The 144179-nt window shown below is 37.9% G+C and overlaps 2 protein-coding genes across 3 annotated transcripts; both read right to left on the bottom strand.

Moving 5' to 3' along the window:
* Window positions 1-56472: 56472 nt before the first annotated feature.
* LOC306862948 (procollagen-lysine,2-oxoglutarate 5-dioxygenase 2-like) lies at window positions 56473-103116 on the bottom strand. Of its 2 annotated transcripts, XM_079406058.1 has the most exons (20): window positions 102718-103116; window positions 85055-85146; window positions 84778-84914; window positions 82757-82920; window positions 80118-80230; window positions 79640-79703; window positions 79172-79269; window positions 75181-75282; window positions 72227-72352; window positions 72010-72131; window positions 68909-69013; window positions 67607-67732; window positions 67238-67379; window positions 65609-65671; window positions 64359-64472; window positions 64034-64099; window positions 61309-61413; window positions 60680-60826; window positions 59243-59368; window positions 56473-59152 (listed from the first exon to the last, which is right to left on the bottom strand). In XM_079406058.1, exons 1-20 carry the CDS (start codon window positions 102812-102814, stop codon window positions 58997-58999), a joined length of 2265 nt encoding a protein of 754 aa, XP_079262184.1. In that variant the 5' UTR covers window positions 102815-103116; the 3' UTR covers window positions 56473-58996. The 2 variants fall into 2 exon arrangements, with proteins under 2 accessions (XP_079262184.1, XP_079262185.1); XM_079406059.1 differs by lacking the exon at window positions 65609-65671 and having other exon boundaries at window positions 102718-103101.
* A 20399-nt stretch (window positions 103117-123515) lies between these two features.
* On the bottom strand, window positions 123516-140728 carry LOC306863136 (phospholipid scramblase 1-like). Its single transcript, XM_079406338.1, has 7 exons — window positions 140653-140728; window positions 136281-136370; window positions 133828-133870; window positions 133506-133726; window positions 133170-133331; window positions 123910-124068; window positions 123516-123828 (listed from the first exon to the last, which is right to left on the bottom strand). The coding sequence occupies exons 2-7, from the start codon at window positions 136356-136358 to the stop codon at window positions 123799-123801; spliced, it is 693 nt and encodes a 230-aa protein (XP_079262464.1). The 5' UTR covers window positions 136359-136370; window positions 140653-140728; the 3' UTR covers window positions 123516-123798.
* Window positions 140729-144179: the final 3451 nt, after the last annotated feature.

Below are 144179 nucleotides of genomic sequence, written 5' to 3'. Positions count from 1 at the left end.
TCGCCCCCACTTTTTTTAGAAATGGGCCGTATAAATGACAATTTGCACATATTAGACACAATCTGAAAATTTACAGGACCTAATTCGCTTAAGATACATTCTAGTGTGTTCACTTCTCAAGCAGATCGGTGAACCCACAGGAATCCTGGCACTAGTTTCATCAACCTTATTTCTATTAACAACTACATCATATCTTCCGTAAAAAATTTTAAAACGTTAACCCATTTTGAAATATCTGTGTCTATAATGACATTGTTTACACCTTTCAAATCATCCCCCATCATCTTATTTAACCCTTGCCAAGCACTCTTTGCATCGTGATTTGCTAACTGATCCTCTACCTTACTTTTAAAATAATTTTTTTTCTTTTTGTATCATAGCTCTTAATTCCTATATTTTCATCTTAAATCCATCAAAGTCATTTTCACGAAAGGCTGTATTTTTCTCATTAAGGTATTTCTTCAGATCTTTAGTAAACCATGGCTTGTTATTTGAAAAGATTTTAACCACTTTAGTATCAATTACAGTTTTTTCACCAAATTGAATATGAGAAGTAATACAGTCTGATAATTCATGAATAAACCAATAGAGAAAAAGAATGTCATCACAGTGCAATGCATTCTGGGAATTTAGGACATGGGAGATGCAGTACAGTGGGAAAAAAAATATATACATATATATATTTGATCCATTTTGTACGTTTACCCACTGACAAAGAAACGATCAGTCATAATTTTAATGGTGGGTTTATTTGAACAGTGAGGGACAGAATGACAACAACAAAAAAGACACACACACAAAAAAATGAATCCAGAAAAACACATTTCAAAAAAGTTGATTAATTTGCATTTTAATGAGTGAAATAAGTATTTGATCCCCTATCAATCAGCAAGATTTCTGGCTCCAGGTGTCTTTTATAAGCAGTTGAGATTAGGAGCACTCTCTTAAAGGGGGTGCTCCTAATCTCAGTTTATTACCTGTATAAAATACACCTGTCCACAGAAGCAATCAGTCAAACAAAGTCCAAACTCTCCACCATGGCCAATACCAAAGAGCTGTCCAATGATGTCAGGGACAAGATTGCAGACCTACACAAGGCTGGAATGGGCTACAAGATCATGAAGCTTGGTGAGAAGGTGACAACAGTTGTTGCAATTATTTGCAAATTGAAGAAAGACAAAATAACTGTCAATCTCCCTCAGTCTGGGGCTCCATGCAAGATCTCACCTCGTGGAGTTTCAATGATCATGAGAACGGTGAGGAATCAGCCCAGAACTACACGGGATGATCTTGTCAATGATCTCAAGGCAGCTGGGACCATAGTCACCAAGAAAACAATTCGTACCACACCACGCTGTGAAGGACTGAAAACCTGCAGCGACCGCAAGGTCCCCCTGCTCAAGAAAGCACATGTACAGCCCGTCTGAAGTTTGCCAGTGAACATCTGAATGATTCAGAGGAGTACTGGGTGAAAGTGTTGTGGTCAGATATGACCAAAATCGAGCTCTTTGGCATCAAATCAACTTGCCGTGTTTGGAGGAGGAATGCTGCCTTTGACCTCAAGAACACCATCCCCACGTCAAACATGGAGGTGGAAACATTATGTTTTGAGGGTGTTTTTCTGCTAAGGGGACAGGACAACTGCACCTCATCAAAGGGACGATGGACGGGGCCATGTACCGTCAGGGCCTGGGCATTGAAAATGGGTAAAAAAAGCCAAAAGAGCATGGTTACTATAGGAACAATGGTAACCACAAATGAACCATGGATTTGCAGCGTCTCAGACGCACAACTGAGCGATTTTTATTTATTTAATTAAAGTTAAAGTGATTTATATATTAGTCAGTTTTCTTCTAAGCTTATGTAAGCTGTTTTCCAAAAATTATTAATATGAAATGGCCAGCTTTTTTTCTGCAGTGATTTGTGTTCCTTTACATACGATGCGTTCTAAATGGGATTTTTATTGCCCTCCGAAGGGCAGTTTCGGAGTAAAAACGATAATGGTCGCCATATTGAAGGGTTGTTCCAAACTGAAGTGCTCAAAGCTATCCACTTCAAAGGGCCCTTTGGAATGAAGGATTTCGAAGGGTACAACTGATGGACACTTCGGGCTCCCATGATTCTTTTGTGCTGATTCTTTCCATGATGACTGCGCCTCCATGTGGGCACGGGATGATGACGGCAGAAGGGCACTTCAAGAAACAGTTGTTTGGTCCCCTACACCCTTCAAAGCTCTCCCTCTGGAGGGTAACACCTTTGAAGGGATTAGGGCATGGGGATGAGCCCTTCAGAATGGAACGCAGGGACTGTGTGCTGCGCGTGTCCTAAAACAGACAGATCTTTGAGAACTGTCTCAGCAAGTAGCTAAATGGTGAAAGAAGTTTTATTTTTGGATAAACTTCAAGGCTCAAAAAGTTCATTGTACCATACTATGCTCTACAAAAGCCAGAAATCAAAATCCTGATAATAACATCAAATACTTGTTCAATCATAAAAGGACCATTATTGGAATCAGAATTTTGAACAAATCGGTTGCCTGATTCATTCAAATGACTCACTCACAAGCAGTCACTTGATGCCACCTATAGGCAAAATAATGTAACCCACAGAGAGAGTTGAAGAAATGTCAGCTCAATTATACTGCGGAAATGTTTCCGTATGAAAAGTTGAAAAAGTATATTTGAAAGCAAATATAAGAAAGTTAAATTTACATTCTAACATAGTCTATAGACAGACATATAGCTACCATTACTCTTCATAAACTGAATGATTAGAACCAAACAATCACTAATCCACTTTCATTTTGCATAAGCCTAGTTTCTGACGGCTGCCAGTCGTTTCAAAGGTCTTGTAAGATTTTATGATTAACATTTGTTCTGGATTCAGCCGATGTGCACTGATCATATGAATGCTGGTACTGAAATCCATACATCCCTGCGTGGAAGAGAGATATATGCCCTTCCTGGCTGTATTCAGCAATTCAAGGTCAGAACACAGGCAGTGAGTCTGAACGGTTCATTTAGAGATGGGAATTGAATTGTGGAAGCGTAGCTGCTGGCAGCATGCAGGAGTTTGAGGACAACTAAGGGTCGTCTGCACAGCAAGTGAAAACACATTGTCCCACCAAGACCTTATGGGATGCTGGAAAGCCACGTTTCTCATTTCTGATTATAAGAGATGCTTTGAATGTAGGGCTGCCAATCAATGCCTATTAAGCAAATTAATCACAAATAGAAACACTTAAGCATAACATGTTTTCCTTTGAAATGGCAAACTGTTTGGTAACTCCAATTTCAAATGAATTTCAGTGTGATATAGTATACACAGGTCAGCCAATTAGCCTAGTGACCTTGTGAAATCCATTTAGCGCTTGACAAACAAGCGCGTGGGTATATATGTGTACTTGGCTGTAAGAACCATAGACACCATTCTTCCATCTGAAATAAACAATGCTGTTCATCTTCAGACAGAGAAATACTGGTCGACAGCTCTCTCGGACTGTGACAGTGGTGCAGGAAGCATGTACATTATTGAACACTTTCCAATTAGAATTCTCAAAGCACTTCTTAAAGGTCTTAGCAGCATGCATAAACTGAACAATTGCTCCATTCGGGGAAAATAAATGACTTGCGTGAAATTTTGTAGTGTGTTAGCAGAAATGGCGTGATTAGAGATCTCGGAAAAATATTTAGGAAGCTCGCTAAATATACCGCCCCTGAGACACTTCTCATGGCCTAGCTAACCAAGTGTGAAATAGCTTTGGCTAAGTAAGGAGAGGGAACCATTAATATTGATAAAAACGAGTGAGGTGCTCTCAAGGTGGAATGGAAGTTCTAACTAAAGAAAATGATTAATGTCACCTTCAGTAGAGGTTAGAGAAATACATGTATTAAGGTTTTGTAAAGTTACAGTTAGATGAAATGGCACAAAGACTGAACAAATAAAAAAAAAATATATATATTTTGGTATGTGTGTTTTGGTGATTTTCAGTTAATGTGAAAAGTTTTTTTTCTTTTTTCTTTAATAAAGAAATTACCAAATTTATTCAGCAAGGATTTATTGATCAAAAGTGACAGTAAAGACATTTACAATGGTACAAAATATGTATATTTCAAATAATTGCTGTTCATTTGAATTTTCATTCATCAAACAACCCTGAAAAAAATCACTATCATAATAAAAAAAATAAAAAATTAAGCAGCACAATTTTTTTTTTTTTTTTTTAGATGGATAATAATAAGAAATGTTTATTCAGCATCAAATTAGCATTTCAGAATGATCATGTGACAATGAATGAGTAATGATGCTGAAAATTCAGCTTTGCATCACAGGAATGAATTACATTTTAAAATATATAAAAAAAGAAAACAGCTATTTGTAATTGTTTTAATATTTCACAATAATATTACTGATTTTATCAAATTAATTCTGCCTTGGTCTCAAATTTTGAATGGTTGTGTATAAAGTTGCATGAGGTCAGAACATGGATTCACATGAAGAAGACATAAAGGTATTTGTGTACCCTCAAAGAGACCTGCATGAAACCAGCTTTGATCCAATCTTCAACCTGTTTGAGAGAAGGAACCTTGTATTTTGATTGTGAGAAGTTCCACAGGGCATTGGTGAAACATGCTGTGACAGTCAAACAAACTACAGCCTTCTGAATGTGACATGTCGGCAGCCATGAGGAGGCTACATCTGTTCTTCAGCCTAGGGTTAAAAGCTCAAATAAACACAAAGCCCTGTGTGGTCTGAAGAAAATATGGCCGCGCAAGCCAGAGCTCTTGGCATTTGTCATGACTGCAACGGCAAACACATTTTTATTAATATTAGGAATCATTATTATTATTATTATTATTATTAGTAGTAGTATTAGTATCAATCATTTCCAGCATTTTATACATATATTATATAGCTGTGATCAGCTGTGTTCTACTTGCAGACTCTTTGTTGTGCACAGCATGTTGTATACAGCCAATTCAAGGTTGTTGAGTATAGTCTTTTTGTAGCATAAGCAGTAAAAACATGTTCATGCAGTGCAAGCGAAGCAGCCTTACTGTTTCTAGCATGTCCTTCCTTCTGTCAAGGCTGACACACATTAATGAGGCACAGAACACATACAGACTTCATCATTATTAGCTTCAGGAAGAAGAGGAGGAGGGGTTTCACACTTCCTCCATTTTTTTTTTCTCTCTCTCTCTCTCAATTATGGGATATATTTGAGAGATTACATCTGTCACTTATTTGGGTGCTAATTGGACAAATAAACATGTTTCACATACAATATATCTGCATCGTCCTAATCAGGCCTCTAGTGAATACCTAGCGCATGCTCTCTGCAATGCGTTATGGGAGGAAAGAGACTGTCTTCTGCTTCGTGTCAGTGTTTCATTTGTTTACTGTACTATAATATGTGTGCAGTGCTGTGTAGGAGGATAGTGAATGTTTGCACATCTTTTCACACTCTTACATTGTCCTGTACCAACGCTAGTCAACTGGTCAAGGCTGCAGAGAGTCACTGGACAATAAACCCAGAACAGAGACCCTGATGCAAATACTTTCATCCTTGTCTCGTATATGATTTTTGCTGGCACATGTGGCAACAATTTCTTACTTTAAAGGAATTGCTGGGGGCAGACTGGGGCCTCTTGTGATTTTAGGGGGCACAATTTTAAAATTCATCTTATTATTATTCATCTGTATTATTCATTCAGTCATTTTTCATCATGTCATGTATCACTGCAATCTCTAGAAGTAATCTATAACAATTTCAACTAAAATTAATGTTTCATTTTATTTGACAAATAATTATTGTAGTATCAGGGGCATCATGCACTTATTATTTCTGAGGGGGCACGAGTGAGGGGGGTGGGGGGAGGCTCTCATTCTTGTCATGTGACACACAGCAGCCACAATACCACTGTATAACTGATACAAGCTTATGTCCCTACTGAAAAAAAATAAAATAATAATAAAACCATCACAGAAAATCGTAATGGTTTCTACTACAAATACCATTACAAACCATCAACTTTTAACCATGAAAATGGTTTTCTGTAGTGCGTTTTGGTACATATTCCATTAGGATTTATTGGTTTTAACAAGCCACCAACAAAAGGCAACCAACTGAGAGACCAATAGGGTCCATTACAGTTTCCAGTAAAATCAATACAGGTCCCATTATAACCATTACTAATTTTGTAATGGTGTCTATTGTGTTTTAGTTTTTAGTTTTTTTTAATGAACCTTTTTAAAGGCTCCATATTGTCAAAACTGAAATTTCCTGGCTTTTTTCATGATAACAGAGGTCTAGGGGCTATATAACTACCATATAAGTTTCAAAACGGTCAATCCTACTAAAGTGCACACAGCCTGCATAAAGTAGCTGTGTTTTTTCACAAGTCCATGTGACTGCCGTAAAAATGTGAGGTCCGATCTACTCAGTCACCATCCCGAGCACCGCCCACCCTCCTTTTGCCAAACCCCCAGACAGCATTGCGTCCATGCCATTGCTGAGAAACAACAACACGGAAACATGTCGAAAAGGTTGACTTTAACAAACGAAACCAGTTCGGCCGATCTATAACATTACACACTCACCCAAAGGATGGAAGATCTGACAGGATTGTTACTATGAGGTGGTGTATCACCGTATTTCACCCAAAATTGCTTACTGTAATATGATTCCAAATTTATGAATCAACCCCATATTTAAATAGATAATTAGATAAGGAGGATATACAGTAGGAGATACATTTCACACTTGTTTCACATCAGGCCATCCTGTCTTCAGTTCTCTGACATGTAAGACCGCAGCAATGAGCAACAGCCAATAATATTGCGAGAATAAAGAGAAAAAGACGAGGAGTGAGACAGAGGGAAACAAGAGCCAAAAAAAAAGTCCATCAACCTGCTGACCACTTCTTGCCAACCACCGTCTCCTCAATATTTATTTTTGTTTTCCAAATGTAGAAGTGTCCACATTTTTATTTACCTTTTTAAAAAAGGTAGTCATAAATATATTGTAAATGTACTCTTTGTATTCATGTTGGTTTCATATGGTTTTGAAAAAAGTTACATTTTCAAGAAAACTTTAAGTTTGGTGTAACCATTAAATACATTAAATACACATTGAGTGCAACTGAGTGTATACTCATCTTAATAATTTTGAATCAATAAAAATATGAAAAAAATACACATGCATGCTTGGGGTTGCATATGTAAGATTTTTAAATGCTTTTGAAAGAAGCTCAATAACGTTCAACAAAATACATTAGAACAGTAATATTGTGCGTGTATATACTGTACTATATTTCAAAATATTACATTACAACCATTTTCTGTTTTTCTGCATATTGTTTACACCATATTACTTTGATTTGGCAGAGTTTTTTTTTTTTTTTTTTTAAAACATAATAATGAGCAGTGAAGCAGTATTTTTTTTTGTTGTTGTTTCTAAGGAATACTAATAAAAGATTACCCCTGACTACTTAATATCGTTTTCATTGGCAGTATTTCAATTGTAGAATTTTTCTTTGGAAACATTTGGGCTCATGAATCATGCAAGAAGCCTATGTACTGAGGTACATTTTTATTTTTGTTCATTTTATTTTGCCAAAAAACCAAAAAAAACAAAAAATGTGCACAAGGCAACATGCCTCATTTTTTAACTGTAGGCTTAAGATTTATAATTATCTTCTCTCCCCTCTCTTATTTTTCCACACTAATCTGACTCCCAGTGCTCCCCGCCCTTATCCTATTTTTTAAGCAGCCGCCCCATTGATTAATGTTTTGCCAAACCCCCAAAAAGGTTAACAGTTATTACTAATCAGGCAGACCCCTGGTAAACAGCAATATCACAGCCATGGCCTGGAGGAAGCACTGAACTGAGATTAATGCAGAAAAAAGAAAGCGAAGAGGAGAAAAAAAAATACGAAAAAAGCAATGATGGAGCTCATCTGTTGCTGTAAAGGGAACAAGACACAATAAATGTTTTTTTTTTTTTTTTCCCATTTGCTTGGATTTTATTTGTTTGCTTCTGGCTGTAATAAGGACACTTTCAGGTGCATGAAAAGCAAGCTTAATTGACAGGCTGTGGTGAGCTTTGAAACAATTGCTTCTGACATGTTTGAAGATTTATTGTGTACACTCTTTCATTTCTCATACCGATAGCGTACAATATAGATAGACAGGTATCACTGCATAACATAACAATCTGCAAGAGTAACACCAACTTTGCTTATAGACTGCATTAATATTTATGGTGAATGAATTTCTATGGCATTGGACATTTTCATAAATTGACCTGTATCTGCCAACCGCGAAGTACAAACTTAACAAATATGTATACCTTATACACCTTTATGTTGTAAATGCAATACCCAAACTTCAAAAAAACGTGTGACTTATGGACCACAGGACATTCTGAGGATATACTCCAAATTACATTAAATTGTGCCTATAGGGGGAGCTACAACTTTGATGCTTAATGATCAATCATGTAACAAATGGCTATGCGTTGTTTTTGGAGCAAATACTAAAGTATTATTCAGATATAACTCATATAATCAAACAGACATGTCTGCTAGCAGCCAATTAAAATTAAGAAGCATGTAATGTCAAATTTGAATGACTAGCCATTATGAAATTTGGCCGATACATAGAACTTTAATTTTTGGCAGCAGCTATTTGCACTGTATAAATAGCGATAGAGACTATTTATACTTAGCGATAGATATTATTTACACTAAGTGCAAGGCGGGCTATTTGCATTTAGTGTAAATGGATACTCTGTTTCTTCTTTTTCATCCTAGAATGTTTGTCTGATTTGCACATGCACAATTTGTTATACACCATCTATAGACAAAAGGTCTGTGATTTGTGTTAGTGTGTTTTATCCTTGCAAAGATACAGGCCAATATATTTGTGGATGTGGAAGATAATGACTAAATGTACATCTATATATTGTAAATTTAATGTCCAAACTTCACAAAACTTGGAAAACGTTTAATTTTACATTATTATGTAAGTCATTAAAGTGTACTTTCTTTATATAAACTTAACCATTGTGTGTCAATAAAAAAATTAAAATAAAAAAAAAAGTTACACAAACCGTAGGTCCATAGTGGACAAAATGTCCATGTCAAAAAGCTGTCATAAAAATTTGAAGCTTGGGAGCACAGAGTTAAGTTTGGTCTCATTTTAAAGACCCATGGCAGATTATTGCTGAAGTAAAAAGAAAAAAAAGTTAAAAAAATAAAACAAAAAAAAAAAAAGTTATAGAAGTTTAAATTTATGAAAATTATTTATGAACAATATTTTATAGAAATATATATATTTTTTTATAAAACATGAACTCTAAACCTGCTAGAAAATCAAAGCTATAATCTAAACAAGTTGTGTTCCAAATTTGAGGCTGATATCTCAAAAAATGAGATTTCAGTAAGAATTTGTTTGGGTGCAGTACCAACTTTTCCCCATTAGATGCCAGCAAAACTCCGCTGGTGCACACAGTAGTTGGATTTGTGATTAGCAGTCGAGTTTTTCTCTCTCAAGTATTACAAGCACACAAACAATTTTTTTTTTTTTTTTTTTTTTTTTATGACACATACAAACCACACTCTGACATCTATACCAACACACCCACACAATTATAGCTGCATTATTTATCCAAGTGGCTCTATAATATGCAGAAGCATAAAACAAGAATAAAGTGAGTATTTGCTTCATAGGCCAAACCTGAAAAAATATAAAAAATGAAATAAAATAAAAATGGCACCACCTGGTAAACAAATAGTAAGAAAAAAAAAAATGCACTTATTTTTTCACAAGGGAAGCCTTGTTGTCAGCATAAGTTCATATCTGAATGCTGATCCCTGATTTCCACTTACGAGCTTAACCAGCTCGTAATCTAGTTTTGCTAGTGACCTGCACCAAGCCAATATAAACCAGTCTAAACCAGAATGGAAAATCATGCTGGTTTAAGCTTATTTTTAGCTGTCACTCAGTACCTCTGAATCTTTTTCTTCCAGACAGAAGAGAAAAACTTGGCCTTGGCCCTGTTGGATCCAATTCAGCTGTTGATTTCAATCGCAAGCGTATCTTCATAATTTAAGATCCTGCAAGGCTAACAGATCCACGGACATGAGTCACAGTATAGTCTCTTTCAACTAGATATATTGATTTATTTTAAGCACCTCAACTAGTGTCTTGGCTTCAACAAATACCCAACTGGCATTTTCTGAGAGAGCACTCATGAAAAATGTACTTGCTCAGCAGCTTGTTCAGAAATGTCACACATAGCCTACTGTTACCCTAGCTTTCTGAGCCAGGGAGTACTGACATATGGATCTTGCAATAATTTATAAGGAATGGAATGGTTATCATCAACAATGTGTGATCACATTCAAGCATTATTGATTTTACTCTGATTTATCAAAAACAATCCATTAAAAATGTCAATGCTAACCCTAAATCTGTCATCAGAAACTGTTGACTGTAAGGTTCATTAAATCATCTCTTTGCCATTTTCTGTCTGTCATGCTACTATTAGGGTTTTCCTTAAACCTACATTTGTTTCTTAGTAATTGTTATAGATTGCTACCTTCTTGCTATTTCTGCATGGTAGATTGAATGATGGTAATCTCCATGGCTACTCTGCAAGATGTTATAAAGATGATCTTTTGAAATTGTTCCATGGTTCCCCAACTAGCAGGTCATCATTTACCACATGGGTAATCAAAGACCCTATCGGAATCAGGCCTGATAACCAAACCGTGTCCTTACACCGCAATCAGAGGCTCAGATAAACACTTATGTGCAACATGACAAACTTACTGTGAGGCATTTTCATAATCACCCACTGCAGAGTACACACAAGAAGCAATCAGTCAGGCCATGCACCTGACACAGCATGGAGCTCTCAACTGCTGCGCCCGCTTCAGCCTTCTGAGGAGAACCAGATGGACTGTACTCCCGTTGCACTGCAGAAAACAGATTTAACCAACCTCTGAGATGGTCTCTCCTGCTTTATTACAAGGATATTTAGGGATTTTTATTAGGTTTTCATTTGATTTTACTCCAAGCATGCCTCGTTGCAAAAAAATAAATTAGATAAAAAAATTGGCAGTGTGGTTTAAGACATCATTGATAAAATGATGTTAACAAAAAAAAAACAGTTAACAAAAAAATGTATGTATAAAATCTTCATTACAGTATTGTGTTGTTAGCTTAGTAACATGCTGTGTAGAGTGTTTTAAATCACTCACTCACGAGATTTCATTTTAGTTCATTTTAGGATGCGGTCTTAGAAGGTAGCTGCCTGTGTAGGCAGAAAAGCAGTTAACTAGATTTGGAACAGAGTTCTTGTTCTTGTAGCTTAATTCAATATAATGCTAGCAATAACATAGTTATTAATTTGATTCCTATAAAAAAAAAATCATAAATAAAAATAAAAATATGATGCTATGCTATACTGCTGCTTCAAATAAATGCATCTGGCAAATACATATTTGTGGGATGTGAAGAAGGATGAAGAAGTGGATTATCACATGATGGACAGTCAAAAATCGATTCAAAAATCAAATAGTAAGAGTGTCATAAATAAATCACCAAGACTTTGAAAGCATCAATTCAGAGAAATGTCTGTTTAAAGTAATCTGACAGATTCTCTGAAAGAACCAAGATCTGATTGCAGGAATGCTACTATGAGAGCACCGTGTTTTTTCAGTGTGCAGTTGAATTAGCCTTTAATAAATCTGCAGTCATTTCTCTGTGCCTGGAGCTGTTCTGTTGATGAGGCTCAAGCAGGGACACGGTTGGCAGGTACAGCAACCATTCTGAAGAGACAGATGAAATTGTTTTTCCAACCCACAATTATGAGACCCCTGCTGTGCTCCGACCCTTCAAGACTGATTCAGAGACATCAACTTCCTGCTCAGACTGAAACATTTGAACAGAGTTTATAGGAACTGGATACTACATTTTTTTTCTTAATAAGGCCCCAACAATGTACATAGTATTTGTTGTTTAACTTACAAAACACTGAGATATCTTACAAGATATTTTTATCAAAGTATTATTAATAGTACATAGTATTAATTTTAATTTACCATTGATCTTTTTCTTTCTTTTTTTTTTTAAATCTCGACATCAGTTAACATAGGAAATATATACAAACTTGCTGTGTATGTGCGTGTATGTGAACTTTCAAATTATTATTTTTTAAATTTAGTTTGCTTACTAAATGCCAACTTCAAAAGACCTTAATGTTTATTGTGATGTATTTTTATGAATAATAAAAAAAGTAAAATTGCACAATAATGTCTGCAATAAATAAAGCTAGTCAGTAAGACGACTGCACAACATAAAAGCTAAATAATATTGAAAATGTACATTACAAAATGCTATATTAAAGAAAGAAATGTTGTATTTTACAATGTGATGATTTTATATGAATTTGTATGAAAACGTACAATATCTATAAAATAAAATTAAATAAATAAAAAGCATGAAGGTCTATACTTAACTATTGGTGGGGTGCAAACTGATAGCATGAAAATATACAAATGAGATACTACTGAGATGCTCATTCAACCAATGGCTTAATTATAAGCGATAGATGCTATTTACACTAAGTGTATATAGCAATTAGATTCCATTTACATTAAGCACAAATAGCATATTTTCTTAGTGATAGATGCTATTTACACTAAGTGCAAATGGTAATGGATTCTATTTACACTGTGAAAATAGGCCTAGCAGTATTTTTTAATGATATGCTATTTACTAAGTGCTATTTGTACTAGGCAATTATCTGCACCTCGGTATTGTAGTACATTATAGAACAGTACACAATAATAACATATTGAGTGTAAATTCTAATTTTAATCCAAATTATTAAATGGATATGCCACCTTATTGGAACAATAAAGCCCTCCCTACACATACCCTAACCCTACCGATACTTTATTTTCAGCTTTTTGATCTTCTTAATTTTTATGGAAAATAAATGCCTTTCTGATGCGATATGAGATTTGAAAAGAGAGGGAAAAAAGTTTGGCAAAAGGCGTTCTTGAACTCAGGACGATCACGTCAGAAAGCACACACCTCACCATCTACGCCACTGAAACTGATGTTTAACCTGCATCTTTTTTTCAGTGTTGACTATCCCAATCAGATCTTGGTGGGAGGAGTTAGTGTACATAGCGTCTGCCAACAAGGCAGCCTATTAGCACTTAGTGTAAATAGACACTCAGTAATTATAATTGTCCCTGCTTAATAAACTGAGATAAGATAAAGTTTGGTTACCAGTTGTATGACTTAGACAGCAACAAATCAGTAGCTTGCATGAACAAAATTCGGTAACGCTTTACAATAAGGTGTCATTTGTTAACATTAGTTAAACTAACATGAACAAAAACAGAACATTGAATTTATTGCACTATTTATTAATCTGTATGTTAGTTAATGAAAATACAGTTGTTCATTGTTTATTCATGTTAGTTCACAGTGCATTAACTTATGTTAACAAACACAACTTATGATTTCCATAATGCATTAGTAAATGCTGAAATTAACATTAAGATTAATAAATGCTGTATATTGTTCATTCGTAGTTCATGTTTACGAATGTTGTTAACTAATGTTAACTAATAAACCTAATTGTAAAGTGTTACTCGAAATTCTACAGTAGGTTTGTAAGTAAGAATGTGAGGGTATTAAAATATGATTCAAGTCAAATATTACTTAAAACCCCTGCTTTCTTGCATTGAGCTTCAAACAGAGCAGAACTATTTTTCTCCATAGAGTTTGTTTATCTCTGAGCTCTACTGATCAAATCTGATAAAAACAAACTGATGGAATGATTAGTTAGCCAGTATTTTTCCTTTGATATTTCAAACAACCATCCAGCCCCTCTCATTTCTCTACGATGAATGACAACATTAAAGAGAAACCGACAGAGTTAGTTATCAAGCACCTACCTTGAAGGGAGACATCTGTTGAGTTTATTTAGTAGGCATAAAATATGAGCAAAGCCCTGTGTGTCACATACTCTGAGAGAGATCAAGGTTTGAGCTCAGCTGCTCGGTGCAGGAGCTTAGGAACTCAAATCTGTTTTATTGTTGCAATGCCTCAAAAGACGACCGATGTCAATGGTGGGATAAATTTAAACAAGAGCTAGAATAGTTCAGCCTTTACGTTGACTTGCATTATCATAATTGCGAGAAAACTTTCATTCTATTGCAAGTTTACATTCTCACACTCAGAAATTGTTAATTGTTTCTATGGCATTGTTCATAATGCCAAAATGGATCCATATGTGGAGAAAAAAAATAGGATAGATAGCACCTCTCCACTATATCTGCACACTCTCCACACTCCCTCCTTGTCCGGTCTACTGTTCACATCCCTGTACTGTCCCCAGACTCTATGTGGACGACTTACCAGTGTGTACTTACCTCTAGATCTCCTGTCGATTCTCCAACGATTCTCCAGGGTAGTACTCCTTTGTTCCTGGTCTCCGATCTCCTACGAACCTGCAAAGAAACCACTCATCAGCATACAGCTAAGAACCATTGAACTGATCAGAGTGTTTGATACTCACCTGCCATTGTTCATCATGATCTGTGGTTACACTTTATTTCGATAGTTAATAGAGTGTCTAAAGTGCACTATAAGTAACTTTGTAATTACATGTCAACTACATGTTAACTAATTCTCATTAATTTGCAACTTCATGTCTACTAACTCTCAGAGTAGACTGTTACGGTAGGTTTAGGGTTAGTAGAATAAGTTGACACATACTTGCAAAGTTTCTGATAGTCAGTATGTTGTATGTTGTATGTTGTGGACCCATCAAAATAAAGTGTTAGAAGATATTAAACAGACAGTCTACTAATACTCTAATGACTGATAGTTGACATGTAGTTGCAAAGTTAGTTACTGTTAGTAGAATGTGTAAAGTGGACTATCGAAATAAGTGCTTCCACAAGCCTGTCGATAAACCTGCCTGTGTTTCACTTACCTGTTTGTCTCTGGCTCAATCTGAGATGAATGGATGGATGGATGGATGGATGGATGGATGGATGGATGGATGGATGGATGGATGGATGGATGGATGGATGGATGGATAGATAGATAGATAGATAGATAGATGTTACTGATGCAAAATTGGTTATTGTGTACTATATTGTATCACTAGCTTAGCAATATGCTAACATCAAACTTTACTGGAATCAACTGTAAGCATCTTATACACAACAGGCAATGAGTGCTATTTGTGTGATACACATGCACATCTCATTTATGAGGTTTCACAATGTTTAAATTTCTGTCTTGTATCCACCCATATATGCAGCTGACAGTGAGGCAGCTCACTGTTTTTTGGAACAAAGCTAATGTTCCCCCTAATGTCATTTCTTTATAAACCCCTCATGCCATATCTTTATCTTTGGGTTGTTTGTTACATTTTAGTGGTCTGGCACCAGAGTGTAGATAAACGTCGTAAACAGATCTTTACGAATGAATAAATTCACCTCCAAAGGCATTGTGCCACCGGCAGACGTTAATAAACTGATTCATGGTGTAATGCACTCTCTCGGGTGCGACCGTATCCCTTTTATGCTGGCTGTTTATGTGCACTGTTATTTCATAGAGTCAGCTGAAAACGGCTATCCACAGGCAGATGATAAATTATGTTTTTCACATTCTAATTTATAGAGGTGGGCTTGTGTTTCTTAAGCAATTTTTATTTTTTAATTTCCAGTAGCGCAGAAGGTTAGTAAAGAAAGGCCCGAGAAGACTGAGAAGCCTTCACAGGTGTCATTCCTGTTAGTGCCGTGAGGAAGATTTGCATTCCTGATCCTGAGGAGAGTTTTGCCACAGCAAAGAAAAAGTTACAGAAACTGCAAGAGTTTAAGGGAAAATAATGTCGCCTTTACCACCGTCAAGAATGTATTCCATCATAGTGAAGGCTGGTAATGATAAATTATTGCCTTCTAGCTTCAGGCTTTGTCTGTGTGTGTGTGTGTGTCTGTGTGTGTGTGTGTGTGTTTGTGTTTAGGGGTGTAATTGATATAGTGTTTTGAAAATGCTGAGTAAAATTAAAGATAGCAGACTTTATAAAATATGTATTAAATTATGTTGTTGCTTTTCTATGATGAATACAAAAAGCCCAACACAAATTGGCTCTAAAATGTCCTTAAAAAAACTTTTGGACCACTGCAGAAAATAAGCTCTGTGACCAAGTTTCTGATACTTACACATTCATATAGATAATCTTCAGAAATGAACACAAGAAGTAAATTCTTGTCGCAAGGTGGTATTAGTGATGTGTTTTATGATGTAGATCAAAACGTGAGAATAATCTTGAGCCTGTGTTGATCATAAAAATAATTTCAGGCATTTAATCAAGCACCCATTCAAAAAAAAAAAAAAAAAAACATTAATATCAGGACAATGGAGCTGTGAGTCCAAAAGTGTGACCTTATTTCCATGTTTTAAGAGTCATTCGTGCAGAACTCCATGAAACAGAAATACATACCACACACAAATATTAGGTAAATTAGTTCTATTGTAATTAGGTTTAAGATTTTTTATAGTTACAGTATTGCTGATATAAAGACATATTTATAATAAACTTTGTTAACTTAATTTGTTGTTCTATTACATGTGGGACCACATGTTTCCAGGTTCCTCTTCAGGAACTCGAGCTGCGTCCGAAAACGCTAGGGGAATGCCAAGTCCAAAGGATGGGCGAGACGTCACGGGCGAGGTGACGTAATGACCAGCTGGTATAAAAGCATGTGCAGGGAAACCAACATGCCTCTGAGTCTTATTTAGTGTTGTCTGTCCTTTGTTCTACGTCCATCATGTCAAAAAGCCAGGCTAAACACATCAAGGGCGAGAGCAAATCACAATACAAGCTGTGTGTTCCTCCCTGCAAACGCTACACGTCTGCAGGTGATATACACAGCTTGTGTGTGGTTTGTTTGGGAGCGAAGCACGCAGAGTCTGCTCTCGAGGGAGCTGGATCTGATGGAGGGATTGGAGATGAGCGAGTCTCTATATCCATCCTCACCCATCAGATCCGCTGACCGCTTCCAGAGATCGGAAGCCCGCCATGCGGATACTTCCCCTCGGGCAGCGGGCTCAGCACATAGTAAAACTATCTAGCAAGTTTTAGCTAGTTATATAACTTAAAGTGTGGCCTCTAAGCAAGATCCACTTCAGTTGGCATATAAGAGTAATAGAGGCACAGACTACGCTGTACTGACTCTTCTTAATACAGTTACTAAACATCTTACAAATACTAAAGGATATGCCAGGATTCTATTCGTAGATTTTAGTTCAGCTTTTAATTCAATGAAGACGCATATTTTTTTAAAAAGGTTAGTGGATCTTAATATTAATCAAGGCCTCGTCCTTTGGATTATACATTTTCTTTCTTGTCGTCCACAAAGATTCTGTGTTAGAGGGGTGATGTCTGATGTGCTCACTGAGCAATGGTTGCCCACAAGGTTGTATTTTCTCCCCTGTGCTGTTTTCTATTTTTACTAATGAATTTACAATTAATGAGGAACATTTCTGACTATTTAAATATGCTGATTACATGGCCCTGGTTGGCCTGTTGGACAAAACAAACAATAGATATGATCTGGCCTACCTGACCCACATTAAGGCTCTTGAAACTTGGTGTTGCTCTAGCCAATTAGAAATTAATGTTGCCAAGACTTAAGAATTAATTATGTGTACAAAATGAGATGTGATATGTGAGCCGATTTCACTTGAGAGTCAACAACATTTTAAGTATCTTGGATCAATTTTGGACTCTCAGTTGAGTTTTGCTGATAATTCAGAGTACATTTTTAAAAGATGCTCTCAGGGACTTTTTCTTCTCAGACTGCTTAGTGGTCTTGGTGTTAGTAAGCACATCTTGGAACTTGTGTAAAAATCCATTGTTGAAAGTGTTTTAACCTTTCATCTTTCGGTCTGGTACGAGCATCTAAATTGCAGACTCAAGAACAAACTTTCAAGAATTGTATCCTCGGCAAATAAAATAATTGGCAGGCCTCAGAATCTATTAACACAACTTTATGTAGAAAGGACAAAGAAGGCGAGAGCTATTCTTGCAGATGGCTCTCATCCTCTTTTCAGCCAGTTTGAGCTCTTGAAGTCAGTTACAGAGTTCCTCTAGCAAATACAAATGTGTTTAAGAGGTCCTTCATCCCCAATGCATCTAGAATCATTAATTCAGCAACTTTTTAATTAAGCAGTGTGTAAGGCTTGAACTGCATATTTTCTTTTGTTATGTGTGTAACATGACTAGTTATTGTGATTTTTTTTTTTTTTTCTCTTACTATGTATGTTGTTATTAATCTTGTTGTGTTGGTGAGCCAAATACAATTTTCCACTTAGGTGGACAATAAAGTTATACTATGCTATACAGTGTTGGGAAGGCTACTTTAGAAATGTAATAGGTTACAGATTAGAAGTTACCCTACTTAAAATTTAATAAGTTGTGTAACTTTTCAATTACTATATTAAAGTAAAGTAACTGATTACATTTGGTTACTTTTTGATTACTTTTCTAAATTTGTAATGTTTTCAACTGTTAATCATTTACAAACATGTAAACCAGACAGGGTAAACCTTACAGTAGTACTCAACACTGATCACAGTCACACTTTCGAAATTCTTCATCACTTGAATTAAGATTATATTTCAATTTTAAAGTAGACATTGGATGCAAAATTCACTTTTACATGGTGTTTGCATATAAATGTATTTTAGCAGTGTGTGGACACAACCAGCCTACAATGATAAAAAATCAATTCACTCCTTTGTTTTAATCCCCCAAAATCCTAAACAGTCTCAATTATCAAGCAGTTTTGATTTTCTGAGTAGTATGATGTCATTGCTCAGACCCCACCCTCAACCGCTGAAGTACTGTCCAATATTAGCATATTTTCGCCCTCAGCCAGTTGGATGAAGTCCATAACTTTCTCCACGTTCCAGCATCTGTAGCGACAATGTCTTGTAAGCAATGCAGGTGTTTTGTGATGTAGAAGAACATAATCTTAATTTTCTCCCGATATCAGTGCCACTGAGGACACTGTGCATTAGTTTTGTTTTTAATGGTAATGCGCCACCGAATACACCTAAATTTATTTATATCTGCCCAAATAATTTTACTCCAAACTGTTCTCTGAACGAGGGACAATTCAAGGCAGGTTTTGTTAAAAAGTTCAAACTCAAGGATAGATCGGTACCCATTGTACGTGATCCATCTGCACCTCCAGAAGAAGTAAAGGTCATTGCACACTGAGTCTGAAATTTTTGTATGCGTTTTTTTGTATTCGTAATCCTAAAAAAAATTTCACGCGCAGAAACCTTGCACACTGAGTCAGATGCAAATTTATTCATCCGTTGTGAAACTACTCTACTAAATGAAGTCTGATGATGATTTTGTTGTCTTCTCGCTTCTTAAAAAGAGAAAAAGAAAGGAAATATTGGGTCCATCCAATCCTAAAATATAGAGAGGACGGAGAGTTCCCCCTCCTTATTAAGGAGCAGCGGGATTATCACAGGCAATTCAAAGTTTACTTCAGGATGTCAGTGGCTCAGTTTGATGCTTTGCTAGCGATACTAGAGCCGCATATTAAAAAGAAGACCACCAATTTCTGTGAACTCAGTGTGCAAGGATCTATATACAGTGCTTTGTGCTGCGAGATGAAGTGGATGAATTTGGCATCCCATTCTGGATTTTGGCATTTGCTTGCGGTGGCTCGGAACTGTCAAAACACCTCTCAAAATGCTTGCTATGGATGCGAGAATACTGAATAAATCAAACACGATCCAAATTTTTTTTTATGACGGATGAAAATTTTGGAGGCAGTGTGTTATCGTGATTGACATAACGTGAGGCCGTATTTATTTTTCAATGTGCAAACATTTCGGTCGAAAATTTCGGACTCAGTGTGTAAAGACCTTAAGTCTGACACTTTATATTTTTTATGATTATTTGCAAATCGCCTTTTCTCTTCCATGGAAGAAAGGGTCGGATGAGCAGAGCTCATTAGCATTTAAAGGGACATGCCCCAAAATGAGTCGCTGTGAACAAAGTAAAAACTGAGTGGTTTTACACGACCACTGAGGAATTTTAACCAAAGTATGTTGCAAACCATTCATTAAGACCCTAAAGAATCACACCAACTTGTGGAACATCAATGTCCCCTTTGTAGCACAGCCAACGCAAAAATCAGACTGAATTTGAGATCATTCTTAGGTTAAATACATATTTAAAATCATAACAATAAATTTTATTAGATATGATATTGTTTTTTGAATCAAATCTTTGCATAGCTATGACAGGAAACACTGGAGTCTGACAATGCCTTGGAAAAAAACAGGTACCGAAGTTACAGAAACCCATATAGGAAATAAAAGAGTTATCGAATAAGTATGTTCAAAACTCCTGAAACATTGGTGTTTCACATTTTAGAGCAGTCACTGCAATTTATGAAATAAATCAATTAAATCTATATTTGGGAGTGTGTGTGAAAAAATAAAATAAATCAGATGTAATCCCCTTTGTAATCCTTAACATTTTAATAAGTAACTGTAATTTAATTACAATTTTTTTTTTCTCAGTAACTGTAACTGATTGCTTTCGGGGGTGAAGCTTACCAATATCGGGTTCTTCCCTTCAGCCTAGCATTCTCACCCTGCACTTTTACAAAGTGTGTGGATGCCGCATTTGCTCCGTTGCGGCTACAAGGCATCCGCATACTCAATTACATCAACGATTGGTTGATTCTTGCTCAGTCAGAGCAAATGGCAGCTCAACATCGAGATGTCATTCTTGCTCACATGAAAGTGTTTGGGTTAAGACTGAACACCAAGAAGAGTGTGTTTTCTCCATTACAGAGAACCACTTATTTTGGTGTAGTGTGGGATTCGACCACAATGCAGGCACGTTTGTCGCCTGCTTGGATCGAGTCGATCCTCACGGCAGTCAGGGGAGTGAAAGAAGGCCAGTCACTCAAGCAGTTTCAGAGACTGCTGGGTCTGATGGCATCTGCGTCCAACGTGATACCTATTGGTCTGCTGTACATGAGACCCCTACAGTGGTGGCTCAAGACCAAGGGGTTCTCCCCGAGGGGAAACCCGCTTCGCGTGATCAAGGTCACGTGGCGGTGCCTATGTGCCTTAGACGTGGAGATAACCTTGGTTCTTGTTGGGAGCTCCGTGTCGCTGCATAATGTTAGCGACAGACGCATCCCTCAACGGTTGGGGTACGATCATGAGTGGCCACCCTGCCCGCGGTCTGTGGAGTGGTCGCCATCTCACGTGGCACATCAATTGGCTTGAGATGCTGGCTGTGTTTCAGGCTCTGAAACACTTTCTCCCAGACCTAAGAGATCACCATGTGTTGGTGTGTCTCTTACATCAACCACCAAGGTAGGGCTGTAGTACTCGAGTCCGCTCTTGGACTCGAGTCTGGACTCGAGACATTTTTCTATTCGTCTCGGACTCGTTGGTGTTTGCACTCGGACTTGTCTCGGACTTGGTTATTGGACTCGCCAAATGTTCTCGTTGGTCTCGACCGAGTCCAGCCTACTGCTTTTTTTCTCCTTCAAAACAAAACCACATTCGCATGTCGTGCCTAAAAACGCGTGGAAAAAGCTAGGCGCGTGGCTTTCTCCTTCTTTCCAAAGCACTTTGTAGCTGCGCTCTATGCTTGCGCTCCTGTGGCGTCTGCCGTTGCTAAGCAACCATGACCTGTGCTCTCCATGAAGACGCGGCGGTTTCAGCAAAGGATAAATGGATTTCCAGCACTAAAAATCCCTTGCAGTAGCTCTGCAACTAAATTTATTTAAAAAATGGCTATCCTTGTACAGCTATGATCAGCTGTCTCTCCATGTTGGCTTAGCTTTCAATTTTGTTACGGGAAAGGATGAAGCTGATTGGCTGGTTCTTGTCACATGACCCACGGTGCACTTGCTGGTTCTGAAAAGTTTAGATGTTTCTAATTAAATTTTCTGTTAGATTGTGTTTTATTAACATCTACACCTACCCCAGCCCTAAACTTACTCTTTACAATAATGAAATAATAATTATTGTTGTACAGTGTGACAAAAATTACGCTGTATTTATGTGCGCATGCCCAGTAGCGCCAAACGTTGTTGGCCCTAATATGCACAGTTAATTATTCATTTATTTATCACAAGTAATCATCATTGCAAAAAAAAAAAAAAAAGTCCACTGTTATCACACATCGCAGAATTTCCTCATTTCGTGCAGGACTATTATTACAAAGGCAAAATCAATGCAAATCAGTGGATATGTCTATGTTATACACAATTATTATTATAAAGCAGTATAATATATATATAATATTGTATAACAATACTGTTACACTATAATAAAAAGACTGAAAATGTGAAGTTGCACTTCAGCTTGTGTGAAATTGCTATACAGCAAAAAATCCAGAGTGAAATTAACTCTCCTGGGAGTACATGTGAGACCACACTCAAGAGTGTGAAGTAAGAGTGTTAAATTAACACTGAAGTAAAGTTAAAGTTAATGAGGTAATTAAGAGATTCATTGAGTGGTGATTGACCATTATTGAAGACACCTGATGTTAACGAGCAGAATCACCAAAGACGAAAATCACAATTTCTGTGTCACTATTATAGTGGTCAGCGTTTACTTTAGTTGGGCTCTTGACCCTTACATTTTTGAAGTTAGGTTTTGTTTGGCTTCCATGACTGAGTTACAACAGAGAGACAAACAAAAAGAAAAAAGGGGTCATGTGATGTTGGTAATGTTTTTACATAACGATCATTTGATCTATATCGCCAAACTCATTTAGAACCTAAAACAGTCAGATTTACCTTGTTGATTAAAAAACCCTGTTATTCTACAGTATTCAATAATTAAAAGGGTTCCTTGAAAGTTGTTCTGGTAATTAAAAGAAAAAAAAATCTTATTTTAGACACACACAGATATCAAGAATCAGTGTATGAATCTCAACAACTGTGACATACAGCATAAACAGATCAGCTCTAAACATTAGAAAACAAGCTACTAAAAGTCACATAAAAAATAATAATAATAGTAAAAATAAAGGAAATTACTAAGAAAATTCAGCTAATAATTTATTCACACCGCAATGCATCATGGGAGCCATGGATGAAATCGATTGGTGGCACCCAGAATGCACTGCAACATGCTTTTTTGATTGTCACCGTTGTTGAGATTCACAGGTTGATTCTTGATGTTTGTGTGTCTAAATAATACACTCTTTTCGAAGAGATTCAAACAAACGATTTTAAGAAATTCCTCGGCTTGTATTGAAAATGCTGGTAATCCTATGCTAATGAATCACAAGACTGCTATAATCAACAATGATCTAAATCAGAGATTTGGCTCTAAAGGAGTTCAGGGATTTAGGAAAAACAATACACACACGTTTATGTGTGTGTGTGTGTATGTATATATATATATATACACACACAGTAATTTCACTCTTGATTTTTTTGCTGTGTACCTAAAGTAAATAAAATGTAAATAAATAAAAATTATTTGATCTTACATCTCCAAACTTGGTCCTAGAGGGCCGGTGTCCTGCAGAGTTTAGCCCCAACCCTAATTAAACACACTTAAACCAGCTAATCAAGCTCTTACTAGACACACTAGAAACTTCCAGATAGGTGTGTTAAGCCAGTTGGAGCTAAAGTCTGCAGGGCATTGGCCCTCCAGGATCTAGTTTGAAGAACCCTGTCCTACAGAGTTGTTACTTTGCACATGCTTTTTGATCATTACAATAAGATTAATAAGATATTTTTCTTAGAATAGAAGATATGCTGTCTCTCGCATCACATACATTATCAATAATTGAGTATGTGGTCTTGAAGAGGATCCTTTTTTTATCTCATTTGGACTCGGTCTTGACTTGGACTCGAAATTTTTCGACTTGGACTTGACTTGGACTTGAGCCTCTTTGGACTCGGTCTTGACTCGGTCTCGACTAGTCCTGGTCTTGGACTCGACAAAGCTGGACTTGACTCCAGCTCTACACCTACACCTATCTATACAGGCTGGCGCACCAGATCCTTGTGTGGTCCCAGAACAAACTCCTCTCGCTGAGACCAGTGTACATCCCTGGCAGTGGGGATTTCTTTAAGACTGCAAGGGAAGCTCGGCTTCCCCTATAATGTCAAAAAATTTATGGTCAAATATGTACTATTGTGTTAACATTTTATTGATTAAAAATGCGTTAGAACACGTTCATCTCGAAGACGAGTTCGTTCAGAATCAGCTACATATAGCAGGTGACTCGATTTCCTTCTCATATATTCCCGTAGCGTCACAGTGTATGTGCCTGTTGAAGCCTACCGTCCATTGACTTCTATGGGGCTGCTTTGAACAGTTTTTTTCAGTGCTTCGAAACTAGACGGTCATTGGAGAAATGCTGCGATTATGCGGGGCTGGACTCCGGGCTTCTGCGTGATGATTGGAGGGTCTGTCGAAAGACTGCATCTCCTTTTGATTGACAGCGATTGTGTCCTATAAGTGAATGTGAATGTGAAGTGACATTCAGCCAAGTATGGTGACCCATACTCAGAATTCGTGCTCTGCATTTAACCCATCCAACGTGCACACACACAGCAGTGAACACACACACACCGTGAACACACACCCGGAGCAGTGGGCAGCCATTTATGCTGTGGCGCCCGGGGAGCAGTTGGGGGTTCGGTGCCTTGCTCAAGGGCACCTAAGTCGTGGTATTGAGGGTGGAGAGAGCGCTGGACATTCACTCCCCCCACCTACAATTCCTGCCGGCCGGAGACTCGAACCCGCGACCTTTGGATTACAAGTCCAATTCTCAAACCATTAGGCCACGACTTCCCCCTCGCAAGAAGTCGCTGATGCTGAAGCTATTCGAGCTCAGTCTCATAACGGATTGACAAACTGCTGCAACCTATTTCTTGGTATTTGCTTGGCGAAATTGCTGGCCAATTTTCATCATAACAGGAGAAAGCTGTGTGGTTACTTGGTGTTCCTTAACCCACCGGTGCGGGCTGTCTCGTTTGTCTTTATGAAGCGAAACAAACTAAAAATACTCCACGAGTTTTGATCGTATAGATGAGAGCAAGGTATCATTTGAAACTGCTAAGGGTCTACTTTTATTTGTGTATAGTCAATAACAAAAAAACAATGTGCTTTTAAATAAATAGAGAAAATAAACAGGGTGCATTCTCTGTGGGCTCTGTCTCAGTCAACTCTTCACAGACACGTAAATAAAACAGCATGAATACAAAAACAAATATTCTATGTTAAAGTACTCCGTATGAAACCAATGCGATATCCAGTTTTCCCATCTCAACTCATTATATCTAATGCTGTCAGCGGAAACAAACAAGTTCATCCCAGATACTTTCTGTTTCTGGAAGAAGATCTGCTGAGAGAAATAACCCAGAATTTCTAAATGTGTTGTTGTTTTTTCCCCTTCAGAGCGCATAAACAATATACACTATGAAAATGCCAGGTGCAAAAGCTTGGAGACAGCATATATAGAAATTAAAACTTTTATTTAGCACACAAGTGATGATAAAGACATGTATCATGTTACAAACGATGCCGTTCTTCTGAACTTTCTATTCATCAAAAAAATAAAACATTTCTAATTAGCTCTTTTCAACATAATAAATGTTTTTTTTTTTAGCAGTAAACCACAATATTAGAATGATTTCTGAAGGATCATGTGACTGGAGTAATGATGCTAAAAAGACAGCTTTGAAAGACAGCTTTGATTGTTCCTAATAAAATGTTTAACTGCACTCACAAGTGAATCTCAAGTTATTTTGTGTGATAGCTAAATATATACTTAATAAACAAAAAAAAAATATATATATTATTTTGTCCTCATATTATTTCTTGTAACTCTTCCTCTCAGTCACATACCTGACTAAATGGCTCATTATGAAGCTCATTATGCAGGTCTTTGTCTTCTCAGGTGTGAATGTGAAGGTTGACGCCTTCTCGCATAGACCCTTTTTACTCAAAAAATCAATATATTGTTTTTTGTGAGCAAATAAACACATTATTTTGAAGCAAAAATTCTAGGCTACAAGATCCAGTTCTCAGAAGTCTTGTGAACAAATGTTCTGTATGTTTTTTTTTTTATGGCCTTATTTCAGTGACTTCAAAATGTTAGTTTTTCACTAACCACGCAAAAACAAAATCAAGTACATAAGTGCTGCTAACATATTGTTGTAGCCCTGTTTTTGCTGTTTACAGTGTTATTAGAATTTAGCCATTTATATATTAATAAGCAACTGAAAAAAGCACAAATGTCAGGGCATGTCGAAACTTCTCCAGACCCCCAAAACACCCTCAGACCCCAGAGGGTTAAAGACATGGAGTTGGACAGTGCAATGCCTCAGCTTTACAAACTGTTCTCATTAGTGGCAACAATTGGAGCTACATCTGCAGGTGTAGAAAGGAGCTTCTCCTGTTTAAAGCGGCTCAAGTCCTACACCCATAACACAATGGGCCAAGGCCGTTTAAGCAGCCTAGCTCTGCTGGCCATTGAGAGGACACTGGTCAAGTCACTGGAAAAGACGCCTAGTTGGTACGACAGGGTCACAGAGCATTTTCTTGAAAATAATTTATGTATAAATAAATGGACAATTTTTATGATGTAGGCCAAAAATGAGCTTCCCCTCTTTGAAAGACCAGCAGCCGCCACTGATCCCTGGGCATCTCAATGTGGGAGCAGACATCCTGTCGAGGCAGGGGCCGAGGCCCGAGGAATGGATGCTTCACACCGAGGTATTATTCCTTCACACATTCTTTTTTGTAAGATGTACACTCCCATACCCTTCAACTTCTTTGCCTGCCTCAGTAATGTTTCCGATTCACAAAACGAACAACTATTGCAGGCTTTGCTCCACCATTCCTTCGTGGAAGGGTATGACAGGCCACAACATTATCGATCTGAATTGTCATATTCTGGCTTTCAAAGAACTTGATTACTTGCTTTTCCAGCATTTGTAGTTCCTCTGGTAGGGCGACTTCACCGTCTCTGTCTCTAGCCACTGTACTGGCATTCGTCCGGTGTTTTGTTTCCAGTCCGCTTATAATTAAATTCTCCATTCTTGTATATTGCTCCAGCTCGTCAATCCTTCTCTCCAGTCCTTCAATTTTCTTGTCCTTCTCTTTCACAAGGTTCTTCAGTTGTTTAACTTCATCCATCAGATCAAGTAGCATAGTTTGTTGTTTAGCAACTTTGCTCAACTTGTCCGACATGAAGTTTAGGGAAGAAAGCAGATTTACATTATCTCATGTCTGCTGAAAACTGCATTAGGCTATGTAGCCTACATTGTGACAACTCGAATAACGGCATTCAAATCTGAGAAATTTGAAAAAGTAGTAGTTTGCATTCCAGAAAATTAATGTCTGTCGTTTAACTTAACGGTTGGCAAATATTGCTGAATTGTCTCGTCATGTTTAGCATGTTTTGCATCTTACCTCAGCTCGCATTCAAGTCACGTGCAGCTCAGCGTCTGTGAACGGTAAATTCCGCCTTCTACACTTTGATTGGTTATTTCAAACATTTTGACATTGACGAGCGCTTTTGAGCCGGAGCACGCAATATTAATTAGAATTTTTGAATGAAGTGGGTCGCGAGGCCCTTGCCATTCGTCTGGGCCAATGGAAGGATATACGTAGCCTACTACAATCCATTTTATATATATATATTACGCAAAGGGCCGACCCGGCCCATATTTTACAGCGGCCCACCGGGGAAAACTCCCGGTGCTCCAGATGGCCAGTCCACCACTGGGTGGAGGTCTGGACAACAGCTTGGTTACCTCCAACATTTGCCTCCATCTAAATCAAACGTGTTGCTTCTGCAGCTCTATGCTCCTTCCACAGACCACAGCGAGGTAAAAGGGTAACGCAAACCCACTAAGAAAACTCTTAGCTTTCTGATGGCCTCTAATAAAATCAATAATAACTAATGACTGCATGGATTCACAAGTAAGTGCATTTTCCTCAAACAAAGCGGCATGTTATGCAACATTTATGAACACGACCACTTTAACATCCACTTGTGAAATACAAGGTCATTGTCAAAAATGCTGCGCTTTATCATCTGGTATATGTTAACTTTAAGCTGACCTTGATTTTACCATGCATAAAGTGATATATATATATATATATATATATATATATATATATATATATATATATATATATATATATACACACACACACACACACATACACAGGAGAAGCGATTTCTTCAGTTTATCTCCTGTTTGGTATGTGCAGGTTTATGAGCACAGCTTGAACAGGCATTTCTTTCTCTTTCTCCATTTGTCTCTCTCTGTCACACCTACACACAAATGACGGCGGAAAAATTCTATCTACTTTCCGCCAGCTAACCTGTTGCCCTTTGTTTTGCACTTCTGAAGGGCAAAAATAATGATTTCTGATTTGGTATGCATTTTCCCCTCTCTCCCATGCGCAGTCTCTGCTCATGGAGAGAGACAAGAGGATTTCAGGCTTATTAGATGTCTTCGCTGTGCTCTGCCAGTACTGTAGATTTTATGAAAAGAACCGAGAGAAGGTGAAATAGATGGGACACTGGAAAAACAAGCTGATACGTTCAAACAAACACCATGGTAATAAATATCTAGTGAATAATTACATCTGCACTGCTAGAGTGCTTCTCCTTTGTTGTGTACAAATAATAGGGTTTTCAGGAAACAATCACTATCAAAATCCGTTTGTCGTGAAGTTTGTATGCTTTCCTTGACTGCATGGAAAATACGCCATTATATGAGACATTTGATATTTATGACCATGCATTTAGTTGGCCAAAAATTTGTATTGGTGTTATTCCTAATATAGACCTTCAAGAAAATTTACAAGGATTTTTTTAGAAATTAATCAAAAGTATCCACACATGGTCTTGAGTTGGTTACTATATATATATATATATATATATATATATATATATATATATATATATATATATATATATATATATATATATAATTATAATTTACTAGGGGTGTAACGATACACGTATTCGTATTGAAAAATCATCATGATTACAAATGCTTTTTACAACAGTTCAATAAGCAAGAAGTTTGCAGCATATTGCCTGTTTCTGCTCAATTTCGCCACCAACAAAAATAAATCCAAACACAGCCACAGCACTGTTTTGCGTCTCTGAGCAACAGGACAGCGTTTCGTCCTGATTGAATCAACCTTTAAACGATTCTGTTCAATCGCAATGACTCACTTATTAACAGTGACTTGCTGCCACCTGCTGGCAGTTTTAAGTTCACATTTAAATTATTCATTTTTTATAATTAATTTCAAACATCATTGTCCACGTTTTATCAAAACATTATTTATGCTTTTGTAACTGCAGGTTAAAGCATTACATGTCCCTCTGAGCTGCATGAAACAATGTGTGAAAGCATCTAAATGCCATTCAGATGCAACTTCTGTTTCCTCCACATTGCAAAGATGGATTTTGTCAAAACCGACTTAATTTGCATGGTAACAGGCCAAATGTCTTATTGACTGATTCAATTTAAAAATTGACTCAAAAGGTGATACACACTTTCAGAAAAAATGACTTTATAAAGGTAAAAAATGCCCATAAAAGTTAAAATAAATTTATATCACTTTAAATGTATTGGAAAAGTTTAATCTGCTACATGACAATAGGCTACATCAGCTGGAATACTTCAAACCAGAGCTATTTTTGTTTTATAGACTGATAAGTAGACACCCTAGAAGATGGGTCCAGTATAGCTCCATAATTGTTCAAAGTAAAAAAAATTGTTTTACTAAATAAAATTTATCTGGCATGTATATATTTTTGCTGTATCGAAAACATACCGAACCATCACACCACTGTATCATATCGAACTGAACCATGAATTGTGTGAACCGTTACACCCCTAATATATATATATTTATTATAATTATTTTTTTTTAAATTTCATATCGAAGGCCTCATCTCAATCTGTGCTTTTGTTTTCCTGTCTCTGGATAGTAGTTTCCATTCTGATAACAAACTAATTTGTGTTACAGCTCATCTTACCAAATTGAAGATCTCAATTATGGACATATGAACAAAATCCCACAGTGGCAATCTGTTACTGTTCAGCCTGAACAAGTTTATCACTGCTATTTGTGTACTTGATGGCAATGAAAATCTGGAATATTGAACTGCCTTGTCTTGTCATCTTCATGACTTTTGTGTTTGTGCATTTGTGCTTTTTTTTCTGTGCAGAGATTAATTGTCCCTGTGTCGCTGGCTGACAATATTGTTTATGACAGGGAAGGCCAGAAAAGTGGGATGTGAGTATTTCAGGTACACATTCTCTCATACTATATACCTTTCTCTTCCCTTCTTCCACTTGGCCTTTTTTCTCTCTTTTAATTGCAGGTCCTTCTTCAAATGACAGCAAAGGCTCTTGAGATTATTGAGACAATGATCAGCCGCAACATTGAAACCACTGAAAAACACTGATTATATTGTTACAATGGCACCTGTCAAGGGTTTGATAGCCTATATTAGGCAGCAAGTGAACAGTCAGTTATTGAATTTGTGTTGGAAGCAAGAAAAATGGGCAAGCGATAAGATCTGAGTGACTTTGACTAGAGCCAAATAGTGATGGCTGGACAACTAGGTCAGAGCATCTCAAAAACTCCAAGTCTTGTTGGGTGTTCCTGGTATTCAGTGGTTGGTACCTAAAGTATCAAAAGTGGTTCAAGGAAGGCTAGTCCATTTGGTGCAATAACACTGATGCAATTTGAACTATAGTACATCTGTGCATCGCAGTCTGCTGTGCATATAATACAAACTGTACCTATATCATTGGCCTACAGAACACGAGTAACAAGTGACCAAACAACACTGTAAAAAGTGCAGATCTTTTTCCCCCAATAAGACATTGAATTTATTTAGAGTCAAAACTTAATTTAAAGAGATTGAGCATACAAAAATTAAATTGTCATTTTTTTACTCATCCTAACATATATGCATTTTTTCTTCTGTTGAACCAGACTGTAAAAAAGATGGACAACACATTTCTTCCCACTGTAGAAAAATGAAGACAAAATCCAAACGTGTCGTCTTACACACTGATGACAACATTTGGAGCCAGAGACTTCACAGTAGTAAGTGTGGAGTTGTGGGCTGTGTCCAAAAGCTGAAAAATGCTGCCTTCGGAGGATGCATTTCAAGTGAGGAAGGCATTAAGGCAAATCCGAATCCAATGTTAGCTTCACCTCCTGTCAACTGAGATGCCTTCATCGTATCGATTTTTGAAGGATGCATAGATGTATCCTTTGCTGCCTTTGATATCCCACAGTCCTGTGCGTTCCATTCTGTGACAGCTGAGGCAAAAAATAACCATGGCATCTGAAAGTTGCGGTTGCGGTGTAAATGCATATTTTTTAATTTTTCCACTTTTTCCACATTTGATGTGATTTCTAGTGATTAAAATAGTCTACTATTATACTTATTACAGTTAAAGCTCACTCTATTTTGTTGTAGATAATTAAACATTACACTGCCTTAGAAGCGTGTCAGAAATCAGTTTCATGAGCTCTCCTTGTGCAAATGCTGCCTGCAAAGTCATTGCCTGATAGACAGTGAGGCAACAAGTCAGCAACAAAATATTCTGAGGAATGTCGGTAGCCAAAATATTTTGGTGACCATTGACTATTATTGTATGAAAAAAATCTTTCCAAATAATGTTTGTACCATAATTAAAAACTGTCATAGTAAATGACAGAATTTCAATCAACAAATGAGCACAGTCTTCTGTTTTTGCCAGTGTGGGAGCTAAGTATTACGATTTGAATCGTTTGGATCGGTTTTGACCTCAAGGGTAGTGGGATACTACAGAAAATAACTGGATGAAGTGGGTTACAGATCATCGAGCCTGTATTGTTTTTGCCACTGATAAAAACACTTTCTATTCTAAAGATATTTTCTACAAAGTATAACTGCATATATATATATATATATATATATATATATATACACACACACTCACCTAAAGGATTATTAGGAACACCATACTAATACTGTGTTTGACCCCCTTTCGCCTTCAGAACTGCCTTAATTCTACGTGGCATTGATTCAACAAGGTGCTGAAAGCATTCTTTAGAAATGTTGGCCCATATTGATAGGATAGCATCTTGCAGTTGATGGAGATTTGTGGGATGCACATCCAGGGCACGAAGCTCCCGTTCCACCACATCCCAAAGATGCTCTATTGGGTTGAGATCTGGTGACTGTGGGGGCCATTTTAGTACAGTGAACTCATTGTCATGTTCAAGAAACCAATTTGAAATGATTCGAGCTTTGTGACATGGTGCATTATCCTGCTGGAAGTAGCCATCAGAGGATGGGTACATGGTGGTCATAAAGGGATGGACATGGTCAGAAACAATGCTCAGGTAGGCCGTGGCATTTAAACGATGCCCAATTGGCACTAAGGGGCCTAAAGTGTGCCAAGAAAACATCCCCCACACCATTAAACCACCACCACCAGCCTGCACAGTGGTAACAAGGCATGATGGATCCATGTTCTCATTCTGTTTACGCCAAATTCTGACTCTACCATCTGAATGTCTCAACAGAAATCGAGACTCATCAGACCAGGCAACATTTTTCCAGTCTTCAACCGTCCAATTTTGGTGAGCTCGTGCAAATTGTAGCCTCTTTTTCCTATTTGTAGTGGAGATGAGTGGTACCCGGTGGGGTCTTCTGCTGTTGTAGCCCATCCGCCTCAAGGTTGTGCGTGTTGTGGCTTCACAAATGCTTTGCTGCATACCTCGGTTGTAACGAGTGGTTATTTCAGTCAAAGTTGCTCTTCTATCAGCTTGAATCAGTCGGCCCATTCTCCTCTGACCTCTAGCATCAACAAGGCATTTTCTCCCACAGGACTGCCGCATACTGGATGTTTTTCCCTTTTCACACCATTCTTTGTAAACCCTAGAAATGGTTGTGCGTGAAAATCCCAGTAACTGAGCAGATTGTGAAATACTCAGACCGGCCCGTCTGGCACCAACAACCATGCCACGCTCAAAATTGCTTAAATCACCTTTCTTTCCCATTCTGGCATTCAGTTTGGAGTTCAGGAGATTGTCTTGACCAGGACCACACCCCTAAATGCATTGAAGCAACTGCCATGTGATTGGTTGATTAGATAATTGCATTAATGAGAAATTGAACAGGTGTTCCTAATAATCCTTTAGGTGAGTGTATATATATACTATATGCTTTTTTGGATACCATGATTTGGCATCATAAGGTCTGGCTCATATGATGTTGTGGCAGTGTCAAAACTCTGAACTTTTACAGTTATAGTTAATTGTACTGACATTTTATTCGTTTTTGTAATTTTAAATATTTTATACAACACCCCAGACATACCTACATATTTATAGAATGGTGCATCAAACAAAATGTTAATAAATTTATAAAAAAAAAAAATGCAAACAATAAATCAGAAGCCGCCCCCCACGTTTTCAAGTCCATTAATTGCACACAAGCCACCCAATAATCAGAATAAGCTTTGTGCTTTTTTTATTATAACACAAAGTCTCATCCTTCTGTAAATTTTAAGATACAGATACAAGCAATAAATGTGTTCTGCACTCTTTTAATTGTAGTGAGGTAACTATTCGTCTCAGTTCAAGCAACATGTGAATCAATGATATTTTCCTCTTTAATATTTGCAGCACGAAATATAAAAAATTAATTCAAACGAATGTCTCATGAAATCGATCAATTGGAGTTTCAAAAACGTCTATAAGGTACGTTTTATTGTTTTTCGTGTTAAGAAAGACAAGTTGGATGCACACAGTCACACAGTCACACGTTTTGTGAACATTTCAGACTTTCTTTTTTTTTTCAGGTTCCAGGACTTGTTTCTTGTGACTTGTTCTAATCTCAAATGCATGCTACCTTTTTCATTTTCTTTCACAGTGGTCGCTGTTTACTGTGTGCAATTCCCTCTTTCATGCTACCTTGCATCCTAGCAACCTTGTAAAATCACCCTTCCTTGACACTATCTGCAGTGCTTTTCGCGTGAAGGTCAAAGCGGTGCATGACTTCGCTGTTGATAGGTGTGTTGAAACCCTGACTCGACACATGAAAGGTTCCAGGATAATGCACTATATTACTTGGCGAAATTCTTCTTATTTTTGTTGTTACCATACTAATATTGACAGCTGGTGTCTTTAACATATTCCAGTTGTTGTAAATTTCTAAAACAAATAAGCCATTTGGGGTTGTGCTACAGTGATTTTACCAGGGTTAAGGGAGTTTCTGCTTAACACACATTCCTTGACAATGGTAACATTTCTCAAAGCATGGTCTTGCTTATTGCTTTAATTTATTATATGAGAGTATATCTTCCTACTCATAGAGCAGTCGTCTGTTCTGTGGGCAGGTTTGTGGACGCTCTGGAAAGTGACACAGATGTCAGGGTCCTTAGAGAGGTTATTATGGTGAAATCCCATAGCTGTCACATTTATCTGACACAAAAAACGGGACCAGAGGCAGTGCTGTCTCTCTGGGATGTAATGTGAAGAGATTAGCGAGTTCTCCGATGATTTCCTGATCATCTTCTACATTTTCGGCTGTCTGGCCAGACACCTCAGGCCCTGGACACCTTACCTCCACAGAGTTAACCTTGAAAGAATCCTTGACGTTCCATTAGACCAGGACGAGCCTCGTGGCAGAACTCATCCATGGTCATCAATCTTGTGTTCCTGGTCAGGATATTTTTCACACACAAGGATAAACATATCCCATTAATCGAATGCGCTAACTTGTGATTTTTTGCAATTTGACAATGTTAAAGTTAGTTTGTTTCATTTTGCATGTTGACAGGGATTGCTCTTCTGCCTTTTTCTCTCAGTTCAATTCTTCCAATAGTGTATTAGATTTAGTTTTTAGAGTAGGTTTTAATGAGCTTGCAGAGATGAATATTCAAACATCAGAGACTACACTTTTTGTGACCAGTTGTAAAGTGGTTCTATTATCACCTTTTATGAAGTCTTGATTTGGTTTTTGGGGTGTACTAGAATAGGCTATCATGCTGGCCCTTACCATATGTGAATATTAACATCGGTGTCAATTTTGCCATACAAATTCAAACTTGATTCATACCCTGAGAATGTTTACAAACAAGACGATCATGCGGAACTTTTGTAAGCACAGATTTTACAGGACATTTCTGAGTTGTATGATTTTTGGTAATTTTGTCATTTTCTTTGTAATTCTCCGTAATTTTTCATACAATGCTATACACTATTTAAAAGTAATTGCAGGTACTGTATATGAGAAGTTCAATGAGAATATGTTTTCAATGTAGCATTATATATTTAGAACTGTATTACATAAACTACAGTAACACTGTTATTCAGGTGCTGTAGAAGCTTTTCTGCGCAGCTGGCATTGTACGCTCTTAGGTTCTGGAAGTTGTGCTCTGTAAAATGTGTAGCATACCGATAAACATTGGGGTTATAATGTTCAGAAATATATATATAAAAAAAAAAATGCATGTCCACCTTGGGAAGGCCAAAAAAGAGCTTTTGGAACCGGAGTAGAAGAAAAAAAAAACTGTTTCTTCACCATAGAGACAACATAAGCTCAACCAGGCCTCATCCCCCGTTTTTGGACGGGAATTTTTTAAATGATTGACATTGTGACTTCACAATATCCAGAAAAAAATAGGACCCCTTTAAATGGTTAGTTAACCTCATGTTATTTCAAACATGTATGAAATACATAAAATAAGAGTTTTGAAATTAGAACTGTCTCAATTTGGTCAGAATCAGCATTCTTCAAATTATCTTCCTTTGTGTTCTGCAGAAGAAGTCATACAGGTTTGGCACAGCATGAGGGTGAGTGGGAAGAATTCAGATACATTTTTAAAGTAATCTCAGTGGTAATAATTGTCCCAATTTACCCCTAAATGATGATAGAATTTGCATTTGTGGGTGATCTATCACTTTAAAACTTAATCTTTATATAAATTTATTCAGTTCAGTTGAGTCACACTTTCTGAAGATGATTCTGTTATCCATCCATTTCCATGCTGCTCAGCTTGACCTTTTCCCCATTGAACACAAAAAGACACTGGTTTGTATGATATACTGTAAAGAGATATCAGCCTAGTGCATGGTTTCTCAACTCTGGCCCTCAAGGTCCATTTTCCAAGAGGGTTATACCTAATCAAACACATATGAACAAGCTAATCAAGGCCTCCGGGATTATTAGAAAGTCACAGATAGGACAGTCTGCAGGACAGGGTTTTTTGAGGGACGTGTGTGTCAATGTCTATGATGCATTTTTGTTCACCATAAAATGATTTGTTTTGCATTTGTTTCTTTTTCTCTGTTGATGTATTGTCTGCCAGAGGAAACAATTGAGCAAGTACTCAAAATTAATGAAAGTCATCAAGAAAACTAGCTTTAAGATCTAAAATTTATTGCAAAGCGATCATTAATGAGCTCATGTTCTTGTGCCAAATGTCTTCCTCGTTCAGGCTAATAAAAGAATTAGAACAGATGATCTCTTAAAAAAATAATAATTATTATTTTATATATATATATATATATATATATATATATATATATATATATATATATATATATATATATATATATATATATATATATATATATTTTTTTTTTTTTTTTTTTTTTTTTTTCACAGCTGCAGTGTATTAACAAGAGAGTTATTTATTTTTCTTTCAAGAATGTGTGAGTGGTGGTTGTCAGGGCATTGTTAGATGGTTACTACTCGTGGTTATGGCATGAGCCCATATTGTTTGTTCACACTTGTAACCCCAAGTATGAGTCATGGTAATTGTTAAGGTTGCCTTGGCAAACATGACTAATAATGTTGATGTGAAGTAGGGGACAAGTTTGCAAAGTTTTGATTCAAAGCTCTTTGCTTCCTCCTTGTGGTGTAACGTGGTGAAAAAAAGTACATTGTTCATAACAGAAATACTTCACCAATGTTTGACATTTTAAGCCATAGTTTGTTTATTTTATATTATTTTGTTTTATAACACGAGTATGATTTTAAATTAATGTGATACATGGTCCCATGGTATTATGATGTACTGGTCCTGTTTCTGTCACTTATCCTCAAGGGGGCAGAATGTGGTTGGGCATGTGGAGTGTGTGTGTGTGTGTGTTTGTGTGTGTGTGTATATGTGTCTAGTTGTTTGTGTTTTACCCTGTATATACAGTGACACCTTGTGGAAGCCTGCTTAGATCTGAGGGATTAAGGCAGGGTGGTTCAGAGTTTTATTGCAGCCTATCCAAATGTATTTGTGCATTGCCCAATGTGGACAACTTCTCCACAGCTTTTAACCATGCTGATTTGTTGGTCAGGCGGGTCTGCTGGTTTTAGAGGAGGTTTGTGTGCATGTCAGCTGGTCAGGCTGGGAGGCCAGCTTAAACCAGCTAAAAACCACCATCATTTTCTTTTTCCTTCTATCTTTTTTTTTTTTTTTTTTTGGTTCAGTTGGATTTAAACAATTATTTATGCTTTGGGCTTTTGCTGTACTTTTCTCTCAAGGACACTGGTAGAACTTTTGCAGATAGGATGCATTTAGTTTGGTATTCATTGTAAATGGCTATATTACTTGCTTGAAAGTTTTCATTAGGCTGTGAAATGAACAGTTGAGATTTCCATCATAAAATATATTTTTATATATTTTTTTCCCTTAATACAGTAGACGATTTCACATGTCTCAGTCATCCCTCGTCCTGGCAACGTTTTTGTGCTTGAATGTCCAGTCAAGACAATGCACAGACTTTCACAAGCCTTGACCAGGGTTTCCTAATGTGTATCTCCATATCACAAACTCCAGAACACAAATCTAACTGTTGAGAATTACAGTGATGTGCAGAACATTGTTGAAACTCTAAAATACCTTAGTGTAAGATAATTTAAGACAGGGGTACTCTTTTTAGGGTTAAATTTAACATCCTACTGCAAGCCATGCGGTAGCTTGAACAAACTCAAATCAGTTGTTGTAACCATCAGTTGGTTGATAAGGTTGATCTCCCACCATATATCCGGTCTTACATTCTTTTAACTTTTTTGACAGATCTTCCATTAAACAGAATAGGTGACAATATTCAACCTTGCTGAACCCCTTTTGGTCATATGGAACAGTACAGGTATGTATAATATAGGGAGCTAAAAAGTCAAAATTCAACTAAAGATGTCACAAGAGGTAAAGAAGAACATCAAGCATAACATCTAAACAGCCACATAATATCAGACAAGTTATTATAACCTAAAGTTCTGCTATGTGTGTTAAATTACTTTTGCACATGTTAACAGTGCCTGGAGATATTGTTAGAGGGAGCTAACAAGATCTTTTAATTACATGCTAATACAAGGATAGAAAATGGGAAGAAACTTGATATTGTACTATTAAAATTATTTTGTTGCTAATACATAATGGCCAAAGCTCCTATTGCACCAAGACTTCTCAACGAATGTGCTCAAAATGTTCAGCAATGTCAAAAAAATGTTACACTCGGCTTGAGATTGGAGCTATGATGTAAGCTCATTCATTCTAATGGGTTTTGCAGCCGTTCCTTTTTTACATTAACAGAATCCGTTCCACTTGGTCAGCACTGTCGTGTGAAACTGAACACCAGTCATGAAGTACATTACTCACATAATCTCTCGGCTTTCATTCAGCCTTTCAGAATAGCCCACAGTTCACTGTTTTCAAAGCAGACACACTGGACTCCCACAGGCTGGCAGTGGGTGGATTCAGGCCTGCTGGCTGACTAGAGGGGTAATATGTTGTCTCTTTCTCACACCCAGGTCTATATCATGAATGTAGACCTACCCAGTAGTGTTGGTTTGGATAGAGAAAAATGTGTGTCAACTCTACTTGCTCGTTCACAGTTTACCCTGAGAAAACCAAAGCTCTTTTTACAGTTGTAATAAGCAATGCCTTCTTACTTTTCACCATCCAATGTGGTTTTGCAATATGCAGTTCAGATGCATGAAAAGATTCAGCAAAGAAAATGGAAACTTCTGCAAACCAGCTCCTAAACAAGGGTTCATAATCATTAGTGGTGTTAAGGCAAACATCGTTATTACTATTGATTTGCATTAAACTTTGACTGCACAATTTATGCTGTGGACATGGATGATGCATGCAATTTTGTGGATTATTGAGGAGAGTTGTTATATTAATTGTTTAAGAATTGGATAAATGGATAAGAAAATGAATAAATCCAACTGATAGAGCAGCTATATTAGACCAGAACATTATATACTTTGCATTGACATGGGGCAGTAAGCAATTGCCTAGCAATGCATTCGCAGTCCCTTATCAACCACCCATAACTCCTTAAAGCAATGACCTAGAAACCAGACTGAACACCTTTGCAAATGCTGGGAAGCTTATTTCCTCATTATGGTTAAAATTGTCTCAGTTATTCAAGATTCAAGATTCAAGAGTTTTATTTGTCACATACACAATTATACAGAGTATAACCAGCAGTGAAATGTTATGCCAAAATAAACCTTGTATCTTAATTCAGCTCTATGACTGTGTTCTTCTCCTACTGATATTAGCTTATTTATAAAGCTAAATTTAATTGTGCCCTATAACTTTATCAATGGGAATTATATGAAATTAATATTCTCAAATAATTCTATTCATCTGAATTTTTGATGAGGTATATGGAATTATATTCATATCATGACATTTCATATATTGGAAATTAATGTTTAAGTTAGACTGATTTAATCATCTCCAGATCCTTGGCTGGTTCATCCTTTCATGCATTTTGTGGCTTTTCTGCTCAGTTACCTTATAACAGAGAACATTTTTGGCCTGATCTGTTCAAGACCTCTTTGGCTAATTAACAACACTGGTATAAATTGAAAATATGTGCTTCTTCAACATCAACCTGTACCTCTACTGAATGCTACCTGTCAGCCGTTTGGAAGGTATGCTTCATTACCCTGCAGTAATGACACTCATTTCTCATAAAACGTCCAGCAATTTCCAGGAACCTACCATCCAACTCGATATGGTAAATATGGAAAGAAATGCTTTTAAGTAATAATTTCAGAGAACAGCTTGATCCATTAAACATCACTTAGAGTAGAAGAAATCAGAGAGCTGCCAAGAATTTGCACCGGAAGAGTCAGAGTCCGCTGCTTACATGTTCACTATGAAAAACAGTCCACCATCAGAAGCAGCCATTAGTCCCAATAGCACAGTGTTTGGCAGGAGCAATAGACCTGGGAAATGAATAAATGAAGGAGAGCGAGCTGTTTAAAAACACTGGGTAAGAAACAGCAAATTTGTGGTTAAGAATATCTCTGTGAAGTTTGAAGTTATTGGTTTTTTTATTGGTTTTCAGGGAAAAGGAGGATTTAAGAAGCAACTTCCGAAAGAGATGGTGCTTCAGAACAGTCAAACGGATTCAGCTGCTTTGTCTCCATTCTCTTTGTCTTTTCTGAAGTGGCAACCTATTATTGTTTAGTCCGACTGCTTTTCTCCAGCTCATTTTCCTCCCCAAGTGGCTGCTTTACTGGAAGACCTTGCCGGTTGCCATTAGCTATTGTGCTCTTCAAAATCCAAAAAAGAGCAGAGGACCAGCCCAGTGCATCTGTTCTTACTGTAATGATGGGGCTAAAATAAGATGCTTCCAACTAGACTGACAGAGAGTTGGAGGGGACAAAGAGTAGAAATACAGGATGGCATGGCTATTGTGGTAAAAGCCTTTGTTGTTAAATCGGGCATAACGCAATATGGTTCACGCCATGCATTCATCATCAAGACTGTACATTTATACAAAGAGAGAGAGAACAGAAAGGGAAAGGCACAGAGTCCAAAAGTAAATTAGACTTGCCACAAGACAGAACCTCAGTCTTCTATCCAGGATCCACAGTTGCAATGGTTTCTGGAGGCACGCAAGCAAGTCTTGAAAGAAACAAGGGGGGGGGGGTTATTTCAAGACTTGCTTGCATGTCTCCAGAAACCGTTGGGGGGTGCTGGTTGTAGTGTTATCTAAAAGCAGTATATTTGAATGTTTAGTGAGGATCTTTGGAGATTCTGGCATCAAAGTCACTGGGAGCAGCTTAGCCAGATTTGATCTTTGAGGCCACGGAGTTGAGATTAACTACTCAGTTTACAAAGCTAGAAAAGGAAGAGTGATGGGTTCATGTAGACTGCCCCAAATACTCTTCTTTCCTAATCTCTGCTTCCGCATGCATCTGAAAACTTGAAGAAGTGCTAAAAGTAAATTAAATAAGCACTGGGCCAAAAGCATGCAATTACCATATACAACCAGAGATGCACAGCATTTGCAGAACTGGGCTAAGTCTGGAGTATTGGCGCATTGGTTGGCTCTAATTGAATGGGTTATTCTCTGTCATGGTTAGTCAGCTTTGATTTAAACCACAGCAGCAAAAAAAAAAAACTCAGTCTGCCTGTGTGGGATATTTTCGCTCTCTCTACCATAGTGAGACAATTAGTCTTCATTTCTAATCATGGAGACCCATGATTAGCATCCCAAATGCAGGGTTGACTCAATGTTAGGTTTGTACAAAATCTGATATGCCTGGAGGTTGTAAAGTAATTGCACTTCCATGAGGTTTTCTTGGCTAGATCTAACCATTTCATGATATACTCTCAATTGAGTCCGTATGTTGCTTTTTAATTACTGATGCTGAATGTTTGATTATTCCAACAATTATTCCAACAGTTCCTTAACTTTCTGTTTGAAGTATTTTCTATTTCGTCTTGCCAGAGAATTCAACAGCCATTTCATTTGCTAAATTTGGAGGCAGCTGATTAATGTAAGACATTTATCTTAAGACAAGCAAACATTATAAGACTGAAGCTTGTCGCCCATTCATGTTTTTAGTCTGCAACAAAAAGCCCCGGGTTGTACCCAACTCTCAGCATGTGCCCATTCCAGACGGTCTTCTAGTCTAGTATTAGCACTTGTGAGACATGCTGTGACTAGTCACAGATGCTACTACAGATTTCAGACTGTTCTGAATTTGGCCGACTAGTCAGGCGTGAGCACTGTCCCAAACGCCAAGGACCAGCAATGAGCAACAACCAGTGAAACTGCAAGACAAATGTGAGAGGAAGGTGAAGCAGGAGCTGGAGCCAAAAAAATACCTCATCATACATATCTTTTTATTCTCTTCAAATAAGTGCAAACACAATATGTTTATTTGTGTGAGAACAAATTTCAGAATAATATCTTAACTTGAGGACAGTGGTCACAAAAAAGGTCCTTTTCACATGGAGTATGTTTATTTTCACCAGCACAGTGGAATGTTAGCACCACTAGCATGGAGTTCATCCAGTGTCTTGGGTATCTGCCACAAATTCAGCTAGAGAATGACTGCAGCCACCAACTCATTCAAGACTTATTCAGTACTTTATTACAGCACCTATATGTGTAAAGTTCAACGTAAGTTCAAACAAGATGAAGTATAACATAACATAGCCTATTCAAATACTAAATACCTGGTGAGGTTTATATTTGTATGAGTTTTATTTTAATAAACAATACAACACATCATCATTAACTCTGACAGCAATTCAATGACATCAAGACTATTAAGTTGCTAAAGTTGCTGCTAGCTGTACTTTCCCAACTATAAGGCAGTTACATTGTTAAATTGAAAGTATTCTAAATTTCATATTTCAAGTTGTTGTCGTTGAGCATTCCTTTATGCCTTTATACACTGCTTTCAGAAAGTTAACTGCAATGACTGTGAAAATTCAGGGCCTGTTCATTGTTCACAACCCTTATCCTGGAGGTACACCAATTATACATATGTTGGACACCTTCCTTATCTAAATGCAACCAATTTTAAGTCTTGGAATATCTACTAACAAGCTAGAGAATTTAAGAACGTATTTTGATCAGGAAGAGTTTGAATATTTGTACTGTTGGTGTGCCTCCAGGAAAATGGTTGGGAATCAGTGCTGTACCTGATGCCCCTAATTCATAATTAGTTGTGTGAAGTGCACATGAACACAACACTAAACAAGAAACTGTCTTTAAATGCACACGGTACAATGTCTTTTAGTTTTATATGGTGTGCCTTGGCTTTATACCACAAAAGAGGGTCAGTTTATGCAAGGTTTGGGAATTTGGTATTTTGGGAAGATAAAGGTACAATAACTGTAATTGTATGGGATGTATAGTTTGTAAGTATGTGTGCCGTATGTTTGATGTGTATGTGTGTAAATTACTCATTTTGGACGTCTCGAAAGAGACCGCTCCTGGGTGGGCAGCAATAATCAGTAATAAACACTGAGCAGACAGCCGTGACGCAAGCCATATCAACACAAACACAAGATGACAGCACTGAAAACAAACAGGGATGCGCCCCATACATGCAGATTTTTCCCACTGTTATACACAATCTATAACGATTTATCAGAGACAGGTGAACAGATTTACTGCCTTTGATTACATCCTTCAGACTCACGTCTTGACATACCTCAAAGAACCTTCGTACACCTGTTTGAACACAGCTGCCTTGATTAAAAATTCTGTATTGCTTTTCGTAAAGGTTTTCCCACAGCCTGTTTGTTGAATTACAGAAGACTAGAATTCTGTCTGGTCATTTGCAGTTGCTTGCACACATGTGGTCCGTTTGATAGACAAAGGCCAAATAGGCCAGAAGGGAGCGCCGAAGTTCACTTTGTGGAGTTACGGCCCTATTGACTCAGACCATCAGATTTGATGGAGGAGTGTTTCGGTTCGCTGCTCAAGCTTCAAAAACACATTAAATCCACCCAGAAGTCTTCCTCTTCCTCATCGTCTGGCAATGCAGAAAGAGAAACACTATTGTGAAAAAACAGACTTCATTGGATCCATTCATCCAGTAAAACCACATGAAGGATGTGTCTATGTCAGAACAGACTGTTTGACACACAAACTTGACTGATTTTCTATGTACTCAGTGTCTGGCCGTGGTTGGCGCAGCATGCTGACAGATTGGACCTGTAGGCATCGTACTTTTATGATTGCACACACAAATACGCATGCGATCTCTTCCAATTTCCAGAAACACCTCAGTGTCAACATCATAAACCCTTAGCTCTCAAACAGGAACTCTTGCCAACGACCCTTTTACCCTCAACTAGACTCATAAATCCACACGAGAGAGAGGGTAGGTATTAAAAAAAACAACTAAAAACTAAGACAGCCTTGGAGACATGAAACTTGCTCATGAAACTGTTTGTGGGTAAAGATCTCCTTTTGTGTCTTTCCATAAGTTGAATGATAAATGTCTGGGAGTGTTCTAGTTTTTAGATTGTTTTTCCAGAGTGTTGCTGTGTAATTTGTCTAAATGGGCTTTGCCCTGCATTTAAAAAACTCCGGTAGAGGATCTCATGGCTGGAAAGTAAATAAGCTGATACACTCACAAGCATACAATCAACCCTAATTACTATTTAGGAGAAAGGATACACCACTCACCTGAAAAAGTAGTAATGGCTCTGGGCGTTAGCGCCAAATGACTGGTCTTAACTATGAGGGCAGTAGGCATTTTTAACACATATTGTGCACACTGTGGTGTCTGTGTTTAGCTCTACGGCCCATAAGAGGTCTGAAATTGACCTACAGGGCCCCAGTGGCAGCTGCCCACATTCACTGCCCACTAAATAAAAGAATGAGCGGACTTTTATGAGGTGTTGGCTGTGTTGCCCAGAGGCTGAATGTCCTTTAAACCATCTGGAAGTCAGTGTGATGTCACACCCTGGTTCTCAAGAGAAATATGATAATGCCACACAAGCAAAATAGCACAACAAAAGGGGACACAAACATTTTTTTTCGTCCACAAGCATTTTTTTTTCCAAAGGAGCATACAAGACACAATACAGAAGACATTCAAAAAGATCATTAACTTTAGATATGCAGGTTGTCCACATAGACAAAAAAAGTTTAGCTTAATTACTTTGAGCAAATACAGAATCTCAAGTCAAATATTTAGTAGAGATGTCATGAGGACGACAACACATTTATGTTAAGACTGTGCGGTTCGCAAAATGCCTATAGCTGTGAAATTAGTTATGTTTAGAAAATGAGCAGCGTACCTACATGGTTTTTTTTAGCACTGTAGGGTGTCTGAGTTGTCATAGATACTATCTACAATTTCAATTTTGACAAAATTGGAGATTACATTGCATGTATCCTTATGGATAAGGCATATGATATTCTGTGATACGCTTTGTGACTGTCAACATTTTTAGCCAAATTTGTCACTAGAAGAACTTGTAGGCAAATATAATAAAATGTAATAAAAATGGAGCTAGTATTTGATATTTCTGCATGTTTTGGGAGTGCGTATATATATATATATATATATATATAGGAGGCCTCTCACATTGAAGTTACAAATGACCATGGCCACTGTTACTCTACATTAAAAATAAAGTGGATAAGGTTATGTTTTTATTAGGATGCTGTTTTTGTAGTCTGCTGTCCATGTAGGCAATAGACAGTGAGTCAGTTGTCTAGAATTTTAAGAGGCAACCCCAGTATTCAAGCTTATGGTAATCTCATGATTTTCTTTGAGCCCAGATATTTTAATTAGGGCCATATCAAGTTGAGAATAATAGCAGAAGCAAACTGCTTTTTAATTTTTTTTATTATTATTATTAACTGGTAAGTTTTAATTGTGAATGTTGACAATGCAATTAGTTTGTACACATGTGTACTGTTGTGAAGTGACATTCAGCCAAGTATGGTGACCCATACTCGGAATTCGTTCTCTGCATTTAACCCATCCAACGTGCACACACACAGCAGTGAACACACACACAGTAGTGAACACACACACACCGTGAACACACACCCGGAGCAGTGGGCAGCGATTTTATGCTGCAGCGCCCGGGGAGCAGTTGGGGGTTCGGTGCCTTGCTCAAGGGCACCTCAGTCGTGGTATTGAGGGTGGAGAGAGCGCTGGACATTCACTCCCCCCACCTACAATCCCTGCCGGCCCGAGACTCGAACCCGCAACCTTTGGATTACGAGTCCGACTCTCTAACCATTAGGCCACAACTTCCCCCTACTGTTGAAGAATAGTGGCAACACTTGCCAGCTAATGCTACTCATTATACAGTGACCCAACTAATTTTCCCATCCAGCTCTGAGGTAGCATGAGAAAGCTAAAATACTTATATAAAGCCTCAATTATTCACCTAAAATGCTATTTTTCCTAAAATTACTGTTTTATTTCAAATAAAATCACTTGAGCACACATCACATGGTAACTACTACTTGCAAACTCATAAGACTTAAGACCGCATAAAAGCAATTGCTCACCATGGCAAGAGAGTCTGTTTTTGTCTTGAAGCTTACCTTATATAAAATACTTATTGAACAACCAAAAGCACCATCCATACCACATTCACAACTGCACACACACAATCACGTCTACAGGCACATTAACACTTACTGTTTTTTTAAAAGGACAGCACCTACTCGAGATGACTTTCTGTTACTCATCATTTTCTCCATTAGTACTTTTCCATGAGTCAAAATAAGTACCGACTCACTGATTCATCTTTTCCCTCTGAGCTTTCCGTGCTGGTCCAGCTGTGGTGAAACGTCTGTCTCACTGAAGATACACCGAAGGCCTTCCAATCACACTTACCATCCCAAATTACATTACAAGAGGAGTTGAGTGAATTCAGGTCTCATTTAGATGGTGAGCTGTTTTTCAAACGTCTGAAATGTCTACATTGCTCCTCTCACATGCCTGATGTCATGTCTGAGTTTCAGACCTCTGATCATTCTCTCCAAACCAGGAAGATCTGAATATTCTCATCCACTTCATGGTCACATAATTCATTTAATTTCTGAATACAGAACTTGAAAAATAAGGTTTTATTTTGTTTCTATGTTTGATATAGTTTTTAAGGACAACTCTGGACAAGACCAGTCAGTTTAGACCAGTACAAATTCCCATGGTGGATCAGCCTGGTGTGGAGATGGCAAAGCATATGCGCGTGTGTGTGTGTGTGTGTGTGTGTGCGTATAGAATAGAATAGGAACAAGAATAGGAAGACCAGAACACAGTAGACCAGTATCCAAAACACGCTAGCCTTTTTCAGTAGAGAATAAAGAGTAATTTGCTTTTCCCTCTAGTAGTATTAATAGCTGTGCCTTCATCTGCAGAATATTTTCAATAACTAAACTCCAGCCTGTAAGCAAACGCTGTTTGGTTAGTCTGCTGTGCTGGATGTTTGGCACTGGTTTGTGGGCACCAGCCTTCATTCTGTAAACTGCTAAATAAAAGACTCCACTCTGATGCCGCAGAAAACAGGGTGGTTCCACCCTGTGATAACTCTAAAGACCCAGATTTACCTCTGCTCCACCCCATAATAAATGTGTGAGAGTGTAATTAGATAAATGGAAAGGGTATTTGTGTTGTGGATGTGTGGCCAAGCTCCTTATGTGGTTAGGCCTGCGCAGTGTACCTGTCAGTAGCCACTGCAGTTAGAGGGACACGTCAATTGACTGACACATTCAGCAACGACTCTCTGGTATTTGCTTCACCAAACCATGATTTCCTGGTTTTGACCTTAAATGGACACCATGAGTGCAAAATGTTAATAGCTGTTTTAGGAATTAACCCATTTTATCCCATGTAAAAAAGTTTTCATTTTTACATAGTGCACTTCCTGCAAATATGGAAAAAATAAAGGGTCTCAATTAAATATGTGCAGTTTCACATGATTAGTGCAAATTGTCACATGACCAGAGCAGTTTATTTCCTGTTTGCACCTTGAGATGATGATGACTGCATCAAAGCTCCAAAGCAAAAGGCTAGTAAAGTATGTCAACATAAAGACATGACAAAGATTTTTGGTACACATGATCTTTAGGGTGTCTAGTATTAATGTATGCATTTGCATATATTTAGTTTTGTTGAGTGTGGTCATAGAATGAGTAAACGTGCTGACGGTCACAATAGTGGGATAACGGTGAACTTAGGCATACAATATAAATCCAATTGCAGTTGCTAGTGAAAATGACAATAAAATGTTGCAATAACAAAATATTGCACTAAATTAAAAATTCAAATGTTACAAAAAATGTACAATAATGATGTAATACTCGTAGCATTAATATAAAACAAATAGATTTTACAAAAATATTTGAAATGCAGTGATGGTTGAATTTTTTAGTTTTTTATCTCAGTGTTCCTATCAATGTTGCACAAGTTTTTTTTTTTTTTATGCATAATAGTAACCCTAGAATATGATCAAACAGTTTAAAATAGCTGTGCTAACATATATAACAATCTTTATGACTGCAGAAATATGTTATTTCAGTACACACATTAACCCACCGGTCACAATTGTGACTGAACATAAAACAAATTTTTTCACACACTTTTAAAAAAAAAATTCAAAAAATAATTATTGATTATTTCAAAGGGTTACTTATGACACATCATTTGGATATATCAGCTGCTGATGAGTTCGCAAATGTTCTCTATAGGTGAAAGATCTGGACTTCAGCATTCCTAGTGCCTTCCAAAACATGCAAGCTGCCCATACCGTATGCACTTAGGCATCCCCCATACCATCAGAGATGCTGGCTTTTGAACTGATGACACACTGGAAGGTCTCCCTCCTCTCACGGCGTCCGTGATTTCCAACAAGAATCTCAAATGTGGACTCGTCTGATCATAGAACACTTTTCCACTTTGAAATAGTCAATTTTAAATGAGCCTTGGCCCACAGGACATGACTGTGTTTCTGGACCATGTTCACATATGGCTTCCTTTTTGCATGATAGAGATTTAGTTGGCATCTGCAGATGGCACAGCGGATTGTGTTTACTAACATTGGTTTCTGTAAGTATTCCTGGGCCCATTTAGTAATGTCAATGACAGAATCATGCCGATGAGTGATGCAGTGTCGTCTGAGGGCCCGAAGGCCACTGGCATCCAACAAAGGTCTTCGGCCTTGTCCCTTATGCACAGAGATTTCTACAGTTTCTCTGAATCTTTTGATGATGTTATGCACTGTAGATGATGAGATTTGCAAAGCCTTTGCAATTTGACGTCGAGGAACATTGTTTTTAAAGTATTACCAGAGGCAGACAAAGTACACAACTCCATTACTTGAGTGAAAGTTATACAGAGTTATACAAAGTTATACAGATACTGCTGGTCAAATATTACTCCATTACAAGTAAAAGTTGTAAAGACAGATTTTTACTTAAGTAAAAGTACAGAAGTACTTGCTTTTAACAGTACTTAATTACCAAAAGTAAATGTCCTTTTTTTATGTCAATGCACTGTTTTATTATTGTTGTACGTAATACTTGCAATACCTCTGAAGCAACTTACAATACATTACACCTACCAAATACACTGACTAGCTTGTAGTATCTTTGGAGTAAAGAGCTTTTAGAAAGTCACATTTTAGAGAACCCCCCCCCCCCCCCCCCCCCCTCCCAAAAAAAAAAAAAAAACACTGATCTTTCAAAGATGCTACATAGTAATGACTTTCTACATCGAGGACATTAATAGAAATGGAGTGAAAATACAATATTTGACTTTCAAATGCAGTGAAGTTAAAGTCATAAGTTAATAATACTCACGTAAATTATAGATACTCAAAAAGTGTACTTAAGTACAATCCTCAAGTAAATGTACTTAGTTACTGTCCGCCTCTATTCCACAATCTTTTTATGCACTCTTTCACAGATCGGAGAGCATCTGCCCATCTTTACTTAGAGACTCTGCCTCTCTAAGACATCCATTTTATAGGTAGACCTGATATCAGTTAACTTAATTAGTTGCTAGATGTTCTCCCAGATGAATCTTTTCATAATTTATTGCTTTTTCAGCCCCTAGTTGCCCCCTTTCCAACTTTTTTGAGACCTGTAGCAGGCATCAAATTTGAAATGAGCTCTATTAGTGTATAAAAGTGTAAAATGTCTGTTTAAACATTTGTTATGTTCTCTATGTTCTATTGTGAATAATATATTGGCTCATATGATTTGAAAGTCTTTTAATTTTCATTTTATTCAAATAATAATAATAAAAAAAAAAAAAACATCCCAACATTTCCGGAATTCGGGTTGTAGTTGTGTTACATAAGTTACACGTGTATTGTCAATATTGTTTTTAATGTACACTTTATATTACGTCCCAAGTCACAAAGGTATTTATTTATAGTAATTTTAATAACATTTTTTAATTAGCCAATCCTCATACTAATTCTTTCAAATGGTTTGGGTATGCAGAGCATTAATAGCTTATATGGACTAAACACCCCTGGTTAGACCCACTCTTAGAATGTACAGTGTCAAAAAATAATAAATCTAGCCAAGTGGCCTGATCTGACTCCATACTTCCTGTCCACTTTCACCTTTCATACTGATCGTTTTGACTACAGCTTTCCCTCTCAGCTCTGTTTGATAAGTTATCCTCAGCAAACCTGTAAGTTTATTAGCCTTGCAAGTTTCCTGTGCCGCTGCCCTGCATCAATGTCATCATTCAGAGCCGTGTGCAGGGGGGAGAGCGGCCACAAAGGGATCTTTCTGTACCCTGCTGCTGCGCTCGTGTCTTTGACCTACATGCCTCCCTCTTTCGCTGCATTTCTCAGCAGCTTCTCAAACCCGCAGACCCAGACGGAAACATTGAACAAGTCAGGGAGTTCTTCCCAACTTCCCAACAAACCCCAACCAGGAGACGAAAGATGAAGGAAAGGAAAAATATCTCACACTTCAGCATTAGAGGGCATATCCGCCACCTTCCTTTGCTATGGCAACTTTCAAACTTTATGTAGTTTGTGTGGTCTACACTGAAGGTGTGTTCACATTGACAGTGATTCGCAGTTACAAAGAGTCCCAAAATCATTTATTTTCATTGACAGTTGGAGCGGATCTGAAATAGAAGTGTGAGATAGAAGCATGACTTTTATTTGTTGATTATAAAGAGTGTTTATTCGCTTTGCTCACTTGTACTGTTACAACTTTTTTTTTTTTTTTTAACAACTGTTTATTAAGTTTTATTTTGTGGAACAGTAGTACAAAACAAAAAGCAGCTGTACAAATTTAGAACCCACCCCAGCCCATCCCACCCCTTGGTAGACTCAATAAATAAATAAATAAATAAAATAAATAATAATAATAATAAAAAACACATTAATTAATATTAATAGATAAACAAATATTATATTCATATAAAAACTTTTCATTGGAGTCAAGTAAACCCTATGCAGCAATTTCCAATTAATTATTTGGTGATTAGGGTTTTTAGAAGACAATTTAAACATACCCCATACCTGATCGGAAAAAATAAAACATGCAGATCCTCATTAAGATCCTTAGCCCAAACAGTAATAGATAAAGGTTTGTATGAATGCTCAAGAAGAAAGAGATAGATGACTGAAGCAGAGGAGGGAGATTCCTCAGAAGGAAGGATTAGTTTGTGCAAAGGGTGAACAGGCAGTTGAGAGTTCCATAGCACCCCATACGCCTGTAGGGCCGATCTAATGCGCAAATACATAAAGAAGGAAATGCCTGGCAGATTATATTGAGTTTTACGATCATCATAGATATCTCCCAGGGTGTTTACTTTATTATGAGTCCATTGCGGACAATGAAATGGAGTACTGCCTGACAAAAGGTTATTATTGTGGAAAATAGGCGAATGCCTATGCCATTTTGTAGCTAGTTGTGAACATCTTTCAGCATCCCTCCATGTGGAGAGGAGTTGGGTTACAATGGGACCAAACAGAGATGTACACTGCCCAAGCGAAAGGATCAAACCAAACTGCTAAAGGCGGAGGGAAAAGGCTTGAGCATACAGTCTAAAATTAGGGAAAGAAAGACCTCCATGTAATCTACATCGTTGTAAGGTAGTCAGTTTAATACGAGGACGTTTTCCATCCCATATATACCGTGAAACACATGCATCTAGTTTATTCCAGTAGCCAACCGGTGGAGCGAGAGGAATCATGGAAGAAAATAAATTGATAAGTAGGAGAAAATGTATTTTAATCACCGATATACGGGCCTGAAAAGAAGTAGGAAGACGAGACCAATTTTCCAAATCTGACGATACTTTGGCTAGAATACCATTATAGTTTTTTGAGATGATTTCCTGCAGGGAAGGAAAAACATCTATCCCCAAGTACTTAAAGTTTTGAACCAATGGAATAGATATAGAAAGGGACATGGAATCAATTTTAGAATTGAGGGGAAGTAAACATTTAAGTAAACACCGGCTGATGGAAGGAGGTTTTCACTCAAAATCTCACGATATTGGCCCCATTCATTCTTTACTTTACACGGATCAGTGGTCCTGCACAAAACAGCCCCAAAGCATGATGTTTCCACCCCCATGCTTCACAGTAGGTATGGTGTTCTTTGGATGCAACTCCGCATTCTTTCTCCTCCAAACATTACGAGTTGAGTTTTTACCAAAAAGTTCTATTTTGGTTTCATCTGACCATTTGACATTCTCCCAATCCTCTTCTGGATCATCCAAATGCTCTCTAGCAAACTTCAGACTGGCCCGGACATGTACTGGCTTAAGCAGTGGGACACGTCTGGCACTGCAGGATTTGAGTCCCTGGCGGCGTAGTGTGTTACTGATGGTAGCCTTTGTTACTTTAGTCCCAGCTCTCTGTAGGTCATTCACTAGGTCCCCCCGTGTGGTTCTGGGATTTTTGCTCACTGTTCTTGTGATCATTTTGACCCCACGGGGTGAGATCTTGCGTGGAGCCCCAGATCGAGGGAGATTATCAGTGGTCTTGTATGTCTTCCATTTTCTAATAATTGCTCCCACAGTTGATTTCTTCACACCAAGCTGCTTGTCTATTGCAGATTCAGTCTTCCCAGCCTGGTGCAGGTCTACAATTTTGTTTCTGGTGTCCTTCGAAAGCTCTTTGGTCTTGGCCATAGTGGAGTTTGGATTGTGACTGTTTGAGGTTGTGGATAGGTGTCTTTTATACTGATAACGAGTTCAAACAGGAGCCATTAATACAGGTAACGAGTGGAGGACAGAGGAGCCTCTTAAAAGAACTTGTTACAGGTCTGTGAGAGCCAGAAATCTAGCTTGTTTGTAGGTGACCAAATACTTATTTGGAATTTACCAATTAATTCATTAAAAATCCTACAATGTGATTTCCTGGATTCTTTCCCCCCATTCTGTCTCTCATAGTTAAAGTGTATCCATGATGAAAATTACAGGCCTCTCTCATATTTTTAAGTGGGAGAACTTGCACAATTGGTGGCTGACTAAATACTTTTTTGCCCAACTGTAAGGATTCCAAGGATAGGGCAAATAACAGAGGAGACAGCGGGCAACCCTGACGAGTACCTCGATGTAGAAAAGAATGGGTTAGAGCGAACAGCACCTGTGAGAACAGTGGCTGCTGGATTGGCATACAGAACTTTTATCATATTTATGAAACTCAATCCTAGACCCAGATGCTTTAGAACCGCCCATAGTTCCCTTCTAGCTGGTCGAAAGCTTTCATCGCATCTAGAGATAATACTGCGCAAGGGGAGGACAAGCTATTCTTTAAATTAATAATATGATATAACCTGCAAAAGTTATCCGAAGCTGAGTGAGATTTAATTAATTCTGTTTGGTCATGATGAACTAACTTATTCATAAATTTCTCTAGACGACGAGATAGTGCTTTTGCATATAATTTAACATCAGTCCCTATCAAAGAAAGTGGCCGGTAACTAGAACAGGAAGTCGGATCTTTATCTTTTTTTAACAAGAGAGAAGCAACAACTATATTAATAGATGGGTGAAATGAGCCTTGAGTAACTGAAAAATGTATCATATCTATCTCTGTCAGTTTAAATCTAGATTAAAGAACCGTCTCTTTAACCTGGCTTACACATAATACACTATCGAATTTCTACAATTCAAATCTGTTAAAGGATTGTTAGGCTGCATTAATTAGGTCAACCGGGAACACTTCCCAAAACACCTGATGTACTTGTTACATTGTTAGAAGAATGGCATCTACGCTAATATTAGTCTGTTTCTTTCTTATTCCAAGGTCACCGTAGCCACCCAGATCCAGACTGTATCCAGATCAGATGGTGGATCAGCACCTAGAGATGACCTCTATAGCCAGGACACGTAGATGAGCCCCAGAGTCTGATCCCCAGTGAAGGCCCTGTCTCCAAGACGGCCATCGGAACAAGACCACAGGAAGCAGATGAGTGCTTTACACAATCTGATTCTGCTTTAGCCTAGATTTAAACTGCTGATTTTGTCTGGCCAAAGGAGAATGACACTATTTCGACAAAATATTTCCCCGTCTAAATACTGTAAAGCCGATGTGAAGCTTCTTTGATACAATTTGCATTGTTAAAAGTGCTATACAAATAATATTGAATTGACTTGACTTGACTTGACTAACATGAGGGGGCCTAAATCCGACCAAAAAGTAGTATACAATTTGATTGGAATGCCATTTATGCCTGGGGATTTCCCCTTGTTCATACATCGAATTGCTGACTCCAGCTCCTGAAGAGTGATCGGTTCAGCCTGGTATTCCAAATCTGAATCTGACAGCCTAGGCAAAGCAAGGTTGGACAGAAAAGCTGCTTTAGAGGCAGGGTCACCATCAGCAGAAGTAGTATAGAGGTTAGAGTAAACAGAGTGAAAGGCGATATTAATGTCTTTTGGTTCTGTCATAATGAGCCCAGATTGGGATTTCACCGCTGAAATATTAGCAAACTTTTCATTGTTGCGTAATCTTAGGGCTAAAAGGTGGCTTGGTCTACTCTCTTGAAAATAATAATTCTGGCTGGATCTTTGGATCGGGAATTATGCGCTGGATCTCAGTAATGAGTTGAGTTCGGACCTAATTGCCATGATTTTACTGAGTGTATTGTCTGAGAAACAACGCTGATTATCTCTAGTCAGTTTCTGGAGCTGTGATTCCAGTTCAACTATCTGTTTGTGTCGGTTTTTCTGAAGGAAAGAGGCATATGAAATTGAGTTATTCCTTATAAATCCTTTAACTGCATTCCATAGTGTTCGAGGATCATCTACTGAACCTTGGTTAATTTCAATAAACTCTGAATTGACTGCAAACATTTTCATCCTGTAACAATTTAGAGTTAAATTGCAATCTAGTGGCACGAGATGGCCGAGGGATCAAGATAATCTGCACAAATTTCCATCATGATCCGACAAAGATAAGGAACAGATATCGGCATCACGAACAGCTGAAGATAAAGAAGTAGAAATTAAAATATAGTCAATTCGCGAATAGAATTTATGAGTAGCATGAAGTCTGGCGGCCCGCAGAATGAGCTCCCTGTCCGTGTACTGCAGCAGTTTAAAATGAAAACCCATGGTTTAGCACAATCTCTTTGCCCTCCAGAGATGGGAGCCACGTCGGTAGCGATCTTTTCAAAAATCCCATAGGGTAGTCCTTTTCGGAACCTCCAGGCAGTCCGACCAGATGCCTATTGTGATCCTGTAAGTCCACAACCTGTTGCTCGAGCGCGGCAACGTGTCTATCGTGATCTGCGTCGACTTTCTTTTGTTCTCTCATCTCCCCTGTAAGAAGATCCAGTTTAGAGCATAGCGACTGAACAACTGACATGTGAGAAGCGAACTCAACTGGGTTCTTAAGCCCGGTTCTTAAACACACCAAGCCGACGGTCGGCCGTCGGGCAGTTTTTGTTCGTCGGCCGACGAAGTCTTCTCAGTGTGTTCTGCGGCGTTGGCTGAAGTTGGTCCGCGTCGGCTTGTTTTCTGCCGATTCGACATGTTGAATCGGTGTCGGGGCTCGTCGGTCAGTCGGGCCATCTGATCATTCTGATTGGCTGTTCAGCTGGCAAACCAGTCCACGAGAAAAAAAAACCCCGGAAGTGACGAAGTAAGTAAACGACGAAGTCATGAGGGAATATACCGAACGCTCATTATTTGTTTGCATTTCTCATTCCGATCCGTGAATATTTAAAAAAGATATGGCTGTCTGGAACAAGGAAAGTGAAGATGAATTGATCAGCATGATCCAGGAAAGGCCAGCTTTGTATGACATTAAGGAAAAATAAAAAAAATATTTTTTTAGCATATTGTAAGCTGCATTGTTAATATGTTATGCACAGTTGTAATTTACATTAGAGTTCTTTCAGAATTCTATGTAGACTTTAAAGTATCTATTTATTTTCTTAAATTTTGAAAATCTTGGATTTTTTACTGATTTTAGTATCTAAACATATTTTTTTTATCATATTGTAAGCTGTATTGTAAATATGGCATGCACATTGGAAAATAAAACACTTTTGACTTTGGGTAAAAGGTACTTGCATTCACAATTCTTTATGTAAAAAAGGATCACAAAACACAATTATGTAAAAATCTAACCTTTATTTAGCAATGTCACACCATCTTCATAAAACAGAAACCAAGGTTTTTATCAAACAAACGGAAACAAACAAGTTTGTCACATGCTTATATTTTGCCCCACTGAAAGGGCATTGCACCAATGTCTGAATTAAAATACTAGCACAGTTTATCCCTGAGCTGTTTGGCGTGTGTTGTTCTGTTGGTTTAACCTGTTAAACTGAACAGGAAAAAGCAGAGCGAATTTTTTTAAATCAGAGGTTTCACCTAACTAGCGTCGGCTTGGTGTGTCAGGGCAACTTTGGACCCAGACGCTGCCGAAGTCGGCAGATGTCGGCCGACCCCTTAGTCTGCTTTCGTCGCCACTAGTTCGTCGGCGTTGGCTTGGTGTGTACCGGGCTTTAGAATGTCCTCAAAGTGTGTAACAGTGTTCGCCATCTTGTACATCATATCGCTTGAGTTCGGTGACTTGGATTTCTTCTTAATCGGAGAAGCCGACGGAGACAACTCTTGCTGTTTACGACTGCATGCCATCAGATAAAGCACCACCAATTAATTAAACTTAAATCAAAACGAAAAAAATCATCAAAAAGAGGCCAAACGTACGGAGCTCTACTCAAGTGCAACTAGGTTCATGAGCACGTCACGTGACTCCTCTGTTACAACTTATTTTTAAAGTTTAAACTCATCTCTGATTCCAGTCAAAATGATTAAGCTGCATAAGAGGAACTACAGTATCAACTCCCCTGTACATTCCTTTAATTGTAAAATTCCAACATCTCATCAATCTCACTTAAAGAAGGGTTCAAATATGTGTCACTGACCATGAATCATAGATTGTGTAAATCTGCAATCTGCTTCTTGTATACATGTTCTCTCTGTCAACACTTTAAGTTCTAAACTGTGCTGATTGATTCTAAGGAGACTTGCATGGTTTGAAAGAACAAGTGTCATGTTAGCGTTCACACATGTACTATATTACATTCGTATGACAATCGGAATGTGAATGTTTCAAGGCATGTCATATTTGCTTAAGTGTAAAAAGGAAATGTTTAGATTTTTCTAAAGCTGCACTGTATTTTTACGTTTAGCAGTTAACTTATTGGACTTGTCCCAATCTTGATCTGGCTTGATCATATATTTTTGTTTTATTAAAAAAAAAAACATTTGTTGTTAACTGAATAGAGACAGCTATTTCTCTTTAAAAACAGTTTTTTTTTATTATTTCAACAATTTAAAAATAAGTTAAGAGACTGACCTGGCTGAAACATTTGTAAGGAACAAGAGAATGTAAAACATTTGACATCTCTGAAACATTTTCAGTTCAGAAAATAAGGCATTGTTACCTTGTATTTTACAGTAAAAACATTGTCCACAAAAAAAAAAAAAAAAAAAATCAACTAGCATTAATTTTAAATCCTGCTGTTTCTTGATGTGCAAACATACAAAATTATACTTACTTTGTTGACAGCATATTCATAGTTTCATATCATGTAACCCTAGTAATTATTTCAAGTCTTTTAAAAACATGGTCAGCTGCAACATGGAGGAGCCACTGAAGTCATGTGTTATATCATTGACACTAACAGCTCTCCAATTGGAACACATCTAGATATTTTACAGTACTTTGAGCTCATCTTCCTTTTAATCAACTTCCTTTTGTGTTTATGATCTTAGAGCATATGAGTGCACATTGGGTTGGGGGTTTGTCAGTTAGAGAATCCCAACAGAAACTAATTGATACTGAACATATAGTGTAGCTAAATGTTGATGATGCAATTGAGTTTTGACATTTAATGTGCTGTTGAGGAAGAATAGCCCAAATTTGGCCAGAAAACTATACTTTATAGGATTTATAAGGGTAAGAGGCTTGCACAATGTTTGCATCATTCTCTGTGGTAACACAAGAATGATTTAAATGCAACAATAGCGTGCAATTACAGAAATAATGTGTATCCTTTGCTCTTAATTTTGTTGCAATGGCACTAAAATATTTCTGTATTTGTTGGAATGTCAAAATATAAGAAAAATGTGGCGTCCATTTTATTCCAATGAGAATCACTAAAATGCACATCATATCAAAATTACAATTTCCAAACTAGTAAACAGGATTTTTTTTTTCTAGCAGGACTTGAAAGCAGCTATCATGAATGAGTGCTAATGCTAAACACCCTGAACCATAGTTGTTTAAATGAAGAGTTACTGACCTCACCTGCTTTGTTTTTTGCCCAAATAGAAAAATTATGGTCAAATCTCTCATATAATTTTGAGTCATGAAACAAGGTTTATATGTATGAAATTCTGTCTGCGTGTGTGTGTTTTGTGTGAATGCATCCATAGACTTTACTAAACTTCTGTTGAACAGCATTTTCTCTCGACAGTAGTAAATGTTTCAAAAAACAGCAAATAGAAACAGACACACAACACACAATCCAAGAATAAATCAGTAAAAACAGACAAACAGCTGACACTACACAAACATATCAAGGCTAGTAAATTCCTAGTGAAGAACTACTAGAACTATATGTGAGTCTAAGGATCTATGAAGGACACTGCTATGTAGCGTGTACCGTTGGTGGTAGGTAGTCCTTCATGAAGGTGGGTGAGTCTCCCTGGATGCATGAAGCTCCATCCTTTTCTAGGAGACTCTATGGAACAGTTATATCTGTGAAATCGACAACCACCACCCTGAAATAGAAGAAAATGAGTCATAAGTTGTGATTCTACAATGTATTTAAAACCTATTTTGGGAAACGTAAGGCCAGTGTATCAACTTGCCTGGAAATCTAAGCCCTTGTTGTTGAGAGCAATATTGATGGTGAATGTTGAGGAATCGTGATGTGGTCTTAGATAGGCTTGCCTGTTTGGAGTGTACTTCACCACAAAGTTCATAATCGCATAACCCTGCAAGAAAAACAGATGGGAGACACAATCAAAACCCAACTCTCAAAAGTATCTGACAGATTTGCTTACAGTTTTTTTTCATTTAAACTTTTTCTTCTGTGGAACAAGCAGTTGGTGAAGGATCTTTGAGTAGTTATTTTCCAAACAGTGACAGATTATAGATAAATGTTTTGTTCCTCACATAAAATTATTGTGTGGCTTTGGAAGACTTGATATGGCAAAGTATGGACAATATGGAGTATATGGTCCTTTTAACAGACTGCTTCACTTTGGACTGTTGTTGTATGGAAGAGAGCTTAGCGAACGTTCTTCTTAAATTTTGCTTCTGATTTCTACTGAAAACAACAGTTTATGGATTTGGATAGGGTGAGTGAATAATGCTGTATATTCAATTTTGGGGTCTACTGTCCCTTTAATGGATGACCCACAAAGAACTCAGACTCATGGTGCCAACCAAAGTTCACATTCCATGAGTCAAATCAACCAGAGAACTAACAGCGCTTATCCAGTTAACAGTGGACAGAGCCCTCCTAAAAGAACAGCGCAAGAGAGAAAGTCGAAAATTACAGAGAAAAAGATGACTTGACTCATTCCATGAGTCACGTCAACCAAAAACTAAACAAAGCTCACCTAGCAAGCTGTGTTTTGGTTGGCTGCAGCAATAAGCCTTCAGAAATCATGCAGATGTGTAACGTACTAAAACAAATAAATAAAATGTGGCTGACAAAATACAAAATTTGTTTAAATTGGGCAAATTATTAAAAAAAAATTGCTCTACTTAGCAGCTCAGTGATTCAGTGATTGCATTGGGGTGTGAAGCTATGAGTCAAATCAACCTGACTTAATGTATGAACTTCAAGAAGCCAATCAAGACCATGTCTGGGACATATTTCACCCCACAAAGTGAAAAAAAAGTAAAAATAAAAAAAGTAACCTTACATTTACCATGATTCATGATAGTGGATAATGATTCTGTGATTCTCAAACTGGGTTAATAATGAAAACACTGAAATGCAAATCTGCTATTATTAAATAATAAAATAAATTTACCCACACTCAAAGGATTCAACGGCTTCTTTTGATCTTAATGATTATAATGACCCTAAATCTTAAATTATTCTAAATTGGAGGTGAAATATAACCATGTTCTTTACAGGCTTCCTGGGTTTCATCCTAGAAAGCATTTAAGGATGAAATGTTTCACAAAAAAGTGAGGTCGAGGTAGAAGAGAGAAATTCATCAACACATGCTCAAACATTCTGATATAACAGCTCATTATGACTCTGTCCAGAAGCATACAGACTGGCTCACCTTGGTGTAATAGCCAGAGAAGACCTTGAGAGTGACAGGGGAGATGAATTCTCTGATAAAGTGCAGCCATTGCATATCAAAATCGATCTGTTTCATATGAATGTCATCTGTCGGGACACTCTCATAGCCTCCAGAGATACGCTTGTCCTGCAAAGAGAAAACACAATGACTAGGCAATCAGTCACTGATAAAAGCCTTAAATGTTATCAGCAATTGTGCAACTGTGTAAAATCTACTAAAAGCTAATTTCCACTGGATGAAAAAATACAATATTATATGTAATTGACTAAATATTTACACATTTTTGTCCATTGAGAATAAAAACCAGTTACACTTTAAAGTGTCCTTTCTACAGTGTATTTATACATTTAAATACTGAGTAATATTAATTAACTATATGTACTTACTATGGTTATGTTTAGGATTAGGGTTTGGCTTAGGTAATTATGCATAATTAATTGTTATTATAAAGTAATTACATGTAACGTGTAACAAGGACACCTTAAAATAAAGTGTTAACTAAAAATCTGTTTCTGTTTGTATTTACAAATTTTTAAAGTCTTTTTCATTCATGGCCAATCCCAGTACACAGTGTGCAGACTGTTTTAAGGCCGGCGGGTTTATCTGACCTTGTGTCTTCCACCAGACCATGAACCATGATTTTCCATCTCATTCACCAGCTCATCACAGGCTTTCTCCGAGAGCACAGGGAACCAAAAAACATCTGGACATGGCTGCAGAAACATAAACAGATGCTTAGTATCATCAGGTTAACTTTCATCCTTAATGCAGCACGAGTTTGGCTATTCCACCATAACATACAGTGGGGAAAAAAAAATATTTGATCCCCTGCTGATTTTGTACGTTTGCCCACTGACAAAGAAATGATCAGTCTATAATTTTAATGGTAGGTTTATTTGAACAGTGAGAGACAGAATAACAACATAAAATTCCAGAAAAAACGCATTTCAAAAAAAGTTATAAATTGATTTATATTTTAATGCGTGAAATAAGTGACTTAAATGTTTCACAAAACATGACTTAGTACTTTGTGACAAAACCCTTGTCGGCAATCACAGCGGTCAGAGGTTTCTTGTAACTGACCACCAGGTTTGCACACATCTCAGGAGGGATTTTGTCCCACTCCTCTTTGCAGATCCTCTCCAAGTCATTAAGGTTTTGAGGCTGACGTTTGGCAACTCGAACCTTTAGCTCCTTCCACAGATTTCCTATGGGATTAAGGTCTGGAGACTGGCTAGGCCACTTCAGGACCTTAATGTGCTTCTTCTTGAGCCACTCCTTTGTCATGCTGGAATACCATCCACGACACATTTTCAATGCCCTGGTCCTGATGGTACATGGCCCCGTCCCTCGTCCCTTTGATGCGGTGCAGTTGTCCTGTCCCCTTAGCACAAAAACACCCCTAGAAGCATAATGTTTCCACCTCCATGTTTGATGGTGGGGATGGTGTTCTTGGGGTCATAGGCAGCATTCCTCCTCCTCCAAACACGGCGAGTTTATGCCAAAGAGCTCAATTTTGGTCACATCTGACCACAACACTTTCACCCAGTTCTCCTCTGAATCATTCAGATGTTCACTGGCAAACTTCAGACGGGCCTGTACATGTGCTTTCTTGAGCAGGGGAACCTTGCAGGTGCTACAAGATTGCAGTCCTTCACCGTGTAGTGAGTTACCAATTGTTTTCTTCACGAGGTGAGATCTTGCATGGAGCCCCAGACCGAGGGATATTGACAGTTATTTTGTGTTTCTTCCATTTGCGAATAATCACACCAGCTGTTGTCACCTTCTCACCAAGCTGATTGGCGATGGTCTTGTAGCCCATTCTAGCCTTATGTAGGTCTACAATCTTGTCCCTGACATCCTTGGACAGCTCTTTGGTCTGGGCCATGGTGGAGAGTTTGGAATCTGATTGACTGATTGCTTCTGTGGACAGGTGTCTTTTATACAGGTAACAAGCTGAGATTATGAGCACACCCTTTGAGAGAGTGCTCCTAATCTCAGTTTGTTACCTGTTTAAAAGACACCTGGGAGCCAGAAATCCTGCTGACTGATAGGGGATCAAATACTTATTTCACTCATTAAAATGCAAATCGTTGCATAAAATTATATATCTATAAAATTATAGACTGATCATTTATTTGTCAGTGGCCAAATGTACAAAATCAGCAGGGGATCAAATATATATATATATATATATATATATATATATATATATATATATATAATATTTTCACTCTAAATAATCTTAACTCATACAAACATTGATGAGAGTGCCATGCAAAGAACAAATGCTTTTCTTTTCAAAGGTTACATCATAGAAAACTGTACTTTCAATTACTTATATATGTATATATATATATGTGTGTGTGTGTGTGTGTGTGTGTGTCTGACAATCATAACATAAGTAATTTCCATATAGAAGTCTAAAAGTCATAGTAGCAAAAACAGCCAATGTAAGGATTAGAAAGAAGATGAAGAATTCTTCAAACTGCAATTTAATCTTAGTTACAGTTCTTTTGGTGCAGGTAACTTTATTTAAATTATAAGTGGATCTCCAACCCTGCTCCTGAAGAGCTACTGTCCTGGGCTGCATTTCCTAAAAGCATCATAAGCCTAAGTACATCTTAGACCCACTGGCACCAATCAAGCTACGATCAGTTTAGGCTTATGATTCTTTTGAAAATGCAGTCCTGGTTGATTGGAGGACCTGTGGATTTACAGCCTCAGAAGAGGCAAACTAGACCAAGAGAATGGGATCTTAAACCCTGCTCCTGGAGAGCTACCACCCTGGTTTATTGGAGGATCAGTGGATTTACAATCTCGAAAGAGGCCAACTAGACCAAGAGAATGGGATCTTCAAATCTGCTCCTGGAGAGCTACCGTCCTGTAGACTTCAGTTCCAGCCCTGCTCCAAAAACCAGACTGTAATTATCAAGTAATCCTGAACATTTTGATTAGCTGGTTCAGCTGCGTTTGATTGGGTAGGAGCTTAAATCTGCAGGATGTAGCTCTCCAGGAGCAGGGTCGAAGACCCCTGCTTTATGGTATCATGGAAGGGAACTGTATCCATGGTACATACAGTAACCACACTGGTGACTCAAGGATCAGCGCTTTGCCTCCTCTTTTTCTTAATATACCCAACATTGTCTGGACCCATCATACCCTCCTACCCGCATCCACTTTTGCAAATCCATCCTTGTCCCACAAGTCTGGTAAGTAAGTGAGTGAACCTTTCTGGAATATAAACTTTTACTAAACCTCCATGGTGGAATGATCATTCCTACACTATCTGAACGACATCTGCTAAATGAATGTAAGTAAATGTTTGTTCACCTGCTCCAAGATGTTTTCAGTGAAAATTCGGGTGTAGTTGGGATGGATGTATTTCTCTCTCCAGTCCTGTGAAAAAGAAAGAGGATTAGTACTTTGGCCTAATGACTGACCTGCATTGCAAACAGTGATTAGCTCCCAGCAGGCAGACTTAAACCTAGATCGAGGTCAACACAGATGTACTGTATGTTTACCCTGTCAGCACTCCACATCATTATTGATGACAAATGTTGCACTTAATGAACCCTTGTGGATCCTGTTGTTTATATATTGTACTAGACACTTTGTACACATTAAACATTTGATCACAAATCATCTAGTCACTCACCAGTGGGTTTTCAAATATTTGCCAAAGGTCATTGTTATAATGAGATGTGTTATAGTTGGCAGTCGAAATAAGCCTTCCAAACTCATGACGATTTGTAACGTACATGAAAACTCCCTGTGGCGGACAAAGAAAAGGTAGTTACTGTAAATACTACAAATGATGTATTTAATGCAAAAATCGAATGATAACAACAATGTAAAATGAGCAATAAACAAAACACATCATGCGAATAATTTAAAGTCAATGATGAAAACAAATCACAAATTATCAGCATAATCTGTGATAATGTGTAATCAATAACAATCGAGGACAGATGTTGGGGAGGGCTGTGAGAGGGAATGGAACAGGAACATAGGGAAGTGCTGGGAACATTGCAACTTCAGGAATCAACATTCCTGTTTGCAACACTAGAAGCAGGGACAACATAAGTGTGAGAAGATCCAGACTTTCTCTCAGTCTAGGCCTTACCAAAACATGTCTTGAACCAATCTCAAGCATATTAGTCTAATTGTTCATTCTAATGCAAACGTACACATGTAAATACCTAGACTGAGATAAGTCAATGTAATTAGGGTAAGTTTCTTGTTACTGGTACTAATGTGCTTGGAAGGGGGTTGCTCTTGGATATCGATGTTACTGCAAGGAAAACTATAATGAAGGAAATCTATTAGACCCTTCATTGGCCTTTCCACCACTGTGTAGAATTTCATGGTCCAGTGTATATATAATATCTGGTGCTTTGTCCAGGTTAACCCCATCAGAAAAAGCAGATGTAGCTTATCAAACTCAATAGCATCACTTTTCCAAAGGGTTCAGCTTGTTAGGAGAACACATCTGTCAGTGCAAGATGTATTCAAAAATGGCCACAGTTTTAAAAGAAAAAAATGTCTGAATGCCTACGTTTTTGGAATAGAAAAACCATGAAACAACCGCATTGAGCATGAAATGGGGATTCATGGTTTTTTCCACATGCATAGTAATTCATCTCAAAATTGTTTCACCCAGTCCTCTGGGACTATATGTTCCGTGATCTGACAACAATCCTTGTGATTTTAAGATTACACACATGAACCCAAAGCAAGCAAATATTAAATGTTAGTATACATTTTCCTTCAAAATCTGCATTAATGACTATATTTAATTTAGTTTGGTTGGAATATCACTTTCTAACCATTTGGAAAAGCGATGCCTTGCTTTAAAACATTTAAATATGAAATAATGCATGATATAATAATCAAAATAAGAGGAACCTGTGGGGGTCTGAGCATATGGAATGATTCCGGAGAAGGAGATTCTCTCTCTCTCTGTACTGTCTAAAATGAAGGAAAAGCACCATGTAAATTATATAGTGAGACATAAACAGATTAAGATACAGAGAGAGAGATTAAGAAATTATAATATTAGGGAAGATACGGATACAGCACATGTAAAATATTAAACTCCAGCAGAACAGTAGAGATGCCTGCGCACTCTTGTGTTGAGGTTTTTTAGTTGATTTTCTGCTCAGAAAATGGCTATGCGCTGCCTTTAGGTGTCCTAAGCAGTTAGCTGTAGACAGTTAGAAAAACATCATAGTTAGTTATTAGTGATAATTAGTTTTTTTAAGGAGCAAAAAGCACACAGCCAAACATTCCCATTGGTTCAAAGTCACAGTATGAATGTGAAAAATGGAGAGAAGGAAAGGATGATGGGCAAAGAACACATTGAATGCATCACAGAGGCTGCCAAAAACGGACAGACACGCCATGCCTTCACGATAGCGCACTGATATACTTAGAATACTTGCCAGTTACATCTTGGTCACAGAGGTGCAGCAGATGTTTCAAAGCATTAAGACATCAGGCTAAATTGACATATGAAAACTAATACAGAACAATTGCTGTTTTTGGAGGTGAATTGCTTTATGATCTACTGAATCTGTATGAATCTGTATTATGGAAGCTCGTTTCTGCCACTGAGTAAAATCTTTTGAAATAGTAATTGCTACTTTTTTTTAATTGTGACTAATTGCGATCTTATAATAATTTTTTTCTCACAATTCTCGCATTCAGTCTTTTTGCCCCTCAGAATTGGAATTGCAATTGCAAATATTTATTTCTCAATTCTGAATGTCAGAATTGCAAGAAAAAAGACAGAACTTTGAGATATAAAGTTGCAACTGTGAGAGAAAAGTCAGAATTGCGAGTTTATATCTTAAAATTCTGAATTTAATTCTCGCAATTGTGAGTTTTTATCTTGCACTTCTGATTTTATCATTTACAATTGCAAATTTTTATATCTCACAATTCTGAGAAAAAAAAGTCAGAGTTGCAAGTTTACATCATGAAAAATCAGAATTGTGAGATAAAAAGTTGCAATTAATATTGTTTTTATTTTTCATATTATTAATTTATTTTTTTCATTTTTTATACAGTGGCGGAAAGGGGCTTCCATATCTACGCCTACATTCCTCCCTTTTTCCAATTTCAGCTCGATCAACAGAATCCATGACATTTTGTGACTATTTTATGACTTTTGAAAAAATAAGTATACAATGTAACAGTTTTCTTGGTGTCTTCCATTGTAATGCTTTGCTGAATTTTTTATTATTATATATTTTTTCTGTGATTTTAAAAAACAGCAAGCCACAAATGCTGTTGATGGAGCTTGCCATGAATACTAAATATAATATTAAATACAAAAACAATAGTTATCATGATTTTTTTTACATTAATTACACAGCAATAAATTATATTAAATTACATTGCACACCTAAATAGTTACAACTCTTTACTATTATAAAATAAATGCTATGAATGTTGCTGATCTAGATGTAATTAGTATACTGTATACTACTGTAATTAGTATAATTGTACAGTTTTGTGTTCCAGCGGTCATACCAAATCTCTGGCATTCCTGCACATGGCCATATCGGGGTCCAATCTCTCCAAGACAAAGACATTCCTCTCTTTGAGCTCATTCCGCAGAGTCTGGCCTTTTATGAGGTAGATGTGGGCCATGAAGGGGATGTTCCACACACCACTATTTATACAAGAAAAGACAAAAAAATCTAGTCATATTTTAATAATATTTTAAAATAGACTTTGGTAAAGACATGACCTGGTGAGCAATGGACATGCTAAAAAGTATTCTGATAGAGTACTCTTTGATTCAGAGAAGGATAAATGCAATTTCATAATGTTCCAGGAAGATTAGTATATACAGTGAAATATCAGTAATTTCTGGATTACATCCTCCAAGACACTCACACACGCTTTCCTTGCACGATGTCAATGTAGTCCTCAGATCTCGCATAATAACCATCTAGGCTCAAGGCTCCCCAAAAGTTGGACCACAATTTTCCGTGACGGGTGACAAGAGGGCCTATTATTTTTCTAAGGTGGAAAAAGGAAAAATCAGCACAGAAATCAGCAACAGTCCATAAATGTACTATGATAGGCCTACTATGCAAGAAATAATGCTGCTTTTTGCCACTACAAGAAGACTCTAAAATTATAGTTAAACCAAATGTGATGATGATATTTGATTATCACAAAATTTAGATTTAGTTTAGATTTGCTGTAGTTTGTACTGACTTAAGTTTCCAGGATGACACAATAGAGCTACGTGGTGGCAAGAAGTCCCCAGTTTGAACCAGAAGGCCTTTGGTTTCCCTCACAACCCCCCCAAAAAATGCAGAATAGGTCATTTGGACAAAATAAATTGCCTGTAGGTGTGTCTGTGTGTTAGCCCTATGATGGAGTCGCCATCCATCCAGGATGTCCCCTGACTGTGGCTTGAGATGCTGGGAAAGGCTCCAGCATCCCTGTGACCTACAGAGGATAAGTGGTTTGGAAAATAGGTGGATGGATTGGTTTATAAAGTTTATAGTACATAAGTGGTTACCATAATCCACGTACCATGAACTTTTCATAATCGTGTCAGGTTGTGAAGAAGGCATCCTATTATTCAGGCACATAAGCGCAGTTTTATATGGTATCGTTCCTATAATCGTGAGAGTAACCCTGAAGTAACATAGTCAAGCCCTTCACCTCTATTGTGACCTTCAACTCAACAAGCATACAGAATATAGGTAAACATGTCATTCAAAACACATTAGTGGAAATTATAGTGTTGGTCAACAATGTGAGAGCAAGAAAGTAAAATTCCACATTTCGATGGTTCCTGGATACGATTTCACTCCACAAGCTAGAGGCCAGCAGAAGAGTTCCCAATGCTTCTTAAAATATCTGAAAAGCGCTTTCTCCATAGTCATGCGAAAGAGCGCTTAAGGTTGTCACGTTAAATGTGACTGAGTTCGGGCTTGTTTCTTATTTAAAGTCCAGTGGCATTATAAGAGCACATGTGATATAGAGCAGACTGTTGCACCATGGGAAAACAGGAAGCCACCCGTGCTTATTTTTAAACTTTGAGGGATTTGCATTCAGTCGGCTGTAATGTTCCTGTGGCTTTAGCACATGAGGGATTCAAGGCTGTTCCCTCAGACGAAATGGTTACTGTGGAAGATTCCAAAGCATTGAAATGCTCGGCATTGATTAAAGGGAAACTACCTGTTTTGCTCGATGAGAAGTTTTAGGGTCTGACGGTTGGTGAGCATCACATCTGAATCAATGCTGAAGTAATAATCACAAGAAAGATCCTTGCGGCACAAATCCCTGTTAGAAAATAGTGAAGGTGTCATTATTAATTATAGCAAAATTCAAGGCAATGTTGTTTCTCATGAACAGCAGTAAGAGTGAACTGAGAGAATTCTGCTGAACTTTTTATTTCCTGAAATGTGACAAACTGCATTCAAATGTCAGCGATCTGAATAATAACACAAGCATTTCTTATCAAATTCATCCAAGATCAAATTGTCCTTTAAAGTCTTTCAGATGAACATCTCAGAAAAGTTAATACTTAAACTTAACTGTGTCCTTAGCTATTGAAGACCAATATCTGAGCAATACGATGTTCCTCTGAGGATCATTATTAGTATATATTTTTTTTGTTTTCTTAGAATGCTCTGCTCTGAAGCACAATGGCAGGAAACAAACATCTTCTGTCTGCTCTGACATCTTATGCAAACCAGCATTTGTTGGACCTAGTAATTAGGACAAACAACTTGAGTGATATCACCATGTCAACAGCCATTGATGCCAAACACAGACATGCAGTAAGAAAACAGCGCCAGGACCAGCTAAGAGAATAAATGTGTCTACGGAACATCCTGTAGAGAAGCCCTACAAATATGTGATAGTATACAGAGGTGTAAAATACTTGAGTAATTTTACTTGATTACTTAAGTATTATTTTGGGGGATTTTTACTTTATTCAAGTACAATTTAAACTGACTACATGTACTTTTTACTCCTTACAATTGTATTTAAGCTTAAAAAGTACATTGCATTTTTATTTTATCTTATGCACATTAAATATGGTAAACGGAAGCTCAAAAGTGTGTGCTTGACGTAAGAAACCAATGATCATTGTTTTCACGCATCAAGCACACAGTTCTACTTCAGTTATGACTTTCATCTTTCATCATGTCTGGCTTCAGAAGTTCACCATCAAATCTGAGGAAGCATGTTGAAGTAGCAAAGTTGTGTTTTCCCCACTAAACGTTTATTCATTATTCTTTCTGTTTTGATAGAGCCATTAGCTGTGTAATATATTGGCTGAATGCAAAAGATTGAGTGCAAATAAAATCAATGATGACAATTTTAATATATTCAATATTTTGGGGGGAATTTTTATTATTAAAAAAATAAAAAGTGTTTAAATGAACATTAGGTTTAATTAATTGTAATTCATGTTGTGATGTTCTTACCAGGTAGTGCATAAGTTGTTTTAATAATGTCATTATGTGACACATTGAGTAGGAATTTGGACTCTCAAATAATATTTTTTTTAATCTTAATAATTACATAATTTGCTCATTAAGTCATATAATTAGTCACTAATAATTATGTAGTAATATTTGCTGAGAAAAAGCCCAAATAAACAATTAAAAGATTAATTATCCTTTTAGACAGTGACGTAGACAACACAAAAAAGTGGCCTTTCAAAACGTTAATGTTGTATGTTTTAATTCTACGACTCTCCTCATTAATTCAGTCTGGAATATGTTTCTAAGCTCGTCATCACATTGTTATTAAAAGTGATAGTTCACCCAAAAATGAAGATTCTCATGTCGTCCCAGATGTTTATGACTTCTTTTCTTCAGATGAACACAAGCAAAGATTTTTAGTCCGTGTAATGCAAGGAGTCAGGACCACTTCAGAAACCACACAAAGTGAACACGACAGTCAAGTTTAAAATATCGATTCATTAACAGGGGTTGTATGAGTTACTGTCATATTCACTTTGTGTAGTTTTTGAAGTGTCATTTTTGGACGTCCCATACTCGTCTTATAAGAAGAGAGATGATTTAGTTTAGATGATTTAGATATTAGTTTGTGTTCATCTGATAAATAAAAGTCATATATACATATATATATGGCTGGTGTGTGGTGAGCGCACTGGCGCCGTTGTACTGTGGCTGCCATCCAGGTGGATGATACACACTGGTGGTGGTTGAGGAGAGACCCCCACATGATTGTAAAGCGTTTTGTGTGTACAGCAATACACAATAAAGCTCTATATAAGCATAATTCATTCATTCATTCATATATGGGATGGCATGAGGGTGGAAAGGTTGGAGTTTCCTTATGTGTGTGTGTGTGTGTGTGTGTGTGTCTTCTGCTGTGGTGCATTTTAATTGTTATCACTGCACTAGATATGTGTTTGACCTGTGCCATTGCATTTTGTGTTGTTTTCTCCCTTTAACCAAACTTCTGAATGTCTGTCAGAAAAAAAAAAAAAAAAGTACTTCTACTTTTTTAATAATTGAGTACAATTTAAAGTAGTACTTTTTTACTTTTACTCAAGTATGTTTTTGGCCAGATACTTGTACTTTCAATTTTCACTGAGTATCTTTACTTTCACTTGAGTAAAACTTTTGAGTTCTTTTTACACCTCTGATAGTATATGATACAATACATCCACTAAAAGCTTATAGATGTCAGTTATTTATGCTTGTCTGTGCAAAACTCATCACCAATCCAACAAGTCACATACTGAAGTTTAATATGTGGAGTTACCAAGTTACTAACTCTAATTATGAACATAACACTTAAACAAGCAGCAATAATTACTATTAGAATGAGCTAGCTAAAGGTAATTATTGAAATTAGCTCAGAGAAGTCAAATGAGCGTATCTAGCAGCATTTGTTTACATATGTCACTTGGTATGATTGTGATAGCTTGTATAGTAGCTGTATTAAAGCAGTCATGTACAAGCAGATTAGTTTTGGAGCTGGGATATGAATCTTGGAGACAGCCGTGTTTTGGGGAGTGCTAAACTAAGAGCAAATAGAAGGGTTCAGAGGAGCTTCTTTGTATTTTCTTGGTGCATTGATATCGGAAGGGGCAGATTTACTGCTTTGTGGTGAGTCGGATGTTGTCCCTGTGTTTTTTAATTGTAAGGAGCTGAAAAGTTTGCTGACATGTGGCAAGGGTTTGCGTTTATCTTTGATCAGGAGTTAGAGCTTGAATTTCTCCAATTTGCATTGTAATTACTTCATTATTTGCATATTTTCGAGAGTGACTCTGAAATTAAAGGGATGCTTACATTCCCATGTTCCTTGCTTCTCCTTGAGTTAAGTTCTCCTCGGGGCCAACAACTTTAAAACTGCGGAATACATCCTTGTTCTCTTCCCAAAACTTCTGTATGTGCTTCTCATGGTAAACCTCCTGAAGAACAAGACATGGAACAAGCACAGTCAGAGACAGATGCTAAAATCCAAAAGGTAAAATAGTTCTCATTGCTTTGTCAGCCAAACACTCACACTATTATGAATAAAGACATTCAGTTTATCTTTAGGATAACCTAGACTCAGGAACCTCTCGAGGAACTCTGGCAGGAATGGAGTCGGCTGCTCGATGTATATACCAACAGTCACTTGTGGAAATTCCTGTTTAGATAGGGAGAAATGTCTGGTCAAGCATTACGACTTTTTCATGCGTTTGCGTTCATAATGTTTTCACTTAGGGTGCGTAACCCAAAAAAAAATGTAAATCACAGTAGGACTCTTTATATTGTGCAGTAATTGTATCTCAATCTAAATATTTTGCTTGGGAACTCAACAAAATATTTTATTTTATTTTATTAACCATGTTCATCCATCAATTCTCCAAACAGCTTGTCCTCTGTAGGGTCATGGGGATGCTGGAGCCTTTCCCAGTGTCTCGGCCCAAGGCAAGGAAACACCATGACGTCCATCACAGGACTAATGCACAGAGGCATACTTAATAACCCTGTTTATTATTATTATTTTAAGAATACAGAGAATTAAATACTTCATAAATGAAAGATATACTTAATCTAGTTTAATTATTTGTCAAGCACAAACAGTGTCACATTGAACACTCTATTTTTAACACTAAAATTAAAAATAATAATAATAATAACAATAATAAAAAGACTCAAAATATTAAAACAAAGCTCTTAATTCTTAAATCAGGTAAACTACATTTGAATCATAAAACTGAACTAGTAAAATAATTAATATACAACAAATGTGACTGTATATCAGTCAAATTCTGTAAAACCCTTTAATATCAAGCTTTTCTTGACTTGTTTGTATTTTCACTCTGTATTTCCACATTACTTGTGTGAATTATGTGAATAATGTGAATATAGGATAACAAATAAATCTACCATTGTTAAAGTGATATAGCAAAATAACACCATCCAGCCTTATTTTTTTTACATAGCAAGATGCGCTGCTGGAGGTCTTGAAAGTTAAAGCTTCTTTCCCATGACGTTGAGCTTAAAGTTATATACATCTGTCACCACTGCTTTTGTGGTTCTTGACCAGTCTACACAGCTCACTAGATGAAACGGAACCTGAGTGGCACCATGTAATTTCCCAGTTCCGACCTTGCCTTTGGGTTTCTGAAGGGAGTGTCCTAGAATCAAGCCAGAAGTCTTTAAATTGTTACCGACAGAAGAGCAGGGACTAAACAGGAGATTCTGCAGAGTCTAGACTGGTACAGTTTCCTTTAACTGGGCCCTTTCGACCTCAGTATATACAGTGTGAGATTTTAAACCCTTGTCCCTTCTTCAAGAAACAACCCAAAACCACTGAGCAGATGAGAGTGGTATACGACCCAGCCACTCCCTCGTCCTGACAAACAACAGACTCTGGGCTTCATCCCATCACCATTTCCAGTGCTTCCTAGAAATAAACCAAATGTGTCTGATGTGTTAAAAAAGGCTTTTTGTTTCGCTTGACCAGTCATCTGAGGTTCTGCCAATGACTGAAATGAAAAAGCTCTCCTGCCATTTGCTCTTTAATGTAAGATAAAAAAAAAAAAATTCAGTCCAGACAAAGAAAAAAATAAAGTTATACTCTACTGTTTCAATTGCATTGTTTGATAACACTTTTGATTAGGAACACATATTCACTAACTACGAGTTTTCCCTCAATAACCTCATAATTGCTGTTTATTGTTAGTAAGGTAGTTGTTGTAGTAGTTATATCTAGATATGGGTTAGGGTTAAGGGATCTAGAATATGGTAATGCGTTAATATGTGCTTTGTAAGTAGTAATAAACAGCCAACATGCTAGTTATATGAATGCTAATAAGCAAATAGTTAATACTGAACAGTGTTCCTTAATCTGTTTTACCTGTTGTTTCAATTCATTCTTATTCATAGTCAACATTGTTTTGGAATTTCCTTACTATCCTGGGCTGCATTTCCCAAAAGCATAATAAGCCAAAGTAGATGGTAGATCCATTGTCTCCAGTGGTCTCTACGATCAGCTCATCTCACAATGCTTTTGAGAAATGCAGCCCTGCACTGTTTGCACTATGGATATATCATCTCATAATACCATGCAGATTGATGAGGACTGATGCTCTAATAGTAATAATAATTTATAAGTGACTAGACTTATGATTTCTGCCTGGAGGACCATAAAATGGTCTAAAAACTCTACAGATTTGTGACAGATGGTCCAAGACATAACTATAGATTACATAGAGATTTGGGATCTTTTGACTTGGGCCATTGAGCACCTATCCAGATCAACCTAAAAACCACCTAGCAATGCCACCAAGCAACCAACCTAAACATGTTGACATGAAATTAAAATTCACTCTGTCATCCTGTTGCATTCATTCTTGATATGAAAGAAAAAGTTATGTTGCTACTTCCGTTTCATCATAAATTCATAACATTCTAGAAACCTCTCAGAAAACCTTAGCAGTGTGTTATCAAATGCTGATAAATGTGTCAGTATTATCAGGTCAGCTTGTGACCTGAAATATTCTCTGGCAAATACTACAGGCAATAAATTAGCTATTTCCACATCTGTAACAGCTTATTGGAAAGAACTCAAAGCCGTTTTTGCCAGCCTTAGCTGAACCCTTAAATTTTCAGGACAACCACTTGAAGTTACCCTGTGTATAAAACCCCACATTGAGCCGCCCGCTAAAGAGAGGTCTGGTTGACAGCAACACCCCAGTAAGTGAAACAGTCCTAAAACCAAAAGCCATTTCCTGCACCACAGCAGTGCACAACTTCCTCTTCCTCAAGTGGCTCCTCATGGAGATTTATAATTTCAGGAATGTGTAAAACTACGAACAGCTAGTTGTTCACTCAACATATACAAGCATGCATTAATAGAGCTGGAAATGTTTCATTGTTTTAAATGGCAATTTCAAGATATAACTTTCTGGTGCTAAGAGGAAAAGGAACACAAACAGCTACTGTGGCTTTCATTGGATGACTCACTTTAAGCTGAGACAAATCCACCATGTCTTGGTCACAGATGGTACAGCCTTGCTCATAGTTCCACACATTGGGGATGTAGTTGGCCAAGTAATTTAAGTATATCTGTTGGAGAAAAAATAAAAAAGACATTTTAGGTATTTATTAATCCAATTAAATTATTATAATACAAATTTAAAATAACCTTTAAAATACTTATTCTATAAGGTCGAGATGATTTATGATCCAAGATAGGAAATATATTGTACACCCATACTCCATCTCAGCTTTTAGTAGTTAAATCCAATTTTGGTCAGGACAACAAACCAAAAAAAAAAAATGAATCCTGCTGTCAAATGTTTCATGACCTACAGTATCTAGAACTTTATTATTGCTGATCTGTTACTTTAGATGTATAACACAAAGTGCATCAAAGAATGAGTTTTGTATCTCATTTGGGAATTTACAGGATAGCGTCGCGTCGCAGGGAGGAACATTTTGCATTGATGTTCATTTTGTATTTAAATAGTGTGACAGATCAAGCAGAATAACCGTTCCGAAGGGAATTATGTTGTTGTTCTTGCAAAAGCATGCCGGCTTTTGGGAAACAACTATGTTTTATCTTAGATCAGGAAACTGAAACAAATTTACTTGTTACCATAAACAGGTTGTCTCAAATTTTGCTGAAAAAGTAAACCTTAAATATTTATTTTGATTGGTGCGATAAAGGTGTGCATTTTACAGCAACCCACCCTCTGTGAAGCCCATGGGACACCACATCAAATATTATTTACACCAAAAAATATTTGCTATATTTACCTTTACAGTATATCTGTCATACAGTAAGAGAATACTACTCTCATGAACATTAGAACTAAGGGACTCTGGCAAGATACAATGACAACATTTTATAATTTAGCACTTCTCTCCAAAAAAAATCTATATCATATATAATATATATATGCTTATGGGTTCAGATTTGGAAGGGATATTGCACTTTAATTTGTACCACAAGGTTCAATATTAGGTCCATTGCTCTTCTGTTTGTATATAAATGATTTACCTGAAAGTTGCAAGGAGGTTGATTGTCAAATGTATGCAGATGACACAATTATTTATGTAAAAGCAGAAACTTCTAATATTGCTGCAGAAATGTTAACCAGGCAACTGGTCTGTATTTCCCAGTGGCTGCAGGATAACTTTAAATTACAACAAAACAGTTTCAATATGTTTTTCATTAAAGAACAAAGCACTGGGTGTATTTAAAATCAAAGGCGACCAAAAGGAAATCAAGGTAGTCAGTGAATTTAAATGTTTAGAGGTTATAGTCGACTCTACGCTTAAGTTTGATGCCCATATTAAGAAATTGTCTAAGACTTTCAAGACAAATTTGAACTGTTTTCATATGATAAGACCATGTATATCTCTTAAAGCAGCTGAAGTGTTTATGCATGCTATGATATTATCACATATGTGACCCTGGACCACAAAAGCAGTCTTAAATCACTGGGGTATTTTGTAGCATTAGCCAAAAATACACTGTATGGGTCAAAATTATCAATTTTTATTTTATGCCAAAAATCATTAGGATATTAAGTAAGGATCATGTTCCATGAAGATATTTTGTAAATTTCAAACTGTAAATATATTAAAACTTAATTTTTGATTAGTAATATGCATTGATAAGAACTTAATTTGGACAACTTTAAAGGCGATTTTCTCAATATTTTGATAAAACATTTTTTGCACCCTCAGATTTTCAAATAGTTGTTTCTCGGCCAAATATTGTCCTATCTTAACAAACCATACATCAATGGAAAGCTTATTTATTCAGCTTTCATATTATATATCTTTCGAAAAATTGACCCTTAATGACTGGTTTTGTGGTCCAGGGTCACATATGACCTATTGTACGATAATTTGGGGTCAAGCTTGTCAATCAGTTGTTAAGCCTGTGATGTCACTATACAAACAAACTTTAAAAGTAATGGATCAGAAAGCAATGAAATGGCATCATTGTCAAATTCTTCCAAAATATAATTTGTTAAGTTTTGATAATCTTTTAAAGTTTTCATTTATAAAAACAGTATTTAAGTGTATGCATGGCCTTGCCCCTGATATAGTCTGTCAGTTGATACAAAAACTCAGTAGTACTGGGGCAAAGACCAGAGTAAGTGGGAATTGTAGAGTTCGGAGATGCAGAACTACTGTGGGTCAATCATCCTTCTCAGTAAAAGGTTCACATCTATGGAATACCATGCCTGTTGATTTAAAGGTGCAATCAGAACTTGCAGTTTTCTCTACAAAGCTGGCTGAAACCTTTACAGCAATGTGAACATTGAGTATGTACCTCAGGCTGGTTTAGTTTACATTTTTTTTCTTAATGCAGGTTGATTTACATTTTATGTTTGTGACTTAGTATAAAGTTGCATATGGGCTCAGGTATGACAATATGTACAACATATACACACACACACAGTTATCTGTATATATGTTTATTTGTGCTCGTTTTGTTTCTTGTGATAATTGTGCTTGTTTATTATTTGGTTGTTCTGATTTTATGCAAACTAGCTTTATGCTATATGGCCTATGTACACGGCATCGGTTGTCTGTGTGTAACAATGCCTAGTGTATTGTCCCTGTTAAATAAACAAACAAATAAAATGAAATAAATTTGCCTGTACTTGGCCGAAGGAAACCAGCTATGATTTTTGGATTCCTGGAAGACAAGTCTGTATTCCTTGTTAAGTTGTTCATTGGCTGTTGAACACAGATTTTGGCAGGACAGCTGTGCACTCTTTTGTCATGCTGCTTCTGATTACAGGAAGTTAGACTGTAATAGAAAGGAGGGGATCTTCAATTCAATCCAGCCTCAACCACATTACAGATGGTATCCAGATGCTGTCTTTCTAATTCATCCCATTTTCAGACATGTTAGATAGTTTTAGATAATTTAAAATTTGTAGCTGGCTGCTAAGACTGTCAACCACTTGCATGAGATGCATGCAGGTCATGACCTCAAGTGCTGTGATGTCAATAGGTTAAACATTACTGACAGAAAACAGGAGTTGCTCACGGATTCCAAATGAAGAGAAGCCATAAACCAATCCGCTGGCTTCGCATTCTGGTCATAAGATATACTACTGTGTATCTTCAAGCCTTGTCACTTTTATTGGACCGTGTTTGAGTATTTACGAGAAAATCTGTAATCCCCAGGGCATGTGAAAGACCCTGGAGATCAGAGAGATCCTTCGGGATGGACACAAGGCAGCTTGAATGAACCATAGAGCATAAGGACGAGCTCTGGGTGGATGATCATTCATTAGAAACAGCACAGATGGTTGCGTATTAGGAGAACATGACTCCACATAGTGCTGTGTTTGTTTAATCAGTCACTGAGGTGCAGAAGGAAAAGCTCTGGGTCTGAGATTACATTATCACCCACACATCCTGCTAAAATGTTAAACTCTTCATCTTAACAAAGACAGCTGGACAATGACTGCAAGATTTTTGGCTGAAGGACTGTCTAGTATTTAATAAACAAACTGTACAAATACTGTCTGGGACATAATTTCGATAGTAACTCATATTGGGTTCTAATGGAAAATACTATCAGTTTTGCACAACATGAGGGAAAGTAGAAGACAGAATTATCAGAATTTTAATTAAACTGAATACACTGCAGAATGTATGACTTTGAATGCACAGACAATTTAGATGTACAAATATGTAAATTCTACTTCTGACAAACATTTGTTTTACCTAAAATATCTGTGACAATGATCAGACATACTTTTATTTGGATTAATCCACTGAGTGAACTTACGTTCAACTGAAAACCCCAATAAGCCTATGTTCAGAGTACGCCCAGGACCTCAATATCTATTAAAAGTTGTCCTAATAGAACATACTTTAACCTTAAGTGCACAGAAAATGGCAGTTATTTTGATTCAGGGCAACTTTTTTTTACACTGTCCCCATTTTTTACTGACATGAAGAGAAAAAAGACATTTACCTTGGTGTTCACATTTCCATGGATAATGGCTGGCAGACTGTTGTAGACTGTGTTTCTCACTCGCACTCGCTCCGTTCCAAACTTTAGGAGAACTTCATCTAAATTCAAAAATAGATTTGTGCATTCTTAGATTCAGTATATCTGTCTAATTCTTTTGAGTGTTTAATTGTTCAACAGACAAAAATTGTAAGCCTGGGCCCTGAGACTAGGCCTCTTCTCAACTAGGCCACATGAATAGAGGTGTTACTCAAGTCTGTAGCACAAAAGGAGAGGAGTTACATTTATGGATTTATTCAAATCCCTATATGAGCAGTGGTATTAGTGATGCCAAAACTAAAATTGTTACGATGGAAAATCTAAATCAAACTTTGACGTCCCTTTATTCATCAGCTATGCATGATGCAATATATGAAAAATTAAGTGTTGTTTTTTTAAGCAAGTTTTATACACCATCTTGGATTGACTCACCCACGGCTCCATTCAAATTCTGGAAAATCTCACACTTGTGGTCCAAGGTCATATTAAGTCTTTCCTAAAATAAAGAACAGAACACAGTGGAGTTTGTATAAATGTGACCGTGTGACCTTTGTCCTTGTGTAAACTGTTTATAGTTGTGTATTTTTAACCAGTTTGTTTGAGTGGTATGATCCATTTGTAGGCGTTTTATTAGTGCATTTGGTCAAGTTACAAGCACTTTTTAAGTTCTCACAGAGTGCCTCAAGTGGATAGTTCACCCAAAAATGAAAATTCTGTCATCATTTGCTCATCTTCACTTCTTCCAAACCTGTTAGAGTTTCCTTCTTCTGTTGAGCACAAAATAAATTCTTCCTCATTCTTCAGAATAACTTATTTTGTGCTTAACAGATGAAATAAGTTCATACATCAACTTGAGAGTGAGTAAATGATAACATAAATTTCATTTTTGGGTTTGGGTTTTTTCACTGACCCTCTGAAGTGGATCCACGTAGATCTTTGTGTAGAATAGCTGGTCATCATCATTATCATGAAGGTCCCACTGGTTCAAAATCTTCTGAATGTATGGAGCATACCCGATAAGGCCTGTGAAAGATATTGCAATGTGTTTTTTTTTGTTGTTTTTTTTACAGGCTGTGTGTTGTAAAAGAAAGTATAGGATGTAAAAGAATGTGTGAAGCGTTGACATTATGCTATGCTTGGATACAATAGTTCCAATTTAAATTACTGTACGTCTCCTCTAAGAAGGTTAAATCTCACTTCTGATTCTGGTGCAGTTCCGCAAACCCTCAAAACAGTGGGAGAAGTCTGGAAGAAGTACCTGACCGACAAGCAACAAGTGTTGTGTGGCCATGCACGTCTAACCTCAGATGGCATAGCCTTTCTATATCTAGTCAATATAGAGGACTGTAATCAATATAGGACCTCAGCTATGTGCTGGCTCTCTGTGTTTCTGTAGCAACCTGCGTACGAATTTCTCATCATTTTCCTGAAGCTCTGACCACAGATGAAAATTGTAGGGCTTGGAGCCCTAGAGACCATAATTTGGCAGGAATTAGGAGCTATGTTAGGTTAACGCCCTAAACGTTTTTTAACTCCTAATAACCTTTTTCTATAGCCTACATTCACAGGCTGATCTAAAAAAACATCTTCAACACTGTTTCCAGAGGCTTTAGTAGGAATTCTGGACAGTGCCAATCTGTTCAGAAACACCATCACATCTCAAATGATTTTACTGGAAATCTAAAATTATCAATCCGCCAAAAGTCAGAAGAAGATAAACAAGGAATCTTTTCAGGCAAGTATAATTTAAATGTTAGTTAATTCGCTAAATTAGCGGATCGTCTTAGACTGAAGGCGGTCACCTCAGATGTGGTGACATGAATCTTGTTTTAATACAGTGCAGAAAAGTAAATCCCTTGACATAATGCCCAGGTTCGAAAGCAACAGCTAAAGCCAGATGTAAGGCATGTGGTTTTAATCTAGAATCCAGAATGTTTTTTTTTCCCACCGATCAAAACAACGCTACCTTCAACAAACTGGAATTTGGGCAAAGCAAGGGATGATCGGAAAGAGACGGGCCGTGCCGTGCAGTCATTCTTATTTCCACAAACACACTGGTCCACATGACGAATCTGGTCCAACTGAAACAAAACAGTAGCCACCGCAATCTACGGAGCAGCCGAAGGGATAAAATCAACCCTCAATTTTGGATGTACAGGCAATCGAACAGGAAGTCCAAAACAAACAAACTTGTCCTGTTAATGACACAGACTCGACGCCCTGACAGGACACTACACAAGACAAAGTGACCACTGCAGTCAAAGCAGTAATTGGCCAGATTAAAATAGACGGGATCAGGACTTCAGAGTTTAGACAAGCGATGACCACAGGGTTTTTGAGTAAAAGAGGGGCTGACATTACTGTTCTTCAACAGAGAGACTGGGTAAGATGGATGGATGCACACGTATACACTCAAATGAAAGCGCCATTCATGAAGACCCCTGAATGAATAGTGCACTATGCCTGGTGGCCCTCAGGAAATTCCACAGGGTGAGTGACCGCCGCTTGCCAGTTTACACAGAAAACATTTTCTCTATCATATTGTAGTGATAATGAAATTCCGCTGTTTGTCCTTTGCTCTCTAAAATCATCCTGCTTGCATTGTTCTAAATCCTACCAGACAAAAACCACCCACAAAGAAGAGTCTGGAGCAAACTGTGCTATGATGATACAGCTAATATGGCAGCTAGCCATGACCTATCCCAGTGATATGCTGCCTGAGTCGAATTCGTAAGAAATGACCTCCCAAATGCAGGAACTGTGAAGAACAAATAGCACATTTGTACAAATTCATTGTGCACATTATGACATAACAGTGCCCTTAAACCGGATTCAGGTAGCCTGTTATATACATGCTAACCGTTTAATTAACTTGCTCTAAATTGTCTTTAACTGCATAAAAGCTAGAAACATTTTGTTCATATACATGAATGGTTTGTTTTGGTCTTTACAGGACATTTATAAAACTCAAAATGCATTTACATTTGAAAAGCATGATACAAATCTAATAACCAGGTAGTTTTAAAGTCTAAATGTAACCAGATGTGCACACATTGAATAAAATACCAGATAAGTAAAGGTGTTTACATGAAAAATGAAATGTGTATGGCCTGTTGTATGTAAATGTCTATTTGATTCCACATCAAAACTGGTGAAAACCCTGACAATTTCAAAACATCATGTAAATGCAGATTTGACATACTTATCAGTATTTTGTTGTAGCCTATTGAACATGTAGACCCATTCATCACAAACATATGCCTTCAAGTGAACATAAATGTTTCGAGCTTTCATGGATGGTGTCTATGATGACCTTTGGAAGGGTATCAATTTAGGCATTCCCATGACTTTGTGTGACCTTTTGGGGGTTTTATGCATAGTCAGTGTAAGATTGTGAATGTTTTTTATCAAATATGAGAGCTGTGGAAATCCAGTTGATCTGAACTGAATGAGTTGAAATCTAAATGATTGGGCCTGCAAAGCCTTTGAAGTAACTTTCACATCAAAACAGAACATTTTTTACAGTTGCTATTTCCTACTTTTACACACCTCCAGAGTTAAGAAAGCGTTTCCCTCTTCGGACAGAAGGATACTTCTCTGCCAGTTGAGGATCTGGCCAGATGATTCCCTCAGCAGCAAACACCAGCTTATGATTGGTCTGCTGGAACTTTCTGAGAATCTCCTCAGGTCCACCAGCAATGATGAGGTCATAACTGAAGAGGGAAAAGGAGAAGTAAATTGTGTTATTCACTACACCTGATCAGCAATTTAAGACATTATACAAACTATTTTTGCTAATCCATGTCCAGTTTATTTAATCAGCAATGTCTATTTTAACTGAACTCCTCTTCCAGGAGGGCAGGTCATTTAATAGGCATTTAGGTCTTCTATTTCAGACACTATTAATATGCCTGGTAACGTTAGTAACTATAAATGTCACCAGAGGAAGTAAACTGTGAGGGAGACACCATGGTTTCCTCTCGTCTGGGGAGCACCTGTGCACACAAATCATTTCCCTTTTTCTAGCATGACTTAAAATCCATCTCTGGAATATGTGACACAGCTTCAATGTGGCAAAATGGTCTGAACTACACCTCTAAAGGAAATATTACTGTAAAAGATATTTCAGAGGAACTCTGAAATCTGATTTGCTAGCTCATTACCTAAATGTTTTGGTTATACATAAGGATAACTATTTGTGACGTACATCCCTGAATGTTGTTATTCTGAACTTTCTGAACTCTGAGCTGTTTAGGAGACCTAGACATATATGTAATTCCAGATATGGGTGTGTATAAATAGCTGCTTCATAGTTCAGAGAGCTCTGCAATGAGGTTTTGATTTGAGGTGTTTTATTTAAATGACCCCTTGATTAAAACACTGTATGTGACAGGTACACGTGAAGTTAACTTCAAACACTAATCTTTCTCTACTTTGTGATTATAATAATCACTCATTTCTGTAGAACACACCCAGACCTGCACGTCAAAATAAAATAAAAACTCTCGCAAACACTTTCATTATAAATTCACACGCCATAATTTCCCTTGAATGATGAAGTTAAATAACAGGCCATTTATTATGGCTGATTAGCCTAAATTGAGTGAAAAGCCACCATTTCGGCAAGAGCATTAGTTATAAAGGTAGGTCTACAAAACTGTTGAACAAATGCCCAAACGGTTTGCCTTCACACAGAGTCTTGCTGTTTCCCATTGAGCTGGCACTGACACTGTAAGATTTCTCCCACTGAGGTTGTTAAAAAAAATGGTTATGCTTTTAAACTTATGGCACATTTGTTATAGTTGATTTACATTGCACAAAGCAATGCATTTAACCAGTCATTTTAACTATATCTAGACAATATATTTTCCCGGGCATACTTTACTTTCATTTACAGGTAATTACCAAAAAGTATTTTGTAGCAAATTAGAGTCTATTCACAGCTAGTCCCCACATAGAGAAATTCATATTTGATCTTTTTTTTTCTCTCTCTTGTATGTGGACCACTATTTTTATTGTTCAGTCTATCTGATGAAATTTAAGGGGCTTTTCACACATGCAATGTGTGGGTCCCATTTTATATTAGGTGGCTTTAGCTACTATGTACTTATATAAGATATTGTGTTCATATTGAATTGCAAAATGCTTTTGCGGCTATTGAGGTGAGACTTGGGTAAGGTTAGGAACAGGTTTGGTGGTATGTTTTTTTTTTTTATATATAAGTACAATGTAAAACATTTTTTAACACAATATGTGCATTGTATCACATGGTAAAGACCAACTAATATAAAGTGGGACCTGCAATCTTGGCTGAGCATCCTGAAAAAAAAAAAAGCTTCATGTTGTAAGTTTATTGAGAGTTAGATCAGGTAGAAAATGTAACATTTGTTCTTAGCTGGTTGAAACTGATCCATACGGCTGGACTCTGACAGCCCAACCATCTGCAAAGTTTCTAAAACCTCTATAAACCCATCAATCTATTAAAATAAACCAGATTTATTGCCAGCTAATATAATCCAACCAATATAATCCAACCTTTTTTCCCAAAAGGCTCTTGCCAACCACATTACCTGTCCACAAATAAGATCACCAAGTCCTCTTGGTCAGCCAGAGACTCCATGGCTTCCTTTAGTAGTCGAACCTTCTGGCCTCCACCGATGGACCGACCCACATCACCTCCCTTCCACTCCTCTCCCATCCCCAGCACCTGTGTTCAGTATATATCAGTTCAATTGCATCTCAATGAACATACTACCATCACCTTGAAGAAATGAAGCATCCACGTCTTGCATAATGGGGCAATTGTGTTGCATTGTGTGATTGGTTAAATTGAGAAATAAACCTTACCTTCACATTGAATTTGAAGTAGTTTGCTGACTGCATGAAGCGATGGAAGCCATCAGTCTCCTGTGTTGCAACAGTAAGTACGAGTAGTTTTTCTGGTGACAAGAAAATTGAGAAATAAAAAGTGTATATCAGAAAAAAAACAAAAACAGAATGTCTAGCAAAGTAAAATAGCATGACCTTTTTCTAAGTGTGGAGGGTAGAAGTGTAGAAACACTACTATTCCTAGACTATGTTCCTCAAAAACCTTAAGATATCTAGGATTCTTTAAAGTTGCCCAAAACCCTGCCATTCCCTAAAGAGCCTTTTTACCAAAATATATATGTTCCTTTTGGCCTACAGTATGAAGAAGAGGGTATCTTGTTACGCCAAACCAAACCTCAAACCTATGTCAACACTCACAAAACTGATTCCCAAAGTTCATCCCTTCCTCTTGTGAGAATAAATGCACAGTAAAGTTAAAATCACCATGATTTCAAATGGTTTTGGCAGGACATGTTCTATAATAAATGGTAGTGTTACATATGATGGCGGTGACAGTGGTGTTGATGGTTAGTGAGCAGAAGAGGGTCTTAGTTTTGCAAGCGCCCGCTACATTTCCGCTGGACGTGCCAGTGAGCAGGTACAGACCCTCTAGTAGAGCAGTGTGGGAAAATACATTCCAGACTGGGTTGTGAAGGGCTAGGTAACTTCAATCATCCGTCATCTCTAGGGTTCGGAAAACAGCCCCAGAGGAATCTTAAGCAAACTTGAGAGAAAAAAAATAAATAAATAAATAACTGGATGCGTGTTCGTCATCTGTAACGCTGTAGGTTTTACAACTGTAAGATTGCAAACAAATGGCAAGCATATAGAATAATCCTCAACTGTTTTTGCATGTGATGGTGTGGCCATCAGAAAAATGCTTTGATCTACATTTAAAAGTAATTTCTAGAGGCATCAGAGTGATTAGTCACACGGTATTTACGGTCCAGGTGAGTCAGGTGATCTTTGCCCACTAAACTGGGTTAGAAGAAACTATTTCACCACTCAAAAAATAAACACTGCACCTTGAAATGTTTTCTCTACAGTAGGAACAATGTGGGAAGGTTTCTAAATATCTCTGGTAGAAATTGGGTTGAATGGGAAGGTCAGCGTCTATGCCTTATTAATTTTGGAATGGAACACATTATTACACATTCAGCAATAAAATGGGGAGTTATGTCAGGAGCAACAGGATTTCTCACCTCATGAAATGGTTCAACTGAACCATTTCAGAATAAAGTGCTAGTACTCTGTATGTGCTGAGCCACATCATCAAGCCCTGCCCTCTATTTCTTCTCCTTCAATATTCTGTCTCATTTGGAAATACGTCAGAATACTGAAGTAAACACAGCCGCAACTTCCTGTTTATACTAACTTAAAAACCCAAAGATTTTCACACTTAAAGAAAATAGCTTACTGAAAATACAGTATTTTGGAGCCCATGTGAAAATTTCAGGGTTAGAGGTTTAAACCAGCCCATTTATTGAAGTTGGAACATCAGCACTTGAATGGAGTTTTTTTTTTTTTTTTCCCCTAGTTGAATTCTGTGGCTCTAAGCTCTAATCAGTATTAAATAGACATGTTTGCACAATAATCAATCACAAGGCATTATAACTCAAATGATCGGCTTAAAAAAAAAAAATCAAACTGACTTAAAAGATATGGCAGCCTCCAGGTCATATACTTTTTTAAAGATTTATTTGTGGCGTTTTGTGCCTTTATTTTGATAGGGCAGTACCTAGACAGTAAGCGAAGTGGGAGAGAGATAGGGGACAGGATTGGGAAAGGTTTGTGCACCGGGACTCGACTAATTAATTCATTATTCATTATTCTGTGGAAAACTCCACAGCTTCCATGGAAGCATAAATACAGTATAAGTCAAGGTATAAGAAAAGGGCCAGAATATGAATCATAATTCAGATGAACACATTACAATGGCTGAGGACTTCTTAAGAAAAGCCTGAAAACCTTGGAGACTTTGTGTTTCATTGTGATCCATCTGATTCCTGTTTACGTTCCAGACAGAAAGGCCTAGTTCCTCTCACGTAAGCTATATCCTGTTCTATAACATGCTGTAAATGTTAAATCTTTACATCTGGATGATTGGATGGTAATTTTATATCCAACGGAAAGCCGCTAGAGAGTCATGCCGGTCACGCCATGTGCACACGGCACCCTATAAACACCCAGGTTTCACTGAGCCTTGTTGTCTGAGAAAGCCCCTTTCTGTGAGCAGGTTGGGTTTAAAATAACAGCTGGGGAAATCCATACAATGAAGTTTCTGGACCGCTACTCTGAAATGTGATATCTGCCAGGCTTCCTCTAGTTCTTGTTCAGCGGTTACGTCATCCTTTAACATGGGTCATGTTAAAGAACATCTGAAGGGTCTGTAATCACTGTAAAATCCCATGGGCAGGAAAAATCTCTTACAGCGAAATTAAATAGTGATTGAATGGTAACTTGCTCAAGACCCCAGTAAACTCAAATGCATCTCCCCTAGGAGTTTCAGAAAAAGGTGTGTTCAGGTTCTTCTATCAAAAGACCTCAATATGAACTCAAACATTTCTTATCAAATTCTTGCCAGACCAACTAATCTTAGATATTTTTTTTTTCGCTATATTCTTACTGTATCCCAAAAAGTGTCTAATTTGTATCTGTTTTATTTCTCTTATGGGGTTTTAGGAGATTATCTTACACAATATTGATACTTGAATGAATCATAACTAAGATCTTCATTAAATTGTTAAGGCTTCGACAGAGCAACCTTTTTAATTTTCCTCTGGGATCTGTAAATCACAGAAAAATCAATGGTTGCATGTTTAAACAAGATGTTTCTTGGTCAGGATCAACATCCAAATGCCATTATTTCCACAGCACGCCAATGTTTTTTTTTTTTTTCACATATACACCATTCTTTGCCAATCTAGAATTCATTACACCTTCGGGACTGGGTGATTCTGCAGCCGGCATGCATCTTTCAATATGCTCTCCTTGTACTTATAATAAAGTTTCACACTAATCCATTTCAGTGTATAATCAATCGCAACAGAATATCCATCTGACTCTATTCCATTGTGGCTATACAGATCTAAAAAGCCACACTAGAAAAGAAGCAGATTTATATTGTTCTTTTGCTGAATTTGGAGGCTATTTCCCAGCATGTCTTGAAACATTTGCATATTTGATGAGTGTGGGCAATCGGGGGTGGATGTTGCATTCTTTCTCTGTAGTCTTCCCCTAAGGCCAACAAATAAACACCAATTGCTTTGACCCACAATTGACCTAACCTTTCCTTGAGCCCTTAAGACAACAGCAAAGAACAATGAATGACAGACAAAGCGCTCCCCCAGCCACTGTCTTTCTTGGTGCCGTGCTAGAGAGATTGAGGGCTAGGTCCAGGCTACCAGACTGAGAGAGAATCAGTTGCTATGGCTACAAATATACACACAAGTATGTGATGACACACAACTCCTGTTGTGATTGTCAAATGGCACCGTCTGCAATGATGTGAAGATAAGCAGGTGACTTAGACATTCCACTCACCTCAAATACAGGATTTGCCAAGAAGATTTTGTCTTATGTCTTGTGCCATTTATCCTGCTGTTGCAGAGTAGTTGTTGCATTGATATGAGGTTGAAAAGGTTTTCTGGTTGTTTTTTGATTGATATGTCTTCTAGTTGCTAATAGGGTGTTCTAGGTGGATGCTTAGTTCTGGTAGATAGGGCATTTCTCAGTGGTTCTGGATGGTTGCTTACTAGTCAGGTAAACTTAGAAAGTTTGATCACTTAAAAAAGCATCACTAATGGGGAGTTTCAGACATAAAACTTAAAAGTATGGTCACATTTACCATTATTTGGCACATTTTCACAGTCAAAATGTAATAATTTGAATGGAAATCTGTGTGATGGCAATTTTTCTCGAGGGTGGAAGATTTCCCCATGCATATTTTTCATTGGTCATGCAGTAGAAAGCTGCTTGGTTTGAAAGTGACCTCTGTGTGAACTGTGCTTCATGCATTACTAAACTATTGGCAATTGACAATGGATCTGTTTTGCCCATTTTTGAAATTTTTGTAATGTGACCACACTTCTAGTGTCAGGGGTTTAAGCAACAGTAATAGTGAAGAGCTTAATAAAATAAACATCCCCAAATATTCCAACTTAAGAGAAACATCACATCTTATTATCTCATATTTCTTTCTCAAAAGCTACTTTTGAAACGGTAAACAATTATTAATTTCTTTTGATGTGTCTTTAATCTCTGCCATATAGTGAAAGTCAGCTTCACAGGAACTGAGAGGAAGACATGATTAGTGGTTCTAAAGTATCTTCTCAAAGACAGAAACCAAGCCACCGCACAGCATGTAATCACTTTAAGCAGCTGTGAAAAAAAATCACTCGATCAAGATGTATTTTCTTTGATTCATATAGACCAGTGGTTCACAACCTGGGGGTCGCGACCCCCACTAGGGGTTGCTAAAGATTTACAAGGGGTCGCCAAGCTCACTCTAGTTTGACCACAAGATGAAATTCCCGACAGTTAGTGCTACCGTTTAATATTCTGTATTATGACTAAAACCATTTGTTTACCAGGATTATATAAAAACTCACATAAATACTGTCCAACATAAAGCAAAGGTAGTAGCAATCTCACACAATCGCAGCATGCAGCCTAGGTTTCGTTTTGTTTGAAGATATGGCGGAAAGCAGTGAAAGGTTTTACAGAGGGAAATTATATGAATTCCAATATGAATGAATTAGGGGTGTGCGATATGACGATTTTTGATCGTGGACAATAAAATGTCTCCACGATCAGCTTTTGAAGAAATATCATAGTATCGTGCTACAGAATATATTCTATCAAATACAGTTCTGGCACCGCCGTCTCTATATACTGTACAACACGACATACAGCAGTAGAGTTTCTCTGACAGGACACTGCACTTATTCGCGATTGCAAAAGTACATTATTTGCACACAAGCCTTGCTGGTTAAATGTTTCATTCGTGTGCTGGTCTGACGTGCGCTTTTTCTGAGCGCACTCACATTAAAAACCCTTTCAAACAGCACCTGATTACTCAACTAAGTTATCTTTTGGGCTAATACTGTCAAAGCACACAAGGTTTATATATAGACACGGTTATGTCTAAGATGAAAGTAAACTGTTGAGAAAAATGGATACGAGTCTGTAGATGCGTGCAGGTCTTAAAGCACTAAACATGCTGCCGACTGTCATTAAAGAGATAGTTCACCCTACAATTAAATTCTGTCATTATTTACTCACTCACATGTTGTCCCAAACCTGTATTAATTTATTTCTTATGCTAAACACAAAAGAAGATATTTTGAAGAATGAGGGTAATCAAACAGTTGCTGGTCCACATTGAATTTGATAGTAGGAAAAAATCATGTGGAAGTCAATGGGGACCAGCAACTGTTTGGTTTTCCCCGTTCTTCAAAATTTATGTTCAGCAGAAGAAAGAAACTCATTCAGGTTTAAAACAACTTTTGAGTAAATTATGGTATAAAAATAAAACTTATGACAGAATTGACAGACAGATGACATTTTTATTTTTGGGGGAACTATTCCTTTAACTTTAATAAAACAACAAAAAACAAAAGAAAAATCACTCACTACTCTTGATTGAAAAACTTGAATACAGTTGCTTTAGGAATCAGTCTATATAGTTTTTTTATATTTTTATATTCGTTCATTCAATTTATTGAATGCTCCTGCTAAATACACCTATTGTACCTGGAAACAAAGCACTGTTTGTTTTATTTATATATTATGTGTATTTATAATGTGTATCTTTGTTCTTAGTTTTTAATAAGAAAGATCAAATAATGACAAATATGTTTATCTTCGCCCACTTTGGCCTGTCTCCCGTTGTTGTTCAAATCAACGCAAAAATCTGAACAATTTTTTTTATGCACAGTTGTAAATTTTAACCTGTTGATGAAAATTACCTGTTCTAAAAATCTGATAAAATAATATAATCACCTATAATCATTCATCATTTTGAATCATCTCTTTTCTTTTAAATGGTTTTAAGTATGAAATGTAAGGTTTATCATTTTAAAACTTTTTTTGTCAAAACTTTATTTTAATATGTCATACATGTTAGTAGTTAACGTGTTGTAGTCATCCAACCAATATTTTTTTGTTTATTTAATGATGTATATGTATGATATATATATTTATTTATTTATGTTTGTTTTTTTATGCGGTGAATTTTTTTTATCTTAAAATAGGGGTCCCCTGAAAAAAAGGTTGGGAACCACTGATGTAGACAACATGTAAAACAGAAAGAATTACAAAACCATACGAATCATATTATGGGAGTGTGCACCCTGTAGGGTAATAATGTTTGTTAATGGAGTCTACAGTGCTTAAAGTAGTGCAAGCAGACATTCAGTGTAGACAGAGAGGTCAGTGTCCAACACTCTGAAGAATATCATTTTCCGCCCCTCGATGAACACTGTTTTTAGAGCTGAAGCAAGAAATTGTGGAAAAAGCACTTTTTAAAGATGGCTATTTTGAATGTACTACATAGTCTGGGCCGACCTGAGGAGACAGTGTTTGACAGATCGGAGTGAACTGCTGAGGTCCAGAGGAATGCTGCTTCAGACAGGCAAGCTGTTTCTTTTCTCAGAGTGGTGCTTTAAAAGTGTTCCTTACACACAGTCAGGGCTGTCTATGTAAACTTTCACACTGCACTGGAAGGCCACCGTAATACACTCAGAACTTCTACCACACAGAACACTCAAGTTTCAGTAGGAGAGTCAGAGTCAAAGAGAAAGTCAAAGACTCCCCCTTAAAGAAACAATTTTCTCAACTATATGACTGGGAAACTAGAAAACACATTTAGTTTTCTTATCTTCCAAGTAATGCTTGGGGCTCTGGAGACGGAGTGTGTTTAAAAAAGCTCTCAGCCTACAATAACATGGCCTTTCACGCATTTTTGGTTGGCTCTGGATCGTCAACATATATCAGGTGTGTAAATCATACTGGGGAATGAACTAAGAATGAATTGTACTTGCTAATAGCATCCTATAAAATGTACTTTCTGCATAGTCTAATTTCCCATCTGGTAAGCCTGGTTTTGATTGCTTGATTGTGGAGAATAACGCAGGCTACTTATTTACTGGGGACTTTGCAGCATCACCCCACAATAAAAAGTCAGACAATTAAAGTGGCTCTTTAAAATGCAGAAAGTTCTTGACTACCCAGTGCTTCTACACGTTTATAATGATTGTTTTTTTTTCTCCATTGTTTCATCATTATATAATGAATTGCTGATAATATAAACCATATAAAATGTTGCAAAATGTTGCTTTTACAGGTAGTAAAAGGTGGCAAAATAGAGTTTTTGTGTATAAAACTGCAAATTATAATAGCCCTAAGATAGCAAAAGATTTTTTTATTCTAAAATGAGTACAGTCATGCAAATGAATACGGAAAATTATATATACCTAAATAAAATTCAATTAAACAAATCTTATTTTGATTTTGTGCTTCAAGTTACTTCATTTGCAGGAAAACTTTCACTTTGAAAAAGGTCTCAGGACTGCAATTTTAGCATTTATTGCAGAAGAACAGGCCTTTCAATTGCCTGGTTTTTTTTTTCTTCATCTAATTTAAAAGTTAATATTTTATAAATTATTACCATTATTTAATAATGCAATATTTAGTGCAATAATGGTGGGTTCAACAGCTGAGGATTTGTAATTCCAAAATAAAAGTTCCTCGAGCTGTGTCGAGGCGCTTTGGGGAACGCCTTCAGCATGACCACGCTCTGAACCACGTGTGTAATCAGTCCAATGGATGTGCGAGACGTCACGGGCGGGGTGATGTAGCGACCAGGAGGCTTAAAAGCACATGCAGTGGAACCGGCGTCAGCTTTCTGTCATTCAACAAGCGCATTCAGTCAGACTTATTTGGTGTTGTGTATCCATTATCACTCCTTATTTCCTATACGAGAGATACGAGCCCCTATCTTCTTCCTTTTCCACCAGATCCAGCACCCGCTCTCTCGGAACGGAAGCCCCCTCCACGGTTTCTTCCTCCCGGAGAGAGGGCTTGACGCACCGCCAGTCTTCCTCCGAGGAGGTGGACGTGGAGAACGTCGATGAGCTTTCGTAAAGCATTGTTTGCACAAGCATATTATCAACAATAATATCATTATTGACAGCATTTCTGGGGAGCAGAGCTCACGCTGTCAGCTCTAGAGAAAAAAAGGGGCTGATTGTGCTTCTCCCCACTGCAAATGTTCCGCTCCCGCCGGGCTCCTAGGAGTGTGTCTGTGCCTTTGATCTTGTGGTTCCGGTCTCGCTGCTGCCTAGGCATGGCGGCGATTGAGATCGCGGGGATCACACATGGATCTGGCGGACTTTATTCTGAGGAATTAAATTATGTAATTAATTGTTAGATATAATATGGTGTACAGGAGCCTCTTCGGATAAACTTCTCGAGTGAGAGCACGATGTTCTACCTCTCTTCCTCCGAAGAGGCTGAGGTGGTCAGCAGGGGCTGCTGCACGAGCAGGATGCTATTCCTAAGCCTCGAGTCCTCTGATCTCCCCTCTCCTTGGGGGTCAAGACTCACTCTTCCAGAAATTGGCCTTCGGGACATGGGCCCCGCCCACTTAAGCCACTCCTGGCTCCTTTTCTCTTGCCTTAGTTGTGCTCTTCCACTCTAGGCAGGGATTTGTAAGTCTGGCGGCATGGGTATCTCATTTCCAAAGCGTCTCGATGCAGCTCGAGTTCCTGAAGGGGAATGTCTCAGGTAATGCATATAACCATGGTTTCCTGAAGGGAACGAGACACTGCGTCTCTGGGCCATACTTCCAGCATCCCTGCGAGCGCTTGCTTCATTCCTAGAAGCTGACGCCGGTTCCACAGCACGTGCTTTTAATTTTCCTGGTCGCTACGTCATCCCGTCTGTGACGTCTCGCCCATCTATTGGACTGATTACATATGTGGTTCAGATCGTGGTCACGCTGAAGGCGTTCCCCAAAGCGTCTCGTTCCATTCGGGGAAACATGGTTACATGCGTAACCTGAGACGTTTTTTTTTGTTGCCCCCCCAAGTAAGACAATGTAGGACTGGACAATTCCAGACTGAGATCACAATCTTGCATTTTTGTGTCCTTAAGGGAAATGCTTAACCCCCTCACCAGATTTCTGCAGGGGAATTGTCTTTACAATTGTTGCATTATAAATGGGCTTTTGTAAAAGTAAATTACCACTGGACAAAAATCAGCTATAACATCAACTAAATCAATTTCAAATCAAGCCAATTTTAACAAGTACACTGAGTAACAGCAGCAAATAAGACAGATGCTGTACTAACAGAGGTGATCTAACTTAAGGCAGTTCTGGGAAGCATGAAAACACTACTGAGTCACATAACTGACCTCATTAGGTGGTCTGATCCCTCAACAGCCAGACTCTACCACAGTGCCCATTCATTCATACCGTAAGTATGTCACTGTGTTTCTCCAGCCAACCAGCACTTCCGAATTGGTGTAGGGAGTACCCTGTTTTGCCCGCTTAACATGAGCGTGTTAACACAATCCCAACCAAAATCACCAGAATCAACTGCCAGAACATACATACACACAAATATCTAGAGCTCAGACTTACACCTCATTACACCGAGAAAACAAAGGCCAATGTCAGATAGGAAGAATTTTAATGTAACCACAGATAGCTGTGACTTGACAACGAGATACTTGTCTGTAAACACAGACATGCAGATATTCCATAACACATTCTAATTATTTGTGGCTGTAGCCAGGTGACTGGCAAATGTGTAACCAAATTTGAAGGCTGGGCGCAGAACAAAGTGAGGGGAAAAGCGTGGTGGGGTTATTGTAGACAGACATTATTTCAGCTGTCCGCAACTAAAATAGAAAAGCTTTCTCTCTTAGGGCTTGGAAATTTTCTTGATTGTTTAAACATGCCCCTGTGTCTATAACCCGAGAATCTAGTACTACACTGGTAAGGGGGGTTGTGTGTCGATTGCACCCCTCCATTGCAGCTGTAAATGCCTCTAGAATGGAACATTGCATGGCGTCAGCAGCATCTGGTTTAACATGGACTTGGTCACAATAGCTCAGTTGAGGGTTTAACTTACCAGTAACTCTTATTTATTTTTCCTTGGCTGGAAAAACAATCACAAGGATGAAGAACAGAGAAAAAGAAGGGGTTCATTTGGTTGACATCACCAAAATTGTTCCCGCCGTCGTCTAATGCTTGCAATTACTGTGGTTACTTCCTGTGCTGAGCTGAGTTGAGCGTTGACTTGGAGTTGGAATGCTGTGTTGGCCAGAGCAATTAAACGAGCCAAACTGAAGAACAGCTTCTGTTTGATTCTGGAAACCCTCGTAAACTCGTGTTTTGGAGACCGCACACAGTTATAGGGGTTGAATAAGGATATGAAATACAATGGCAAGCTAGCACTGTTGGTTGTTCTTAGACTTGTTTACATTTGGAAGGTTTGGTTTGATTAAAACAAACTCTGGTGTGATTATTCTGTTCGTGGAGTTCATTTGAATATGCATGAATGCTGTCATCTGAACCAAACAAGTGGACCCACCTGGCCATGATCAACTGAAATATAATCACAACCCGGACCAAGGTGAAGGAGTGGATCGCAGATCTACAATGTCCTTCATAATAATATTAATTATAATATTTCTTGAATAATTATTAATCAAAGTTACATTTATGCATGTTAGACAATAAGCTGAATATGGCTTTATTCTGCCTTTTTACTCTCTAAGAAGCTGCTCTCATTGTTTGTGTAACCATGCCCGATAAGGTTTAGGGCCGAGGCAAGTGTTTCTCTTCGTATGTGTGTTAGTATCTGTCTGTACAAGGAGAAGCTCAGACAGTCCAGGACAAACGTTCAGCTGCCGATGTCCAGCGTATCAGATACATGTCTTTGGAGAGACGTATTGCGTCTGACCTCTGATCACTTGTCCCCAAAATAGTCGTCAGAAGATATGCTTCAAGCTTGTGTCCATATGTGGAATTTGTCTAAGTTTATCTAGGTTTTAGAATCGATCAGAATTTTTATGACTTATGCATTGACGCAATTAGCAACCTCTGTCAGGGTATAATTGTGGTGATTTTTTAATTGTAAGCAGGTTGGCCTACGAACTCCGTGAGACTGTTAAAGCCGATTTCTGCTTTATTGGTACTTTTTGCTATTGTTTAATATCTTTAGGTTTGGTGTTAAAATCAACCTGGTCTCATAAAAATACGTACCTCTGTGCACTTTTTGTGCGACACCGTTTTTACGTACCTTACTGCACGTTTCGCCGCAGTTTCAAAGAGAAATGTCCACTGAGTTGCGCTAAAACACGGGGTTCAATACGTAAACTCTGGCACGTTTTTATTACGTTGATATAGGTACGTATTGCTGTGTTTTTGTTACGTTGCTTCAGGAACGTATTGCGGCGGTTCAGAATTAAAATATCCGGGGACCGTCGCTAAAAATTGCTCTATTGTGTTGGAAATATGCCCTACACCAAACTAAACACTAAACCTACCCGATAGTGTTGACAAATGCACAAATGATATAAAAACGTATATTTGTTGATGCAACTATGCCATTTGAACTTCCTTATTATGCAGATTTGAACTGCTATGTCGACCCGTGGATACACAGGATTAGGGCTGGGTATCGAGTTCGATACTTTTTAGGCACCGACCGAATTGCCTCGATACCACCGAGTATCGAAAAACGTCTTGTCGTTCGGTACCAAATTTCGATACCTAAGGGGTTAATCTCATCACCGTCAGTGAGCCAATAATCCTGCAGCACTGGGTGTGTTTGACTAGAAGCGGCACGGCACTGATAGATCAGTGTTTGACATCCGCGAGAGCGTTTCGAAAGCGCACGGAGCAGTCTGCTCTCTATATCGCGCGGCTTGTTTACTACACAGACTGAAGCTCGCGTGACAAACTAAATGAGGACATAAACACATGAACAACATCTCCAGAACTGCTGTGAGAGTCAATTAATGAGCATTTTACCGTTTGATTCGAGTAAAACTAACGTCATATCATATACAAACAGAACTGTAAAGGTATTCCCGGAAACCCGTCAAAATAAAAGTTCGGTTTCACTTGGAAGACACTGCGGCAGAAATATTATTGTTCAGCGGACAGTACATACTGCTACTACTAGGCTACTATTAAAATTAAAACTTTATTTAATTTTTTTTTAGAAATTATCACACAACAGTTATTCCATTTTTTTATTTTAATAGTAAACCCCCTTTGTTTGCCAAAATAAATAAACTTTGATTTTCAATAATTTAAATAAATTAAATTAATGTTTTATGTCTTCATTTGAAAACCAGATACAGAACACAGAATTTCTGAGGAAAAATAAAAACATTTCATTAGTTTATTTAAATGTATTCTTAAAATAGCCTAAGTTGTTTTTATGCATTCAAATAATTAGACATACTACACCAGAATTTAATAACAATAAAACATATGGTGAAAGAAAATAAAACACCCACTTATGAAAGTGGATGAAGATTTTAACAACCTAGAAGTGATGATGTGTTTTAAAATGAACATGCACTAATGTAAACGTAGCCTAACAGATGTGTAAACTGAAAACAATTTGAACTTTATTAAAATTATTTATTTATTGTGTTGGATATATTTTGTTCCTTCGTGCAGTGGCTCAGGAGATGAGGCTTTGAGTCTGTATAAATATCAACATTAAAAAATATTTTTTTGAGATAATGTAATCTTATTAAAACTGATTTCATAAAACTGGTATCGAAAAAAGTATCGTTCAGGAACCGGTATCGAACTCAAGGTATCGGTATCGGTATCGAAAATTTTTGAACGATACCCAGCCCTACACAGGATTTAAACCGGAGCTCCTCACGTCTCAAGCATGTATCCGTACTCCATGAGCAACCGAACAAACCTACCGTCTCTGAAAACCCATAGATATGAAGCTGGATATATGCGATGCTAACGTTCAAAAGCATGATTTTTCAAATCTCCCAGCATATTAATATTGTTTTAAAGTCATAGCATGATATTCCTCAAGTAATTGTGCAAAAATTACGCTTTTTTTTCATCGAAACTGTAAATTTGTGTGAAAAGGAATAAAAGGTGTCTGAGCTTTACTGCCTCTAGTGTTCATTTCTTTTGGAAACTGCAGTGATATGTACTTATTGGTACGTATTTCGCGTCTCGCTAAAAAGTGCACCCAGGTACAGAAATACCAGGTAGGTTAAAATGGCAGTGTGAATGCTAAGTGACAAGGATGAAATGTATCAATTTACTTTTTGGTCCAAACCAAAAGAACCAAGAGAACCAAACTACAAGAGGAAACACACCCTCACAGTTTGGTCTCATATATACGATAATCATTCACATCAAAACTAATGTACTGTATAATTAAGAGATTTACATTTGAAAAAATGAATGAAACATACAGTAGTAATAACATGACATTTGTCATGTGCCTAACAGTGATTTGATGTTTTCCACATTCGTATTTGCATACAGTTTAGCTTTTCTCAACTTTGAGACGCTCTCAATACTTTCTCGGCTCCACTTTCCCCCACATGAGCGTATTGCTCGGATCTCAGGAATTGACTGAAAATTCCCTCAAGTGAACACACACTGCCATGGGTTTTCTGACATTTTGACAAGCAACTCATCCCGGACCACATGGTACAGATATGAATGATACCTTAAATTGCATGGCTAATTAAGAATATGTACATTTTATTAATTTTCAGATTTGATGGATAAAACAGCTGTAAAATCCCACAGACCTACACTAAAGGAACAAACGAGCCTGACCAACTGACCAGAATATCTTAAACCCCACCAAAGAACATTCTGTATTTTCACCTCAAAAAATCTTCATTGCATTAACACTCCTAAAATATTACTATGGACATTAAAATGTTCTCTAAAATGATCCTCTGTCTACGGAAACAGACATTCTGAATTGTCCCTCAGAGCTCATAGTCAATCAAATAAAATTCACAGGCACAGAAATGGTTATATCTGACAAATCTGATCAGCTGCCTGCAAAACTTGATTGGAGAATAAGTAAAACCACAGACTAGAGAACAAAAGGTTGTGGCACAAAGTTTGGATGTGACTACACAACTGTAGTTCTGTTTGTCTTTTGGCTCGGACAATCATTTAACGGTTTGACAAACACAGCCTACATCCATCTAAACTGCTTATATAAACCAGACTTCTTTAATCAAGTGTGCGGTTGACTGACACCATGTTGCACAAGGCCAATTACAGGCTAGTGCTGCCAGGTCCAGCAGTCAACACTATAGACAAGCATATATGTTCTCTTTCACTGGGACTCGGAAGTCGTAAATCTAACACTGCAGTTCAACTCACAGGCCAATGTTTCATTGTGAAGGGTTCACACAAGCCTAAACATGGGTGGACAATGAAAAATCACAGGAGGTAACAGATCTCCCACAGGCATTTGTGTAGAGACGACCTCAAGAGTCACAACGCGGATTGTTCACATTTAAATGCTTCAGTTTCTAGGTTATTCAGGCTGATGGATGGGTTTAAAGACTGTGGTGATATCGCCAGAGGTTTCCTGTGCCATTCACTCCCTTTCTGTCTACATAAATGCATGTATTTTTCTTTCTATATCTTCCCCTGGGTTTAAGATAGCATGCGTCATCTAGATACCAACTGCTAATCTTAATTACTGTGCGCACACAAAGCCTCAAATCAGGGGCAATTAAGAGACCCATTTAGATTTTAATCTGCTCTGCACCTTAAATTTGGAAATTTACAGCCGGATTTCTGAGCTGTATGTGTCAGTATTTAACTGATAGCGTGGTAGAGTTTAAAATCAACATAATAGATAGTGTTATTTCTTGTGATTCATCTGTGGACATTATACCAAAATTTAAATTTCTGTAAATGTCCTGCACTTCTGAAATAACTTTTCCTTTCGTCTGATGTCATCAACCCCTCTTATTTTTCACCCCCACCCCTCTAACTATCTTTCTCCATATGACTTCTCACAATCCAATTTCTGATCGCAGTCCAGGCTCATTGAAAATACATGTATTACGATATTACATACATTAGTGCATTTTTTTCAAGATTCAAGAATGTATTCGTCACATGCACAATTATACAGAGTATAACCAGCAGTGAAATGTAAGTTTCACTTTTTTGCGACAGTTTCAAAGTGTAATGTCCCGTTACTGGCGCTAAAATATGTTCATTGTTTTGCAATGGTTCAGAATTTAAATATTAAGTAAGTGTCGCTAAATGTTAATGCTCAATCATGTTGGAAAATAACATACCCCCTACACCAAACCCAACCCTAAACCTACCCGACAGTGTTAACAAATGCAGAATTGATATAAAAACATTTTTTTCTGATGCAACTGTGCTATTTATCTTATACATGGGTTTGAGGTGTTTTGTTGAACCATAATTTCACAGGATTCATACTGGAGCGATTCTGGTTTAGAAAATATGGAGCTTTATGTGATGATAACAAGTTAATAAGGATTTTTTTCAAGGAATTGTGCGAAAATTAGGCTTTGCTTAATCAAAACTCTGGCCCTGCCCAACTGGAAACTGCAGCGATTTGTATATCCAGGTATGTTTTTTGAGTTTTGCAGAAATGTAGGCAGAGGCACGTATTTCCAATGAGCCAATGATAAAATGATAAAAAAATCCCATTCTTTCCGGTTTCACTCAAAATAGTGTTTTATTATGGAAGTAAAATAGGTCACAAATGGTATTTCATGTTGAGCGTGTGTCCATGATGAATAATGCAAGCTTCATGTTTATAAAATAGGTCAAGTGAATTTTATTGTTTTATTTTATTTATTTTTTGCAATATCAAGGGGTAAGGAGCTCACGCTCTTGGAAGGTGTCAAGGCTCATTGACTTGTACTGAAACACCTTAAAATGCTTTAAATATGAAACTAAAATGCCAGATGTTACAAACGTTACTGCCTCACAGATAGCCTATACAAAATACACACCTTTGCCCTCCACTTGTGTGAAACCACAGTAATACAGTACTCAAATATGACATATGGCTGCACTTTGGGATTTTGCTTTTGGAAAGTTTTACCCAGTGACTTTTCTAGAAAGATACTTCCCAGAAGGGAATGCTTAAGTAAAGCTTGTAATAATGTTCTATCACAGTTTGACATAAAAATGTAATGCTCTGTGTCCAATGGCACTAATAGAATCTGACTGACATTTGATGTCAAGGAAATTATGCATGAAAACTATATAATATTGTGAATTATGATCCAGAGCACAGAGGATTGTTTAGAAAATGTTTCATTTTTTCAAGCTATAAATGGCACCCTTAAGTATGCATCACTTAGAATTCTCGCCTTGTATATACGATGTAATGCTCTTCTAGAACTCTCAAGAATAAAGATTGCCAAAGATTGCTGCAGTCATCTTGCATGGAAATGATGAACGCCAATATGAATGAAAACTGTAGGTCATATTTATCCCTCTGACTAGGCTTGTTGACACTCAACAGAGCATCTTTATATTCCTGTACAGTAACTAAAAAGGCACAAGCAACTGTTCACAAACCATAGAGGCGTTATAATTATTTAAACACATTTTTAGGCTGTAAATGTTTTTACCATCACAAACACATTACTGTACAACCTAATGGAATCCAGAAAGTAATTAAAAACGTGTTTATGCTTCAAAGAAATGCTTAACTCATTAGAGTGTGCATTAACTGTGTGCATTACAACTTTATTACATTGTAGATTGAACAGCACAGTGCTATTTCTCACAGGCACACATACCCAAACAGCAAGACTGTGTGAAAAAAGGGTCTACCTTACATTCCTCACGTCCCAACAAGAAGCAAGGTGTACTGTAGGGGAAACCAGGGCTAGTGTTTCCCCCGTGAATATTTCTCAGAGTGGGTTATTTATGAACGTCATTTGCTGTATAGACACAAACATTAAAGTCTGGGCTACTAACTAAATAAATAATGGACATTATTGCCTGAGTGGGGCATAGTGTCACACGCTATGAGGTAACCTGTCACAGCCTAATATGGTTTTTCAGTAAAATTTATACAGTAAAACAATTATGAAACACTTTCAACAACTTTTTTTTGGGGGGGAGTCAACAGAGATTATAAATTAAAGTGGAAACTTGTTCCAACAGATGATTTGTTTTATATATGCCAATGACGTGTGTTCACTTGTTACCTAAAATATTTTACAGGAATATGATATTTGAATTGCAGTTTTCAGAATTCTCACACAAACAAAAATGTCCCCTAACTTCCCCATGTGACTGTAGCTCTGGTCACCCATAACTGATCGCGCAGCAGAAGCGTAATATTTGACAGTACTTTTCAAATATTAAAAATCATCAGTGTTCAGGCAAATTGAAATGGCATGGTTTTTCAGGTTATCAATATTCGAAAGCTCAAATATTGATTGTTTAATGATGTAAAAGGTTATTAAATATAATTGTTATCATCACATCAGATCATAATTATATTATATAACGCAATACGCGTTCTAGACTCGTTGCGTCGCGTCGCACTCAGTGTGAATGGCGCAGCAGACTGTGCTGTCCCAATTCTTACCTGTTGGAATATCCTTATGTATCTCAATGCTCTGAGAATAATGAACACAGGACATCAGCGTTAAAATAAGCGCGTAAAGGCACCAAGGATGCTCCATTGCCGCTTCGGCGAAGTCCTCTGTGAACGAACAAGATTGCGAAGTTTTTTTGTGGCTCTTCTGGTCAGCGCGCGGTGAGTCCTGGAAACCCCGGGGTCACCAATAAAAGCTCTCTCGCAGATCACCTAAGTAAAGTCATTTCTATCGAAATTCAGTAGTTATTAAATGTGTTGAATAGTCCGTTAAGAACGAGCTGACTGTGATGGTGCCCTCGATGTTCCCCAGACAGGGTGACAGAAGTGAGTGTGATTGAACAAGTACAGCTGTGTTTGAGCACCCCTCCTCCTGCAGTCCTCAAACACGAGCTCAAATAATGCCCCCTGCACCGCCCTCATTCACACCCAGACTCACGCGCTCCTTTCACTGCAAGAGAAAATATCAGCTGCCTTAAAATGCCAATGCGTCTATTAAAACATGCGAGTTTTGACAACTTTGACCACATTTTGAAGAAAACGAACTCAGGAAAATGTATAAATCTTGCAAGTCTGTTTGTTTCTAAAACAATGAAGTCAAATATAAAGCAAAGATGGTAAATCTTAAAAATCTTGACAAAGGGAGAGTAAAAAAAAAACTATACAGGAACTTAACACCCCGTTTTCAAATGCCAAAATTTAGGGTTAGTCTATAGAATTTACAATTTGTGTAATCTACCAGTAGAATGGGAGGTTGGAATCATAAAGAAACAAATGTTTGTGTGTTTAGTGGGGGTTTCCATATTGTTAGCACCAAATGTCCCCACAAAGACCATAAAATGTTAAATCACCTATTGTGGGGAGCAGCCAGCCCTTATGAGAAAATATAGCTTAATAAACATATTATAATGTTTAATTGAAATATAAAGGTTTACATTTATGTTAGAAAATATCATTAGCTCTGTATAAAAACTGTGGAAGTAGATGATAGAAAAAACTAAATATAAATCACGTGTGTTTCAGACATACTAAGCTATACTTTTATTTATTTATTTATTTTTATATGCTTTGTGGATAAAATTGCTAAGATCAGGTCAACCTTTTGGAGATGATTAAAGGGAAAATTATTCATAATGATATTAAAGATTGTCTTTTATATTTCTAAAGTGCATTACGTGGTTACAGTTTTTTGGCAAAATAAATCAATGGGTCTTCAGTTTTTGGGTTCTTATCATGACATAAAAATATGTGTTTCTGACATTTAATTACTATGACTAATGATTCGTTTTTTTATGGTTCCATGGCAATATCATACAATCTAAAAATGCTGGGTTATTTATTTATTTGCTGGGTTCAGCCTTGTTGGGTCATTTTATTGGGTTGTTTTTTAACATTTTTAACCAGGTGCTGGGCATTTTTGTAAGCTTGTCTCTTAAAAATACAAAAGTTTTTGACATGATAGTTCTTTAGTATTATTTGTCATGTACCATGGAACATGAATATTTTAATAATTTAGTACCATGGTATTCCCTTCTGATACCATTGCTGTACCATGATATCAAAACAAGATATATGCAATTTGGTGTAGTTGCTGGTATTTCTATGTCCAAAATAAGATGCAATTCTGATAGCTTTTAATGTAAATCAATTAGATTTTATAACAGCATCTTATAGATAATCATAATCAAGGGGTTGCTTCAGTCCCATATGTGTTCATTATGAAGCATTTACTGACCATATAAAAATTATTTTTGTGTTTACTTCATAAAAACCTTTAAACGAACTATTAATCGGATGACAGAAAAGACATGTAGATTGCGTACAACATAGTTGTGTTACAGTTATAGGGTTAAAACATTGTTGGGAGTTTCAATAAAGTACAAAAATGTTCATAAACACATAGTCTTCGCGCTCTCTGTTTTTTTTTTTTTTCACTTACAAGAAACACCTGCATTGGAAACCAGGCAACAGTCCCCACAAGGAAATAGTGTTAATAACTTAAAAAACATACTAGATGATCTTAAAATGAAATAGTTAGCTCAGTATTAAAACAACTGGAGTCAAGAAAAACAAGCTTGTTGAGGCTGCCCACACACATCCACTGACCGCTTGATTACTGCTGAACTTAAAAAAAAAAAGTGTAATTTTCCCTGCAGGCATATAAATTTAGCTCCATTTACTATATCACAATTACACTGCAGTACATTGAAAAGAAAGATCCTTCGTGTCCAAACAAAAACTATATGGCATTTTATTGTGGTCTCCAGCTTTCAGACATATGGCGTGTTGCACACAACGTTATAATGAGGTAATCTGGTTCACGTCCAACACTCTTAATAGCCACTGATAGATGTCACTGAGGCCAGTGTATTCCCATTCATTCTTTTTACAAGATTCGGTTTCACTCATGCATGTAGCTATGAGCAGTACAAATACTCAAAATATAGGTTCACGGTTCTCTGTGGGCCATTAAGATGTCTTGTCGCAGTCTTTGTCACTGCAGATGGGTAATGTTTCAAAGCATAAGTGTGGAGATAAATAATGGCAGGAATTAAAAAATAAAGCAAATATACTCAGTGTATCCCTTGGCATTTCACAGCTTTGTGAGACAGAGGGGTTTGTTTGGACGTGTTTGCGGGATGGAAGCGGGGGCTACTAGCATAAACAGCTGAAATAACTTCTGTATTATATAGTGAGAAACACATATTTATTTGCCACATCTGGTCTTGGTTATTTACTGACAGTCAATATTGATGTGAGAATGTAAATCACATGTGTTTTGTGTGGGAAGTCAAATGTACAGTATGAGATTGTTTTTACATTGCAATAAACTTTAAAGGGAAGTGAAGCTGATATGTTGATTCATAGAGGCAGAAGACTGCCAATGAATAAGAAAAGTCTGAAAAATGGCATTGTTCTTTAAAATCTGTCAAATAAAAGCTCAGTTTACTATTTTAGTAAAAGGGTCAATCTCACAAAATCATAGTTCATATTTCACCCCAAAATTACAGCCCAAAAATCTAAGACATTTGACATTGTGCATTGTGACAATAATATATATAATTTATATATATATATATATATATATATATATATAAAAATTATATATATTATTGTAACAATGCACAATGTCTGCATTTGATCCAATACAGTAATAATAATTTTGGGGAAATATGTGCATAATAGTCATGGAGATGTTATTTTTGGATGAAACGTGACCTTTGACGTGTTTTTTAATAAAACTAATAATACTGACAAAAATAATGGTTTCTATTCCTGCCGATATCTGGTGATGTACAAGAGCTCCCAAATAGGAGGAAGAAAATAAATGTTAAGTGTTTCTTGTCGTAATTTCCTTGAAAGGCAAATACATTATTTTGAAGAGATGTCAAAGTCTGCAGGCAATGAAGGCAGTCATGAATCTCCATCTATATTTCCATTCTTCAAAAATGTCAAGTACAGTGAATTTTAATGTGGTTGACAGAGTCAGGCAGTAGTACAACCAATAAATGTATCAGGACTAAACATTTTAACAGAGCCTTGGACCCTTTGTCTTGAATCACACAGTAAGACAATTTAAAAGCTTTAGCCCACCTAGTTTTTTCCCCATGTGCGTGAAGCAAACCAAAAATACATATACGTGTCTTTTTTTTCGGTACTGGTAGGCCTGGCAAATGGTTTCTCGATTACGATGATGAGTCACCCATCCACAACGACATGATCTCATGGACCTGATGAATCACTTGCTATAATGACTTCCAATAATAGCTTTTTTTTATTTTGTTTCAAATGTGTGCCTTTGATCGTGCCACTTTGTGTTAATTACAAACTGGCAATGACAGAAGACCAGTGCCTCTGACAGACCAGCCAATGTCAGTCTGACCACCTAATTTCCACATCTGTGCGCTGGTTTGAGTGAAGTCAAGACGGGAAATCCCACATTTCAGCCAAAATCATGAAGAGAACTTGACATCCAGGAAAACACATTTGTCATCTTGCTCTATAAGCATCCTCAAGAACCCATCATTCATATGGGTGGAAAGGAGGCAATCTATGCATCCGCAGTGGCGTCATTTGCAACACTGAAGACAAGGAGATAGCAGTGTTGGTCATGGACATTTCGGAAAGAAAGAATATAGGGTGGAATATATGGTCTCTATTGGTCACACATGGAGGAAACTTAATTTGCATTAAAAGACTATCCTTGTGAAAATAAGTGTGCTTAATTGTATTGAATGCATACTTAGTGTCCTTAAAATCTATTTTCTTTTTATAAATACTGTAATTACAGATAATAGCATATCAGTTAAATAAAAGGCCACGTAGTGTACCTACTTAGTGTACACTTTCATGACTGTTTCTAAACACATGTAGTGCACTTTCTAACGTCAAATGAAAAGTTTTACCTTAAAGTACATTTTAAATCATTATGTTTTAATAATCTTTTGTCATGCTTTAAAGAAGTGCATTTATTTTGATGTCTCAACTAACATACTAACATAAAGCACATGCAAAGTAGTTGATTATAATTTTATAATTAGCTTTGTATGAAATTTAATATATTTAGTTAATATAATTTAAATGTACTTAAACTGTATTTGTAATTATACATTTGCAATTTACAAAGTTGTAATTAATACACAATATACAAGTCTCAATAGAAATGTTGTTAAATATATATTTTAGTTCATCATACATGTTTGTATAATGCAATATTTGGTTGCACACTTCATAATTTAATGACAATAGAAGTAAATATAAAATTGCATACATATTTTAAACTTAAGTGGTTCCAAAAAAAGAAAACACACACACACACACTCCAAACGTGAACTTAATACAACCCCAATTCCAGAATTGTTTGGAAGTTTTTTTAAATTTGAATAAATGAAAACTAAAAGACTGATGTATGGGGGTGCATAAGTGCATACGGTATGGGGAGCTTGCATGTTTTGGAAGGCACTATGAATGCTGAAAGGTATATAAAGGTTTTAGAGCAACATATGCTCCCCTCCAGACGATGTGTATTTCAGCAGGACAATACAAAACCACATACTGCAGCTATTACAACAGCATGGCTTCGTAGTAGAAGAGTCCGGGTGCTGAATTGCCCTGCCTGCAGTCCAGATCTTTCACCTATAGAGAACATTTGGCGCATCAATACATCAAAGACGACCATGAACTCTTCAGCAGCTGCAAACCTATTTCAGGCAAGAATGGGACCAAATTGCAACAGCAAAACTCCAGAAGCTTATAACCTCGATGCCCAGACGTATTCAAACTGTTTTGAAAAGAAGAGGAGATGCTACACCATGGTAAACATGCCCCGTCCCAACTATTTTGAGACCTGTAGCAGGCATCAAATTTGAAATGAGCTCATTTTGTGCATGCAATTTTAAAATTTCTCAGTTTAAACATTTATGTTATCTCTGTTCTATTGTGAATAAAATATTGGCTCATGTGATTTGAAAGTCTTTTAGTTTTCATTTTATTCAAAAAAAAAAAATGTCCCAACATTTCCAGTTGTGTATATATATATATATATATATATATATGCGCTAAACGTCCCCTTTTGTTTTCCGCTGAACAAAGAAAGTGATATAGATTTGGAAAAAAAACTATACATTTCAGTGATAGTACGAGGCATGGTTACACAATTGGACCATACATTTGACCAAAGAGATGGTTATAAAGGAATGAAAACTTGGTGGGTCCAAGGAGGGGCTCCGTTGGACGACTTTAGTTGTCCTCTTGGGAGACTTCTTCATTTTAAGTTTAATTATACAGGATGAGCTTCATGAGCAGTCTCTCATTAGAGTAATACCAAACGTGATCATTAGAGAGGCCAGTCTGAAATAAGATGCTCGGATATATTTATATACACCCTGACCAGCACCATTTCCAGGAGGAAAAAGACAGGACAAGCCTTTCGAGGAATGTGCATTATAAGCAGGAATTGTATGGTCAGTTCCATGTATATCTGAGAAAATCTCAGGGGAGCATATCACATGTGAACGAGACCCAAGATGAGAGTCCCGCCATGGCATTCACTAACTCTGAACAATAACCCAGCTGGAGTGGATGACTAAACATTGCAGTTTTCATTCAGCCGCACTGTATCTTGAGCCAGTTCTCAATGTCCCATCCCACTGGAGACTATCTCCAAGCTTTGTTTTCACAGATGTTTGTAGGACCTCTGTGTGGTCTTCACACACGGATACAGGAAATTCCATACAGTATGTTGTTTCTTTGGCTCCTTGTAGTTTGTATATGTAAGCAATGACATAATTAATTTGTTTGCAAGTATTCCATTCCCAAACATTCCCTATACACAGCCATCAGTTAGCCTGGTGTTTGAAACAAATTGCATTTAAGTAAGAAAACTCACACTGCCGTCATTTCCGATATGTGTGCTTCAGCTGAACCCTATAAATCAAGGTAAAGTGCACAGCGTATCTGGCACTGAGGCAATGTGAATCTCTCGTTCTTGTGTAGGGGTGTTCTGGTATTTTAGTATCGGCTAGTGTTGTCTATCATGGAATTCATTTAATGAGAAAGGTGATGGATGTGTTAGGTTATATTAATTTTTGAAGGATGATACTATCATTCACTGTATCACAGACATAATGTACTTAGTCACTTAAGCATATTACTCTGGGCGGCTTACTGTGAAGTGGGACATGTTGCTGGATCAGCATCCTTGTTGGTTTTGGAACAGCATTCTTTTAAACAAGATTTTCCTAAGTAGGGTGAGGATTGGGGACCTAACAAGATTTTTAATCATACTATTTCCCAATGATTTTAAGGATAGTGGTTAGAGTTTGAGAATGTGATTGTTTTGGCAGAAAAGCTGTTCTAGAACCAACACAGCATGTTTATCCAGGAGGTTTTGGATTAGATTACATGGATATATATCCGCCGACCAACCCAGTCTCATGAGCAAGTTGCCTAAATTGCCTAACATGTCTTGAGTTTTGGCTTTGTTTTCCTACTGTTTTCATACTTGCCTAAGGTAATGCCTGAAAATTAGTTTGATTAATAGCATGCAGGTATTGTACATAATTGACCAATCATGGTTTTCAAGAAGGTGGGATCTACAGAAAACGGTCAAAGCAATGGAAATACACCTAAATATAATGTATGAGGACTGTAGAGAGAGCACATCAACATGAAAACAAAGCCAAAACCCAGGGTATTTTTTGAACATTATTTTGACCTACTTCCCACTAATTTTAAGCATAGGGGTTTGAGAAGGAGTTGGGACTGTTGTTTTGGCATAAAAGTTGTTCGAGAACCAACACAACATTTCTCCAGTAGGATTTTGATTAGACTACTTGGATATATAAGCTCTGACCAACCTATTCTCATGAGAAAACTATTTTATTTTACAAATCTGTGATTTTGAAGGATGTTGTACAATTTGATTTGTACAAAAATGTATCAGAATCAGAATTAGCTTTATTGCCAGGTATGTTTGCACATACGAGGAATTTGTTTAGTGACAGCAGCTCCACAGTGCGACAGAATGACAGAGACAGGACAGGACACAGATAATAAAAAAAATTATGTACAAATATACAAAATGGACAATGTGCAATATAGCACAAACACAATATACAAAATATACAATTCAGTAGGTACAGGTATGTTAGGTGCTCATTTGAAATGTAATAAGTATGTGTTAAATAAAAAGTATGATAGTGTTGTGTGTTACATGTTTATTGTTAAGAGTTCAAATGTTCATGAGATGGATTGCCTGAGGGAAGAAACTGTTCCTATGTCTGGTCATTCTGGTGCTCAGAGCTCTATAGCGTCGACCAGACGGTAACAGTTCAAATAGGGAGTGTGCTGGATGTGAGGGGTCCAGGGTGATTTTACCAGACCTTTTGCTCACTCTGGATGAGTACAGTTCTTGGAGACTGGGGAGGGTTGTACCAATGATTCGCTCAGCAGCCCGGACAGTTTTCTGAGGTCAAACTTCGTAGCTGAGCTGAACCAGACAGTTATAGAAGTGCAGAGGACAGATTCAATGATGGCAGAGTAGAACTGTTTCAGCAGCTGGCGAAGGAAGTACAACCTCTGCTGGGCCTTTTTGACAATAGAGTCAATGTGAATGTGCCACTTCAGGTTCTGAGAGATGGTGTTGCCCAGGAATCTGAATGACTCCACTGCAGTCACAGTGCTGTTCATGATGGTGTGTGGGGGGGAGTGCAGGGGAGTTTCTCCTGAAGTCCACGATCATCTCCACAGTTTTGAGCGTGTTAAGCTCCAGGTTGTTAAGACTGCACCAGACAGCCAGCTCCTTAACCTCCTGTCTGTAAGCAGACTCGTCACCATCCTGGATGAGGCCGATAAGTGTGGTGTCATCTGCAAACTTCAGGAGCTTGACAGAGGGGTCTTTAGCTGTGCAGTTGTTGGTGCAGAGGGAGAAGAGCAGTGGGGAGAGAACGCAGCCCTGAGGAGCTCCAGTGCTGATCGTACGGGTGCTGGATGTGCATTTTCCCAGCCTCACTAGCTGCTGCCTGTCTGTCAGGAAGCTGTTGATCCACTGACAGAGAGAGGTGCAGACAGAGATTATCGGAATAATCATAAGTTTATACAAGACTCTGTACCCATTCCTGTAAGCATCTTCTTTGGCCTGACGGAGCTGTGTGAGTTTAGCAGTGAGCCATGGTTTGTCGTTGTTGTAAGTTAGATGAGTCCTTGTAGGAATGCACATATCCTCACAGAAACTGATATAAGATGTTACAGTCTCTGTGAGCTCGTCCAGATCATTTGCAGCAGCTTCAAAAACACTCCAATCAGTGAGAGAGAAACAGGCTTGTAAAACCCGCTCTGTCTCATTAGTCCATCTCTTTACAGTCCTTAATACAGGTTTAACTGATTTCAGTTTCTGCCTGTAGGTCGGAATAAGATGAACCAAACAGTGATCAGAGAGTCCTAAAGCTGCCTGTGGGACAGAGTGATAGTGTCCTTTATTGCTGTGTAACAGTGATCTAGTATATTACTGTCTCTGGTGGGACATGTAACATGCTGTCTGTATTTTGGCAGTTCACGGGGGAGATTTGATTAGATTTATGAAACTCGATCCCAGACCCAGATGCTGTAGAACGCCCATAAATAGTTCCATTCTAGCTGATCAAAAGCTTTCATCGCATCTAGAGATAATAATGCGCATGGGGAGGACAAACTATTATTTGAATTAATAATATGTGACCCGTTCTGGCAAAATGAGTCGGAAGTCGCACGGGCTAATTTTGAGCTACAGGCAAAAGAAGTAAAAAAGGTCAGTTTTGGACGAATTTGAGGTTTTCACAAAAAATTGTTCATTAAGCCCTCTTCTAGCGATCCCAATACTCCAAATAGTAATTAAACATCTAAAATGATCTTTATTTGTATGTTTTCTGAGAGGAGTACCTTTTTCTCTGCGCACTTCTGGACGACGGCTACTGCTTCTCACCACAAGTTGTAAGTCTATTGTTGCAAAGTGCAGCATTCTAGGGTTGTTAATATTCATATCGAATTCTCGATGACATGAGTCCAAACCAGTGAAATATGATTTTCAAACCCATGCTGATGACAAACGTGCTGACTGACATTTGCAAAGCATAAGTGCACAAGATGCGCCTTTCGGCGAGTGCCCAATCTCCCTTATAAAGTACATTAATGCCAAATATGTATTGGCGAGATTCACATCATAATCTGTTATGACTGACATGAACGTTTAATTAATAGTTGGGGGAGAATCTGATGTGTAACATTATATTTGATCCATGCATTACAGTAGGTCTTAATATAGATCTGTCTCAATGTTACATTAGCTGCTCTTGATTAAATACTGTTTATTTGCATCTTTGTTCTTGTTTTTAATAACAAAGATAAAATAAAAATAGCTATAATATAATAATTATTATTAAGAAAAGAATTGGAGGAAAATATACAACGTTGCTTGTTGATTCTGCTTTGGAATCTTTAACTCTTTTTTTCCAAAATCAGATCTGCTGCTTCTATTGACTTCAAACAGCTGTAGCTCAGTAATATTTTATCCGAGTCCAACAAGTCATATATCATTTTGAAGGTAATTTAATGGAGAATGTGAAAATAAAAATAACTCATTTTTGAAAAATTGCACATTCCGACTCATTTTGACAGCACCAGTCACATATGATATAACCTGCATAAGTTATCCGAAGCTGAGCGAGATTTAATGAATCCTGTTTGGTCATGATGAACTAGCTTATTCATGAATTTCTCTAGACGACAAGATAGTACTTTAGCATATAACATCAGTCCCTATCAAAGAAAGTGGCCGGTAACTAGAACAGGAAGTAGGATCTTTATATTTTTTTAACAAGAGAGAAATAACAGCTATATTAATAGATGGGTGAAATGAGCCTTGAGTAAATGAAAAATGTATCACATCTAACATGAGGGGGCCTAAATCCGACCAAAAAGTAGTATACAATTCAATTGGAATGCCATCTATGCCTGGGGATTTCCCCTTGTTCATAGATTGAATTGTTGACTCCAGCTCCTGAAGAGAGATCGGTTCAGACAGGTATTCTGAATCTGAATCTGACAGCCTAGGTAAATCAAGGTTGGACAGAAAAGATGCAAAAGAGCCAGGGTCACCATCAGCAGAAGTAGTATAGAGGTTAGAGTAAAAAGAGTGAAAGGCAATATTAATGTCTTTTGTGTCTGTCATAATGAGCCCAGATTGGGATTTCACTGCTGAAATATTAGCAAACTTTTCATTGTTGCGTAATCTTAGGGCTAAAAGGTGGCTTGGTCTACTCCCTTGAAAATAATAATTCTGCCTGGATCTTTGGATCAGGAACTCTACCCTGGATCGCAGTAATGAGTTGAGTTCGGACCTAATCGCTGTGATTTTACTGAGTGTATTGTCTGAGAAACAACGCTGATTATCTCTAGTCAGATTCTGGAAATGTGATTCCAGTTCAACTATCTTTTTGTGTCGGTTTTTCTGAAGGAAAGAGGCATATGAAATTTAGTTATTCCTTATAAACCCTTTAACTGCATTCCAAAGTGTTCGAGGAACATCCACTGAACCTTGGTTAATTTCAATAAACTCAGAAAATTTATTTCTGAATTGACTGCAAAAATTTTCATCCTGTAACAATTTAGGGTTAAATCGCCATCTAGTATCAAGATTATCTGCACAAATTTCCATCATGATCCGACAAAGATAAGGAACAGATATCGGCATCACGAACAGCTGAAGATAAAGAAGTAGAAATGAAAATATAGTCAATTCGCAAATAGGATTTATGAGTAGCAGGAAATAAAGTGAAAGACTTCCAGCAACGAGGATGAGGTTACACATTGCCGAAATTTGTCAGAACACAAAGCTTGAGAGTATGATTCCTTTGGTCCAGATTTATCTAGGATATGCGACAATACAGAATTCATATCTGCACCCAATACAATTTCAATATCTAAAAACTTCAAGAGATAGCTTGACAAAACAGAGAAAAAAGTAGGGTCAGGAGTACAAAGGGCATAAACTGAGAGAAATACAATATTCCTATTCTCCGCTATTGTTTTTATATGTGTTTTCTACCATCTGTATCACAACCTTTATCTAAAATAGTAATATTTAAAGTCCTCCGGACCAATATTAGGACATCCTTGGTTTTAGTATCCGAAGATGAGTGAGATACCACTTCATAAAACGTATTATTACACCTGCGTATATCCTTCTCTTTCAAATGGGATTCTTGAACTAACACTATATCAATCTTTCGTCTTTGCAAAAAATCCAGAAAACCTGTACGTTTGTGAGGGCCATTTAGCCTATTAATATTACAACTCAGAATATTAAGGTCAGTATCAAACAGAATTACTGCATAATAAGACAAAATACAAGTTTGAAAATAAAACCAGTTGAGTCTACCATTAAACCACCCCCCAACCACCCTCCCGGTTACCATTAAAAAAAACATAAACACATTCCCATGAACTATGGCAGATCAAACCAAGAACAAACCTTGATCTGCCAGCAGACCTTAATATGGTCCGTGGCGTCAACAAAACCTGCACATTACTGTAGCACCAACATTTGGCCCCATAGTCACATATTGACTAGATAGTATTTCTATAAAAAAAAAAAAAAAAAAAAAAAAAATATATATATATATATATATATATATATATATATATATATATATAGATAGAAAGAAAAGAGAAATAAAGAATACAACTAAAACAAATAAAATATAATAATCAGTAAGCGATACTGTATGCACAATGAACTATGAATTAAGAAGTGAACATTAAAGTGAACAGTGAAAGACACAGTCACCTAACCATTTAGAGCATCTCTTCTCTGATTAGACAGCAAATGTCCAGCTGAAGTTCACTGAGAGTTGGTGGATGAAAGGGATCTGAGAAAAACTCTTGCTTCTTCTGGGGAATATAGCATTTTAGGTTCACCTTGATTGAGAATGACCTTCAGCGTTGCAGGATAAATAAGAAAATTCTGGATGCCAGTGTCTCTCATCTCCTTCCTAATTGGCGTACATGCACTTCTTCTTTTTGCGGTGACCGGATACAAATCTGGAAAGAAAGACAGCATTGCTCCGTCGGAAGTTTTCACCGGGTCATGAAGTCTGGCGGTCGCAGAATGAGCTCCCTGTCCGTGTACCTGTCCGTTAAAGATGAAAACCTGTGGTTTAGCGCGATCTGAGGAGAGCCTTGTGTACACGCAATGCGCTCGCTCCACTTCAATCTCTTTGCCTGCCAGAGACGGGAGCCACGTCGGTAGCGATCTTTTCAAAAAGCCCATAGGGTCGTCCTTTTCGAGAACCTTCAGGCAATCCAACCAGATGCAGATTGCTGCGCCTATTGTGATCCTGTAAGTCCACAACCTGTTGCTCGAGCGTGGCAACGCGTCTATTTTGATCTGCAACAACGTTCTTTTGTTCTCTCATCTCCCCTGTAAGAAGATCCAGTTTAGAGCATAGCGACTGAACAACTGACATGTGAGAAGCGAACTCGTTCCGCATCGCCGTCAACTCGGTTCTTAGAATGTCCTCAAAGTGTGTAACAGTGTTCACCATCTTGTCCATCATATCGCTTGAGTTCGGTGACTTGGATTTCTTCTTAATCGTAGAAGCGACAGAGACAACTCCTGTTTACGACTGCATGCCATCAGGTAAAGCACAGTCAATGAATAAAACTTAAAACATAATGAAAAAAAATCAGCAAAAAGAGGCCAAACGTACAGAGCTCTACTCAAGTGCGAATAGGTTCATGAGCACGTCATGTGACCCTGAGAGATTTGCTTTATTAAAGTCCCCTAGAATGATTAAAACAGAGTCTGGGTGTTGTTGTTCTGTGTCTGTGATCTGATCAGCGAGTTTCTGTAGAGCTGAGCTTGCGGAGGAATTTTGACACTCACGAGAATGAACGAGCAGAACTCCCGCGGTGAGTAGAAAGATTTACAGTCGATGAAAAGCGTTTCTAGATCTGAACAGCACATCTTCTTTAACACTGTTACATCTGTAAACCATCTTTCATTGATGTAAAAGCATGTCCCGCCGCCGTTCGATTTCCCCATTTCCGCGTCGCGGTCTGCTCTGATCAGCTGGAAATTATGCAGATGTAACGCGCTGTCTGGAATAGCGCCGTTCAGACAGGTTTCCGTGAAACACAGAGCAGCAGATTTTTTATAAACAAGCATGAAGCTCCAACACCCTAACCCCACTGCTTAAACTAACCCTCAGTAGGGCATGAGCAGATCCTATGAAATCATAGACATTTTTACAAATTCACCACCAATTTGCCAAAATGTAAAATTATGATTGGTCATGATAGAGTGTTGGATTTGACACTTTCAGGGAATGTTCTCTTTCACTGAGGAGGTTATAACTGGGTTGCGGTGGGTTTTTGTGTAGTCAAGCTATAGGGTTATCTGTCTGTGCAAACAGATTTTTTTGCATAGTCGAGTCTTTCTAAATAGACATGACACAACGCTTAATCAAATGTCTGAAGGATTTGCAAGCCTGTCTGTCTTTCAGACTGTGCTCACAATGTTGAGGCCAACTGTATACATGTTGGGTGAAGCCAACTATTTAGGTCTGTTAGTCTATCGTGGAATTAACTTGAGAAAAAATAATGGATTTGTTAAGTTGTATTCATTTGAAGAATGATGCCATTATAAATAAGGTACTTGGACTTAGACTTAGACTTTTAGATTTAGACATTTTTATTTTATTTTTTTTATTTTTTTACATACATTCTGTACATACATTCATTCATTCATTTACTGCAGTTGAATCCAGATTACAGTGTTCCTGGTCAAATATATTGCCTTGAGTGGCATTTAATGTCTATTTCCCAGACATGTGTTGGCCAGGATTTCTAAATTGTCTAAAATGTCCAGGTTTTGACTTTGTTCCTTTTGCTTTCATACTTGTTGAAGGTAATGGCTGAAAAGTAGTTTCAACAAAGCCAAAACCCAGATATTTTAGGCAACTTAGAAATCCCGGCCAGGGCATATCCAGGAAAAAGAGGACATGCGGTCAACCTACCTAAACCTAACCCTCAGCAGGCAGATCTTATGAAAACATACAAATGAGATCATAGAAATTCCTATGAATTCACCACCAATTTGCCAAAATGTAAAATAGTTATGAATGGCCATTATAGTATGTTGGCTTTGACACTTCCAGGGAATGCTCTCTTTCAATGAGGAGGTTTAAATGCAGTTATAATTGAGCTGCTGTGGTTTTTTGTGTAGTTAAGCTATAGTTTCATCTGTCTGTCCAAATAAACTTGACATAACATGTTATCAAATGTTTGAAGGATTTGCATGTCAGTCTGTCTTTCAGAGCATGCACACAAGAATGAAGCCCATAGTAGTCTGAATGACATGTATATGTATACATATAAGCCATGGTACTATGTAACCTATTAATTCTGTGGTTAGTCTATTGTGGAATTCATTCACTTAGAGAAGTGATAGATGTGTTAGGTTATATTAATCTGAATGATGATACTATCATTCATAGATCTAATGTGAACTATGATGTTCTTGATTGCTTAAATATATTGCCTTGAGCAGCGTGATTCTGTCAAATGAGACATGTTGCTGGATCAGTATCTGGCATAGAGCAGCGCTCATATAAACCAGATTTTTACAACATTCTTATTAACCTATTTCCCACTGATTTTAAGGATAGTGATTGGGGTTTGGAAAGAGGTTAGTACTGTTGTTTTGTCAAAGTTGTTCTAGAATCAACCTGGCAATTTTCTCCAGGAGGTACTGGATTAGAGGACATATACAGTGCGTTATATAAAATCTCTGACCAACCTACATATTAACTAAGGATTTTCTTGCCAGTCTGTCTTTCAGAACACGCTCACAAGGGCGAGGCCATTTGTAGCCTGATTAACATATTTAGTGAAGTCAAGATACTCTGTTAGTTCAGCTTCACAAATAAATAAATTAATAAAAATAAAAATTTGCTTTTAAAATGACATTTTAACAAGACAAATGTCTGTTTTAGTATGAAATCGAACTTATCGAAATCGAATCGGGTTAAAGTGAATTGGTCTGTCCCACTCTTGTGTAGGGGTGTTCTGGTATAAAGTATTAGCTTGGAGAGTCAAAATGTCTTAATTTAAAGATAAAAGCCTCCGTTTATCTTCGGAACACAAATTAAGATATTTTTGATGGAATCTGAGAGCTCTCAGACCCTCCATAGACAGCAAGGGTCCTTACACGATCATGGTCCAGAAACGTAGCACGGAGATCGGTAAAATTGTGGCATCAGGGGTTAAACCGTAATTTTACGAAGCTACAAGAATAGTTTCTGTATACAAAGAAAACAAAAATAATGACTTTATTCAACAGTTCGTCTCCTCTACATCAGCGAAGCGCCATTTTGGAGAATATCTGCTGGACGGAAACTGCGTACGCTCTTCTGTGTCCGCCGCCCTGCACGGATACGTCTTCTACGTATATTTACGCTTTGTTTTGAACAAAAATAGCGCATCCGGTATGCGGCCAACACAGAACAGTATACGTAGTTTCCGTCCAGCACATATTTTCCAAAATCTGAAAATTTTCCAAGTTCTGTTAATGCATGAACGTCATATTTGAAGCGCACTTGCAATCCAATAATCGCAAAAAAATAAATACGGTTTTGGTGCTCTTTAAGGCGGCAGGCGCAATTGCTTTAGCGCCTCAATTTCAAGCGGCAAGTGAACCCATTATATTGTATCTTTCTCTTTACTACTATAGTAGGCCTACATTATGAACATGAATTAACATCAAAAGATAGGCTATTTTATAAGAGATCCTACAGTACAGGTTAATTAAATGTCTCACGTAAAAGCTCATTCAGTGTTTCAAACTTCAGAAAATGTGTAAAGCTTGTAAATTGCAATGTAATAATACATTTACCATTCTACGTCCATAAGCTCATCAGTCAGCTAGAAAAATAACTATAAAGAGGAGCATTTTGCTATATTTATGCGCTATTGCATATTAATATTTTTACTTAACCTGTTGTCTACATGATTCAACCTACTATAAAATTGCATTTTTACTAATGAAGAAAAACAGACTGAATGTGTGAAAGGCATGTGACAACATAGGATGCATTGAGGAGGAGCCCAAACTACTCTCAGTGGCCAAGTTATGTTGACATGTGAAGTGACATACTGCCAAGTATGGTGACCCATACTCGGAATTCGTGCTCTGCATTTAACCCATCCAACATGCACACACACAGCAGTGAACACACACCCGGAGCAGTAGGCAGCCATTTATGCTGTGGCGCCCGGGGAGCAGTTGGGGGTTCGGTGTCTTGCTCAAGGGCACCTCAATCGTGGTATTGAGGGTGGAGAGAGCGCTGGACATTCACTCCCCCCACCTACAATCCCTGCCGGACATGAGACTCGAACCCACAACCTTCGGATTACGAGTCTAACCATTAGGCCACGACTTCCCCTTATTTATGGCCCTTGATATTGGTACAGATTCTGTGTAATGAACAATTCTTTGTGAATATATTCCAAGTTGGAAAAGACATATTGTTCCCACTGTAAGTGGACCTTAGTTGCCAGGTCCTCTACAAGATGGATTAAAATGATGATAAAGTCAAGAAAAGATGAGACATAAATGCATGACAGCATGATTGAAATGTAAAAAAAAAAAAAATAATAAAATGAATAAAAAACACTTTATTCTGTGGCATGTATACAAATTATTTGGCGCCTAAGATTTTTTATTTTTTTTGTCTGGAGCCCTGTATGGGGTTATTTCATATGTATATATGAATATGCGCAGTATTTGCTTTGATGCACTTGGCATTATCCTGTAGGATGCAGGATGAAAACTGAAAATCAGAGCCCAGGAGAACTGAATCCTCAGCTAAATAATTCTCTTTATTGGATTCCAGATCAAAGTTCAGTGCCTCATGTGTTTCCATCACGCTAATACCATTTTAAAATGTTCTTCACAAGCCGAGGACAGATCTATTCTGCCAAGACCAAACACATTAACATTGTCATGTACATCGCCATGCCAATCCCTATGAGAGCTGCATGACGGAGCTATATTTAAAAGAAGTAAACTATTTTTCATATGTGAAATCAAAAGTAAAAAAATAAATAAATTACTAACAATGTTTTAAGGAGTATACTGTATCTTTTTCCTTGGAATTGTAATTAAGTGCAATGACTCCTGACAGTAACATTTGTGGTCTCTTATGTAATATATTGTCTTGGGTGGGTTATTGGAAGGATATTCCTTTAAAAGCAGATTTTAAAGACTGTGAAAGACTTTTTTTTGAGGCCTAAACAACATTCTTATCAACCGATTTACTTTGATTTAGGGGCTTATATAGTGGTTAGGAATTGAGTAAGATTTTTCCAGAACAGAAACTTTTTCGCTAGGTTTTAGATGAGAATACATGACACTTCCACGGACTATTTTCTTTCACTGTCATAACACACGAGAGGAGACACAAGCCAGAGATGTTCTTCTCACACCGATCGCAGATTAACTAAACATTTAGCTGTTTCAACCCAACCCCGCTCTGAAGGTTTGACATGTTCCATGATTAACGCTTTATTTAGATCCCATCACAGGAGAATCCGGTACAGCTTCAGGAGAATGTATAAATGAAAAAAAAAATGTTGGTGTCATGCAGAGAAGGAAACCATGAGTTTTCTTTCATAAAAGCACAAAACAGCTCTCAAAGCTTTGCTGGTTCAATTACAAAGACATATTTAAATCATAAAATCTGGGTCATTGCACATGATTACATACTGGTCTGTACACCATTTTTTAGTATATTCTTTGGAAAACTCCTTTAGCCAGTAATAATACTGTTTACAGAAAAAAGGCAGGCTCTTCAAAGGGTGCAGGGCTGCTTCAATCAGTCATCAGATTTTAGGTTCCTCATATCGGCTTGTGGTAAAGCATCGCAACACTGGTCTGTAATGCTACCTGAGCAATTATAATCCATTTTATAGACTTTTTTTATTTTTTTTTGAAATTCTGTACTGAATATAGTGAACACAGACCAAGCTTCACCCATATTTCACAGGAGCATCTGAGAGGAAACCTTCACGTCAGCATCCTGCTTGGCCGACTCTATCCAATCTTGTTATTTTGAGGAAACCATAAAAGCAAGTTGATCTGATTGACTTATAAATTCTTCCTTTTAATAACAAGACTGCTACAGAGACACAATATTATTTCATCGTCTAAAATCCATTTTGCTCCCTGAAAGCAGTTTGTGCAAGTGAATATAAACTCCCAGTGTCCCGTAGACATGGGTGATTAAATATACATGGACGTGTAATGGACTATACAATATCATTTGGTACATACAAACAGTACAGATAACATTGTAATAGAACATTACAGTGAAACTACCCGTCTGCAGTGTCATCATTTACCCTCAGTCATACAAAATATCTAACCTGTCTTCTCCATTCAGTGAAAGCCAGCTGTTGAGCGAAATGTTAAATGCAAAGACTAGTGCTTTTCCTACTTTCATTGAGAACATCTGATATTTTTTATGTTCCATGAAAGAAATAACAGATTTTGAAAACAATGCGGGTGAGTAAATGATGCTAAAATGTGCATTTTGGGCTGAACTGGTCATTCTATTAGTTTCCAGAAATAGTGGATGCTGTTATAGTCTTTCTAGTTTGCAACTCAATATAATTCTATTAAAAAACAAGCATTAAGACATAACGAATGGCATATGCGCAGTATTTGCTTTGATGCGCTTGGCATTATCCTGTAGGACGCAGGATGAGAACTGAATATCAGAGCCCAGGAGAGCTGAATCCTCAGCTAAATAATTATCTTTATTGCATTCCAGATCAGAGTTCAGTGCCTCGTGTGTTTCCATCACGCTAATACGTTTTAAAATGTTAATTTCTTCACAAGCCGAGGTCAGATCAAAGCCATTGATGGCATGCTTGACTGAACAAACACTGCTAAATGGTAATAAATATAAATTCTACTCAAACCTATAAACAGCTTTTGTATGACGTTAAGCTATGTTCTCTTTCATCAGCATTCATAACTCACAGCTCATTAGGAGGCATTATTGCCGATTTGTTGACTGTAGCTCGAGGAGAAATGTTCAGTTTCCACCAAATATCCGTTTTTTTTTTTTTTTTTTTTTTTTTAACAAATACTGTTTTAGTTGAGAGTTTATGCAAGACACGATTGTGTGGTTTCTTTCCTTTTCATTTTTTTTTTTTTTTGGTTTAAACACAAATTCAATCAAAACATGTTGAATTATAACTAAAACCACACAAATAGTAGTACATTGCCTACACAATGATTACACAAACATGTGCAGTTTATAAAATTAGTTTGCACTAGATAATACAACACTGGAATTAGTAATATGTCAAAATATTAAATATTAATATTAAATAATAAAAAACAAACGGTGCCCTGCTAAAAATACATTCTGTGTTAGTCAAACATCAACTATAGCAGGCATTCATGAAGCATTACATACAGTAGATATGTTTAAATTGCAAAAAAAAGAACATTTCAGGAACTAAAACGTTGACGATTTTGCGTGTACTTAAAGATCAACATTGCCCTCTTCTGGAGACACAGAGTACTACAAAATATGTACTAATAAAGCTCACAAATTCTTAAAAAAAACATATTACTATTTATAAGTTTTGTCAACACTACAAAACAAACAAACAATATATAAGCTAATTAAATCACACAATAAATAACAAATCACTCAATTCTCATGACTATTTTTTTGTCAGACCACTTTGACCAACTTTTTAGCTGTTTGCAACATCATGCATGCATGCAAAAAAAACAAACAACAAAAAAAAAATTATATATATGGGGATTATTGATTACAATTAGAAGTGCTGAAAAATACTATTTCACAATAAAATATAACTTTGTGTTGTAAAGGTGTATATTGGTCATTCAGCGCAGGTATTACTGCAAAATGTAATATGCGTAGTCGTACGGACAGCTCTTAAAGCTATAGTTCACTCTTTAAATTTAAGTCTCTTCTTCACAAAAATCTGTCATATGGCTTCTTTCATGGTGGTTTTTGGGGCTCATTTCCATTCACTTTCAAACATGCTTTTAAATTGCTCCTTTCATGTTAGACGATGGAAGACCATGGAAGAAAAAAAAATGTCATATGACTTTGGAATAAACAATGGCAGATTTATTATTCATTCATTTATATATATATATATATATATATATATATATATATATATATATATATATATATAATTATTTTGGGGTGAGCTATACCTTTAAATGCAATTCATGTCATTAATTATTTATATTTATCTGTTATGTATGGATTAAAAATAAAATAATAGCAATAAAACAATACACTTTAATCAGTATTACCAGTTGAAAACACACCTGAAGCTACTTCACAGTCTCTACAATCACCGTTCTTCTACACTGCTTGCTTCATATTCATATGCATTCCATTGGATTTCACAGATGTATGCAAGGGTAAACATCTTCTCTTCTCACTCGAGCTGGACGTTACAACACCGTCTGTGTAGCAACTAGTTATTTGTCTCAAAAAACATGAAGTCCTGAAAAAACATTTAAATAAATCAAATATGTCATTCATAAGCCATGCTATCAAACAATATTCTCTGTACACTCATACTCACAATGAGAAAGCAGGTTCCGATCATCACTGCCTTCATTCTCACATCAAGATCCATGGGGAACTGGATCCCAAAGTTGTCTGAATCCGTGAAAACCTCCCGGAGAAGTCCAGTCCACTGTTTGCTGATCTTTCCAATGCTGACTTCATCCATGGTCAGAATCTTCAAGGGGAAAGGATAAGTAGTAAACACCATTTAAAAATATTGAAATTGTGGGAAACTAATAAGTCAATCCATGCTTATTGAAATATTGCATCCGCTGAACAACAGTTCCCCCTAGTGGGAATTTATAGAAAGAGCCCAATAGTCAGTAGACGTAAATAGAAAGACAGAAAAAGTACAAATCTGAAGCTCTCCAGTTAAAAGCTATTGTTTTAACTGAGCTGAATTATTAATCATATATTTACATACTGACATATTCTCCATAAAGATGCTTCAGTAGTACAACACAAAAAATAAGAGTTGTCTATGGATGAACCAACGGTTATTGTATTAAAGGCTCCTGCAAGAGGGACTTTTAATTTGAAACTGTAGTCGTAGTATGACAGAAGAGGGCAGTGCAGTTCTTTTGAGCTGCCGTTGTTTGCTGTGTTCGGGTGATCTGTTCGAGCCTATGGCACAAGGATGATTATTTGAGTTTGTTCGTGGTGATTGCTGCAGATTTAATATCAAGGTGTTAGTCACTGACCGCACAGTAAGCAGATTTTATTTATATTTGTGATCAGAACAGTGTTATATGCGTCTGTATCCGACAAACATGCCCAGACATGTCCTGTAACGATCGTTCTGTATTATTCAGTCTGGGAATGTTACTTAACTTGTGATTATTCATTCATTATCTGGTTGTAAACCAGTGTTATGTGTTACAGTGTTTCTTAAAGATGTTTGAATGACGCGATGTTGTTCTGTTGAGCTGTTAAATTACAGAATGAGTGATGAGCGTTATGTTTATGTAAATGCTGCTCAGATGCGCCCGATTCTATCCATACATGGGAGCTGTATGTTCATAGTGACAAATTATCACTCATGGCTTGTAGTACTCTGTGAAAGACCTTCTTTCCCTTCATTTAACCGTATGCTTCATAGAGAAATATTACTGATGTGAATTAGGAATATTTTGGCTTCATTATGTAACAGTGAATGTTTATTGTTGTTTATATAATTGTTTATTCATTTTCTTTATTGTACTAATTTTTTGCAGACTATCTTCACCTTTTATTGTACATCTGTGGCCCGACTTTTCTCTGCCAATACACCATCTAAAGCTGATCACCTGTCTCCTCATTATTGGTGCTCTGACCGGCACCCAGGGCGGTTTACTCATCAACTAGCCAATCAGAACCTAACAGTTCAAAAGTCTCTACAACAAAGTGGTCCTTCGAGCCGGATGAGTATTCCCTTCTGATATAATGGATCCTGATGAAGAGATATTTGGAGGTGCTCGCCCTAAACGCCATACACGTCCTCCTGCTTACCTACAGCAGTATGAAGTACAGTATACTCAAGGCAGACCTGTTGCTGAGTGTGATGTCCCTCACCCCTGGGAGACTCCTGTCCATCGGACTCCTCCACCATCCTTCCAGCCATACACCACTTCCCCTGGTGGTGACCTGGTCTGTTCTGATGGCTCACAGATCAAGTCCTCAAGTTATAAGCCTTCACAGCATGCTGAATGCCATCAGCCATCATTCTTCTCACCTCAAGCGGCTGGTTTCATTACCTCTGCACACGACAGCGAGCTACAGCACCTACGTCATGAACATGCACAGCTAGTGCAGACTCATCAGGCTTTCCAGGCAGACCTGAAGGAGCTGAGAGAAGTCCGTGCTGAAGTGAAAGAATTAGTTCAAGTGGCTCAGTCCCTTCGAGCTGACCTTAGTCAAGCTAGAGACCAGAATCTCTCACTAGCACAGCCACCGGCATGGCAGTTATCCAGTCCTCCTGTGAGGCGATATGAATCCACACCTTTAATGGAGGATGGAAACTTTGCTGATCTTCCTCCACCGCCATGGCCTGAGCCTGACGTTGACTTAAGGAACCAGGTGGGTGACCTTGCACTGTCGGATATGGGTGCCACTATCTACCAACCTGTGGTGCCAGAGACTAGGAAGTATTCATTTGTGTTCCCGGCTACTGAAACACGCCCTCCTCAGCCTTATGCTCCTGACACTTGTGGATTCCCCCCACCTCCTACCCCTAAAGAGCTTCGAGAGTTACTCACATCTGCGGCCATGCCCTTGCCTGCTAACCGCACAACCGTGCCTGTTTCTCCGCGATTCATTTCGGTACCGGCTCATTCGAATCCTAAAGTCTTTGCACCGAAGGCAGAGCCCGGCCTACGTCCTGTAGCACCTTATTCTGGGTCTGAATATGTATACAGGGGACCTTCTCCTTCGATTCCTAAGTTCAGCCGGCCAGATCCTGGTGAGTTTGCTCGTCTCCGGATAGCTCTGATGAACCTGCTTCCTCCCGACGGGACTGAACTTTTCAAGTATCAGATCTTAATGGATCACCTTAAGTTTGAGGAGGCTAGAATGATAGCGGATGCTTACCTGCACTCACCTACCCCATTCACTGATACGATGGCCGCTCTTTATGATAAATTTGGCCAACCGCATCAGCTAGCTTTAAGGAAGATTGCTAGTGTCCTTGAGAGCCCTGACATAAAACGAGGTGATATCTCAGCCTTCCAGAGGTTTGCTCTCCAGGTGCAGTCACTAGTGGGCCTATTGAAAACCCTGGGACATGACGGTGAGCTGGAGCTGAGTTGTGGGTCCCACGTTGCGCGTCTACTGGGTAAGCTCCCCCCTGAGCAGCGAGCTGAGTTTCGTCGCCATATGTTCCGCCAACCTGGCACAACCCCTAATCTGGATGACCTTTCAAACTGGCTCCATTACGAAACTTGGTGCCACAGTTACGATACCGAGCTGATGTCTAAAGGCTCACATGTCAAGTCAGATTCTGGGAAGAGGACTGTGACCATCTTGCATGGGATTGGAGAATTCCCGGTTGAGACTTCTGCTCCTCAGAAAGGTCCTGTTTCACAAATCAAACCTGCCAAAGTGAAACGTTATTGTCCTTTCTGTGATAAGACTGAGCATTACCTGAGCTAGTGTGCATCCTTTGCTAAGCTTACCAACGACCAGGTAAGGACATGGATTCGCAGTAACAACCGTTGTTGGCGCTGTGCTAGGGCCCACCATGCTGCTCAATGTGACCTTAAAAAGCCCTGCAACATCTGCCAAGGCATCCATCTCCGCCCTCTTCATGAAGTGAATGTCAGTCCTTCCCAGAAGGAGGATTCAACTAACATGGAGAAGAGCTGCCTGACGAATTCCTCCCCAGATAAGTTACTCCTGGATAAACCCTCTGTCAAAGGGCGGGTTATGCTCAAAGTGGTTCCAGTGAATCTGCATTATGAAGATCGAACCTTGGACACCTTCGCTCTTCTTGACGATGGGTCGGAGAGGACCATTCTACTCTCCACTGCAGTTAAGGCCTTGGGCATTCAGGGTGTCCCAGAAGACCTTCCGTTGCGGACAGTGAGAGATGATGTCCAGGTCATTCAGGGTTGCTCTATTTCCTTTCATATCTCTCCACCGTGTAAACCTCAGACCAGTTATCAGATCAATCATGCCTTTACTGCCGATCGTCTTAACCTGTCTCGCCAATCTTACCCTGTAGAACAGCTACAACAGAAGTACAGACATCTGCGTGGTCTCCCGATCCGTACCCTTACGGATGTCCAACCCTTACTTCTCATTGGCTCTGATCAGCCCCATCTCATAACCCCAACCGAGCCTGTTCGATGGGGCGGCAGGGGTGCGCCAGCTGCAGTTCACACACGCCTAGGATGGACGCTCCAGGGTCCTATACCTTCCATGGGGTGTCCTCCTACCCCACAGCAATGCCTGCTAACCTCCATGGCTCCAATTCATGACGAGTTACTGCAGAACGTTCAACGACTGTGGCAGTTGGATACAGTTCCACAGTGGGAGGGCAAAGAGGTAACCCGGTCCAAGCAGGATCAGGAGGCGCTTCAGCTGCTTGACCGTAAGACTCTTATATTGGAAGTGGAGGGAATCCATCGGTTAGCTACACCCCTTCTGCGGCGAAAGGACATGCCTTTGTTGAATGCACCTAAAGAATCAGTCCTACCTACCCTTCGTAGTGTTGAGAGGCGTCTGCTGAAGGACCCTGTAAAAGCTGAGGTCTATGAAGGGGAGATGAGGAAACTCATTGAGACAGGAGCTGTTCGGGAGGTGACCGATCTTATACCTGCCTCACCTGAATGTTGGTACATCCCTCACCACATCGTTAGTCACAATGGGAAGTTCCGCCTTGTCTTTAACTGTTCCTATCAGTACCAAGGACAAAGCCTTAATCAGTACCTGTTGCCAGGACCCACGCTCGGAGCCTCACTGTTGGGCGTCCTTATCCGTTTCAGAGAACATCCTGTGGCTGTGAGTGGGGATATTAAGGCGATGTTTCATCAGGTTCGCCTTATACCTGAGGACCGTCCCTTACTCCGTTTCCTTTGGCGGAACCTGAAAATGGATGAGGCACCCAAGATTCTTGAATGGCAGGTCCTGCCTTTCGGCACAACTTCCAGTCCGTGCTGTGCCACCTATGCACTGCAACGCCACGTCCGGCAACACCCCATGACTGATGAGGCAATTCGGTTTTCAGTGGAGAGGTGTTTCTATGTCGATAATTGCCTGCAGAGTCTGCCTACTGCAGATGAGGCTCGGAACTTGATTGATCGACTACGGCATATCCTTTTCGGAGCTGGATTCGAAATTCGCCAGTGGGCCTGCAATGATCCTACTGTGCCAAGTCATCTACCATCCGATGCCCGCGCTGCGAGTGTGGAGCTGTGGTTGACACAGGAGAAATCAGACGTCCCTGAATCGACACTAGGTCTGAGCTGGAACTGGCAGACAGACACTTTGTCCTACAAACACCGACCTGTGATCTACAAGACTCCAACTTTGAGAAACATCTATAAGGTCCTAGCTACCCAGTACGACCCGCTGGGATGGCTTCTACCTTATACAACTCGGGCGAAGGTCATCATTAAGCAATTATGGAACAAGGAGAGAGGGTGGGATGACCCCAACTTGCCACCTGAGCTCCTCCAGTCTTGGAGTGCATGGGAGGAGGAACTCCAATCCCTTCCTTGTATCTCCTTTCCTCGGCCTTATGTCCCTCCTGAGGTTGGGATGGATGATGTTATCCATGAGGTCCATATCTTCTCGGATGCCTCTGAGCAGGCATATGGTGCGGTGGCTTACCTCCGGACTACCGACCAGGGCGGTCAGACTTACCTGTCCTTCATTATAGCACGCTCCCGTGTCACTCCTAAACGAGCTCACTCGATTCCAAGACTGGAACTCTGTGGAAGTCTTGTCGCAGCACAGTTGGCTAAGTTACTTGAAACCGAGTTAACACTACATGTCCAGTCTATTTTCCTGTGGACAGACTCTACCACGGTCCTCCAGTGGTTGAATTCTGAGTCCTGTCGCTTCAGAGTCTTCGTGGGAAACCGAATCGCTGAGATCCAGGAGCTGACGGACAAGTGCTCTTGGCGTTATGTAGGCTCTGCGGACAACCCCGCTGACGACCTTACGAAAGGAAGACCTCTCCAATACATGGCCGCACCGAACCGATGGTCACAAGGACCCGCTTTTCTCCTTCAGGATCCCAACGAATGGCCGGTAATCCCTAAGACTGAGACCAGAATAGACCAGGTTGAACTCCGGAAATCTACTTTCTGTGGGATCAGTGCCTTTCCTCCCTCATCTGATAAGATTGATGAATGGAACTACAACACCTGGCAAGAACTGTTGGATGTTACCGCCCAAGAACTTCGGAGCAACTTGGTTCCAGGGACTTCTCCGGAGGCTGAGGATTACCGCCAGGCTGAGGTCCATATCCTCCAACAGGTGCAGCAGGAATCCTTCCCTGAGGATTATAAACTGTTAGGGACAGGAAAGCCAGTTAGGTCCGGCAGTCGATTAGTTACCCTAGCTCCTGAAATGGATCCGTCCAGTGGTCTGATAAGGGTGGGAGGTCGTTTGCGGAGAACTGCAGGCATTGAAGACTCCATGTTACATCCTCTGGTTCTGGATCCTAGCCACCCCGTCACTCGTTTGATCATACACCATTATGATGACCAGTTACATCATCCTGGAGCGGAACGGTTGTTTGGTGAAATACGGAGATACTATTGGATTCTCAGAGGCCGCGAAGCAGTCCGCCGATTTCAACGCGACTGCCCAGAATGTCAGCGTTGGAGGGCCCAACCGACAATCCCCAAAATGTCGGATCTACCTGCTGCGCGCCTTCAGCTCTACCAACCTGCCTTCCATTCTTGTGGAGTGGACTGCTTTGGACCCCTACTTGTCAAAATCGGGAGACGCACTGAGAAGCGTTGGGGCATTCTCTTCAAATGTCTGACCACAAGAGCCGTCCATTTAGACCTACTCCCTAGCATGAGTACCGACTCATTTCTCATGGCCCTTAGAAGGTTTATCGCGAGAAGAGGAACACCAGCAGAATTATGGTCGGATCAAGGCACAAACTTCCGCGGGGGTCAGAGGGAGTTACAGGAAGCATATGCCGCATTGCTTCCTGATATACAGCGTCAGCTTGCACGCCAAAGGATCCACTTCCACTTTAATCCTCCATCAGCCCCTCATTTTGGTGGAGTTTGGGAGAGGGAAGTAAGGTCAGTTAAATCGGCCTTGTACACAGTTTTGGGTTCACAATCAGTTCCTGAGGAAGTCTTAATGACAGTCTTGCTGGAAGTAGAGGCCATCCTGAACTCAAAACCCTTGGGGTATGTATCGTCAGATGTGGCAGATGCTGACCCGGTGACGCCAAACAGTCTCCTCATGGGGCGGCCTGATGGATCTCTGCCTCAAGTCGTTTACCCCGAATCAGAGATGTTGAGTCGCCGGCACTGGAGACACTCCCAGATCCTAGCAGACCAACTCTGGTCCAGGTTCATACGGGACTACCTCCCTAGCCTCCAAACCAGGCAGAAATGGCAAGCCTCTCCTCCCGACCTAAAGGAGCAGACATTTGTTCTGATTGTAGACCCCCAATTACCTCGGAGTTTATGGCCTGTAGGGCAAGTGATCAAGACCTACCCAAGTCCAGATGGTCATATCAGGTCTGCTGATGTACAGATAAAGGATCACGTCTATACCAGACCGGTAGCCCGCCTGGTAATCCTGCCGGCCTTACCAAAGGATAGACTTAAAGCCCCAATACTGACTAGTTAAGTCGCCTTTCTGGAAGCAAAGATGCATGGCATCTTTGGGGGCGGCTGTATTAAAGGCTCCTGCAAGAGGGACTTTTAATTTGAAACTGTAGTCGTAGTATGACAGAAGAGGGCAGTGCAGTTCTTTTGAGCTGCCGTTGTTTGCTGTGTTCGGGTGATCTGTTCGAGCCTATGGCACAAGGATGATTATTTGAGTTTGTTCGTGGTGATTGCTGCAGATTTAATATCAAGGTGTTAGTCACTGACCGCACAGTAAGCAGATTTTATTTATATTTGTGATCAGAACAGTGTTATATGCGTCTGTATCCGACAAACATGCCCAGACATGTCCTGTAACGATCGTTCTGTATTATTCAGTCTGGGAATGTTACTTAACTTGTGATTATTCATTCATTATCTGGTTGTAAACCAGTGTTATGTGTTACAGTGTTTCTTAAAGATGTTTGAATGACGCGATGTTGTTCTGTTGAGCTGTTAAATTACAGAATGAGTGATGAGCGTTATGTTTATGTAAATGCTGCTCAGATGCGCCCGATTCTATCCATACATGGGAGCTGTATGTTCATAGTGACAAATTATCACTCATGGCTTGTAGTACTCTGTGAAAGACCTTCTTTCCCTTCATTTAACCGTATGCTTCATAGAGAAATATTACTGATGTGAATTAGGAATATTTTGGCTTCATTATGTAACAGTGAATGTTTATTGTTGTTTATATAATTGTTTATTCATTTTCTTTATTGTACTAATTTTTTGCAGACTATCTTCACCTTTTATTGTACATCTGTGGCCCGACTTTTCTCTGCCAATACACCATCTAAAGCTGATCACCTGTCTCCTCATTATTGGTGCTCTGACCGGCACCCAGGGCGGTTTACTCATCAACTAGCCAATCAGAACCTAACAGTTCAAAAGTCTCTACAACAGTTATAATGATTATTATTATCATAATTATTTATGCAATTTTTGTAGTATTTCCCCCTACAAATTTAATGACTGTATTACAAAAATGGGTATTAAGAACAATATAAGTAAAAAAAAAAAATTACAACTTTTTATCTCACAATTCATACTTTTTTTTTTTTTTTTTACTCGTAATTCTGTGGGTTTATTTTTATTTCTTTTTTTGTAATTGTAAGAAAAGTCACAAATGTAAGATAAAAACAAATTCTGTGGCAGAATAGCAAAGAGAATTGCGAGATTTCAATTTAGAATTCAGAGAAAAAATTATTCTGTTTTAGAATTCAGAGAAGAAACAATTCGCACTTTTTTCTTGCAATTCTGAGTTTATATCTCACAATTCAGTTTTTTTTTATGCAAGAGAAAAAAGACAAAATTGTGAGTTAAAAGGCTGCAATTACCTTTTTAATTTTAATTATGTCACGGAAAAAAAAAAAAAAAAAGATTTGCGAGATATAAATTCATAATTCAGAGAAAACAGTCAGAATTATGAGATACAAATTGCAAAATTGTGCAATACTAACTTGGAATCGCAGTAAAACAGTAAGTGGGTTTTTTGTTTGCTTATTTATATTTATTATTATTTGCATTTTTTTTTACTGTGAATTTATATCTTGCAATTCTGAGTTTAGGAGTTTAGGAGGGGGAAAAAAAGTCTGAATTGTGAGATAAAGGGCTTCCATAAAAACTTGCATAATCAAGGATACAACATATAGTATAATGATGTATGAATACATTGCAAAGCATTGCTATTTTTTCATATTACAGGTAATAGAATTTGAGTAGATCATGTGCCTACTTGAAAATAATACTAAAGTAGGCTTTATGTTCTTTATGTGAAGTATAATTAGTTTTGTTTTTGGTAAAACATCAGTCTCAACTCACCAGCCTAAACAAAGCTTTCAAGGGAATTAAGGGCTGTGTGATACAGCAACAAAGCCATTCATTTTCAGTGAGAGTTAGCAATTGTTCTTGTCTGTGACCGTTTGATCACAAGGTGCTTGAGTCGTTATACCTCAAAGTCCACGTCTGGCAGGCAGCTCCAGCCACAGAACGGCCCCTGGAGTTTGAGAACAGGCTCTCGGTGCTCATTCTGTATGGTGAACTTGGGGAAGAAAGGGTGCCACTGCTGTAGAACATATCCCACTGTGTTCCCTGGAGGAGACTGGATCTCCAGCTGAGACAGGAGAAATAAAGAGAGAGAAGAGGGTGAAAAGAAGGAATAAACAAAACTGCTCCATTAATCATACATATTCTAATATTTTCTCTGTGGTCTATATCAAAGAGACTGGCAATTCTCAGAACTAAATTCGCTTTTCAGAGCTGTTTTTTTGCCATCCAGGCAGATCACCTCTTGCAGACAACATGGGAAGCAGCAGGACATGCATTTCAGAGGACGGCTGACTGTGATGATCTCCTGTCCGAAGTTATCCAGGACACGGATGGTGAAGGATCGCAGCGGGCCGCAGCACTGACGGGTGAGACAGTCGTTCTCCTCCACCGCGTAAAACACGTTCTGACCCATGGAGTTACGGATCTCATATTTATTGTTGCTCTCGAAACCTGCCAAAGCTGCATAAACCATACAGGTCTTATTCATTACATACTACATATTTAGTATTAGGGCAAAAATAGGTCTGTCTGTAAAAAAAACAAAAAACTGTTGTGCATACCTTCAATAAGCTCAACTTTCTGTTTGATAAGCAGTTGATCTACCTAACAGAAAATAAATAAATAAATAAATAAATAAATAAATAGATAGATAGATAGATAGATAGATAGACAGATAGACAGATAGATAGATAGATGTTTTAGAGATACATATTACAAACATCATAGGGCAAGATACATTTACTTTTAAATTGTAACCTCTTTAGATATGAGTTTATTATGTGCATGATAAAAGATGATAATGATGATGCATGTGCTGCTATAGAATATAAATATAATTATTTGCTAATTCTGAATGAATGAATGAATGATGCATTTATATAGCGCATTTATTGTGTATTGCTGTACACCCAAAGCGCTTTACAATCATGGGGGGGGGGGGGGGGGGGGTTCTCCTCAACCACCACCAGTGTGCAGCATCCACTTGGATGATGCGACGGCAGCCACAGGACAACGGCGCCAGTGCGCTCACCACACACCAGCTACAGGTGGAGAGGAGAGAGAGATAGAGCCAATCAAGTGGATGGGGATTATTAGGAGGCCATGATAGACAAAGGCCAGTAGAGGGAATTTGGCCAGGACACCGGGGTTACACCCCTACTCTTTACGAGAAGTGCCATGGGATTTTTAATGACCACAGAGAGTCAGGACCTCGGTTTAACGTCTCATCCGAAAGACGGTGCTTTTTACAGTATAGTGTCCCCGTCACTATACCGGGGCGTTAGGACCCACACAGACTGCAGGGTGAGCACCCCCTGCTGGCCTCACTAACACCTCTTCCAGCAGCAACCTAGTTTTCCCAGGAGGTCTCCCATCCAGGTACTGACCAGGCTCAACCCTGCTGTTATTATAATTCTGTTGTTATAGAACAAAATGTATAATTATTCAAAGATGCCATCTTACCCTGACTACTGGGGCAAGATTCCCCCTTAAATGTACAGAATTCATAAATGACTTTTGATATAATTCTTATTAATATTTAAAGTGTCATTACAGTAGACAAATTTAATATTAAAATGTATTAAAATATTTATTTTAAATTGTATTTTGAATTGTTTCAATTAATTAGCCTATGCCTATAGGTTTTAATGAAAAGCAAAGACGTCTGAAATATATATCTAAATCATGGAAGTACTGAATAATAATCCCATGTATTACCCCTTTATGTATTAATCTTAATTTAACTCCACAAATCTAAAAACATTTGTGTCCACAAATCTCTCATTATTAAATAATCAAATTAATGCTGAAAAAAAAAAACTATGAAAATTATGGAAGTCACTATGAAATGTATAATGAAAATAAATAATTGCAGAAATAACTTATTATTAATTGTTTTTGAGGTCATACCACATGATATCCAAATGTGGTAACTACATACCAGCAGTTAAAAATATGATTTTTTTCCAAATTTGGAAGAGAGTTACAAACCTGCCTGATGCTTCCATGGGTGCTTCGCAAATTGGTATATGATGCAAAGTCTTATCTTTGAATGGATTTCAACATAAAAGTCCCAAAATGGTAGTTTCTTGAAGGTCGCACCACATGATATTTCATAAAATGGAAATCATCTGACAAAGTTTGTTTGTATATTATGATGGAGATATAAATACAAATGCTTTGCAATTGTATACAGTATTACGAAACACTTTAGAAATTATGCCAAACACTGATGCTTGCATATAGAACAACCACAGGCTCAGCACCCGCCTACTTCCACTCACTATTACGAATCTACATCCCCTCCAGAAGTCTGAGATCTGCTAGTGAGCGATGCCTCGTGGTTCATCACAGAGAGGCTCAAAATCACTCTCCAGAACATTCTCGTTCACCATTCCTGGCTGGTGGAATAATCTTCCCACCCCTATCCGGAACGCCGGATCCCTGTCAATCTTCAAGCAACAACTGAAAACTCATCTCTTTCGACACTATTTGACTTCATCCTAAACTAAAAAAAAAAAAACTTTGTTATTTATTCCTTCCCTTGCGAGCTTGTACTTATTTGAACAATGCCTGAGACTGGTGTTACGAGCACTTCCTCTGTCTGATTACCTCTTCAAGATGAATCGCTTTATATATTCCCCAATTGTAAGTCGCTTTGGATAAAAGCATCTGCAAAATTACTAAATATAAATGTAAATGTAAATTTAGGGTAATTTAAAAGATTTTTACAAAAAAAACGTTATGGCCGGACGGTCGCATCACATGATATTTTGACACTTTGAATAACAGAAAAATTACAAATAACTAATGTTTTTTGAAAAGTTAAAGTGTTCATACATGGGAGAGGCCCTTCATATATATGACATCTTTTTTATGCATTTAAACCAGTTTTTAACTGAAAAAAAATGCATTAGGCGAAAATGTAGGCATCACGTCATTGACCCATATATATATATATATATATATATATATATATATTTAAATTAAATTATTAAATGAAATGTTAACTAACCTGTGTCAGGTATTCTAATCCCGGTGGACAGCTTGGTATTCCTGGATTGGGAACCATATACATATTCATAGGCTGCATGGCTGCCTTATCCTTGTGGTTAAGACGAGAAAGATTTGTATATTGGTCAATGAAATTTTAGCACATAACATGAACATGAACATTGAATATATATATATATTTTTTGTAACTATGAACTACGTTGGCAAGAGTGATGCAAAACTTACACTGGTGATGTACCGGAGAGAAAACAAATTTCACAGTAAATGATCTCATTTTCAGCAGTAAGAAAAAAGTGTTTAAAAGCGTGATGTTTGGTAGAACATCATATACTGTATATATATGATATGAGAACAGTAGGGCCTGTAGATAGTATGTATGTGTTTTTTAAGAAAAATACAATAATATTTTCAGAATTACATACATATATATATATATATATATATATATATACACACACAGTGCTGAGAAACAGTTTTTGCCCCCTTCATGTTTTTTGGGGATTTTTATTTTTTACATATTTGTCACACTTAAAAGATTCAGATCACCAAACTATTTTTTATATTACACAAAGATAGTGCAAGTAAATACAAAACGCAGATTTAAATGATGATTTCATTTATTTACCTAGTGCATCATGCATGCAGCACTAGATTTAATTAAATAACTACAAGTTTAAGTTTTATCCGACACAGACTTGTTGCTGCTGTAGTTTTGTTAGTCTCAATTTTAGCTCTATTTTGACATCGGCTCGTCAGATGATTCATCCCGTTGCCACTGTCAATCATAGCAGTGACTCGCGGCATGATTTAATGGATTCACTCGCGTAAATTTAACATTCGTGTTTGTCATCCCTGAAACGTTATCATTGTCATTAGGATATGTCCCAAAAACCTTCAAACTGGCTGTTATTAAGCCTCTCATTAAAAAAAACACAACTTGAATCTCCCTTTTCTGTCAAAGATATTAGAAAATGTAGTATCATCACAACTATGTTCCTTCTTAGAGAAAACATAAATATGTGAGGATTTCCAGTCAGGCTCGATCACAGCATTCTTTTAAATAGACTAGAAAATGATGTTGGCATTAGAGGAAGTGCACTGGCATGGTTCAAATCGTACTTATCTGACCGCCATCAATTCATGGCAGTAAATGAAGAGGTATTATACCAATCACAAGTGCAGTATGGAGTACCTCAAGGCTCAGTACTTGGCCCCTTACTTTTTACGCTTTACATGTTACTCTTGGGAGATACTAACGGAATGTATAGTTGATATCAAAAACTGGATGACTAGCAATTTCTTACAGCTAAATTCTGAAAAAAACAGAGGTGTTAATTATTGGACCAAAAACGTTTGCATATAATAACCACTATCTAATACTTGATGGCTGCTCTGTAAATTCTTCGTCATCAGCTAGGAATAGGTGTACTTTTTGCTAGCAATCTTTCCTTCGAAAAACATGTTTCTAGCATTTGTAAAACTGCATTTTTTCCATCTTAAAAATATATCTAAATTACGACCTATGCTCTCAGTGTCAAATGCAGAAATATTAATTCATGTGTTCATGACCTCAAGGCTAGATTATTGTAATGCTTTATTGGGTGGTTGCTCTGCACATTTAATAAATAAACTCCAGCTGGTTCAAAATACAGCAGCTACAGTTCTTACTAGAACCAGGAAGTATGACCATATTAGCCCGGTTCTGACAACACTGCACTGGCTCCCTATTGATAGGTTTCACGTGAGGTCACACCCTCATAGGAACGCCCACCTGGCGGGCAAAACGAAGCTTAGCTGCACTGACCGCCAGCTATCTTTACGCAGATATTAAAAGGCGAGAGTCAGTGGACACCTTATTGATGATGTATATTTTGTACAGGCAAGAAGATGAAGCCAGCATATAAACGCAATGTGCAAAGTTTCACATTAAATGGCTTCCCGTAGAAAACATTAGAAGGAAAACACTGAACCGTTAAGCCGATTGCTTTCATGTTCCCGGCCTCATCTGCTTGCCTGTGTAAACTGTGCATCATTAATGTGGTGATTACTGAATCTGATCTTTTAATATTACTGTTTTAAATATATTAAAGCACCTTTAAGTGTTTTTACAACGTTTTGTCGCACTGTTCATGATTGAAATATTGCCGCGGGTGCTTAATATGGATTGCAAATGGCCAAAACTTGCATTTTGTTCAGAAATACCTTTGTTTATTCTTTTGAGCGGTGATCTAAATATTTGCGGCTGGGAAACAGATGATAAATTGACACGCTTGTGCAGCAGTTCTATGGATGTTTTGCCCTTCAATTCTTCGAGCTGGTCACATGACTGAAAACTATCAATTAAACATCATATACATTTTAAGATCTTGCTAATTACCTATAAGGCTCTGAATGGTTTGGCACCTCAATATTTGAGTGAGCTATTATCACACTACAGTCCGCTGTGATCTCAAAACTCTGGCCATTTGATAATACCTAGAATATCAAAATCAACTGCAGGCGGGAGATTGTTTTCCTATTTAGCGCCCAAACTCTGGAACAATCTACCTAACACTGTTCGGGAAGCAGACACACACTGTCAGTTTAAATCTAGATTAAAGACTCATCTCTTTAACCTGGCTTACACATAATACACTATCGCATTTCTATAATTCAAATCCGTTAAAGGATTGTTAGGCTGCATTAATTAGGTCATCCGGAATCGGTAACACTTCCCAAAACACCTGATGTCCTTGTTAGATTGTTAGAAGAGTGGCATCTACGCTAATATTAGTCTGTTTCTTTCTTTTTCCGAGGTCACTGCAGCCACCCAGATCCAGTCCGTATCCAGATCAGATGGTGGATCAGCACCTAGAGATGGCCTCTACAGCCCTGAACATCAGCAGAGACCAGGACAACTAGATGAGCCCCAGAGACAGATCCCCAGTGAAGACCCTGTCTCCTAGACGGCCATCGGGACAAGACCACAGGAACCAGATGAGTCCTTTGCACAATCTGATTCTGCTTTAGCCTAGATTTAAACTGCTGATTTTGTCTGGCCAGAGGAGAATGACACTATTTCGACAAACTATTTCCCCGTCTATACTGTAAAGCTAATATAAGCCAGGCAGGTTTGGACATCTTTTTTTCTCTTAATAAATGAAATCGTTATTTCAAAACTGCATTTTGTATTTACTCAGGTTATCTTTGTGTAATGTTAAAATTAGTTTTATGATCTGAATCATTCAAGTGTGACAAATATGCAAATAAATAAATAAAAAACAGGGGGCAAAAACTTTTTCACACCACTGTGTGCGTGTATGCATATATATATATATATATATATATATATATATATATATATATATATATAGTCAGGCATAGTCTGTGCAGTAAAATACTCCCAGGGGGCATGACTTAATTATTGTAGTTACTCTATTCTGAACATCAAATCCTTTGTTTTTCCATCAAATGCATTCTAACTAGTTGGTTGAATAAAAATATTTGGACTTAATATTTAACAATTACCTCAAGTTAGCATCAGGTAGCCTGTTAGCATCAGCTAACATCATTTTTCAAACAGGCTATTATAATTTTGTACTTCATAATTCTTGATTATATTATCTTCCAATTTTAAGCTACAACAGTCTGTACTCTGATTTTGCTGTAAATGTATAAATCAAATTGCTTTGTCAGACTGGGGGGCATTTACCCCACCCACGGGGGCAACACCCCTTTAACCAATTTGTGTTAAAATCTAATAACATGAAAACCCTGTTGGTTTCAAACCCTTTTTCATACTTGGTTAATAATGTCATTGTCAAAACTATGATAACTTTTCTGAACACATTTAACTTTTGTTTCACAAAAAATACAAATTAAAAACACAGTCCTTAAGGGGGGTGTTTTCCCCCACTCTATACATTAATTAGTATAAAGTCATTAGATCTGTATGCATAAGCATTCAATAATTAGAAAATAAAGTTTTGTGACACTAATAATTATCAAAAATATATATTTTCAGCAGACTAACATTTGTCCACTGAGAGAAAATACCTTAACATAGTAACTTAGTCGTCTAAATATGTCCAGAAGACACAGAACCATGCAAACGATATTATATAAGTCAAATATACTGTATGGTTTTATGAATAGCCTGGAAACAAGAGAAACATATAATACATATTTAAACGAGTATAACATAGCGACACGACCTGAAGAAACACAACAGTTTATGTCATGCAGCAAGTGCGTTGAAGGCTGATCTGTCTGTAGTGACTGGCCAGATTGTTTCCTCATATAAATAACAACCAAACGCATGGTTTATAAGCTGCATGACGCTCGCGGTCGCGTCAAATCTGCTGCACAAATCTATTTATAAGATCAAAACTCACCTGCGTCTTCTTATGATAAGGACTATAACGGCCTGACTAAAGAGTCCCGGCCCCATATTATGCGCCGCATCCCATTGGCTGGCATGATGCTCACGTGCTCCAAAGCTCTTTATACGCTTCAGTCCAGATTTCCCGGAAGCGAATCAACAAATCCTACTATGGTAAGCCTTTTGCTCATGAATATTAATTACGTAATGTACAGTCACCGTGTAATACTCTCTGATTGGCTGAAAGGCAGACGTTTGTGAGTGTGCGCCAGGAAAGGCTTGACTCATGAATATTAATTCAGTATAACGTCATCACGTGCTAATTAATATTCATAATGGATGGTTTTCAGCATAGTAGAATTAAAAACAAATCTCTTGCTGGAAGCAGTGACTAGAGATTATTGCCACCTCCGCAAACCATAATGAGATTTGTTTCATGAGTTAAATGGATATACCACAGAACTGAATGTTGACTTAGTCATCCTATATCATGTTTATACAAACGGCGGTAAAGTAAATGTATTAAATGTTATATTTAATAGAACAAATTAGGGAATTGAACAAATAACAAAGTGCAGTAAACGGTATTATTTACGCCAGAAACCACTATGTGTATAATTGTAATCATAAAGTAAAATAATATGATAACAAATATCAGCTGCAATATTTAACAGCATAACAAACTAAAATAAATCAAGCAGCTGACACCAAAAGCCTAGAGAAAATGGCCTACCTTAAGGTGGATAGGAACAAAAAAAGTAGCCTGCTTCAAAAACTCCACCCTTTTTTCTACAACCTCTATACTCCAAAAAAAATGTCCCTATCATAAAGTCATTGTAAGTGTAAGGTAGTCAATGGAACGATACAGCTTCAGGTGAAATCCCCGCTGTTATCATTTATAACTGCAAGAGTTGAACACTTTCCTGCCAGGATACACTGAAAGGTTGATGAACCGATCAATTTGTGTGCAAGAGTTCATTAAAGAGGTGGGCATCCCAGAGATGACGGTAGACGCCAAAAACTGCTGTGAAATCCGGACCATCATTTTATAGTATGCCACGTGATAAACAGACCTTATCATGACAGAGGCTGCAAAATTACTGTGAACCAATCTGAAAACGTCAACTAGAGTACCAATTCAGTCAAAATCAGTTAGTCAGTAAAGGTAGTTGCCAGTAGTCAACCATAAATCATATAGTGCAATCACTCACAATTTATACAGTACAATTTACAGTAATTGACAGTAAACTCTGCTCTACTCTCAGAATTTAAAGAATCATCAAAAATTCATCAATCGCACATTTTGATGCACACTAGAACAGTAGTTCTCAACTTTTTTAGCATTCTCATTAGAATAGTTTAGATTATTTTTTATTTATTTATGTTTGTTTGTTAATCAATTAGTTTGATTTTAGTTCAATTAATTTTAGCCACGGTCCCCTGGTTAAGAACCACTGTAACCACTGACCTAGAAATATCAGAAAACATCTTAGTAGAAACAACCTTGTTTTCCATTCTGAATTCAGCCCACAGTCTGTGCTTTTAAAATTTTGGATGGCTTAATGCTAATATAAAGTGACATAATAGTGAGTGCCACACAATTTTACAATATTTTTGTTTGAGTCAGCTCATGTCTTTTTTTTTCTCTTAGGTATGTGATGATAATAATAAAAGTGGTATAATAAAAGTTATTCTATGTCATGCAATCATTTCACTCATTCATTCATTCATGATTCATCCATTCATTTTTTTAGGTGTGATGGAAAATATAGCAGTAGCTTTCGTCCTTCAAATCTCTGACCTTTCAAATTGTATTCATAAAAAAAAAAAAAAAATATATATATATATATATATATATATATTGTAACATCTCCAAAGCTTTTGAAGTGATGCTGTTGATGTGATCTCTATGTCTCTGGCCAAATTTAATATTTCACTCTGTTCAGAGTGAGATTGATACATTGTTGGTTTGGCAATTGTGTACATATCTAAAGAAGATAACACTGCAGTGGCCACAGGAGTGCAGTATTGAGCTAACACATGGAGAAACTGTCCAATAATTGTGTGAGTGATCTGGTTGTGAGACTACTTGGTTCAAGTCATGGCTCGATCTGAAATTTGCCTGTATACCCATAGTGCAATATTTGAGGCAACTGGCATTTGCATTGGTGTCCAACCAGGGCCGGATTATTCTAAAACGGGATTGGGCGAGTGCCCTGGGGCACCAGCCAATAGGGGGGCACCAAGTGATTAAGATAATGACTAGACCTTTAAAGTATTTTTCATGGGGGGGGGGTTTCAAACCAAGCCAGTAGATTTGGTCAGTCAAACATTTAAATACATTTTAGCATTTCTGTAGTGAACGTACAAAGTCACAATCCGTGTACCATTAACCATTGAGTGAGTTTAAAATATTCTAGCTGAGCCCACAGTATGAGTTTTTTTTTTAGGTGACCGTTATTTTACATTGTACAGCCTTATTGTTTCCATGGCGACGTGTCATGCTTGTCATGTGACACATCGCAGCCACAATAGCGCTGAATGAGACAATATGGTTCTCTGCGGGAGGAAAATGCTTAACGAGAAACTTTGCGCATTGCGTTCATATTCTGCTGTTCTGTAGCCACGGATTTGCGGGTCTTGTCTTTTTCTCCTACAGATAACTTGAAGGACCCTGTTCGTTATTGTACTAATTTGTGTCGAATGCAAGTGACATCGCAGGTAGCGGAGAGTGCAAGCGGCTATTGCAAGTGACATTGTAATTTAGTTTATTTTTTCTTGTCTTCACCACCTGGCTACTGTTAGCCAGGTGGTGTTGAGCGATATGTTGAGCAATTCAAACAAAAAAATAAAAAATAAATAGAACAAAATAAAAAATAAAAAAGACTGTAAGTGACGTCACTCGCGGAAGCGCAATTGTGTGAGAGTGCAAGTCTGAGAATGCAAGTCTGAGAGTGTAAGTCTGAGCATGCAAGTACTGAGAGTGCAAGTACTGAGAGTGCAAGTCTGAGAGTGTAAGTCTGAGCGTGCAAGGCTGAGCATGCAAGTACTGATAGTGCAAGTCTGAGAGTGCAAGTATTGAGAGTGCAAGTCTGAGCGTGCAAGTACTGAGAGTGCAAGTCTGAGCGTGCAAGTATTGAGAGTGCAAGTCTGAGCGTGCAAGTACTGAGAGTGCAAGTCTGAGCGTGCAAGTATTGAGAGTGCAAGTCTGAGAGTGCAAGTCTGAGAGTGCAAGTCTGAGCGTGCAAGTATTGAGAGTGCAAGTCTGAGCGTGCAAGTACTGAGAGTGCAAGTCTGAGCGTGCAAGTATTGAGAGTGCAAGTCTGAGAGTGCAAGTCTGAGAGTGCAAGTATTGAGAGTGCAAGTCTGAGAGTGCAAGTCTGAGCGTGCAAGTATTGAGAGTGCAAGTCTGAGAGTGCAAGTCTGAGAGTGCAAGTACTGAGAGTGCAAGTCTGAGCGTGCAAGTACTGAGAGTGCAAGTCTGAGCGTGCAAGTATTGAGAGTGCAAGTCTGAGCGTGCAAGTACTGAGAGTGCAAGTC

This window comes from Barbus barbus, assembly GCF_936440315.1.
Source record: "Barbus barbus genome assembly, chromosome: 44".
In the NCBI taxonomy this organism is placed as follows: Eukaryota; Metazoa; Chordata; class Actinopteri; order Cypriniformes; family Cyprinidae; genus Barbus; species Barbus barbus.
Note: the sequence above shows the minus strand (reverse complement) of the source record. Positions and strands in the feature narration are given on the sequence as shown.

What these genes read in the sequence shown, in the direction of transcription:
- LOC306863136 (XM_079406338.1), bottom strand. Translation starts at nt 136,358, where the DNA reads ATGCAGCCTATGAATATGTATATGGTTCCCAATCCAGGAATACCAAGC. An exon ending in GAAAGTTGAGCTTATTGAAG is followed by an intron (nt 133,727 to 133,827) that starts GTATGCACAACA and finishes TGGTTTATGCAG; the next exon opens with CTTTGGCAGGTTTCGAGAGC. An exon ending in TGCCAGACGTGGACTTTGAG is followed by an intron (nt 124,069 to 133,169) that starts GTATAACGACTC and finishes TTCCCCTTGAAG; the next exon opens with ATTCTGACCATGGATGAAGT.
- LOC306862948 (XM_079406058.1), bottom strand. Translation starts at nt 102,814, where the DNA reads ATGGAGCATCCTTGGTGCCTTTACGCGCTTATTTTAACGCTGATGTCC. An exon ending in ACATAAGGATATTCCAACAG is followed by an intron (nt 85,147 to 102,717) that starts GTAAGAATTGGG and finishes TCTTGTCACCAG; the next exon opens with AAAAACTACTCGTACTTACT. An exon ending in ATGGAAATGTGAACACCAAG is followed by an intron (nt 75,283 to 79,171) that starts GTAAATGTCTTT and finishes TTTCTCCAACAG; the next exon opens with ATATACTTAAATTACTTGGC.